The 144,179-nt window shown below is 42.2% G+C and overlaps 1 protein-coding gene across 4 annotated transcripts; it reads left to right on the top strand.

The window, feature by feature from the left end:
- The first annotated feature begins 34,679 nt into the window (after positions 1 to 34,679).
- On the top strand, positions 34,680 to 113,492 carry dgkzb (diacylglycerol kinase, zeta b). 4 transcript variants are annotated; one of them, XM_031801740.1, is made up of 33 exons: positions 34,698 to 34,860; positions 80,287 to 80,395; positions 80,759 to 80,854; positions 82,249 to 82,326; positions 82,425 to 82,481; positions 82,646 to 82,714; positions 87,125 to 87,196; positions 87,543 to 87,659; positions 87,814 to 87,885; positions 88,019 to 88,114; positions 90,509 to 90,591; positions 90,694 to 90,754; positions 90,934 to 91,047; positions 91,497 to 91,637; positions 93,589 to 93,667; positions 93,753 to 93,808; positions 94,043 to 94,105; positions 94,343 to 94,416; positions 96,636 to 96,747; positions 97,036 to 97,235; positions 97,627 to 97,727; positions 101,117 to 101,208; positions 104,665 to 104,734; positions 104,932 to 104,972; positions 107,099 to 107,298; positions 107,885 to 107,989; positions 109,133 to 109,201; positions 109,316 to 109,350; positions 109,795 to 109,838; positions 110,171 to 110,291; positions 110,582 to 110,618; positions 110,846 to 110,945; positions 111,616 to 113,492. In XM_031801740.1, the coding sequence occupies exons 1-33, from the start codon at positions 34,820 to 34,822 to the stop codon at positions 111,730 to 111,732; spliced, it is 2,922 nt and encodes a 973-aa protein (XP_031657600.1). In that variant the 5' UTR covers positions 34,698 to 34,819; the 3' UTR covers positions 111,733 to 113,492. The 4 variants fall into 4 exon arrangements, with proteins under 4 accessions (XP_031657601.1, XP_031657600.1, XP_020311994.1 ...); XM_020456405.2 differs by lacking the exon at positions 34,698 to 34,860 and adding an exon at positions 36,834 to 38,731; XM_031801741.1 differs by lacking the exon at positions 109,133 to 109,201 and having other exon boundaries at positions 34,680 to 34,860.
- The last annotated feature ends 30,687 nt before the right edge of the window (positions 113,493 to 144,179 follow it).

Genomic DNA, 144,179 nt, shown 5'->3' with positions numbered 1-144,179 from the left:
TGGAAGAGTGGCAAGAAGAAAGCCATTTCTTAAAGATATCCATAAAAAGTGTCGTTTAAAGTTTGCCACAAGCCACCTGGGAGACACACCAAACATGTGGAAGAAGGTGCTCTGGTCAGATGAAACCAAAATTGAACTTTTTGGCAACAATGCAAAATGTTATGTTTGGCGTAAAAGCAACACAGCTCATCACCCTGAACACACCATCCCCACTGTCAAACATGGTGGTGGCAGCATCATGGTTTGGGTCTGCTTTTCTTCAGCAGGGACAGGGAAGATGGTTAAAAATGATGGGAAGATGGATGGAGCCAAATACAGGACCATTCTGGAAGAAAACCTAATGGAGTCTGCAAAAGACCTGAGACTGGGACGGAGATTTGTCTTCCAACAAGACAATGATCCAAAACATAAAGCAAAATCTACAATGGAATGGTTAAAAATAATCATATCCAGGTGTTAGAATGGCCAAGTCAAAGTACAGACCTGAATCCAATCGAGAATCTGTGGAAAGAACTGAAAACTGCTGTTCACAAATGCTCTCCATACAACCTCACTGAGCTCGAGCTGTTTTGCAAGGAGGAATGGGAAAACATTTCAGTCTCTCGATGTGCAAAACTGAGAGACATACCCCAAGCGACTTACAGCTGTAATCGCAGCAAAAGGTGGCGCTACAAAGTATTAACTTAAGGGGGCTGAATAATTTTGCACGCCCAATTTTTCCGTTTTTGATTTGTTAAAAAAGTTTGAAATATCCCAAAAATGTCGTTCCACTTCATGACTGTGTCCCACTTGTTGTTGATTCTTCACAAAAAAATACAGTTTTATATCTTTATGTTTGAAGCCTGAAATGTGGCAAAAGGTCGCATAGTTCAAGGGGGCCGAATACTTTCGCAAGGCACTGTATATTGACCCCCCATGTTTTTACACTGCTGCTATGCGCTGTCTATTATCTATTTATAGTCACTTCACCCATACCTACATGTACAAATTACCTTGACTAACCTGTACATCGACTCGGTACTTCTGTATATAGCCTCGTTATTGTAATTTATTTGTGTTACTTGTTATTATTTACTTTATTTAGTAAATATTTTCTTAAATCTTTCTTGAATTGCATTGTTGGTTAAGAGCTTGTAAGTAAGCATTTCACAGGTAGGCCTATAGCTGTTGTATTCGACGCATGTGGCAAATAACAAATCAGACTATTCTTGATTTAATCTTGTCTTTACATATACTAAATATGTGTAAACATGTGTTTTCATTTAGAATGGACCATTATCATGCATCTGTCTTGAAACAGACAGCAGAAAAATATACATGTCATCTGTGCACTTGCATTGATGTCAGAGTGATTAGAGGGACAATAGAGTGCTGAGTACCAGGCAGGTACCAAGTTACAATGTCTCAGCGGCATCAGAGCTTGGAGAAGCCTAATTACCGTGACTAAACGTTCACATGGAATTTGACTGCCGTCATGACTCGTGACTGCCGGTGTGGCGGTAATATGGTCACCGCAACAGGCCTATGCACAACTGAATAATTTCTGCACAAACTGTCAGAAACTGTCTCAGGGAACTTCATCTGTATGCTCGTCGTCCTCACCAGGGTTTTGACCTGACTACAGTGTGACGTCATAATCGACTTCAGTGTGCAAATGCTCAACGGTGTGTTGGCGAGTGGTTTGCTGATGTCAACGTTGTGAACAGAGTGTCATGGTGGCATAGGGGTTATGCTATGGGCAGGCATAAGCTACGGACAACACATTTTTATTTTAAATTGATGGCAATTTGTATGCACAGAGATGCCGTGACGAGATCTTGAGGCCCATTGTCATGCCGTTCATCCGCTGCCAATCATCTCATATTTCAGCATGATAATGGCCCCACATCGCAGGGATCTGTACACAATTCCTGGAAGCTGAAAATGTCACAGTTCTTCCATGGCCTGAATACTCAGACATGTTACCCATTGAGCATGTTTGGGATGCTCTGGATCAATGTGTACAAGTGTTCCAGTTCTCGCCAATATCCATCAACTTTGCACAGCCATTGAAGAGGAGTGGGACAACATTCAACAGCATGATCGACTCTATGAGAAGGAGATGTGTGGTGCTGCATGAAGCAAATGGATGCATACCCAGTCATGTGAAATCCATAGATTAAGGCCTGATTAAGTTATTTCCTTATATGAACTATAACTCAGTAAAATCTTTAAATTGTTGCATGTATATATTTGTTCAGTGTACATGGGTCTATTACAGATTTTTTTTTTTTATAAATATTTGATCAGGAAAAGACTGTCAATGGCAAACATGGTTACCCAATAACATTATATAGTATCCTCTCTTGAAAAGTGTATATAAGCTAATTTATGCAACAGAATACAATACATTTTTGGACTCACTGTTGTGCTCTGCTCACTTGAACAGGAAGGTGGCACAGGGATCCTTCTTGTGGGAAAATTGTGTCAAAGGTGCTTTCAAGACAACTGGGAACCCTAAAAAAACAAGGTTGAATCATGACATCAGTGATCTTCAATATGGAGCTCTAGAAATAGTCCCTGTTTTAAAATGCTGAGTTGGATGACCGTTCAAACATATTTTCCCAGTCGAAGTTAGTTTTTTTCCCGAGTTGTCTTGAACTGAAGTCTGAGAGGACAACTCAAGTCTCAAAAACAGCATGCACACAAACATTTCAAGCTTCTGCAAGGGATACCAGAAAACACACCTCTTTTAAAAGGGAAATCATAATGAGTAATAGGACACACCTGAGTGTCATAATTGTCTCTAGGATGGTCCCTGCCGCATTCTGCTGACAGGTGGAACTGTCACCAAAAAACTGTTGTCTGCTAAACATGATCATCTGTTTGCATCTGCCAATTTATTGGCTGTCCAGTATCCTGACGCACTGTCACAGAGCTTCCTATACAGTTAATCTCTTTCCGTAACTTTTTGAGGCCGACAATTAAGGAGAATGCGTGAGGCTCAATTGAAGATGTTGCAGAACTGCTGTATTTGAAGCACCACTCCCTTTAGCCCAGTTTCCCTGATGTTGCTTCAGCAATCAAGTTGTTTTTAACCATCCCTGTAACTGTCGCTTCATGCGAAGAGATAATTTTCTAAACTAAAACTAAGAAATAACTACCTGAGAAGCTCTCGTCTGATATGTGCTTTTGAACTCCTGAGTAAGATCCACTCATTGCCCTGGCTCCATCATAGCCTTGACCACGGCAATTCTTCACCGATATATCCCCTCACTTTCAATCAGTTCAGTTTTTTATTTTTCAAGGCCTGAGGCACTTTGATCAGTCACATTGTTGAAGCCCAAGAAACAAATACTTAGCTTCCTAGTACAGGTTTAGGAAGGACTTTTTGGAAGTTTACTGTCAAAATTATTTATGAAATAAAAAATGTACATCAATGACAGGCGCATTGGGCCCCCAGAGCTTGTGGGCCATGTAGCCTTGCAGGGGCTGAGGGGGTGTCTGGTATGCCAGTGCTGTGGCTGGTATGCCAGGCCATGGTTTCTCTATTGAATAGGTGATTGGTCTCCTCCTAGGAGTTGTTTATGCTTTATGTAAAATATTGTAAGGAATGTCAGGGCATGGAAACAAACTCTATTGGCGCCATGCGTAGGGTGTTTGCCTTTCAAGCCAGCGAACCGGGTTTGCTTCCTAGCCCCGCCGTTCACTACAATATGCTGACAACATACACTGAGTGTACAAAACGTTAAGGACACCTTCCTAATATTGAGTTGCACCCCCCTTTCGCCCTCATAACAGCCTCAATTTGTCAGGGCATGGACTCTACAATGTGTTGAAAGCCTTCCACAGGGAAGTTGAATCCAATGCTTCCCACAGTTGTGGCAAGTTGTCTGGATGTCCTTTGGGTGTTGGACCATTCTTGATACACATGGGATGCTTCTTGAGCGTGAATAACCTGGCAGCGTTACAGTTCTTGACACAAACCGTTGCGCCTGGCACCTACTACCATACCCCATTCAAAGGCACTTCAATCTTATGTATTGCCCATTCACCCTCTGAATGGAACACATACACAATCCATGTCTCAATTGTCTCGAGGCTTAAAAATCCTTCTTTAACCTGTCTCATCCCCTTCATTTACACTGATTGAAGTGGATTTAACAAGTGACATCAATAAGTTATTATAGCATTCACCTGGATTCACCTGGTCATTCTATGTCATGGAAAGAGCAGGCATCCTTAATGTTTTGTGCACTCAGTGTATATTGACCTATTTAAAAAGACAGCCAAAAGTTCTTTATATTTCCAATGTGTTAACTCTATTCTTTCAACAATCTAAAAGCACAACCAAATTCCAATGGAAAAACGATTTTTGGTTTAGTCACCCAAATGTCTATCACTGCGCTTTCAACCATTTAAATTCACAGCAAAGTTGAGGAATACAATGTAAAATTGTGTTTATTTACAGTATACAAAAACTGTATGCATTACCATTGTGCTTCATCTAGTAGCAGAACCACATGACCTGGATTGCAGATGAGATTACATTAGAAGTACATAGTGCAAGTGATCAATGCCGTTTGAGATTCTGCTCAGATTATTAAAGCAATTGTGAAGATCTCAGACCTGCGACGACCTATGCATGCTATCTTGAACATACATGCTTTCTATGATTACACAAAAATACATTTATAGTTAAGAGTAAGCTCAAAATGTGGCCATGGGTGTGTTACTAATTTTAAGGTTGAATGTTACATTTGTTTGTAAAATAGCCTTAACTTTAGGCTTTAGGATGTGTTAACCTTTTTATATCAGATAAAAAAGGGATTGACATCTTGGGTAAGCATGAACTTTATTAGGCTACAGATGGAATAAATTATGATGAACTTCACAGGGTGGTGAAAGTCCACAGTGATGAGGTTGATGCTCCTTCCAATAAATATGGAGGGTCATATTCTGGTGACATGATGATCGAAGCTTGGCTACCATTTGACAAATAAAAAATAATCTTGCACATTTATAATCTCGCACATAGTAATCTCATAATGTAATAGGCTATACCATGCACTGTATCTGCAAACTGTTGGCTAGAGCGCACGCGCCAATACCAGAGTGGGCACATTCGCTATACCCATGCAACATTTTTGGTGACAAAAAAATCAGTAGGCCTAGAGTTGAAAATATGCAACTGCCTATTCAGATAGGATGCAATTTTGGACCATAAATTTATTCATAATATTTGTTTTTCTCATTATTGTTATTGTATATCATTATTATTATTATTGTATATCAAAACCAGTTTTTTTTATATGCAAAACCTGTTTAGTTTAATTCTGTTGAGACATTTTCGTTGGCTAAATTAAATTCGATCTGTCTTTTTAATTGTGTGCTCCATATTTAGTTTAAGATTACTAGGTCTGTTATAAAATAAATAACGTTAGCCTATTTCTGTCATTTGTTGGGTAGGGTAGGCACCAGCCTTTGTTGGTAATTGCTACAATATTGCCTGATCAACACTTTTGTGAAGATTTCAACCGGTTTGCAATTGTTTTATTTCTGTCGCACCCTGATCTGTTTCACCTGTCTTGTGCTTGTCTCCACCCCCTCCAGGTGTCGCCCATTTTCCACATTATCCCCTGTACATTTATACCTGTGTTTTTTGTTGTTGTTGTTGTCTGTTGCCAGTTTGTCTTGTCAAGCCAGTCCCCGGTTTACCATACTCCTGTTGGCTTTAGTCCCTGATTTCTAGGTCTTCTGGTTTTGACCATTCTGCCTGTCTTGAGCCTGCCTGCCGTTCTGTACTTTACGGACTCTGCCCTGGATTACCGACCTCTGCCTGCCCTTGACCTGTCGTTTGCCCGCCCCCCGTTTTATAAATAAACTTCTGTGAGTCGACCTGTCTGCATCTGAGTCTTATCCTAAGTTCTGATCATTTTGGTCTTTGGCCAAATTAAATTCCAACTGTAACGCTGTGTTTGGCACAACATAGTAGTCTGCTCATGTATTCTCTATAAGCAATACTTTTGATATTAACCTAATCAAGTTCAGAAACTTTTGTGAAGGTTTGTTGTGAATGTGGCTATTAAGCTTTAGCTACTGCAAGCCTATGATAGGAAGGCAGTGCTCACTGGTGCTCCAACTGACTCCTACAGTTGAATTTAATAGTGTTTCAAGCCTAGCAGAGTTACTCCTGTAATCTAACAATATATTGCTTATATTTATACAATATATTGTGATTGAAAATGTATGAATTAACCTCCTGTAAGTCTATGGGCCTGGGTTTTGATGAATAAACATGTTGTGGGTGGGTCAAGGTTTGGCCCCTCACTGGTCAATCAGAACAGGCCTATGTTTTATGGACATAATCAGAACCAGGTTACAGATCAGATCGCAATCACACATCTCCAGAAGTTGAATTACATGAGCGAACATGGATGTTGTAACCATAAAACCAGGGAGGTGAATCATTCAAATAAGATTGCTTGCTCTTTGTTAAATTTTATTTCAAACAATATATAATTTTTTGGGAAAACGACAATAATAAATACATGTAAAATGTAATGATATCATAAAACCACCAGGATAAGACAGGCATTGCTGTTGAACCAGCCTTCCTTATAGTAGGCCTCAAGGAGGGCATGGGTTTTGAACATATGAAGCACAAAACAAGCAACTGTTACAGATACATTCTAAATGAGGTTCACCGGTATTCAACAAGGTTCTAATCTCTCATCTCATGATGCGTGGACACGTAGCCTACTTTTTTTTTTTTACGCATCTTCAAAACGGGATCTGCGTGGCTAAAATAATGTGGGCATGCCCACAATGCATAAATAAAAAAGGGAATATCAGCTCACTGTTTTATTCCACTCTAACTTTATATTTTAATAATGCTTTGGGGATTAATATGTATTTCCAAGCGGTCTCACGAGCCAAACCCTTTATCGACAGTCTTGACTAATTGCACTTGGCAGGACAAAACAACCTTCACCTAGAGGAAGGGAGACTATCCTTGGTTTTTAAACAAATACAAATACAATTCGTTTTTTACGTTTCTAAATTCAAAGTATACAGGCACCAAAAGCACATTCGGCTACTGTTGTTCCATGCGCATATGGACAGTGTGCGTTTCCGCTGTCAAAATTCATGCCCTAACCAACTGCGTTACCGTTAAAACCTGCTTTTGGTTGGTCTTAAATATCGCTATAAACGCTGCCTGAAATTAACACTTTGGATCGTGTTTTTAAAGACACACCTAAAATATTTCCACCCCTCCCATCTGGGCGCAAGTGAGCTGATTGCTTATAAAACAGGCACATTGCCTAACCCGGCGTTTGGCCTGGAAAATGCCATTGCGCCAGTTTTTACATGACGAAATTTCAAACTAACATGGGTTAGACACTAGCGCCGCTAACGCCAGCCGAAAATAGAGCCCTAAATCTGTACAGCAGATGCAGTAGCCATCTGGCATAAACAATTGCATGTCGGTGTTGTAGCATGCCACCGGCATATCACTATCGCAATCTCTCTGCGGATAGGCCTAATCTTCTCTTCCTTTATATAGGCAATGTACACTGCTCAAAAAAATAAAGGGAACACTAAAATAACACATCCTAGATCTGAATTAATGAAATATTATTATTAAATACATTTTTCTTTACATAGTTGAATGTGCTGACAACAAAATCACACAAGAATTATCAATGGAAATCAAATTTATCAACCCATGGAGGTCTGGATTTGGAGTCACACTCAAAACTAAAGTGGAAAACCACACTACAGGCTGATCCAACTTTGATGTAATGTCCTTAAAACAAGCCAAAATGAGGCTCAGTTTTGTGTGTGTGTGTGTGTGTGTGTGTGTGTGTGTGTGTGTGTGTGTGTGTGTGTGTGTGTGTGTGTGTGCATGACCTCCCCACAATGCCTGGGCATGCTCCTGATGAGGTGGCGGATGGTCTCCTGAGGGAGTCTCCTCCATGAATGGGGAAGTGGTGTATTTATCCTATGACACAGCGGGCCCAGGTGTTTCCCATGTGGCTGACGATCCTCCCAACTCCGCCCACCGGCATCCTAATAAGGAAACAAGAATTAAGAGAGAATATGGCAGACAGAGTGGGAGGGTCGTCACACACATTTAGCCAATGTCCCTCCTTTAATGAGGTCCTGGCTGCTCCAAATTTCTCAAATGTCTTTAAATGTCCAGTAAATTAACATCTTCCCGGGCATGTTGTCTGCCAAACTTTCCATAAAGGAAACCCTAAGGCCTCCGGAGTGGCTCATGGTCTAAGGCACTGCATCGCAGTGTTGCGGCATTACTACAGCCTGGGGTTCAATCCCAGGCTGTGTCACAACCCAGTCGTGAATCCCATGGGGGGGTGCACAATTGGCCCAGCATTGTCTGGGTTAGGGGAGAATTTGTCCTGGGTGGCTTTACTTGGCTCATCGCACTCTAGTGACTCCATGTGGGGTGCCAGGCGCCTCTATGCTGACTTCAGTGTTTCCTAAGCGACTGCTTGGCAGTTATGCTTTGGAGGACGCATGATTCGACCTTCACCTCTCCTGAGCCCGTTGGGGAGTTGCAGCGATGAGACAAGATCGCGTTTGGATATCATACATTTTTTTTTTGCAGCTAGCGACAGGAACGAACCGCAAAAAAACTTGTTCCAGTCGCTAGCTGCAGCGAACTGAAAAGAGGAGCGACCCAGGGATGTGTGTGCTTTGGGTACCTTTAACAGAATGTGAATGGCAGAACGGTGTTATATTTGGAGGATGAGGGCTGCAGTAGGTACAGTGGGGCAAAAAAGTATTTAGTCAGCCACCAATTGTGCAAGTTCTCCCACTTAAGAAGACGAGAGAGGTCTGTAATTTTCATCATAGGTACACTTCAACTATGACAGACAAAATGAAGAAAAAAATTCCAGAAAATCACATTGTAGGATTTTTTATGAATTTATTTGCAAATTATGGTGGAAAATAAGTATTTGGTCACCTACAAACAAGCAAGATTTCTGGCTCTCACAACCTGTAACTTCTTCTTTAAGAGGCTCCTCTGTCCTCCACTCGTTACCTGTATTAATGGCACCTGTTTGAACTTGTTATCAGTATAAAAGACACCTGTCCACAACCTCAAACAGTCACACTCCAAACTCCACTATGGCCAAGACCAAAGAGCTGTCAAAGAACACCAGAAACAAAATTGTAGACCTGCACCAGGCTGGGAAGACTGAATCTGCAATAGGTAAGCAGCTTGGTTTGAAGAAATCAACTGTGGGAGCAATTATTAGGAAATGGAAGACATACAAGACCACTGATAATCTCCCTCGATCTGGGGCTCCACGCAAGATCTCACCCTGTGGGGTCAAAATTATCACAAGAACGGTGAGCAAAAATCCCAGAACCACATGGGGGGACCTAGTGAATGACCTGCAGAGAGCTGGGACCAAAGTAACCAAGCCTACCATCAGTAACACACTATGCCGCCAGGGACTCAAATCCTGCAGTGCCAGACGTGTCCCCCTGCTTAAGCCAGTACATGTCCAGGCCCATCTGAAGTTCACTAGAGAGCATTTGGAGGATCCAGAAGAAGATTGGGAGAATGTCATATGGTCAGATGAAACCAAAATATAACTTTTTGGTAAAAACTCAACTCGTCGTGTTTGGAGGACAAAGAATGCTGAGTTGCATCCAAAGAACACCATACCTACTGTGAAGCATGGAGGTGGAAACATCATACTTTGGGGCTGTTTTTCTGCAAAGGGACCAGGACGACTGATCCGTGTAAAGGAAAGAATGAATGGGGCCATGTATCGTGAGATTTTGAGTGAAAACCTCCTTCCATCAGCAAGGGCATTGAAGATGAAACGTGGCTAGGTCTTTCAGCATGACAATGATCCCAAACACACCGCCCGGGCAACGAAGGAGTGGCTTCGTAAGAAGCATTTCAAGGTCCTGGAGTTGCTTAGCCAGTCTCCAGATCTCAACCCCATAGAAAATCTTTGGAGGGAGTTGAAAGTCCATGTTGCCCAGCAACAGCCCCAAAACATCACTGCTCTAGAGGAGATCTGCATGGAGGAATGGGCCAAAATACCAGCAACAGTGTGTGAAAACCTTGTGAAGACTTACAGAAAACGTTTGACCTCTGTCATTGCCAACAAAGGGTATATAACAAAGTATTGAGATAAACGTTTGCTATTGACCAAATAATTATTTTCCACCATAATTTGCAAATAAATTCATAAAAATCCTACAATGTGATTTTCTGGATTTTTTTGTCTCATTTTGTCTGTCATAGTTGAAGTGTACCTATGATGAAAATTACAGGCCTCTCTCATCAAGTGGGAGAACTTACACAATTGGTGGCTGACTAAATACTTTTTTGCCCCACTGTAAATGGATGAGAGCTTCCTACTGCCTGAGCTATGTTGTAAATTGAGAAGAGCATGAGGCCTAGGATCGAGCCTTGGGGTATAATAATCTTCCTGTTACTAATTCTTATGAGTTAGCTTACTTGTACACTTTGAAATTATATGAAATAGTGTTGACTATTTGAAGTTAAGTGTTTAAACTTGTTTTAATTGTTAACTGAACTATTATTTAAGATGAACCAGTATCTATTTTGATTAATAGCAGATCATAGCACTGCAATAAAGAAGGGAATCTCTCTAATTTGTCTGTTTCCTTGTTGTATTCTCAAATTAACATTACCTTTTTGTTCAGTCATATGCTCTCCTATAAGCTCTCCAAAGGTCTACAGCAGTGGTTCCCAACTCCAGTATGATGGCATTAGCCTTATGGGCATTTGAAATGCAGCCCTTGACATTGTGCACCTTTTATTTTATTTCACCTTTATTTAACCAGGTAGGCTAGTTGAGAACAAGTTCTCATTTGCAACTGCGACCTGGCCAAGATAAAGCAAAGCAGTGTGACACAGACAACATCACAGAGTTACACATGGAATAAACAATAATCAAGCCAATAACATAATAAACAAATCAATGACACAGTAGAAAATAAAGTCTATATACAGTGTGTGCAAAAGGCATGAGGAGGTAGGCAATAATAAATAGGCCATAGGAGCGAATAGTTACAATTTAGGAGATTAACACTGGAGTGATAAATGAGCAGATGATGATGTGCAAGTAGAGATACTGGTGTGCAAAAGAGCAGAAAATAAAATAAAATAAAAACCGTATGGGGATGAGGTAGATAGATTTGGTGGCCTATTTACAGATGGACTGTGTAAAGCTGCAGCGTTCGGTTAGCTGGTCAGATAGTTAACGTTTAAAGTTGGTGAGGAAAATAAAAGTCTCCAACTTCAGCGATTTTTGCAATTCATTCCAGTCACTGGCAGCAGAGAACTGGAAGGAAAGGCGGCCAAATTAGGTGTTGGCTTTGGGGATGATCAGTGATATATAACTGCTGGAACGTGTGCTACGGGTGGGTGTTGTTATCGTGACCAGTGAACTGAGATAAGGCAGAGCTTTACCTAGCATAGACTTATAGATGACCTGGAGCCAGTGGGTCTGGCGACAAATATGTAGCGAGGGCCAGCCGACTAGAGCATACAGGTTGGAGTGGTAGGTGGTATAAGGTGATTTGGTAACAAAACGGATGGCACTGTGATAGACTGCATCCAGTTTGCTGAGTAGAGTGTTGCAAGCTATTTTGTAGATGACATCGCCAAAGTCGAGGATCGGTAGGTTAGTCAGTTTTACTAGGATAAGTTTGGCGGCGTGAGTGAAGGAGGCTTTGTTGCGAAATAGTAAGCCGATTCTAGATTTGATTTTTGATTGGAGATGTTTAATATGAGTCTGGAAGGAGAGCCAGACACCTAGGTATTTATAGTTGTCCACATACTCTAGGTCGGAACCGTCCAGGGTGGTGATGCTAGTCGGGCGGGCGGGTGCGGGCAGTGAACGGTTGAAAAGCATGCATTTGGTTTTTACTAGTGTTTAAGAGCAGTTGGAGGCCACAGAAGGAGTGTTGTATGGTTATTGTAGCTCTTTTGGAGGTTAGTTATCACAGTGTCCAAGGAAGGACCAGAAGTATACAGAATGGTGTCGTCTGCGTAGTGGTGGATCAAGGAATCGCCCGCAGCAAGAGCGACATCATTGATATATACAGAGAAAAGAGTTGGCCCGTGAATTGAACCCTGAGGTACCCCCATAGAGACTGCCAGAGGTCCGGACAACATGCCCTCCAATTTGACACACTGAACTCTGTCTGCAAAGTAGTTGGTGAACCAGGCGAGGCAGTCATTAGAAAAACCAAGGCTATTGAGTCTGCCGATAAGAGGAATTATAGGACTATTTCCCTCTATACCATTTGTATTTCATTAACCTTTGACTATTGGATGTTCTTATAGGCACTTTTATAGGCACTTTAGATAGGCTTTCGACTTGGCCAGGTCGATGAAGACGGCTGCACAGTAATGTCTTTTATCGATGGCGGTTATGATATCGTTTAGTACCCTGAGCGTGGCTGAGGTGCACCCATGAACGGCTCGGAAGCCGGATTGCACTCCGGAGAAGGTACGGTGGGATTCGAAATGGTCCGTGATCTGTTTATTAACTTGGCTTTCGAATACTTTAGATAGGCAGGGCAGGATGGATATAGGTCTGTAACAGTTTGGGTCTAGGGTGTCACCCCCTTTGAAGAGGGGGATGACCGCGGCGGCTTTCCAATCTTTAGGGATCTCGGACAATAAGAAAGAGAGGCTGAACAGGCTGGTAATAGGGGTTGCAACAATGGCGGCGGATAGTTTTAGAAAGAGAGTGTCCAGATTGTCTAGCCCAGCTGATTGGTACGGGTCCAGGTTTTGCAGCTCTTTCAGAACATCTGCTGTCTGGGGGGGGGGGGGGGGGCTGTTGGCTGGGGTTGGAGTAGCCAGGAGGAAGGCATGGCCAGCCGTTGAGAAATGCTTATTGAAATGTTCGATTATCATGGATTTATCAGTGGTGACCGTGTTACCTAGCCTCAGTGCAGTGGGCAGCTGGGCGGAGGTGCTCTTTTTCACCTGAAGCTGATAATAGCTTAACTCTTACATTGTTCAGCTTTATGTTCTCAATTTAAAAACAATAGCAGTAGACAATGTACATGAGGCTAATCATTATACTGGATTTTGTACATACAGTGCCTTGCGAAAGTATTCGGCCCCCTTGAACTTTGCGACCTTTTGCCACATTTCAGGCTTCAAACATAAAGATATAAAAGTGTATTTTTTTGTGAAGAATAAACAACAAGTGGGACACAATCATGAAGTGGAACGACATTTTTTGGATATTTCAAACTTTTTTAACAAATCAAAAACAGAAAAATTGGGTGTGCAAAATTATTCAGCCCCCTTAAGTTAATCCTTTGTAGCGCCACCTTTTGCTGCGATTACAGCTGTAAGTCGATTGGGGTATGTCTCTATCAGTTTTGCACATCGAGAGACCGACATTTTTTCCCATTCCTCCTTGCAAAACAGCTCGAGCTCAGTGAGGTTGGATGGAGAGCATTTGTGAACAGCAGTTTTCAGTTCTTTCCACAGATTCTCGATTGGATTCAGGTCTGGACTTTGACTTGGCCATTCTAACACCTGTATATGTTTATTTTTGAACCATTCCATTGTAGATGTTGCTTTATGTTTTGGATCATTGTCTTGTTGGAAGACAAATCTCCATCCCAGTCTCAGGTCTTTTGCAGACTCCATCAGGTTTTCTTCCAGAATGGTCCTGTATTTGGCTCCATCCATCTTCCCATCAATTTTAACCATCTTCCCTGTCCCTGCTGAAGAAAAGCAGGCCCAAACCATGATGCTGCCACCACCATGTTTGACAGTGGGGATGGTGTGCTCAGGGTGATGAGCTGTGTTGCTTTTACGCCAAACATAACGTTTTGCATTGTTGCCAAAAAGTTCAATTTTGGTTTCATCTGACCAGAGCACCTTCTTCCACATGTTTGGTGTGTCTCCCAGGTGGCTTGTGGCAAACGTTAAACAACACTTTTTATGGATATCTTTAAGAAATGGCTTTTTTCTTGCCACTCTTCCATAAAGGCCAGATTTGTGCAATATACGACTGATTGTTGTCCTATGGACAGAGTCTCCCACCTCAGCTGTAGATCTCTGCAGTTCATCCAGAGTGATCATGGGCCTCTTGGCTGCATCTCTGATCAGTCTTCTCCTTGTATGAGCTGAAAGTTTAGAGGGACGGCCAGGTCTTGGTAGATTTGCAGTGGTCTGATACTCCTTCCATTTCAATATTATCGCTTGCACAGTGCTCCTTGGGATGTTTAAAGCTTGGGAAATCTTTTTGTATCCAAATCCGGCTTTAAACTTCTTCACAACAGTATCTCGGACCTGCCTGGTGTGTTCCTTGTTCTTCATGATGCTCTCTGCGCTTTTAACGGACCTCTGAGACTATTACAGTGCAGGTGCATTTATACGGAGACTTGATTACACACAGGTGGATTGTATTTATCATCATTAGTCATTTAGGTCAACATTGGATCATTCAGAGATCCTCACTGAACTTCTGGAGAGAGTTTGCTGCACTGAAAGTAAAGGGGCTGAATAATTTTGCACGCCCAATTTTTCAGTTTTTGATTTGTTAAAAAAGTTTGAAATATCCAATAAATGTCGTTCCACTTCATGATTGTGTCCCACTTGTTGTTGATTCTTCACAAAAAAATACAGTTTTATATCTTTATGTTTGAAGCCTGAAATGTGGCAAAAGGTTGCAAAGTTCAAGGGGGCCGAATACTTTTGCAAGGCACTGTATATTGTGCTGACATTAAATTAATAAAGCAAACCAACCCTTGTAATCTAGGTGGTGAAATGTGTGGAAGCAGGAGATGGGATCCAAGTTCAATGCCAGATACTTTTCTCCCAGAAGGTCTGAGTAGCACTTGGGTGCCACTGTGATAATGAAGATGGTTTGCCTAAGACGACCACAACAATTACATTGTCTATGCTAAATTTGTTTAAATTGTAAATGAAAGAAAATAGTTGGGCTATAAGAAATACTTTTTATTCAATGGGGCTAGGCAAAGCAGAGATGACAATGCTTTTAATTTCACCTATACAACAATTGCCTATTATTTAAGTAGAGTATGTTTAAAATATCATAAACTATCAAGGCTCAGGAGAAGACCCAGATGCATACAGTTTATTACAGAAACAGGGGGCAGGCAAAGGACAGGTGAAGGGCAGGCAGAGGTCAGTAGTCCAGAGCAACAAATTATGATGGGTTATTATATGACTATATGATAACCACTGGATTTTTTGGGGACAATAATGTCTCCAGGGTATATGGATGTGATATTGTACTATTTGCGTCTTCCTTTTCATGGTCATGGCTAGAAGGGATCCAGCTTTTGTAAAATTAACGTGATATTTGACATTTCGTAGCAGATTAGGAGAATTTACACAGCAGGTTAGGAAAATTAGGTTATGGTTAGGAAAAGGGTTAGGGTTAGCTAAAATACAAAATTAAAAACTTGACAAAAACTGGATCCTTTTAGCCTAGATTACATGGTTGCATTCAAAACAAGGTCATTTTTTATTGATCTGTTGTCAGTGTCAGTAGAGTAGGCCTTTGTGCTTGTGTAACAGTATAACTATAGACCGTGCCCTTGCCCATACCCGGGCGCGAACCAGGGACCCTCTGCACACATCAACAATAGTCATCCACGAAGCATCGTTACGAAAGCCACGGCTCTTGCAGAGCAAGGGGAACCACTACTTCAAGGTCTCAGAGCAAGTGACGTCACCGATTGAAACTCTATTTAGCGCGCACCACCGCTGACTAGCTAGCCGTTTCACATCTGTTACACTTACCTGTTTTGCATGTTATTTTGGAATTAATACGTGTCACATATCAGTTTGCAAACAATGTAATAAAAATATATATAATTGAGTTAATAAAGCTGCGTACAATCATGGTCTCCTTTTTGTTTTCTTGAGTAAGGCAGCTCCAAAATCCAGGTGTTTCAGCCTAGCTCAGAGCTTTCTGAGGTGGTGGGGCAAGCCAGCAGAAAATACGGAGCGTTGGGCCGTGATTGGCTCAGTGATCTGTCACTCATGGGGACACTACGTCACCGCCAAGTCTATGGGTAAAGGTAGAAATTGGAACATTTGTTGCATATATTTTATATAATTATAAATATGACATCAACATTTTGAAAATCTGATTCCCCCAGCTGATCATTGTCTGCAAACATCTCTGATAGTGAAGCAATGAAACAGGCAGGGAGAGTGAGCTTGTCTGTGGTGGTCAGTGAACCTTCTGGCCCATATCCCTGTGACACAAAAGCATGTTGAAGTGGCAAAGTCAATATCCACATTTATAAACACAGGGTAGCTACAGTTATTGTTATTTGTGGGCCTAAACATTATTTTGAGTTAATTCTATGAGGGGGAGGGTGTTCAATTTATTTTACAGTACAAGGGGAGAGTCAAGTGAAAATATTTTTAACAGTACATTTTTATCTGTCCCTAATGCAACACTTTTTGTTATCATCGATATCACGCTGACATCAATAGAACAGGAGGCAAACTTTTGGGGTGTAAGCGTTTTTTTAGCAAACACTATTCAAAGGGCACATGGAAACTTGAATAACCTATACATGATTGGTTAGATGAGCACTTGTAGAAGGCTTATACCTATATTTTGGAATGGCGGATATTGATTTCGGGAGGCTGCCATCATGGAAGTCGGAATAAACTTTTTCTGTTAACTTCAGCGAATCATGACTTGCCATAGGGTATCAACAGTGACAATGTCTCCAAATTTCTCCGATTTAGGGAAGCTAGGTGAATTGCAACAGCACTTGGCACATTCAAAACAAATCCTCCCCCGCATCACATTTTCCCATAACAAGGCTGAGAGTCACGCTTGAGACTTTTAATATTGATCTTTTGTTAATGAAAATATACTCCACAGCGATTTAGATGGTACAATGACTAGCAACCTGGAAATTACAGAGTGATTTCTACATTGGTGACTCGACCCGATTTCCACTAGATAACACGGTCACAAAGTCAAAACAGCTTTCCCATTTTGACAACAAATGCAGCTCTGATGGGAGAAATCAACAGGCGAATATCACAGCCAATCACAACATTTGTGGGTAATATTATGGACATTTTCTGAAATTACAATGCATAAATAAATAAAAATCCTGTGTAGCACCTTTAAGTGATAGTTTGACTGTAAAATCAGTCTATTGACGAGCTCCCTCTGCGGTGGACGTGTCTACGAGAGTGCGTGTGCCGCTTTGGAAATCGTATTTGCTTTTTTTCCAAAGATGTGTCACTCCAGTCAGCCTCCACACATTGACCAGATGGCGACCACGAGGTTAGAAGAGATGATCGAAGAGGAGGATATTTTCCCTGAACAACAAAAGCCAAATTAGTATTTTATATAGGAACTACATATACTTTTGTGGAAAGGCGTCCGGGAAAGTACGGAAGGGAGCTGTCAAAAATGACAACGGAAAACCAGCTGGACGAGTTCATGCACCTCGCGCTAAGAAAACGGCTATCCTACAGGTAAATTGATATCGATAATAACAATTTAAATAGCCTACTACCGTTACCCGTGTCTTTCAGTCAACTTTGGATGAGAGTGCTGTCCTAGGCTATTGCTTTTCCTCGGAGTCAGACTGCCGGAATCATGAATTCAAGTCTGAATTAATTACCATACAGTGGGAAATACTGTATTTAGCAATGTGCATGTTATATCCTTTATAACTATTAAATACGTTTTGAATGAGATTATAGACTAGTTTTAGGCTAGGCTACAATATAATAGTGCTTGTTGATAATTCCATGAACCATGCTTGTCAATAATGGCTGCTCCTTTGTCCAACCAATATGACCCATAAACAGAAGTAGCCCAACTTGGGTAGCTAGTAGACCAGTTGATTATAACAGAATGACATTTGTTCTTTTTTTCCATCTATGTCAAATACATTTTTTTTTAGGACAAAAAAAGACTGTTGACGGTCCTTCACTCTTTCCAATTCACTTCCTGAAGAGGAGGGGTTATGAATATTTTCAGTTTCTATTCATTTTTCTCAACAGCTGGATTTTGCACTGACTAAGGCTAAATGTAATTAGAGAGAGAGAGAGAGTTCTGGTATCATCATCACTTTGATCATCCATAAACAGACACAAAGCGACCCGTATCATCTCCCCAGTGATATCCTGTTCTTGTTCACACATTAACCCAATTAGGAGGCATCTGTCTGTTTTTTTTCTTCAAAGCTGTCATCTGAGATACAAGCCTATATCCATCATATCCCACTTAGACAACAATACCATTTGAAAGACCTACACAGGGCTCATTAAAAGATCCTAATGATATTAAAGCCCAATGCCCCTTTTAATAGGACTGTGACTCATCTACTTGTTTTTTTGTGTGTGTTTCCAACAGTGTCTTGTGTCTTTTGAAAAAGAGTGACTGCATTTTCAGTGCTGCTGTGGCTTCTTAAATCTGATTATCAGACCTTAAAAGACGTGTGTGTGTGTGTGCGTGTGTGTGTGTCATTTCAAGCGCTCCGCGCTGCATTCATGATGCCATCTGTGTGCAACTTCCTATGTTGGTGGGCCTGTGTGTTTGTGGAAGCAGGATGTCTGGCATACATGGTTCCGATCACAGCCCTATACTACGAATCAGGTTTGAGGTAACTTTGGTTATCCCGAGTTCAACTCTGGGGCAGGCTAACTCCATTTATTTTGAATGAAGTGTCTGAGCCGCGAGTTGAGGACCGATGAAATCAAATTCCCTCCGTCTCGCAAAGATTGCGTCATCATCCACTTAATTTGAGTAAAGATGACAAATATATGATAAACATTTGATTCATCAAATATTGTTTTTGTGTGTAAAAAATATTGTAACGTTAAAATACCTACCACATTGAACATTTAGAAATGACAGAATGCATTTGAAACTTCACGCACAGTAAAACTTTTTATGACAATACAATTATTTTATCGATACTATTTCACACCATAGCCTGCTGAATTTGAAAGAATCCTTTTCTTTCAATTTCAGCATTGTCTCGATGAAGAGTTCGAACTAGCCACGTGCATCATGCACAAGCAGTTACAAACCTGCTAGAGTCAGCAGCAGGCTGACAAGCAATATCCACCGTTGTAATATGGTTAAAGCCTGAGCTGGCTAGCTTTAGAAAACCCTGAGCAGATCTAGCTTGCTTCATAGTATACTAATCTGGTGCCAACTACACATGATACTACGTGGGTTGAATGGTCTGTGGTCATGCTTTTTTCAAATGTAAATTATAGATAGGCTAACTGGCCAGAAACAGGTTTCCATTTTACATGACCACTGAAATGCAGCTCAAAGGGGATGTTTATGAAAGACATGAACCTGCATGTTGAGAAGTGTATGGGGAGGCTCAGGTTGTCATGCCAGATCTCCGAGAGGTTCTCTCACTCTGTGTGAGTGAGCGAACAGTGACCAGGAGAGAACTGGGTTCACAGATATCTGTCTCCTGAGGACCCTTCAAATGTAATCTCGTTATCTGAGGATCTAACTGAGTGTCAGGGTTATTTCACTGGTAAGAAACCTGATGTCAACCTGATGTTTGCCCCGAGAAGCACCTGATGAACCATAACAAATAATGAAACGTTGTTTTGCTCCTGTGCCTTCAAGGCCTTTGAAATGACACACAATTAATTTGAGAGTCATTTCAGGTCGTTTGGACAAAAGGTGGAATTATGTTGATCTACATGCATATCCCATGAATTGTAATGTAACTAGTACACTGTGTGCCAGAGAAAACGTTCTGTAGATGCACACTAACCATATTAGGTATTCACTGTTATTCTATGGAGGCCTATCCCATATACAGTGCCTTGCGAAAGTATTCGGCCCCCTTGAACTTTGCGACCTTTTGCCACATTTCAGGCTTCAAACATAAAGATATAAAACTGTATTTTTTTGTGAAGAATCAACAACAAGTGGGACACAATCATGAAGTGGAACGAAATTTTTGGGATATTTCAAACTTTTTAACAAATCAAAAACAAAAAAATTGGCGTGCAAATTATTCAGCCCCTTTACTTTCAGTGCAGCAAACTCTCTCCAGAAGTTCAGTGAGGATCTCTGAATGATCCAATGTTGACCTAAATGACAAATTATGATAAATACAATCCACCTGTGTGTAATCAAGTCTCCGTATAAATGCACCTGCACTGTGATAGTCTCAGAGGTCCGTTAAAAGCGCAGAGAGCATCATGAAGAACAAGGAACACACCAGGCAGGTCCGAGATACTGTTGTGAAGAAGTTTAAAGCCGGATTTGGATACAAAAAGATTTGCCAAGCTTTAAACATCCCAAGGAGCACTGTGCAAGCGATAATATTGAAATGGAAGGAGTATCAGACCACTGCAAATCTACCAAGACCTGGCCGTCCCTCTAAACTTTCAGCTCATACAAGGAGAAGACTGATCAGAGATGCAGCCAAGAGGCCCATGATCACTCTGGATGAACTGCAGAGATCTACAGCTGAGGTGGGAGACTCTGTCCATAGGACAACAATCAGTCGTATATTGCACAAATCTGGCCTTTATGGAAGAGTGGCAAGAAGAAAGCCATTTCTTAAAGATATCCATAAAAAGTGTAGTTTAAAGTTTGCCACAAGCCACCTGGGAGACACACCAAACATGTGGAAGAAGGTGCTCTGGTCAGATGAAACCAAAATTGAACTTTTTGGCAACAATGCAAAACGTTATGTTTGGCGTAAAAGCAACACAGCTCATCACCCTGAGCACACCATCCCCACTGTCAATCATGGTGGTGGCAGCATCATGGTTTGGGCCTGCTTTTCTTCAGCAGGGACAGGGAAGATGGTTAAATTTGATGGGAAGATGGATGGAGCCAAATACAGGACCATTCTGGAAGAACACCTGATGGAGTCTGCAAAAGACCTGAGACTGGGACGGAGATTTGTCTTCCAACAAGACAATGATCCAAAACATAAAGCAAAATCTACAATGGAATGGTTCAAAAATAAACATATCCAGGTGTTAGAATGGTCAAGTCAAAGTCCAGACCTGAATCCAATCGAGAATCTGTGGAAAGAACTGAAAACTGCTGTTCACAAATGCTCTCCATCCAACCTCACTGAGCTCGAGCTGTTTTGCAAGGAGGAATGGGAAAAAATTTCAGTCTCTCGATGTGCAAAACTGATAGAGACATACCCCAAGCGACTTACAGCTGTAATCGCAGCAAAAGGTGGCGCTACAAAGTATTAACTTAAGGGGGCTGAATAATTTTGCACGCCCAATTTTTCAGTTTTTGATTTGTTAAAAAAGTTTGAAATATCCAATAAATGTCGTTCCACTTCATGATTGTGTCCCACTTGTTGTTGATTCTTCACAAAAAAATACAGTTTTCTATCTTTATGTTTGAAGCCTGAAATGTGGCAAAAGGTCGCAAAGTTCAAGGGGGCCGAATACTTTCGCAAGGCACTGTAGCTATTCAAAACTCAAAAGACAGGCACACTGAGTACAGTTACATGCACACAATAATTATATTATTTTGAATAGTCAGATTAAGATAATAGTTCGATTTGAAAGTTTGCATGATTTGTAGGAAGAAAGATTTCCCTAATAATCTTGTTTACATGGATACATCTGAAATCAGGCTACCTGATGGGGCAGAAAATCACCAATCAAAATTCAAGATCTACCACAGCGAGCGACCATTATATTATTGGGAATTTCAGACATATAAAGTTTGTATGTAAAAACTATTTCACTTCACTCCCGCAAAAGAAGGAACCTTGTGCTGCTCCTGCTAGCAAATACACAGCTGTGACTCTGAATTAAGGGGTTTACATTAGAGGTCGACCGATTAATCGGAATGGCCGATTAATTAGGGCCGATTTCAAGGTTTCATAACAATCGGAAATCGGTATTTTTGGGCGCCGATTTGCCGATTTTTCTTTTTTTTATATATATATATATATTTTTATACCTTTATTTAACTAGGCAAGTCAGTTAAGAACACATTCTTATTTTCTATGACGGCCTAGGAACGATGGGTTAACTGCCTTGTTCAGGGGCAGAACGACAGATTTTCACCTTGTCAGCTTGGGGGATCCAATCTTGCAACCTTACAGTTAACTAGTCCAATGCAATAACGACCTGCCTCTCTCTCGTTGCACTCCACAAGGAGACTGCCTGTTACGCGAATGCAGTAAGCCAAGGTAAGTTGCTAGCTAGCATTAAACTTATCTTATAAAAAACAATCAATCATAATCACTAGTTAACTACACACGGTTGATGATATTACTAGATATTATCTAGCGTAGCCTGCGTTGCATATAATCTGATTGAGCATACAAGCATACAAGTATCTAAGCATCTGACTGAGCGGTGGTAGGCAGAAGCAGGCGCGTAAACATTCATTCAAACAGCACTTTCCTGCCTTTTGACAGCAGCTCTTCGTTGTGCGTCAAGCATTGCGCTGTTTATGACTTCAAGCTTATCAACTCCCGAGATGAGGCTCGTGTAACCGAAGTGAAATGGCTAGCTAGTTAGCGCGCGCTAATTGTCGTTGTGTTGCTGGTTCGAGCCCAGGGAGGAGCGAGGAGAGGGACGGAAGCTATACTGTTACACTGGCAATACTAAAGTGCCTATAAGAACTTCCAATAGTCAAAGGTTTACTGAAATACAAATTGTATAGAGGGAAATAGTCCTATAATTCCTATAATAACTACAACCTAAAACTTCTTACCTGGGAATATTGAAGACTCATGTTAAAAGGAACCACCAGCTTTCAAATGTTCTCATGTTCTGAGCAAGGAACTGAAACGTTAGCTTTCTTACATAGCACATAATGCACTTTTACTTTCTTCTCCAACACTTTGTTTTTGCATTATTTAAACCAAATTGAACATGTTTCATTATTTACTTGAGGCCAAATTGATTTTATTGATGTATTATATTAAGTTAAAATAAGTGTTCATTCAGTATTGTTGTAATTGTCATTATTACAAATACATTTTTAAAAATCGTCCGATTAATCGGTATAGGCTTTTTTGGTCCTCCAATAATCGGTATCAGCGTTGAAAAATCATAATCGGTCGACCTCTAGTTTACATGTCCTAATGATTTGAAAATACTTTGCATAAAACCAGTATCGGTGAGTGGGTAAAGTCACTGGTTAAGCCAAGCCATAAAAAAAGCCATATTGCAACTTATGTGTTGTGATAATTGCTTTGTTTGCTCTATAACCTGTTAGTTCATATGCCATGTGAATGTGATATTTTTTTTTAAATGAACTTTTATTTAACTAGGCAAGAATAAATTCAACCACACCTTTGTTTCATCACAAAACTGGAGAGCAACCTCTTTATGGTGAAGTCTACAAAGCATATTGCATGTAACAAACAGTTAATGACCTACAGCATTTTTCGGACTACCAAACAACTATTGATTTAGTTACCACGGAGAGTTACTGCAAGTCGCAAAGAAAACAGGAGCTGCCTCCATTATTCCAGCACCATTTCAACTACAACAGTTCATGTCATCAAATCACCAATGCTTAGTCTAATACAGTGACAACTAAAAGATACCAAAAACAATTTAGTCCAATCAACGTAAGCTAAATAAGATGAGGCTGTCCATGGTTCTGATTTGTGTGTGTTTGCGCAAGTAGAAAAACATGTTGCCTCACCCTACTTGTAGAGAAACGCCAATGCCATTCTGACTCTGTCATACAGTACACACTTTTATTTTGTTGTTGTACTAGGCTACCTGGCTAAAATGCTTGCTCGCTTGCCTAACTTCATGGGCAATGTTAGCTAGTTAACATTAGCCTTCTACATCTAGCTATATATTAAACTTCGTCCTCTCAGTCCAGGGGCACAATGTATTTTATGGTTGGATCAGATGGATGGCCTGCACATACAGAGACAGAGGGGCGCTGATTCACCTCTTGCGAACTGAAGGAAAATTACGAAAACACAGCGGGGGAAAAATGGGGTAAGCCTGGCTTCCCTTGGCATCCATGAATGAACGCCATAGCAGAAAACCAGGTGTTGTAATGGTGTGTGTCTTTTGTAGCTCAGTTGGTAGAGTATGGCGCTTGTAACACTAAGGTAGTGGGTTTGATTCCTGGGAATACACCCATTTGTAAAACGTATGCGCGCATGACTAAGTCGCTTTGGATAAAAGCGTCTGCTAAATGGCATGTATTTGTAAACTCAGCAAAAAAAGAAACGTCCCTTTTTCAGGACCCTGTCTTTCAAAGATAATTCGTAAAAATCCAAATAACTTTACAGATCTTCATTGTAAAGGGTTTAAACACTGTTTATAATGCTTGTTCAATGAACCATAAACAATTCATGAACATGTACCAGTGGAACGGTCGTTAAGACACTAACAGTTTACAGACGGTAGGCAATTAAGATCACAGTTATGAAAACTTAGGACACTAAAGAGGCCTTTCTACTGACTCTGAAAAACACCAAAATAAAGATGCCCAGGGTCCCTGCTCACCTGCGTGAACGTGCCATAGGCATGCTGCAAGGAGGCATGAGGACTGCAGATGTAGCCAGGGCAATAAAATGCAATGCCCGTACTGTGAGATGCCTAAGATGGCGCTACAGGGAGACTGGACAGACAGCTGATCATCCTCGCAGTGGCAGACCACGTGTAACAACACCTGCACAGGATCGGTACATCCGAACATCACACCTGCGGGACAGGTACAGGGTGACAACTACAACTGCCCAAGTTACACCAGGAATGCACAATCCCTCCATCAGTGCTCAGACTGTCCGCAATAGTCTGAGAGAGGCTGGACTGAGGGCTTGTAGGCCTGTTGTAAGACAGGTCCTCACCAGACATCACCGGCAACAATGTCACCTATGGGCACAAACCCACCGTCGTTGTACCAGACAGGACTGCCAAAAAGTGCTCTTCATTGACGAGTCACGATTTTGTCTCGCCAGGGGTGATGGTCGTATTCGCGATTATCGTTGAAGGAATGAGCGTTACACGGATGCCTGTACTCTGGAGCGGGATCGATTTGGAGGTCCAGGGGCCGTCATGGTCTGGGGCGGTGTGGCACAGCATTACCGGACTGATCTTGTTGTAATTTCAGGCAATCTCAACGATGTGTGTTACAGGGAAGACATCCTCCACCCTCATGTGGTACCCTTCCTGCAGGCTCATCCTGACATGACCCTCCAGCATGACAATGTCACCAGTCATACTGCTCGTTCTGTGCATGATTTCCTGCAAGACAGGAATGTCAGTGTTCTGCCATGGCCAGCGAAGAGCCCAGATCTTAATCCCATTGAGCACATCTGGGACCTGTTGGATGGGAGGGTAAGGGCTTGGGCCATTCCCCCCAGAAATGTCCGGGAACTTGCAGGTGCCTTGGTGGAAGAGTGGGATAGCATCTCACAGCAAGAACTGGGAAATCTGGTGCAGTCCATGAGGAGGAGATGCACTGCAGTACTTTACAGCAGGTGGCCACACCAGATACTGACTGTTACTTTTGACCCCCCCCCCCCCCTTTGTTCAGGGACACATTATTCCATTTATGTTAGTCACATGTCTGTGGAACTTGTTCAGTTTATGTCTGTTGTTGAATCTTGTTATGTTCATACAAATATTTACACATGTTAATTTGCTGAAAATAAACGCAGTTGACAGTGAGAGGACGTTTATCTTTTTGGTACTGTATATAAACTCAGCTGTCAAAAGTTTGGACTCACCTACTCATTCCAGTGTTTTTCTTCATTTTACCGTTTTCTACATTGTAGAATAATAGTGAAGACATCAACACTATGAAATAACATCAACACTATGAAATAACACACATGGAATCGTGGTAACCAAAAAAGTGTTAAACAAATCAAAATATATTTTATATTTGAGATTCTTTGCACACTCTTGGCATTCTCTCAACCAGCTTCATGAGGTAGTCACCTGGAATGCATTTCAATTAATAGGTGTGCCTTGTTAATTTAAAAGTTAATTGTGGAATTTATTTTCTTCTTAATGCGTTTGAGCCAATCAATTGTGTGACAAGGTAGGGGTGGGTGTACAGAAGATAGACGTATTTTGTAAAAGACCAAGTCCATATTATGATTAGAACAGCTCAAATAAGCAAAGAGGAACGACCGTCCATCATTACTTGAAGACATGAAGGTTAGTCAATCCGGAAAATGTCAAGAAATTTGAAAGCTTCTTCAAGTGCAGTCGCAAAAACCATCAAGCGCTATGATGAAACTGGAGGAGGTGTGATGGTGTGGGGGTGCTTTGCTGATGACACTGTCTGTGATTTATTTAGAATTCAAGGCACACAGCATTCTGCAGAGATACACCATCCAATCTGGTTTGCTCTTAGTGGGACTATCATTTGTTTTTCAACAGGACAATGACCCAAAACACACCTACAGGCTTTGTAAGGGCTATTTGACCAAGGAGAGTGATGGAGTGCTACATCAGATGACCTGGCTTCCACAATCAAACGACCTCAACCCAATTGAGATGGTTGTGGATGAGTTGGACTGCGGAGGGAAGGAAATGCAGCCAACTAGTGCTCAGCATATGTGGGAACTCCTTCAAGACTGTTCGAAAAGCATTCTTCATAAAGCTGGTTGAGAGAATTTCAAGAGTGTGCAAAGCTGTCATCAAGGCAAAGAGTGGCTACTTTGAAGAATATAAAATATATTTAGATTTGTTTAACACTTTTTTGGTTGCTTCATGATTCCATATGTGTTCTTTCATAGTTTTGATGTCTTCACTATTCTTCTACATTGTATAAAATAGTAGAAATAAAGAAAAACCCTTGAATGAGTAGGTGTGCCCAAACTTTTGACTGTGTAACGGGATTCGTACTCCTCTGACGAGGAGTATGAGAGATTGGACCAATATGCAGCGTGGTACGTGTTCGTCATGTTTTAATGAACAAAATCACTGAACACGAAAATACAAAATAACAAATAGAAAGACAGAAACGAAAACCGAAAAAGTTCTGTGTGGAACACACAGAGACAGAAAACAATCACCCACGAAACACTGGTGGGAAAAGGCTACCTAAGTATGATTCTCAATCAGAGACAACTAACGACACCTGCCTCTGATTGAGAACCATACCAGGCCAAACGCAAAATACAACATAGAAAAACAAACATAGACTGCCCAACTCACGCCCTGACCATACTAAAACAAAGACAAAATAAAGGAACTAAAGTCAGAACGTGACAGACTGGTGCTGTATATTAGGTCTAGGTGGTATACCATATTTTACTATATACCGGTATTGATGCGTTGACCGGTTTGGGTTTTTACTTTACATTTGAAAAGTTTTTGAATGTTTGGTTTGTTAAATGTGATATGCAGTGTGTGATGTCCATTTTTATAGTTTACACCGCTACTTGAGACATCCCTCTTCGCTCTCTCTCTCTCTCCATGCCACTTTCCACACAGACCTAGCCCAGTCCCCATGTCACTAAACAAGCACTTTTGTTGCTTGACCACAATAGACTTACGTTCAGTCTGTATGGTCAATGCAGCACATGCAATAATGTTGATGACAACGATGTTGTTTCCACTTTACTTCTTAATATAAATCCACAAGCTTTCTATAATTACACGATTAGTTTGTGTTTCTTACAACTGTAAACTGTAAACCAGCTAATTTGTCTGTATTATCCAACTTAAACTAAATCGTGTTAGCTGGCATTCTAGCTAGCTAATAAATGTTCTGGGTCGGAGCAAACGTAGCTAGCTAATACAGCCTGATACCAGTTCTGGTATTGGACTAAATCAGCATGTTTGTGCAACAGTATTTTCTAAATCAAAGAGGAATAGGCGAAGCATGAATATGTTGGCTACATGAAGAAACATTTAATGTAGCAAAGATTATAGGGTTCCCTAGGAAACACTGAACATCATCCTAGCCTTTTACAATAGCTCCTCCCTGTAAAAAAAAAGTGTTATCATGTCAAACAACACTGTATTCAAAGTGCCCACGATTATATTCTAACTATAGAATTAGAATAAACATTATATTTCCATGATTCCAACAATTCACCCAAGTGTTTTAATCTAAATTGCAAGTCAAATCGCAATTGCAACATTTTGTTAAAAATAAGGCTTTTTTTTGCCCATATCATGCAGTGTGGATTGATCTCATGGCAGTGTGGATTGATCTCAAATGAGTGCAGAAATTGATGGAAATGCAGGAAATTATTTTAGGTTGAAGTTGAATTGAACAGTATAAAACAATCAGAATGGAGAAAGACCCATTGAAATCACTTACAGTGGCAACACATCCATTCTATGGTCACGCACTACCCATAAAGCAATTTTAGAATTTGTATTATTCAAATACATAAAATACCATCGTACCGTCAAACATTTGAAAAACACTGTGATAAGATATTTTGGCCATGTCGCTCAGGACTAATATATACAGTTTATATATATTACAATTGCTGTATACTTACTATGACTTTAGGCCAATGTAAGATAAGCAGAGTAAGGTGTTTACATGACTAATGTCATACTCAACTTACTGCCATGATCAGTTTAATATATAATTATTCATGTGCATGTAAACATACTCACTGACTGACAGAATGGAGAACGGCAGTACAGTGGTTGCTTGACTGAACTTTGAACACCAAGCCCCAAAAGTAATTCCTACTGCAGGCAGCTAGCTCAGTAACACCTTACCTGCATCCCAAATAGCACCCTATTCCCTATTGAGTGCACTACTTTGACCAGGGGCATCTTAATTGAATCAGGCAGCCCTGTTGCACGTCACCTGAGCAGTGGTTTGAGTGAATCAGTCAGAGGTGGTGTGTTCGTTTGTGGAGAGAGGGTGGGCACTGGGCAGGACACCTGGGCTGGCACATCAAACCATTGCCTTTAAATTACTTTAATTCATCAGAGGGACAGACAGAGAGTAGCCCGGTGTCCAGCAGAGATAATCCTCAAAGGGGGGGTTCTGATTCAGACATAAAAGGGAATGATGCATAAAAGGAAATGAGCTCATCCATGATGCTCCCTGGGTGGCAGATGCCATGCAGAGTTGTTGCATTCAAGTATCACATTTTGATTACTTACTTACCATACGTAACCCGATAAATAACATGGTCATTACAATGACGTATTGGCTGTCATGATTTTACCTGATGGTTGCATTGAGTTTAGATTAGCCTATATCATATTCTGGTAGATACTAGCTGACTAGCTGTGTCACTAAAATACCTGCGTTCAAATACATGCATATTTGAATTTTAAATACTTATTTTCTGTGTATGTGAGTTTTCAAATATTGTGTCAGAATCAACTTTTTCTATATGAAGTACTTGAAAGTATTTTCTAATAATTTCTATAAATATTTAAAACGACTTGTTTCCAAATACATTTTAAGTACCCCTAGAATAGTGATGGGTAGTTCGGCTCTTTTTAGTGACTCAGATCTTTTCAAGTCGTTCAGTCAAAATAAGAGATCTTTCGTAATTTCGCTCATTTGATTCAGTAGGCTAATCCTGCGAGTAAAGAGGACCCCCTACCGGTGAACGAGGAACAAAAAAAAATCGAAAGAATTATGATTCTACGAGCCTCGTTCACCATAGGTGCCTTATTGCAGCTGCCATTTGTGATTGAGACTTTTAAAAGTGTGCTTCAGATAATTGCTAGGCATACAACTACGATTATTTCTTGATACAGCCTTTGAAATGAGGTTTAGTTGACTGCCGCGAAGGAGATTAGCACAATATCGTTCATGAACTGCAACAGCCCCCCAAACGATTCGTTCTCGAGTTCGAGCTGATTGAGCAAAGCAGGCTGTATGTTTTGGTAGTCAGTAACATTCAATAGTCAATTAATTCCACTCATTCTTGCACCATGCGATCAATTAACAGTTTAAAACATGTATAGATTTTTTTCCGATACTTTCTGCAGCACGATCTATTTTCCTGCTTCTTCTATATGAAGTACTTGAAAGACTGCTTATTAATCCTGTTTTATTCATTGCAGCCACCAGGCGAAACGAATGACTAAAATGAACGAGTCAATTAATCATGACTCTCGAGTCAGTAAAAATAGTAATTAAAAAAGAACCAGATCTTTCGCTAACTGCACATCACTACCCTAGAACCAAACAGACCTGGGATCGGTTTCCCAAAATCATTTTAAGACGAACTACATCGTTATAACCTCGTGGTTGCATCGTTAAATCTCCAAGCTGTTTCTCAAAACCATCGTTATTACGTTCCACTTGAAAACGCTCGTAATCTAACGCCTGCCTCAGCTGTGGTGTGCTTCGTTAGATGCGTTTTTTGCCCTCCCACATCACTTTATAGACAGAAGATCTCCGCTAAACATAGAGGCACAATATATTGAGAATGTTGCTTATCCTCCCGCGAACTTTAGAACATGCATATGCACATTTTCTAGTGGTTGAAGTATTGCATTGCAAAAGTCGCCTAGTAGCCTTGTGCAAATGGAGAATATATGATGACTTATTCAGAACAAAAAAACAGGTAGCTAAATATAATGACAAGATGCAATCATTTGCGGGTAGTAAGAAGAGTGAAAATCTATTTATTTTAATCTTTGCATTCTAAAACAATTAGAAATCTATTTCCGATCATTTATTTCATTTCCATAATCATTGCAGAATAAATTCCTCAACTTTTCTGACTGACGGTTTCATTCTCGCGAAATAGCCTATAGGCCTACAAGTTAGGCTACCATTTGCCGCATCTCTCGTTTAATTGGACCCTCTTCACCGTAGTAAACAAACAAACTGCCGGTATTTTTTAAAGTATTTTTCCCTATGCCGAGTTCTGTTTTCTATTTTTTTTTTCATTTTTCTGGTTTTGTATTTCTTTCAGTGTTTTAACTCTCAATATTACAATTATTCTTAGAGAAACAACAAAAATGCATGTTCTGAGTCCATGTCTATGCTTAAATCACATCAGCAGACCATTTGAGGTCTGGAAAAAATACTAACAAATGTAATTGCGTATCTAGCATGAGAGTAATGTGTCTGTCTGGCGATGTGTCTGTTAGGTCTACTGCTGCACCCACCACATGTCATGGCAGAGTTTGTAAAACAATGGCCACCGAATTGATAGAAATAATCATGATATAGTTAGTTCAGGTAAGTCTACTTTGCAGTTAACATTCAATTGAGAAAGTTTTTGGGGAAAGTCTTTCTGTTTACCCACACGACTTTTATCATTAGCATCGCTAACTGGCTACATACGGCGTGATAAACAGACAGACGTGGGCAATATTCATGGCAAATTAATTTGCAGATATTGTGTTGCGTTTGGCTTTTTAAGCCAATAGTGGCTAACCAGGGGTAGGATAATGTCAATGTGGCTTTGATTGAATAGTAGCCAGGAGCTTTTTGTTTATGACAGTTTGCGATGGAACAAATGAGAAAATGTACTTTCAGAATTGCTTGGCGAGCTAATCGTAGGTGGGCAGCGAGCTAATGGTAGCTCGCAATCTACCTGTTGGAGACCCCTACTCTGTGATCCGATTCGAAGCGCATCTTAATGGTAGAATAGATGGTTCACCATTTTCATTGACGTTTGTAGGCTACATCTAGATACTGTAATGTCAAATTTCTCGAGCAGCATAGACAATATTTAATTTATAAGCGCAATACCTATCATAACTATTGCACCTTTCTGGCCATGATGAGTTCATATTCCCGAAGTAGCAATACAACAAAATACCACGGACATCTCATTTAGTTGGGCCTATTAGATAGATAGGCTATTGTAATTTCAAGCTTTTGCTCTATACATCTGAAAGGGAGCTCTGTTTTATAACATACAGTAGAATTTAACAGGTGAACAGACAGTTGATTTTTTTACATTGAAGTGTGTCGCTACCACTGTTAAGTTGGCCTTCTGTACTTCATTTAAAAAAAAAATTTGCAACAATTTGCAAATGTCTTTGTGTTTCAGAAACGGTCAGATACAGCAAATGTCTTTGTGTTTCAGAAACGGTCAGATACAGCAAATGTCTTTGTGTTTCAGAAACGGTCAGATACAGCAAATGTCTTTGTGTTTCAGAAACGGTCAGATACAGCAAATGTCTTTGTGTTTCAGAAACGGTCAGATACAGCAAATGTCTTTGTGTTTCAGAAACGGTCAGATACAGCAAATGTCTTTGTGTTTCAGAAACGGTCAGATACAGCAAATGTCTTTGTGTTTCAGAAACGGTCAGATACAGCAAATGTCTTTGTGTTTCAGAAATGGTCAGATACAGCAAATGTCTTTGTGTTTCAGAAACGGTCAGATACAGCAAATGTCTTTGTGTTTCAGAAACGGTCAGATACAGCAAATGTCTTTGTGTTTCAGAAACGGTCAGATACAGCAAATGTCTTTGTGTTTCAGAAACGGTCAGATACAGCAAATGTCTTTGTGTTTCAGAAACGGTCAGATACAGCAAATGTCTTTGTGTTTCAGAAACGGTCAGATACAGCAAATGTCTTTGTGTTTCAGAAACGGTCAGATACAGCAAATGTCTTTGTGTTTCAGAAATGGTCAGATACAGCAAATGTCTTTGTGTTTCAGATACGGTCAGATACAGCAAATGTCTTTGTGTTTCAGATACGGTCAGATACAGCAAATGTCTTTGTGTTTCAGAAACGGTCAGATACAGCAAATGTCTTTGTGTTTCAGAAACGGTCAGATACAGCAAATGTCACTGAAAAAAAAAACATTCTGCTAACGCATCCAAAGACATTTGATCAAGTTCGCCGTTGATATGTCCTTTAGATATACAATCTTGGCCTAATTCCAATACTTCCAAAGTATACAGCAAATAAGGGTGTTATTGTCTCCAGAAAAGGTGAATTATGGGTGTTAATCAGGCAGAGTTATAATGCTCCTTCACTTGCACACAGTTTTATGACAGGTTGGATTTATACCGGGAAACATGGTAAGTATGGCGAGTTTTTAAATCTTTATTTTTGTGTGTGCACTGTCTTTTCATAAATGGGGCACACAGATATTTACTGTTCAATTTATCCAACGGTTATAAATGAGGCCCCTGGTCTCTAAAGAAATGGACAAAGTCTTTCAGTTACACTAGCTGACTAGCTGTGTCTCAAGTTTTGGACAAAGTCTTTAATTTTTCAACTGTCCTGAACTTGACTCAAGAACTTGACATTCCCTGCGTGTCCTGCAGGAGTCCTGTTCCTGTGTCAACCTCTAATGCACACTGTCTGCATGCTACAACCCACACACACACCGGTTGGTGGACACAGCTGTACCGCAGAACGTTCCATCTGCCCGTTCCTGTTTGGTACAGTGCTGAGTGAGGGAAGAGGAGGGCCTTTTTCTCTACTTCATTTGGGATAGCTGATGAAGTGTGCATATGTGGAGTGGTGGTTCTGCTTGCTTATGTGTGTGTGTTTTATGAAAATCTGTATCGGATTGAAAATGATGAAAATCGAAGCTGTGCTTGGTGTCTTTTGTATATTCATCATGCCTGCACTGGAAACACATGGCACTTCATAACACACCAAGCCATAGACTAGTGTAGCTTCTCTAGTTTGCCAGAATATGTCCAATTCTTATTTTGTCATTTAAAGTGTTCACAGTGTACTTCCCCTTGTAGTTTTATTGTAACTGAATACACCAGTTGCAATAGAACAACATCGTTAACAGCATTCAGATGTGAACAGCATCTGACCAGCATTGTATAATACCGCTCCTTGTCAATTCCATGCAGTGTTGAGATGGTGTCCTACTCGTAATATCCGATTCTGTCTGTGTGTTTTGTTGTGTGATAACTAACTCTGCTCGGCCCCATGAGCTGACCTCTGTCAGTGATGTGTCATGACAGTCAGCCAGGCAGAGGAGGTTTGCTGGAAGGGTTCAAATTGATAAGTGACCTTAAATGTCAAACGATAAAAACAATCCCCATCCCGCCCACGCACAGAACGGGGGAAACCGCAACCCTGTTGGGTAAGACCTGTTTTTCTTTCGACTCCCTCATCATCAAAAGAAACCGTCATCAATATGAGAACACACATCTATCCGCTGCCATGCAATACTGTGGTGTTCTCGATTGTGGGAGCCACGAGTATCGCTCTATCTCTATAGCCCCAGGGCTGGAGCTGGTAGGACTGAAATAGTGCTGCTGTTCTTGTGAAAATAGCAGACTGACTGCACAGGCTGGCAAAATGACCTGTCAGGCAACCACAGCAGCACATACAGTACATGCCCATGTGATTGCTTGTTATGAACCCATGCCTGCATGGCTAATGAGGGCCTGCTGTAACATGGCATGTTCATTAATCGCAGGTCCCTTGTAACAAGTGCACCCCATGACCAAAGCGAATAGCTATTAACCCAGTCACACATGTACTATATATAGAAAACCACTGAGACTATACTATAGTATTACTTTTTTCTTCTTTTTCTCTGCTTACTATATGACATGGTTTGACCATGTGATGTGAAATAAAGAGGCCTTTGGTAATGGTCACTAACAATCAATTATTTCTCTTCCTTTTTTAAGCTGTTTCTTGTTTAGTGATTGCAGTAAGTGGCACTGCAATCACTTTCACAAGACACTTGACCTGTTTTGTAATGACTTAGTACCGGTTTCCAGTTTCTTAACAAGTAGAAGATGATTAGTAATATTGTCCGTAACAATGGGGAAGTTGAATCAGGATACGGAGAACAAATAAAAGGCTTTAAGGGCGGCTCGCTCTTGGTGACTTTGTGTAGTCTCTCGTAACAGACTGTGGACTCTTGAGTTTAGGTTTTTGTGGTCTGCGTCGAGAGACAGGGGACTGAAAGGATATAAACACAAATGAAGAAACATCAGTGCAAAATGATCTTGCCTTGTCACAGGTAATGTGGGAGGCACCGACCTACTCTGATTAATTGCACAATTTATTTGACCAAACACACCAAAGTAAAATTGTACCCGTTGAATAATGGAATAATGTAGTTCTGTGCTGTATCCTATCGTTAGAACATTGGCTGCTGCCTTGTTGTTTCCTGTTGGCACTGGTGCAGCAGGGAAAGCATATGTCCTCTGTCTGCGTGGGCTCATGTGTGGGTGTTAGTAACAAAAGAAAAAAGAAAAAAAAAGCAGATGATATGGATTTTTGTTTGCCGGTAATGTAAATCACTTCTCTACTGTATGGTTGCTCACTTATGGCCTTTGTTTTCCTGTATTGCAAATGTATGTGTTTGTGTAAGGTCCTATGCTAGGCATTTATCCTCTGAACATTTAATTTCTATGTCTGACTGGCTTTATCGCTTTTAGCTGTGTTGACATGTCAATTCAGTCCTTAGTCTGCTTTCAAGTCTAAATATTGAGGCATGATGCGTGAGTAATTGTCATCGCACACTCAGCATCTTCCTCAATGATTGAATTACACTGTATCTTCACTAGATGGAGCCCAAACCACTCCAAATATGGTTTGCCCCATATATCTGCTATCGTCATCACCCACTTGTACATTTTTTTGGCCTCTGCATCCCTCTGAACGTATGTTGTAACATGCATACAACCTCTTTACACATACCTCTGCATTAATTTTCACCTTGTGAAATACAGTAAGTTTAACAGTTTTTTGTTGTTGTTGTATTATCTATTGATTAGGCTTGATATGAACTATAACCCGGGTCATGTTTATTAAGGCATTAAACGGAATAAAACAGAAATGAAACCTCCATATGTTTTCAATGAAATACGCTTTAGTTTTATTTTTTCTGTTGCAAAATGTTTTTAAACATTTTGTTACGGTGTGCCCTAATGAAAACCAGCATGGCCTAAAAACTGACTAGACTGTACACCCATGCAACGTGTTCTTCATTTCCCCATGGCTTATGTTTGGGTGTTTCACTTATCCAAATGAGGAGGGATGAGGGGATTACTGATTTTGGGAAATGTGTCCTTCTAAATGTAGATTTAATGATTTGTCCATGGGGGTGCTCATTTGTATAGACTGCATTTTGTACAGTAGGGGGATGTAGCTATTCCCAAAACTGGTGTCTGTTCCATTGTGATTTCCAACAGAAAATGCCATAGGCATGTTTGACTGCTGTTACTTAGTAGTAGGCCCATTTGTGATTGTTTCGTTGAGGTTTTGATATGTGACTTCTGGATATTAGGAACGTAGATAACACGTTACAGAGTACCAAATCAAAAGCATCTACCATGTTCACTGCATTCTGAAAACGCAATGCACCGAATGCGTAGATGATTTTGATTTGATACTCTGTGATGTGTTATCTAAGGTTACAGGTCACTGAGAGAGGACTGGCATCAATGATCTTGTATTTTCATAGAGCTTTAATAGCTAGGAGAAGGACTGAGACCCTCCATAACCTGAGCAGTGCAAATCACCGCAATGTGTTATCTAACAGGTCCACTACCGTGGCGTGGTGTGCTCATGTAACATACATTTGAGTGAGCAGTGAGGTATAATTAGCAATAAAACCGAGATACAGAATACACACTAAGTTTGTTTTGATTAATTTGGACCTTTGATAAAAATATCTTGCCTCGGTTACTTCAGGTACAACCCAGATGTGTCCGAAATGGCACCCTATTCTCTACATAAGGCTCTGGTCAAAGTAGTCCAATATGTAGGGAATCGGGTGCCATTTCAGACCCACAGTGTCGTTTTTTTCCCTCTTTTTTTTCTACTGTGTCTTCCTGTGCCCCCGGAGCTCTGCAACTCTTATCTCCATTTGAAAACATCTGCTTGGGGCATCCCTCCAGTCTGGGCCTGTGTAACTGTCATGGCACAACCTATAATCCTTGATACGCAACACAAACTGAAACTGGGGCACCACATCACCATCATTCCTGGAGGTATCATCATAACCCAATTCTGTTACGCAATCATGACCCGAGTTGTACATTTTGTGGAGTGAGATGGTCGACCCATCCTGGAAACAGCCCCGGATTATTACAGTATCGCGCTGATCCGCCAGGCGCCCACTGCACCTCTTTTTTTAAAATTGGCTGTCAAAAAATAACTTTGGCTATCCTTCAGAGCGGTGCACCGAGCTGAACTCCAGCTCATAACCGGAGCCCAGGGGAGGTGGCAGCCACGCGCATGTGGTGAAGATCTCTGCGTGGGACTCACTGCTGCGGCCGTGTGAACTCTCAGCTTCTGCTGCGGCACTCTCTAACGCTAAAAGTGGGGTGGTGTGTGTGGAAAAAAAAGCGCTGGATAGATGGATGGATGGCGTGGGCATTTTTTCACCCATCTTTATGTAAAGCGTATGTGGGAGGGAAACCGGAGCGGAGTACATTGCAAAGAGAGAGAGAGAGTGGGGAACTGGAAATGTGATCGAAGTGAGAGGCAGGACTTTGGTCAGGCAGTTATACATACCGCCTGGTTTTAAATAGAGGGATGTGTTCAAATAAAAAATGAGGTGCTTTTGTTTAATTTCATGCCCTTGTATAGTGAAGCATTGGGACCTGCAACGTCCTTATTATCATAATAAGCAGACGTGTGGTTCTGTGGTTAAACAGGATGTGTTATAAATTAGGTTGAGCTCATGTATGCTTTCAGCTTTCGACATGTTTTAGTCTATATTTGGATATTTGGTCACATTTAGCACATTTTCGTTCCCTTCCACACACTCAATTTAGGCATTTTTCATTAACGACCAATAGGTGGCAACGCACTCACATAATACTCTCGGCCAATGGGAGAGAAAGTAAGAGGGAGGGGAGGGACAGAGAGAGAAAGCAAGGGAGAGCTACAGAGATGAGTGGGAGATAAAAGTATGTGCAAGAGAGTGAAAGAAAGCGAGATGACACTGAAGCAAGAGAGGGAACGTATGCGAACAAGAAGCCACAGGTAGGCCTTGTTCTTGCTTGTTGCTTCATCTGGGTATGACACTTCCTGGATTGTTTGAAATAGTCCCATAGAAGGTGAGCCAGCCAGTGTGTGTTGTGTGGTGGTGAGAGTAGTAGTACTAGTTCCAGGAGAGAGAGAGGGAGCGAGCGCAGCCTGACCAGGAAACACGAACAGCAGAGCGGGGAGAGAGGCTTCCTCTGACTGTGGCATTGGAGGAAGAGAGTGAGGAAGCCAGTTGGGAGAGAAGACCAGACCCGCCTGTGGAGGAACAGGAGAGACATTTCAGTTTGAATGATACTGCTGCCTGCAGCTCAACAGAGCTGTGTGTGGTGAGCGACTACCACACGAGGAGTGCACACACCAAGTTTGTCTCTATAGAGTTTCCCTCCTCAGCGCTCTTGTGTCAAACTTGACACGTGAGAAAGGAAACAGGGATACGGAAGACTAATTGTCGATTTCCTGTTTTGTTTTTTCTCTAATTTCCTCCCTTTTTTTTTTTTGGAATGGAGGAAGGAACGGCCAGAGTGTAGTTGCTGCTTATTGCTGCTGGGGACTTTTTTGTTGTTCTTATGGCCTCTTGCTGCCTGGCCTGGGGCTGTGTGGACTCTGTGACTCCTCTGAAAGGAGAGGAGAAGCTCTGTGTGTGAGAGAGAACTGAGAAACAACCGTTTAGGAACATCGGCCATGGAGCAGCCCGAAGAGGAGCAGGAAGGAGCAGGGGCTTCCCCCGACCCTGACGAGACTCTGCAGGATGGAGACGAACCCTACACCTCTGCCTCGCCGGCCTCTTCGTCCTCCTCCTCTTCCTCCAGCCCGGTCCTGCCCTCCGCCGCCGCCGCCATCCGCTGCCCCCACACCACCAAGAACTTCACACTGCGCATGTTTGGCAGGAAGTGAGTATGCACACTGTAGCCACTGGCATACCACACACCCCCGCAGCCCCCGCAAGTTGGGGGAGGTCCCGCGGGCTCTAGGGCCCCCCCAAAATACAAGAGTAAATGTGTAGAATAGCAGGAACTTTGCTTTAAAATGCTAAAATTCTCTCAACCTCATTGCAAAATGTGTAGAATAGCACAAGATTAGCAAAAAAAAAAACGGCAACATTTTCTCTCTGCCCCATGACAATATGTGTAGAATAGCATGATATTAGCTATAAAACGTTACGCTAGCTGCAGCAGAGTGAGTGGAAATGTTGTAGGCGTATTCCCACAACCACTTAGCGGAGACAGATGAGTGAAAACATAACGTTGCCAAACTGTGGCAGATGGAGACGTTATGGAAATGTCGCAAAAACGTTCTGCGCTGAAGGCTACAGTCAGGGCCCCAGAGCCCATGGGCCACCCTGCCTTGCATGGGCTGTGGGGATGTGTGGTACGCCAGTGTGCCTTATTTATTCTCAGGCATATGACACAATGACAGCCTGGTCCCAGATCTGTTTGTGCTGTCTCATTTCCAAGACTCCACAAAAGGCTAACACAACGATGCCAATGTATTGGTATGACTGTGAGAGTTGAACCACAGAATGAGAGTCATGATGGAAATTTGGGAGCTACAGTTCTCTCTGAACTTGATCAGCGCTACCGAAGCCCATCACTGGGCCAGATAATCACTTCAGGTCTTCAGTTGAACAAAAACAAAGTGTTTTAGCGTCAGACGATCAGTGCTGTTCTGCAGTCACAGGTGCTTTCCAAATGTTTTCCCACTTGTTTCTTTTTCAGCTTCAGATTACTGTTTGGAGAGCTTCCTGTTTTTGTTTTACTGGTGACTGTTTCATCCCCTTGAACTATCCAGTCAGGTGCGTCACTGGAGTCTTACCAGGTGCAACGTCGTGTTTTATATCACTCGGCCTTTTGAGTGATGCATCGGTCTAAGGCACTGTATTGCAGTGCTAAAGGCATCACTACAGACCCTGGTTCGTTCCCAGGCTGTGTCACAACCGGCCGTGATTGGGGTATGGCAGCGCACAATTGGCCCAGAGTCGTCCGGGTTAGGGGAGGGTTTGGCCGCGGGCGTAGGCCGTCATTGTAAAAAAGGATTTGTTCTTAACTGATTTGCCTAGTTAAATAAAAACTATTAAAAAAAAAAAAATTTGGCATTATAGTACTGTTTTGACATAGGCTACTTCAACTGCAGCAGTGTAATTGATCTGTGCATGTGCCAGCACCAGCAGTGCAAACCTCCCAACTGAGTTTGGAAAAACTGAAAGTATGCATTTTAGAAATAGTTTCACGTACAAACTTTATATGCCCAAATTGACATTGTATGTCTTATGTCTTGGCATTATAGGAACATTTTGTGAGTTCTGTCTATCATTGGTCATTAATTGTATGCGACGAAACCATCTCAAGAGCCTTGCTGTAGTCGGGGCAAATTGACTAAAGTTAAGTATATTAATGGTCAAAATCAAGTTAACAAGAGGTATGCTCTGTCTTTATTGTTAACAAGAGGGATACCAAACTTGTGGTTTAGTGTTCAGTACAACAGTTCATTTTCCTCTGTCGTGGGAAAGGCTAGTGACCCTGAGTGCCATCTGCTTGGTTCAACAACTATTAATGTGTTTCCTCTTCATGAACATGCAGCAGTAATTGCAACATGACTTGACCTTGTGTACATTAAGCATTCATTATGCTTTCAACGACAGAGCCGAGATATGCTTGAACAGTCGTGAATTAAAAGGTAGCAAGTGCACTTTCAAATTGAATCACGCCGTTACATTAATCTCACGGCGCGATCTCCCATGGCCCTCTAAATATAGCGGGTTTTAATGGATTGGCAGAGCAATTAATGAAAAACTGTCATTTTTAGGCCCAGCTGGGAGCTTCATCACTACCAAGGGGAACTAAAGCCCCGGACAGACTGTAGGATTTTTGCCGTCTTATACCCTGATATTGCTGTCCCAGACAAAATGTCCACATCGTGGGCAAATTCTTAGGTCATACACGATTGTCGGACGTCTTGGCTCGTTCAACGTGACAGGGTCTAGGTCTACCGATTTAAGTACCACTGCGTGCGGTCGTAGGCTCCGACAAAGTTCTGTCAATGTCAGACAATTTTTGCTGTTCCCGGTGACTGACCAATAGACACAACGGCCTGAACCGATTTTAATATTATAGTTTTATTTCAAGATGTACATGCTTAGCAAGAAGAACGCTTTCTCTAATCATCTTGTTTTCATGACACATCTGAAATCAGGCTACCTGATGGGTTTTTGATAAATGCACAAAATCGTCAATCAATATAAACGTTCTACCACAGGGACCATGTTCTTTTTGGGAAGCCTATTTGATTCAGAGTTTGGACATATAAAGTTTGTATGTAAAACAATTTCAAAAAACTCGAGAAAGCGCTGCTGGTGCTGGCCCTTGTGCAGATGAAATACACCGCTGCAGTTGACGTAGCCTACGTCGGCTGACGTAGCTTCGCAAGCCAATCGCAGAATGTGACGACAGAACTGAAACAAATCGTACAATTTCACCAGGTTGACATCAATATTTGTATTTGGTATCATCTCACAGTGTGACATGTAACAATGGTAACATCTCAGTGTGACATGTAAAAGACTGAATCCGACATACAGTGTGGGAAGGCCTTAAGGGGAATTCAACGTGCCAACTCGTGTGCTGAGGATTTGGTTAGTCCCAATCAGGAGTAGGGCCACACAGCAGCTCTCTTACCCACTTTAAACTAGTTCAGAAATAAACCCTAAAGGGGACAAAAAAACATCAAAAGCCCCAGGGCCTTTGCTTTTGTAACCTGAGCACTCAAACTGGCATTACGTCCCCTTCTTTGATCTGTAAGTGTAGTTTTAAAAGGGGAAGACCAACAATTATTTTATAATGTACATAATCCAGTGACTAAAGGGGATAGAATGAGTGTGTGAAAGAGGAGGATCATTTTCAACATGATATTTATAACTTATGTTTGTATGTTTGTTTCAATGCTTGTGTTTCCCTTTTTGTCTGTCCAGCTAGATTAGATTAGATGGCTGGGATGCTTTTTTAGAGCAGGAGTGCTGATTTAGAATCAGTTTAGCCTTTTAGAGCATAATGAATAAAGGCTGGGCCTGATCCTTGGGGGAGGCAGGTAGCCCAGTGGTTAGAGTGCTGGACTAGTAACCGAAAGGTTGCAAGATTGAATCCCTGAGCTGTGAAGAACAGTAATCTCAAAGAAGTGATAGTTTACTCAAACATCGATGTGTTTGTATGTGTGTGCACGTGTGTTCTCATAGTATTTTCGGGGACAGATAGATGACCTCTGAACTGGCCCACTTACTCAGACAAATTTGAATCAAATAAGTGGAAATGGTGCACCAGCATGATAGTGTATTATTCTAGTTCACTGGCACGGTGCCCAAAATGACTGCTGCGGCCACTGTTGTAATGTGGGGCGGCAGGTAGCCTAGTGGTTAGAGCGTTGGACTAGTAACCGAAAGGTTGAAAGATCGCAATCCCGAGCTGACAAAGTACATCTGATATCTGTCGTTCTGCCCCTGAACAAGGCAGTTAACCCACTGCCGTCACTGAAAAAAAGGAACTTGTTCTTAACTGACTTGCCTAGTTTAAATGAAATAAAATCAAAAATCATAGATCATCACTCCTACTCTGGAGATGGATTGTGAATATGGGACTTGTTGTTAAAAATAAAATTGCGGCCATCCTTCTTTTTTAGTATTCATGGGTTATGTCACTCAAACACCTGAGTGCCGCATTTGAAGAGGAATCGTGCTATCGTACACTGAAATGGGTCAGGAACCATTTCTACTACAGTAGCTTCCTCACCACTAACTCCTCAACTGAAATGCACCTAGGCTACAAGCAAAGAGGGATCACAACATGCTCAGTCATGTTCAGGGCAATGCAAACAAGACAGACAAGTCAAGTGTATAAACAGTCATTTCTATTTTAGTGAAAGCTTTGCTACCGCATAGAGGATTTGATGTTCTTTTGAGAAGTCAGCAACTGACCATAAGAGCCAAACATCATTCTACTGTGTTGTTGTGGTCAATGTTACCACTCATATTTCTGCGCTCTGTGGAAGGGTTTTTCCGAGTGGACGGGTTATTGGTGACCAGAGATTTGTATTACAATTGTCCATAACCAAATCCCACTTAACAAACACTCTTATGATGTGGAGGAAAGGGCACTTGTATTCATTCAGACTTGAACATAATTTGCCTCACTGTTTGGGGTGTATGAATGTCAGACTTGTGTAAGGTATATGATGAATGCATATCTGACACTTTTTGAAAATAAAGGATACATATCGGTATGTACAGTTGGATTTTCGACATTGCAGAAGTTTACAATTTTCATTTAGAAAATAAAGACAAGTAGCATGGACAAAATGATTGCCACCCCGGAGCTAGCCCTTGGTTGCACAGCCTTTGACCAAGATACACTATATAAACAAAAGTATGTGGATACCCCTTTAAATTTGTGGATTCAGCTATTTCAGCCACACCAGTTGCCGGCCGTGACCGGGAAACCCATGTCGCGGCAAACAATTGGCCCAGGGTCGTCTGGGTTACTGGAGGGTTTGGCCGGGATTTCCTTGTCCCATTACGCTCTAGCGACTCCTTGTGGCAGGCTGGGCGCCTGCAAGCTGACCTCAGTCGCCAGCTGGATGGTGTTTCCTCCGACACATTGGTGCGGCTGGCTTCCGGGTTAAGCGAGCAGTGTGTCAAGAAGCAGTGCGGCTTGGCAGGGTCGTGTTTTGGAGGACGCGTGGCTCTCGATCTTCGCCTCTCCCAAGTCCGTAGGGGAGTTGCAACGATGGAACAAGACTGTAACTTCCAATTGGCTATCACAAAAAAATATATATATTAAAGAAATGGTTTGTCGTAATCGGTGTGGACTGGCCTACGCAGAGCCCTGACCTCAACCCCATCAAACGCCTTTGGGATGTATTGGAACGCCGACTGCGAGCCAGGCCTAATTGCTCAAAATCGGTGCCGGACCTCACTAATGCTCTTGTGGCTGAATGGAAGCAAGTCCCCACAACAATGTTCGAACATCTAGTGGAAAGTCTTCCCAGAAGAGTGGAGGCTGTTATAGCAGCAAAGGGGGACCAACTCCATATTAATACCCATGATTTTGGAACGAGATGTTCGACGAGCAGGTATTCACATACTTTTGATAATGTAGTGTAACTGCCATCAATGAGCTTGCTGAACCTTTCGACTGGAAATTTGGCCCACTCTTCAGCAGCAAACGTCTCTAATCCTTCCATGCCATTTGTCTATATTTTCTAAATAAAAACTAAACTTTTGTTCTGCAATGTTGAAAATTCAATAACAATGTTTGACTTAATTTAGAAGAAATAAGAAATTATTTAAGAGAAGTGGAAGGGTGCCAATATATTTGGTCACAACCTCGAGGTGTTAAAAACAATATTATAAATTCAGGAAACTGTACAGGAACCCTTGTGATTTAGTTGTCAATGTTGTCCTTCCTTTACCTGTGCTTTATGTGAATGGCATAGTTTGTTTATCACACTTCGTCAATGAGATCAAGCCATGAACATAGGACATTAATTATCATCTCATATGTTTTGAGGGAAATAAAATGATAGCTGAAAACTTCCTGGTAAATGTAGTTCATCCAGTGTTATGCCTTGGTCGGGTCCTTCACCTGGAAAGGGTTTCTTTATATACAGTGCCATCGGAAAGTATTCAGACCCCTTGACTTTTTCCACATTTTGTGAGGTACATTTACTTACTACATACAGTACCAGTCAAAAGTATGAAATAACACATATGGAATCATGTAGTAACCAAAAAAGTATTCAATATGTATTTTATATTTGAAATTCTTCAAAGTAGCCACCCTTTGCCTTGATGACAGCTCTGCACACTCTTGGCAATCTCTCAACCAACTTCACCTTGAATGCTTTCCCAACAGTGTTGAAGGAGTTCCCACATATGCTGAGCACTTGTTGGCTGCTTTTCCGTCACCCTTTACTCAAGGACATTCAAGAGACTTGTCCCAAAGCCACTCTTGCATTGTCTTGGCTGTGTGCTTAGGGTCATTGTCCTTGATGAGGTAACTCCGGGTGTTCCTTTCCTTGTGGCGGTCCTCATGAGAGCCAGTTTCATCATAGCGCTTGATGGTTTTTTGCAACTGCACTTGAAGAAATGTAAAAAGTTCTTGAAATGTTCCAGATTGACTGACCTTCATGTTTTAAAGTAATGATGGACTGTCATTTATCTTTGCTTATTTGAGCTGTTCTTGCCTTAATATGGACTTGGTCTAGAAAATAGTAAAAATAAAGAAAAATTAGGTGTGTCCAAACTTTTGACTGGTACTGTAAGTATTCAAACCCTTTACTCAGTACTTTGTTGAAGCACCGTTGGCAGCAATTACAACCTCAAGTCTTCTTGGGTATGATGCTTCAATCTTGGCACACCTGTATTTGGTGAATTTCTCCCATTCTTCTCTGCAGATCCTCTCAACCTCTGACAGGTTGGATCAGGAGCGTTGCTGCAGAGCTATTTTCAGGTCTCTCCAGAGATGTTCGATCAGGTTTAAGTCCATGCTCTGGCTGGGCCGCTCAAGGACATTCAGAGACTTGTCCCGAAGCCACTCCTGCATTGTCTTGGCTGTGTGCTTAGGGTCGTTGTCCTGTTGGAAGGTGAACCTTCACCCCAGTCTCAGGTCCTGAGTGCTCTGGAGCAGGTTTTCATCAATGATCTCTCTGTACTTTGTTCCGTTCATCTTCTGCCTCGATCCTGACTAGTCTCCCAATCCCTGCTGCTGCGAAACATCCCACAGGATGATTGTTCCACCAACATGCTTCCCCGTAGGGATGGTGACAGGTTTCCTCTAGACATGATGCTTGGTATTCAGCCCAAAGAGTTCAATCTTGGTTTCATCAGACCAGAGAATCTTGTTTCTCATGGTCTGAGAGTGTTTAGGTGCCTTCTGGCAAACTCCAAGCGGGCTGTCATGTGCCTTTTACTTAGGAGTGGCTCCTGTCTGGCTGCAGAGATGGTTGTCCTTCTGGAATGTTCTCCCATCTCCACACAGGAACTCAGGAGCTCTGTCAGATTGACCATCGTGTTCTTGGTCACCTCCCTGACCAAGGACCTTCTCCGCCGATTGCTCAGTTTGGCCGGGCGGCCAGCTCTAGGATGAGTCTTGGTGGTTCTAAACTTTTTCCATATAAGAATGATGGAGGCCACTGTGGTCTTGGGGACCTTCAATGCTGCAGACATTTTTTGGTACCCTTCCCCAGATCTATGTCTCGACACAATCCTGCCTCGGTGCTCTAAGGACAATTCCTTCGACCTCAGGGCTTGGTTTTTGCTCTGACATGCACTGTCAACTGTGGGACCTTATATAGACACGTGTGTGCCTTTCCAAATTATGTCCAATCAATTGAATTTACCCCAGGTGGACTCCAATCAAGTTGTAGAAACATCTGAAGGATGATCAATGTAAACTGGATGCACCTGAGCTCAATTTCGAGTCTCATAGCAAAGGGTCTGAATACTTATGTAAATACGTATTAATTTTTTATCTTTAAATTTGCAAACTTTTCGAAAAATCTGTTTTCGCTTTTTCATTATAGGGTTTTGTGTGTAGATTGCTGAGGATTTTTTGATTTGATCCATTTTAGAAGAAAGCTGTAATGTAGCAAAATGTGGAAAAAGTCATGGGGTTTCAATAGTTTCCGAAGGCACTGTACTTGTGCAAGCTACTCTTGAATATCTGGTTTCTCAGTGGACTGACATCATAAAGCTGAATACAGACCCGTAAATGGTGTGTGTGTTTGACACAGTGTGTGTGTGTAACACTTTGTGTGTGTGTGCGTTTACTCGTGTGTTTGCGCGCAGGCATGCATGCGCGTGTGGGATCATGTATATGCATGTGTGTAGTTATTATTTTTAAAAATGTAAGTAGCCATTTGTGAACTCACACTTCACTTTTTTTCTCCCCTACTAGCACTGACTTTGCTGATAGCCTCTTTATTGTGGAAAAATGTACTTACCATGACTAAGAATACTGTATGTGATTGTCCTACCTACCCATCTTAAGACTAATGCACTAACTGTAAGTCGCTCTGGATAAGATTGTCTGCTAAATTACTAAAATGTCAAATGTCAAGTAAAATGCGTGGGTGCATTTTACTTGTGTGTGTATGCGTTTTACTGGTATGTTGATGTCTTGTTCAGGAATTACAATCTGTGCACAGATCATTTGCTTTTATTTTAGTGTGATACAAATGCAGAGAAACACAGATGGATGGCTGCCTCTGTAGCAGTTCTCTGCTCATCAACAACTGTCATGTCCAGTCAGTCACACCAAACAACCACACACATTTTACCAGTCCCCCCTGACTGATGAATCACCATTGCGTGTGTGTGTTATGAGCCAGTCATTTGTGTCTGTTTGTTCAATGTTGTTATGAGAAAGTTATATTTTCCCTCTCTTTGAATTTGGAATTAAACTGAATTGTCCTCGGGTGCTGGTGACCCACAGACAACACCTGTCAGGCCATGTATAGTTGGACACTCTTGGCCAACTTCCATCACAACTATTTTACCTTTATTAACTAGTCAAGTCAGTTAAGGACAAATTCTTATTTTCAATGACGGTCTAGGAACAGTGTGTTAACTGCCTTGTTCAGGGGCAGAACAACAGATTTGTACCTTGTCAGCTCAGGGATTTGAACTTGCAACCTTTCGATTACTAGTCCAACGCTCAAACTACTAGGCTACGCTGCCGCCCCAGCGGCTCTTAGTTCTTGAAAACAGGGGCCCCCCCTGTTAAGTCCAGGTTGTCCCTCCCTGTTTCAGTCCATTTTCTTCTGTTTGGTGCCTAATGAACACCACCCAGAACACCTGACATCCATTGTACCACAGCTCCGCCCCATTGAAACCAAAATACACAAATAACCTTCTCTACCTGTGGGTCGCTGGTTCCCTGTTGAAGGTGAGGTGGCACTTGTAGGGTGGGTTTAATGTCTGCGCGCAGTTAGCCACTGAGTTGGGCGTAATCTGATAATGCCATCCAGACCAGCGCTCTCTTTTTCTCTCCATTTCTGCCACCTGGGCTCCTGTGTAACAGCACGGCCACTAGGTGTGTGTTTGTGTGTGTGTGTGTGTGTGTGAGAGAAAGTGACAGAGCACGGCCACTAGGTGTGTGATGTGTGTGTACGGCCAGCTGGTCATTTTCTCTCCCATGCTGCTTCAGCACATGCGCTGCCAGCACCTCTGATGATGAGGCACAGGATAGAGTAACTGTGGTGACACGGAGAGATGTGAACTCTTACTGGTTTTCGATAATGAGCTGAGGCTGAAGCAAAATGTTCTCTTTTTAAATTGGTTGTTGCAATTAAAATACATTTACATTTTGACTCTCCAATCCATTTTGATGCATCTGTCTAATGGGGCTTGACTAAAAAGACCGGCCCTATCCCAGCTTAACTGGGATCTCTTGGGCCAGACTAGGGATGAATATTTTCTTGAAAATCGACCAAGTTTCAAGACGGGGGAATACTTCATATTTATCGTGAGAGTCGCGGGAAATACCGCAAAAATCGGAAGTGCCCATTTAAAGCATTTAAAACCAAGATATGGTCAAGTTGCCAGGGTTCTCCCCAAATAACAGCAGTGCTGCTCCACCTTGTCGGCTTGGCTGTACCGCCTTGTAAAGGTTTCAGAGCAAATTAAACTGACATGTACTAATGATAGAGTAACTATCTTTGATGACCAGCGCATCTCGGCAAAGAGGTGAGGACTCACAGAGCGCACTCCGAGTATAGTTGTCGAAACGTTCTTACTTTGTAACGGCAGTCAAACAAAAGTGAAATGACCAAAGTTGCTAAACTTGCTAGATAACCTCCTTCAACGAATGACATAATATCTCCTATATTTGGCAAAATGGAGTTGATGATTATACAGATAGCAGATCAGCTCATGGACAACGGGGAGATGAAGAGTAGAAATAGTTCAAATATCAAGGTATTTTAACGGGGACCAACTCAACTTAAGAAAATATCCATATCTACTCTCATACCATTAGTTGAACACACATTCTCTACCGAAGCTCTCATATTGGCAGTAAGTACGAGAGGGTACGAGGGGGACATGTTAGAATGGTATTTTGACATGCAGGCGAAAAAGGCGTTCTTTGGTAATGCAACCTTACAGAATCAAAAGTTTGGAATTTTCATGTGAGACAGGAGTCAGGATTTTTAATTTCAGTGGGATTGGGACTGGATAGGAAAATAGAATATGCTCTAGGACAGTAGAATATTTAATTTCCCCTCATGCCTCTCTGAATTGTTAAGATACTTCAAGTCTGTGACAGAGATGCCTATCACAATTGTGACTGTCTAAAGATTCACAATTACAGCTCAAAGAGGGAGACATTCTTTTATAGGCTAGAGACCTAATGTAGGGGTTTCTTGTAGGGTTTATTAATTGCATTCAAGTCACGTAGCGTATTTACTTCACAAAAGTTCATGAATTCAAAGCGTGCGCATAATTCACACTGCCGGACTGCGCACGCTTTGAATTTATGAACTTTTGTGAAGTAAATACGCTAGGCTAAAGGCTTCCATGTGACAGCCTGTTTGGATAATTTCATTTAATGCGAATCTAATGCTGCACATGTTGCGTAGGGCAGTAGTGCCGACATTGGGGGAAAATGTTGTCATTTTATCTTTTGGGGAAATGTGAAGAGTGATCCCAATTACTCCTAAGGCCAGACAAACTGTTATGGATGAGGTCAAATGAAACCTGATTGGAGTGTGATGAGACTCGCTGCTAGCGTGCACACACACACACAGAGACACACAGACACGTGCATACACTGCGCGCATCACAGTGACGCAGTCAGGACCCAGGGATTACACAGACCCATTTCCTGGGCTATCTTTGTCGCCACTTTGTCCTGTTTCTATTTATACTATGGGGTCATTGTCACAGAGGAAGGCCCAGGAGTGTACTCGTGTGTTTGGGGACCAGGCCAGCACCAGCGCAGGAGGGCAGCTCTCCTGTGTCCCGGAGAGGAGATGGGAGAGGAGAGGAGCTACAGTAGGGTTAGGACACACACAATTTAGAGGGGAAAGGGTCAGCATGGAGAAGAGATGTAAAGAGAGAGCAAGGAGCTAGAGAGAGTGAGGAGCTAGAGAGAGCGGGAGAAGAAGACTTAGGAGGGCAGCTTTGCTGTGACCTGAATGAGGAGGAGATAGGACATTAGGGGCACCTGGGTTAGGACACACACACTTGGAGGGGAAAGGGGCAGCAAAAGAGCAAATATGGAGAGAGAGAGAGAGAGAGAGAGCAAAGGAGCAGTCGAGAGCATAGCCGAAGAGTGGAATGAGAAGAAGACTGAAAGGAGGAAGGACAGGGAGAGAGGTGTAAAGGAGAGTCACGAATCCATTTGGGTCTAAAAATCGAAAAGAGGAGGTAGAGTATAGCTCACATAGCTTTTAAGACATCTTCCCAGAAACATGTTCAGATGTTTGAAACATTAATGTATCATTCTTAAGGTCCCCTAAAGGGAAATGTTTTTAAAATAAAGAAACATACTGAAGTCTAATTTTGTAAGTGTATTTGAACAGGGAGGTACGGGATCTACTGGTACTTCTATGACCCACTAGGTGGTAGCATTGCTGCATCCGAACAATTTAGCTACTGTCTTGGATAGACGGAGTATGATTTTCAGTTTTACTATGAAAACTTGACTGTGGTACAAAGAAAGGTATCTACCGGATATCATAGATATAATCTATGCATTTGGCCAATATTTGATATTTGGGCACATTTGTTGTAAAGGGGAAACTACACCTGCTGATTTGGCCTCGTTTTTTGCCTTTGCCTGACAAGAAATGCTGGCGGGCATAACAGAAGCAAAACGTGAGTTGGCTTGGGGTTGTGGTTTGATGTGGGTGTTTCTTGGGTGTGTCCAAGACACACCTATCTGTCAGAAGCTTTCCCACAGCTCTTTCCTGCTACTCAATCACACAAAACAAATCTCCTGCATTACATTGCTGAATTTATGTACAAAATATCTACATTGTAGAATAATAGTGAAGACATCAAAACTATGAAATAACACATATGGAATCATGTAGTAACCAAAAAAGTGTTAAACAAATCAAAATATATTTTATATTCTTCAAAGTAGCCACCCTTTGCCTTGATGACAGCTTTGCACACTCTTGAAATTCTCTCAACCAGCTTTATGAGGAATGCTTTTCCAACAGTCTTGAAGGAGTTCCCACATATGCTGAGCACTAGTTGGCTGCATTTCCTTCACTCAGCAGTCCAACTCTTCCAAACCATCTCAATTGGGTTGAGGTCGGTTGATTGTGGAAGCCAGGTCATCTGATGTAGCACTCCATCACTCTCCTTGGTCAAATAGCCTTTACACAGCCTGGAGGTGTGTTGGGTCATTGTCTTGTTGAAAAATGATAGTCCCACTAAGCGCACACCAGATGGGATGGCATATCGCTGTAGAATGCTGTGGTAGCCATGCTGGTTTGAATTCTAAATAAATCACTGACAGTGTCACCAGCAAAGCACCATCACACCTCCTCCTCCGTGCTTCACAGTGGGAACCACACATGCAGAGATCATCCAATCGTCCTTTGCGTCTCACAAAGACACGGCGGTTGGAACCAAAAATCTCAAATTTGGACTCATCTGACCAAAGGACAGATTTCCACCAGTCTAATGTCCATTGCTGGTGTTTCTTGGCCCAAGCAAGTCTCTTCTTCTTATTGGTGTCCTTTAGTAATGGTTTCTTTGCAGCAATTCGACCATGAAGGCCTGATTCACTCAGTCTCCTCTGAACAGTTGATGTTGATATGTATCTGTTACTTGAACTCTGTGAAGCGTTTATTTGGGCTGCAATCTGAGGTGCAGTTAACTCTAATGAACTTATCCTCTGCAGCAGAGGTAACTCTGGGTCTTCCATTCCTGTGGCGGTCCTCATGAGAGCCAGTTTCATCATAGCGCTTGATGGTTTTTGCAACTGCACTTGAAGAAACTTTGAAAAAGTTATTGAAATGTTCCAGATTGACGGACCTTCATGTCTTAAAGCAGGGGTGAGCAATTCCAGTCCTCGAGGGCCTGATTGGTGACACAGTTTCGCCCCAGCTAACACACCTGACTCCAATAATCACCTAATCCTGATCTTCAGTTTAGAACGCAATTTGATTAATCAGCTGTGTTTGCTAGGGATGGAGAAAAAGTGTGACACCAATCAGGCCCTCGGGGAGTTGCCCACCCCTGTCTTAAAGTAATGATGGACTGTCGTTTCTCTTTGCTTATTTGAGCTGTTCTTGCCATAATTGGGACTTGGTCTTTTACCAAATAGGGCTATCTTCTGTATACCACCCCTGCCTTGTCACAACACAACTGATTGACTCAAACACATTAAGAAGGAAAGAAATTCCACAAATTAACTTTTAACAAGGCATACCTGTTAATTGAAACGCTTTCCAGGGGACTACCTTATGAAGCTGGTTGAGAGAATGCCAAAAGTGTGCAAAGCTGTCATCAAGGCAAAGGGTGGCAACTTTTGAAGAATCTTAAATATAAAATATATTTTGATCTGTTTAACACTTTTTTTGGTTACTGCATGATTCCATATGTGTTATTTCATAGTTTTTATGTCTTCACTATTATTCTACAATGTAGAAAATAGTAAAAAATTAAGAAAAACCCTGGAATGAGTAGGTGTTTCCAATGGTTTGACTGGTAGTGTAAATTCTAAACTAAGTTTTTTTAAATGTAGTAACCGGTCCATGTAGACAACCCTTTACATAGTTCCATAGAAGCAGTGTTCTGCTAATATAACAATGTGCACCTTTTATCTTTCATTGTCATTCCTAGCTGATACAGATACTGTGCTCATCAGAATTGTGTCTGGTGGTAATGGGCTATCTTGGGAAACGTCTGTGGTCATACCTTCCTGTGTGGTTTCCCGTATAGAACAGGAATTCCCTGATCCTGTTGCAGAATACACAGGGTTTCTCCCTCCCCCATATCGGGTATTACCAGTCAATTCAATAATTAAATGAGACAATACAAGTAAAAGTTGTCTAGTAAAAATGTTACGCCATGTGCTAGGTCACTCTCTCTTCAGAGACATCAGTATCACTCCTATCTGTTAGTCAGGCCGATTCCGACCTGACTTAAGCGTGCGTAAATGGAACGTAATTCCCTTTTCATGCACTTCTCTATGTGTATTCTGACCTTGAACTTAATCATGAGAATAGCATGCTATTCACCCGCTATTTGTTCGGGGTGGAGATCTAAGAAATGAATTCCCTCATCAATTCACGCAAGGAAACCAAGAAAAAGGTTCAGCGAACCTGTCGGTACCAATTCAAAAAAGCATTATTTCCAATAGAAATTAAAGCATTTTCCATGCACTGTAATTTATTAATTGATAGGAGCTAGGTTAATGAGTAACCCGTTTAGAGAAGGGTATTGTAATTACACAGCAATTGTTTTAGATTATTTTTTCTTTATGATCCCTGGAGACAAAACCAGTCATATGGAAGCAAACTGAAAATCATATCAACATGACATGTATTGCGGCCCCTTTTCCACAGTGAAGTAGGCTATAAATAGCTGTGCCGTTTTTCCGAATCTCATAATTTGCATGAAGGAAATTTGGAGACCCAAGCTATAGGCTTCTATAGGGCTGAACCAACCGAGTTGATGTATGAGTTTTAGAATGTTTGAATTATATGCCAAGGTTTTTCTCCATGTTATTTTACCATTTGGATCATGTTAAATATTAGCCACTATTGGGAGCCACCGTCAGTAATACCCACATACATTTATAACTGTCACTTCAGTTTGCGTATTCTTCCATTTGCATCATTCCATTCTGTTTACCTTTCTTGCCTCTGTCACGTCCGTGAAATTGTTTCTGACTAATGTTAGTGGATCATATTAGGCTAACGTTGTGCAATTGAATGAAAACTCCACGAGAAAGGATGTTGGCCAGCAAGTGGGAGGGTTTTCTTGAAATGAATTATAAGAATTCTGTGCTCACAAGGGAACCACGCCTGCAAAGCCCTTTACACACCTGCATAAAGTAAGTCTGAATACCAACTACTGAAAAGTGCGTAGCAAATCCCTGCGTAGGATGGGCATGGCAGCGTAGATCAACTCCTGGCCCTTCATCAAAGATACTGATTGGTCACAAAGAAACGCACACACCGAGCACTGATTACATTATCAAAGGTGGTTATGATTAGCATGGTGGAACCAACCGGATCACTGTGTTCACCTTTCTATTTCACTTCAGGTATGTGTGAAGTGAAATAGAAAGGTCAACACAGTGATCAGACTGTTGCCACCAGGCTAGGTTATGAAGGGAAATTGGGACAGAACTTGAAACTGTTTTTGACCTTTGGCCAGGTCAGATGTCACCAACCTGATTCAATTGTCTTCCCTGTTCCATTTATTTGAATGCTCACAGCGAGGCCATCTCTGCGTGATGCTGAGGGTCCCCTTGCTTGTCTTCTCTATGTTGCATGTTCAGCTGCAAACTGGACATGTCTTGAACAACTGCAGCAGGCAATCCTCATAAACCAATGTACTTCCTCATCTTATTAGGTGGTGTTGACTCAGAGGGCCTGTGACAGGGTGATACAATAGACAGCCAAGTGGTAAATTGCATTTTGTTATAAAGAAAGGACAAAGCTTTTTGATAATGCACTTCACAACCAAAATGACAATACACAGTAAACTTTAATGAGTTACGACCTAACTAAGTTGTAATGAGGTAGCTAGCTAGCTAGTTATCTAGCTAGCGAACTACGCTAATGTTAGCAAAAAACGTAAGCTAGCCTGCCGCACTAGCTAACGTTAGCTACCCTGCCTCGCTTTATCAAAAGATAACTACCTCCCAGGACTACCTGTAGGAATTGTCCTTCAGCATAATGACCCTAAAATAACCTGCAGGATCCCTTTCTTATCCTTCAGAGAGAATTAACTGTAGAACAATCCACATTCTTTCAAATGAAAGATCAGAAAGCACAACATTGTTGATTTCTGCAATGGTAAACTTGGGGATAGTTGGTTTTAAAATGGATAAAACACCAACAACATCTGTGATTTGCATGTGTGTTAGTCTCCGTTTTATAGGGAGAAATGAGAGCCTGAAACTGTGTGGTGTTACCTGCACCTGCATGGCTGTCCAATGCTGCCTTCTGTGGTAGTCGGTCTCACTGTTGTTTATGGGCTCGTCTTAACTGGAGAAGAGAGAGATGAGGGGCAGAGTTCAGAATATAACTGTATAACATCTGTGTGTGTGTGTGCGTGTGTTACATGAAAAACAGCGATCAAGTAGTGCAAATTATGTACTGTAGTAGTAAAGGATGGCCAGATAGTTTTGGATGGCCAGACAGTTACAGTAGCAACAATGACAAGAAGCTGCCATGAGGGGAATCGTAGGTGGTTTGGTTCACCTAGTTTTATCTTGTTCATGATTCCTTGTCTTGTTTTGTCTAATGTCACGTGTATGCTAATATGGCAAACATTTGCTAGCTAGCTAATCAACAACTGTAACGATGTATTTGAGAGACAGGTGTTCATTGTGCAAATGTATTTGTTTTCAATAAATTTGGAAATGAAATATAGTTTACATGGTGTTAACAGTCTAAGCCAACACGTTCTATTATGTTTAGTGTCTAGCCATAGGATGGTTTCCAATCTCTCCTTAATCATAAGCAACCAACATTCAAATATGTCATTAATTTGGGTGAACTATCCCTTTAAAATCAGACCGTATAAAATCCAGCCTAGAGACAGTCCTCCAAGATGTTTGGCCGCCCACCACTGATCTATGTTTCCCAAATACTGGGGGTTTGAATGTGTTCATCTGACGAATTACCCCACATTCAAGATACATCTAATGAATAACAATCTTCAGGTGGTTGAGGCTGATTTGCAAAACCTTGTCATCGTCTTACTCTACATAGGCAAGGTATTTTGCATGTATGCCTACTGTTTCTGCCTAGCCGCTTGTGCACAATACTAAAATGACAAAACAGGATATAGGCACGGGTAATTTCTATCCTTTCTCTCCCCAATTTTGATTTTGTCTCAGTACTGCAACTACCCAACGGGCTTGGGAGGCAAAAGTCGAGTCATGCGTCCTCCGAAACATGACCCGCCAAACCGCTCTTCTTAACACCCGCCCGCTTAACCCGGAAGCCAGCCGCACCAATGTGTCAGAGGAAACACTGTTCAACTGACAACCGAGGTCAGCCTGCAAGCGCCTGGTAGAGCGCGATGAGCCAAGTAAAGCCCCCCCGGCCAAACCCTCCCCTAACCTGGACGACGCTGGGGCATTGTGCGCCGCCCAATGGGACTCCCGATCACGGGCGGTTGTGATACAGCCCAGGTTCGAATCCGTGTCTGTAGTGAAGCCTCCAGCACTGCCTTAGACTGCTGCGCCACTCGGAAGGCCCGGGCAAGGGTCATTTCAATATAGCCTAATCTCATTTTATGTTTTAGCCTGTATTCAACACAAATTGCATAGCTCTCATTGAACTTTGTACATTTGTTATCAGATACAAGTTGGCGTGTCAGATCTAAAATTCTCTAATTACACCAGAAAAATTGGTAAGAAGTGTGTGTTCTTGCTGAGATAAGCACACTAATTAGTATATAGTTTTGCCCATTGAGGGGATGGGAATTATTCTAATGATTATCAGCTATTGTGAAAGACCAAATGAATTAAGACCAGATGACCTAAATCTGACCTGCCCTACACCCAGCCCAAATGATCATACAATGTATTGTCCCACCAATAGAATCAGTTACACATTAATTATTTTGGGTTCATTATCTGTTTGAGCAAAATAATGTTCATGCTGCTTTTTTGTTGTTACAGCCTAATGAACCTAGTGCTAAGTTGCCAATGACCAAACGAGGTGAATAATATAGCCTATGGATATATGGTCTAATGCAAGTGGTAGATTAAATCACTAGTAGTAGGCTATAGCCTATTATCACATGCTGTCATAAGGAAGCAGTCTGTGACAGCAAATTAATTTCTTGACAATTATGTTTATCAAAACAGCGCTACAAGTTGCTGTGCTGCCCTTTTGATAACTGAGTTCATAAACTTTGATCAGCGCATAGAACTAAAGTGTCTGTCCAGTCTGCCGTGGCTACACTCCACTCCACATGTTGACCAGACCTCTTGCGCGTCCACCATTACGCGCATGTTGATTTTGTCCACCCACACCAGACGCGATCAAGACACGCAGATTGAAATATCAAAACGAACTCTGAACCTACTATAATAATTTTGGTTCTGGTCGAAAATAATTAAACATTTATGGCAATTTAGCTAGCTAGCTTGCTGTTGCTAGCTAATTTGTCCTGGGATATAAACATTGGGTTGTTTATTTTACCTGATGCCTAATGCACAAGGTCCTCTACTCAGACAATGAATCCACAGATAAAAGGGTAAACAGAGTTTGTTTCTAGGTATCTCTCCTCCTTCAGGCTTCTCCTTCTCTGGACTTTAAATGGTGGTTGGCAACCAACTTTAAGGTGCACTACCACTACCAACTGGACTGGAGTGTGGACCTCAGTTCATCTTTCAATCACCCACGTGGGTATATGCTCCTAAAAACTAATGAGGAGATGGGAGAGGCGGGACTTGCAGCGTGTCAAGTGTCACAAATAGAACCAAGTTCTATTTTAATGCCTGGCTACACAGACGCTCATTGACGTGCGTGAGCAGTGTGGTTGCAATGATTGAATAACATGTATGTGTACATTTATTTTGCAACGCTTGCACATGCGACACGAGCGCTGTGGTCAACATGTAATCGTGAGGAGCGTTTCTTTTACAAACGCACATCAAATCACCTGGGTCCCGTTCTCTTAGTAAACCAATCACAAGCTTCAATCTGCCGTGGTTCACAGTGCGATGGCAGAAATATTATGGATCTCCCGGGTGAAGCTGCCACAGTTACATTTCTTAAAATTGGACCTTTATTTAACTTGGCAAGTCCAGTTAAGAACAAATTCTTATTTTCAATGACGGCCAAGGAACAGTGGGTTAACTGCCTATTCAGGGGCAGAACGACAGATTTAGTACCTTGTCAGCTTTGGGATTTGAACTTGCAAACTTCTGGTTACTAGTCCAACGCTCTAACCACTAGGCTACCCTGCCGCCACATTGCTTGTGATTTAGAATTGCAGGTGCATATGCTTTGACTATAAAATTATTTGGAGGCACTGTTGAAAAGTTAATGCACTGTATATACACTTAATATATTTATAGGAATGCTCTTCTCTATGTTGCATGTTCAGCTGCAAACTGGACATCTCTCGAACAACTGTAGCAGACAATCCTCTTAAACCAATGTACTTCCTCATCTTATTAGGTGGTGTTGACTCGGAGGGCCTGTGACAGGGTGATACAATAGACAGCCAAGTGGTAAATTGCATTTTGTTATAAAGAAAGGACAAAGCTTTTTGATAATGCACTTCAAAATGAAAATACACAATACATTTGTATGAGCTACAACCTAACTAAGTTGTAATGAGGTAGCTAGCTAGCTAGCTAGTTATCTGGATTAATTATTTTTAATATAATACATTTATAAATAAGCACGGGATTAATTTGAAATAAAAGCAGTACTTTTTTCAATGCGTGAGAAATAAGAGTTTTAGCATGTGAACAGGGACAAATGCGTGTCCCATGCCCAATGCATGAGAGTTGGCAGTACTGAATAGTATTAATTTTTTTGTCAAAACTAGCTAGCTTGAAGCCAGTGGTAGAGAGCATGCTAGCTAATTTACTAATGAAAAATATTCTGCAAACAAAAAACAAATTGCTAGCTAGATACAAAATGATTTACACTCACCTCCAAACACACTTTATCTTCTGAGGCTTTTTCTTTTTTCCCCCTCCTTCAGTAGCCCTAGAAATCGTGCTGGAATTGTCCTGTTTGTGCAGGATTTGTATTTATTTCTGGAGGATAATTCATACTCTGTCAGTTCTATAGGATTCCTGCAGGACCCCCTGCACAATTCCTTCACAAAGGGTCAAATTCCATACAGGCGTGTCTGTCTTGTGCCATGGCAGTGTCTGTTTTCAAGAGTGAAACGAAATCCAAGAGATTGCCAGATCAATGTTGTCACGTTATCAAAATGTAACTGGATGCTAGTATTATTTACAGGAGAACCGAATACGTCGTAATTAAGAATTAAAGTCATTCTTAGGGCCAGGGAACAGACAGAAATTAGTCATGGGTCTGACTAGCTGGTTTACTATCAAAACAGTGTTGCCTTACTTGTTTTGGTAGCTTGAACGCTATATAACTGCTGATTTGGGAAAATTATAAAAAATTATGATAATCATTTAAAGAGGTTATACAGGATTTTGGAGAGTGCTCTTTAGCCAAAAGGGGTCCCCTAAATGGACAGAGATATTGCCCAGAAATGACCTCATTGGACAAAAAGGTGAATTCCACCTCACACCCACTATCAAAAGCATATAGCCTATTGTTAGCCTACAACTATGGATTGTGCGGTATAAGAAATTAATTTGAGTTGTATCATATGTGTGTGTATGAACCATGCAGGAAACACTGCAGGTAAACAATACAATGGACTTAAGGAAGAGTGTCATAAATGTAAAAGTCACTCTTTATTTAAAGCACCTTGCTTTGAGGTGGTGGGTCTGCTGGTTACCATGTCTACGTTCCATATTGCACTCTGGTCAAAAGTAGTGCATTATAGGGAATAGGGTACCATTTCGGACGCATAACCTATGACTCCATGGTAACAACCAAGACAACCCATAGCACTCCATTATTCTCCAAACCTAGTAATTAGATACATTTGTAAATTATACCTTTGTACTTGCTAATTGGATACAGTGTAACAATGGCGGCAGAGGATGAACTTAATTAAGTACTGTATTTGGAATTGTCTGAAAATTGTTTGATTTCTGTCAGAATACACACTGTCGTTATATATTTGCCGAATTAAAATTCAAACTCCTTCCTAGTTTTAAGCTAACTGATCCATAATGCAACAGCATGAGGGCCTTGAAGTGGTAATGATATGCATTATGGGAGCGGGTTGGAGTGGTTACTACCAGAGCTTGTTATCTAGAAAGGGGTGGAGTGAAGTGAGCCAACACAAACAAGAGTGTAGAATAAACATCCAGCTGCTGTTCTCAGTGCTGTCACAAACAGACACAGTTTATATAGCGTTATTATAGCATTATACCCACAGCTGCTTTCAGTTCAGTTACAGTCAGAAGGGTATTGGTGGTAAATCCATGTTGATAGCCATGAATGGGTATAAACAGTGTAAGCATACTTGATCTAAAGTCAATATGATTGTATGATGTGGAACCGGAAAGAGGTAAAGTGACTAGATGGCTAGTTGGCTATAAAACCATTTGCATTAACAGTACTTTACCCATTACCAGAGAAGTAAAGTGATAGTTCACTCTAAAATCAAAGTATGCAAGGTGTGTGTGTGCACACGTTTGCATGTCCGTGTTTGTGTGTGTGTGTATTTGTGCATGTATCTTCATTCTCGTAGCCTGGTGTGCGCGTGTGAGTGAGAGTTTGTGTAGCTCATAAGCTTACAGAGTTAGTTCATCCTGTTATCTCTGAGTTATTTTAAAACGGCAGCTTACTCTGTCTCTCTCTCTCTGATTCCCTCTCTCCCTTGCTTCTCCCACACTAACAAGGCTCTAGCAGGGGCCAATAGATCACACCCTTCACTCTTAGATCAGCCCTCCTGCTTAGGTTTTCCTCCTCTCTCTATCCCTCCCCTTCCCCTCTTTTTCCCTCCCATCCCTCATTTTCCTTCTTTCTTCCTGATTTAATGTGTTTTTATTGCTGACAACAGAGAAGCTTGATTGATTGAGCTCCATTTCAGGTTGTATACTACTACTTATTCCTAACCCTTGGAAGTGAAGTCGGTGTAGAGTTGTCAGTGATTTTGTAGTTGTATTTCAAATGTAGGACTGTGCTTTTTGGTTTCTTATCAATTGGTTTGAATAAAGGTTTGATTCAAGCTTAGCTCATACAGTATTTTGCATTTGACTTGAGTTTTAGTTGTCTGTGTAAATACTGTACAATATTTTATTTGAAAAAATATAAATCACAGTCAGTATTGTGAGTGATGCACAGACCGTGAAAGCTCTCAAGATTACGACCTATTACCAAAAAAACACGTTATCGTAATAGATATAGTGGCAGCAAATCTAGTTGTTATTTAAGCAAGGCCAAAGTGGCTTTCTTTGTAAGTGAAGACTTTTCAGTGGACATTTTCAAACCATCTAGTGGGAATAATAAATAGGAAGCTAATGGAAATAATATTTTATGAGTATCATTTATTAACAGGGTGTTAATCATAAATGATTAAATGGCTGAGAATCTGGTTCTCTCCCCCTCAGTTGACCTCACTGGTAGTTGACCACAGCATCAGCCATAGCTGCTTAAAATGGGACTACTGTTGGTGCTGCCCTACAGACGTAATGCACACCCCGATTATAGACTAGCTAGATATTAATGTAACATGGTGGTGGTTTAACTGTACCTGAAACTGACTGGCTGCCTGACTCATTTTAAACAGGTATCCATTTCAATGTAGTTTTCCCCCGAAGATAGAAGCAGTGGAACTCTCAACTGCACTCAATTGAAGCCTTGAGAGTGACAATACGTTTTTTGGGGTTGTGTGGGATACATCTCGCTAAATTGCTGAAGACAAAATGTGATGTCTGACTGAAATTAAAAGGGGTGAAAGGGGTGATTTGGAAATGACAGCCAACCCTGTATTCAAGAGCATGATGTGTCTCAAACGATGGCGTGCACAACGCAAAAATAAAATAGGATCTAATTACAACATATGCGAATAAGAAAAAAAATCGGAGTTGACACGCTGTCGAGTGAAAGCAGCTGCAGGTGTTGCCACTAGGCACCAAATGAGAGCGAAGAGAAAGTGCTAAAATAGTGAAGCGCCTATCAAGCAGAAGCAGTACAGGTCAGAGAAGCATCATGATAATCTGTTGTGAGCCTCGTCACGATGCCTCTGTGGTGATAATCAGGACTAGCAGCAGGTTTACCCGGTTTAATTTCCTAGAGTGCTGCTCACCTCACGGCTCACCGCAAAGGCTAGCTGTTGTCAAGGTGTTATCATTGATTGAATGTAAATGTGCCAGACAGTGTAGAAGTGGTCTATCCATGTCAATGTCCATGTCAATAGCCATGAATGCATAAAGTTGAACACTGGATACATTTTTTGATATTATATCACATGGTAAAGTAATGAGAGATGGTGTCTTAAATACCATTTGCTGTGAAGAACAGTAATCTCAAAGAAGTGATAGTTTACTCAAAAATCGATGTGTTTGTATGTGTGTTCTCATAGCATTTTTGGAGACAGATAGATAACCTCTGAACTGGCCCACTTACTCAGACAAATTGGAATCAAATGAGTGGAAATGGTGCACCAGCATGATAGTGTATTGTTCTAGTTCACTGGCACGGTGCCCAAAATTACTGCTGCGGCCACTGTTGTAATGTGGGGCGGCAGGTAGCCTAGTGGTTAGAGCGTTGGACTAGTTGAAAGATCGAAGGTAAAAGTCTGTCGTTCTGCCCCTGAACAAGGCAGTTAACCCACTGTTCCTGGGCCGTCATTGTAAATAAGAAATTGTTCTTTAACTGACTTGCCTAGTTAAATAAAGGTAAATATGTAAATAAAAAATGTTACCCCTGGAAATGGTTACTCAGTTCATTAAATTGCTTTTGTTGTACAGATTCACCAGACATTGAAGGCCCACTCCTTAATAATAATAATTTTCAACAAGTAAGACAAAATATTTTATATTGAGTGATAATTCTCTTTTTTTTAATATTCTTTTTCACCAAGTTAAATGATCTAACGTCATTAGCAGATAATTTAGCTTATTTTAACCTAAAAAAGGCACAATACAAATCATTTATCTTATTTCAAGATATTTTTCAATCTAATTTACCTTAAATTGTCTTATGCTGAATTATCTTGAAAAATATTATGAAATAAGATCAGTTACTTTTATTAAACCTTTTTAGGTTAGAATAAGCTAAATTATCTACAAATGACATTACATCATTTAGCATGGTAAAACGAACACAAAAATGTTAAGAGAATTATCACTCAATATAGATTAAAAAAATCTTGATGCAAGATATTTAGGCATGCTTAGATTTCACTTTTTGCAGTGCATTTCTGTTGTGATGGGGTTAGACAGTTAAATTAAGCTCATGAGGCATTAATAAGTAATATTATACTTCTTTATCTTCAAATATTTTATTAGTATGCCTCAGAAAAATGGCTTTTTGAAGAGCAACTCAATTGAAAAACCAACTCCTTATGTGGCATCGATATGAGTCAGGGACATTCAGTGTCAAAATTGACTACGAAGTCTAAGTAAGATAACTGTGGTCATAAAGTCAGTTTTGTTCGAAACAGAGATATGCGAGATGATTAGGAAAAAATGGAATTGAGGGTATGCCACATTTTTCCTTGGGTTTGGATTATTTCAATCCTGTCCACAGCTGGCAGCATCCAAATAATTATCAATTCAGAGCGCAGCTTCATGTGACCCCATTGTAATGCTGGTGGTAAATTGCCAGTGGTAAATTGACTTTGATATCCCTATGGACCTAGTCAGGTCCAAAATGATTGTGTCCCTTGATAAAAATGAGCAAAAAATACAGTATAATACAAATACTGAGCTACAGTATATTGTCTTCAAAAAACTAGGTCATTATATTATTTTATACTAATACAATTGCTGAGAATTTTTTTGTTGTCTTGTTTAACCCTTCACACATGTGGGAATTGGCCTACAGTGCATTTGGAAAGTATTCAGACCCCATGAATTTTTCCACATTTTGATATGTTAGTCTTATTCTAAAATGGATTAAACCATTTTTTCTCCTCATCAATCTACGTACACTACCCCATAATGACAAAGCAAAAACAATTTAAAAAAATCACATTTACATAAGCATTTAGACCCTTTACTCAGTACTTTGTTGAAGCACCTTTGGCAGTGATTACAGCCTCGAGTCTTCTTGGCTATAAAACTTGGCACACCTGTATTTGGAGAGTTTCTTCCAGTCTTCTCTGCAGATCTTCTCAAGCTGTCAAGTTGGATGGGGAGCGTTGCTGCACAGAAACTTTCAGGTTCAATCAGGTTCAAGTCCGGGCTCTGGTTGGGCCTCTCAAGGACATTTGGAGACATGTCCCGAAGCCACTCCTGCATTGTGTTGGCTGTGTGTTTAGGGTTGTTGTCCTGTTGGAAGGTGAACCTTCGTCCCAGTCTGAGGTCCTGAGTGCTCTGGAGCAGGGTTTCATCAAGGATCTCTCTGTTCTTTGCTCCGTTCAGTTTTAATTTTTCCCTCGATACTGACTAGTCTCCCAGTCCCTACCGCTGAAAAACATTCCCACAGCATGATGCTGCCACCACCATGCTTTACCGTAGGGATGGTGCCAGGTTTCCTCCAGACGTGATGCTTGTCATTCAGGCCAAAGAGTTCAATCGTGGTTTCATCAGACCAGAGAATCTTGTTTCTCATGTTCTGAGAGTCCTTTAGGTGCCTTTTGGCAAACTCCAAGCGGGCTGTCATGTGCCTTTTACTGACGAGTGGCTTCCGTCCGGCCACTCTACCATAAAGGACTGATTGGTGGAGTGCTGCAGAGATGGTTGTCCTTCTGGAAGGTTCTCCCATCTCCACAGAGGAACTCTATAGCTCTGTTAGCGTGACCAAGGCCCTTCTCGCCCGTTGCTCAGTTTGGCCGGGCGGCCATCTCTAGGAGGAGTCTTGGTCGTTCCAAACTTCTTCCATTGAATTATAAAAAAATTATGGAGGATGCTGTAAGAGGGTTCGGCGCATACTTCGGGAAGAAATCAACTACCACCCCGCGATACCTAGCAATTGAGATCCAGAACGGGGCCCCAGTCCAAAAGGAGCTAAATATCTTCAACTTATCAAGTAAGACCCTGACATAAGCTCAACGTAGTGTTCTCAATAAGGGGTTGTCATTTGTACCCACTGCATACATTACTGACTTTGACGTCGAGATAGATCTATTCAAGTTTTTCCGTAATCTGAGATTGCGTGAGTTCTTTGATAAGAGTGAAACTTACATGACTCCACTCCAAATGTTATCCTCAGTGAGATGTATACATAGGTATACCGCGTTAATCAATAGCCTTACCTGTCCTACCGTGAGTCAAGGTGGAGATGGAGCCATTAACCCAGCTGAGGTACCTGGTAACTCTGAGAGAACCACGTTTAGAGCAAAAGGTTAATGCGTACCTCCCCCAAAAACACAATTAGTTTATAGAAACCTTCTGCAGGATTGTTGAAAATGATGTAGGTAACCTACTGAAAGACAAACAAAAACACAAATCTTATGATAACCTGAGTAGAGACGAGAGAATGTCTCTAAAGTCTCTTAAATGTCTCTTAAAGTCAGATCCTTTGATTATCATAAAAAAAATGTGACAAAGGAGGAGGAATTTGTATAAAAAATAAATGTGACTATGTGAATGAATGTCGCCGACAACTATGTAAATGTGACTATGTGAATGAATGTCGCCGACAACTATGTAAATGTGACTATGTGAATGAATGTCGCCGACAACTATGTAAATGTGACTATGTGAATGAATGTCGCCGACAACTATGTAAATGTGACTATGTGAATGAATGTCGCCGACAACTATGTAAATGTGACTATGTGAATGAATGTCGCCGACAACTATGTAAATGTGACTATGTGAATGAATGTCGCCGACAACTATGTAAATGTGACTATGTGAATGAATGTCGCCGACAACTATGTAAATGTGACTATGTGAATGAATGTCGCCGACAACTATGTAAATGTGACTATGTGAATGAATGTCGCCGACAACTATGTAAATGTGACTATGTGAATGAATGTCGCCGACAACTATGTAAATGTGACTATGTGAATGAATGTCGCCGACAACTATGTAAATGTGACTATGTGAATGAATGTCGCCGACAACTATGTAAATGTGACTATGTGAATGAATGTCGCCGACAACTATGTAAATGTGACTATGTGAATGAATGTCGCCGACAACTATGTAAATGTGACTATGTGAATGAATGTCGCCGACAACTATGTAAATGTGACTATGTGAATGAATGTCGCCGACAACTATGTAAATGTGACTATGTGAATGAATGTCGCCGACAACTATGTAAATGTGACTATGTGAATGAATGTCGCCGACAACTATGTAAATGTGACTATGTGAATGAATGTCGCCGACAACTATGTAAATGTGACTATGTGAATGAATGTCGCCGACAACTATGTAAATGTGACTATGTGAATGAATGTCGCCGACAACTATGTAAATGTGACTTCTATCGCAAATTGAATTATGACCCTAGCCTAGAATTCCAGCATAATATCTCATCCACAGTGGAAAGCTGTTTGGAATCAGGACAAATCTTCAAAAAAGAATGCGAATTTCTATGTGTGAAATGTCCTAAGTCACCAACTTTCTACACAGTCACTAAATTACACAAACAAATGTCTCCTCCTCCAGCTAGACCCATTGTAGCAGCAATCGACTCTGTGGCATCCAAAATTTCTACGTTTGTGGATCACCACATTAAACCGATGGTTGAGAATCTTCCATCTTATGTCAAAGACACTAGCCACATGACCTCATTGATAGAGGGCACCCTGCTGGCCACTTTTGATGTGGAGAGCTTGTACACTAACATCCTACACTGGAGGCTTGCAGGCGCTGCAACACTTCCTTCAGCAGAGAGACTCTAACCTTGCTCCATCCAATGATTGCATCTTACAACTTACTGAACTGGTATTATCCATTAGTTACTTGGTCTTTGAGTTAGACTTTTTCCTTCAAATTTAGGGTGTAGGCATGGGCTTCCTGGTGCGGCAACTATGCAAACCTGTATGTGAAGAAGACGGTGAATGTTTCAGAGTGGCCGAGTTACAGTTTTGACTTAAATCTACTTGAAAATATATGGCAAGACTTTAAAGTGGTTTTCAAGCAGTGATGAAAAACCAATTTGACAGAGCTTGAAAACTTTTATTAAGAATAATGGACAAATATTTTACAATCAAGGTGTGCAAAGCTCTTAGAGACTTACCCAGAAAGACTCACCGCTGTAATTACTGCCAAAGGTGAATCAAGCATGTATTTACTCAGGGGTGTGAATACTTACAGTACCAGTCAAAAGTTTGGACACACCTACTCATTCCAGGGTTTTTCTTTATTTTGACTATTTTCTACATTGTAGAATAAAAGTGAAGACATCAAAACTATTAAATAACACACATGGAATCATGTAGTAACCAAAAAAGTGTTAAATAAGTCCAAATATTTTATATTTCAGATTCTTCAAAGTAGCCACCCTTTGCCTTGATGACAGCTTTGCACACTCTTGGTATTTTCTCAACCAGCTTCATGAAGTAGTCACCTGGAATGCATTTAAATTAACAGGTGTGCCATGTTAAAACTTATATTGTGGAATGCAAATAGTCTGATTAGCCATTTGATTAGCTGTTTATGAGTCTTATGGTGTTAAGCTGTTAAGTCTTTTGGACCTAGACTTGGTGCTCTGGCACCGCTTGCCGTGCGGTAGCAGCGAGAACAGTCTATGACTAGGGTGGCTGGAGTCTTTGACAATTTTTAAGGCCTTCCTCTGACACCACCTGGTATAGAGGTCCTGGATGGCAAGAAGCTTGGCCCTAGTGATATACTGGGCCGTACGCACTACCCTCTGTAGTGCATTGCGGTCAGAGGCCAAGCAGGTACTGTACCAGGCAGTGATGCAACCAGTCAGGATGCTCTCGATGGTGCAACTGTAGAACTTTTGCAGGATCTGAGGACCCATGCCAAATCTTTTCAGTCTCCTGATGAGGGATAGGTTGTTGTCCTGGCACCTGGTAATGCAGTCATGAGTGAACAGGGAGTACAGGAGGGAACTGAGCACGCACCCCTGAGGGGCCCCCTTGTTGAGGATCAGTGTGGCAGATGTATTGTTACCTACCCTTACCACCTGGGGGCGGACCATACTGAAGTGCAGGATCCAGTTGAGGTGTTTAGTCCCAGGGTCCTTCGCTTAGTGATGAGCTTTGAGGGCACTGTGGTGCTGAGCTGTAGTCAAAGAATGGCATTCTCACATAGGTGTTCCTTGTGTCCAGGTGGGAAAGGTCAGTGTGGGGTGCAATAGAGTTTGCATCATCTGTGTATCTGTTGGTGCGGTATGCAAATTGGAGTTGGTCTAGCCATGACCAGCCTTTCAAAGCACTTCATGGCTACAGACGTGAGTGCTACGGGTCGGTAGTCATTTAGGCAGGTTACCTTTTGTGTCCTTGGGTTCAGGGACTACGGTGGTCTGCTTGAAACATGTTGGTATTACAGACTCAGTCAGGGACAGGTTGAAAATGTCAGTGTGGTCAGCACATGCTCGGAGTACACGTCTTGGTAATCCATCTGGCCCTGCGGCCTTGTGAATGTTGACTTGTTTAGAGGTCTTACATCGGCTACGAATAGCGTGATCACACAGTCGTCTGGAACAGCTGGTGCTCTCATGCATGCTTCAGTGTTGCTTGCCTCGAAGCGAGCATAGAAGTAATTTAGCACATCTGTTCGCTCGTGTCACTGGGCAGCTCGCGGCTGTGCTACCCTTTGTAGTCTGTAATAGTTTGCAAGCTCTGCCACATCCGACGAGCTTCTGAGCCGGTTCAATCTTATTTGATTCAATCTTCGTCCTGTGTTGACGCTCTGCCTGTTTGATGGTTCGTTGGAGGGCATAGCGGGATTTCTAATAAGCATCCAGGTTAGAGTCCCACTCCTTGAAAGCGTCAGCTCTGCACTTTAGCTCAGTGCCGATGTTACCTATAATCCATGGCTTCTGGTTGGGGTATGTACGTACAGTCACTGTGGGGACGACGTCATCGAAACAGTTATTGATGAAGCCAGTGACTGATGTGGTGTACTCCTCAATGCCATCAGAAGAATCCCAGAACATATTCCAGTCTGTGCTAGCAAAACAGTCCTGTAGCTTAGCATCTGCTTCATCTGACCACTTCTTTATTGACCGAGTCACTGGTGCTTCCTGCTTTAGTTTTTACAGGAGGATATAATTATGGTCAGATTTGCCAAATGGAGGGTGAGCGAGAGCTTTGTATGTGTCTCTGTGTGTGGAGTAAAGGTGATGTAGAGTTTGATTTCCTCTGATTTGCACATTTAACATGGTAGAAATTAGGCAAAACAGATTTTATTTTCCCTGCGTTAAAGTCCCCAGCCATTAGGAGCGCCACCTCTGGATGAGCATTTTCCTGTTTGCTTATGGCCTTATACAGGTAATTGAGTGCGGTTTTAGTGCCAGCATCAGTTTGTGGTGGTAAATTAACAGCTACGAAAAATACATATATTTTGTTTTTTGGGGGGGGGGGTAAATAGTGTGGTCTACAGCTTGTCATGAGATACTCTTCCTCTGGCGGGCAAAACCTTGAGACTTCCTTAGATTTCGTGCGCTGGCTGTTTACAAATATACACAGACCGCCACCCCTTGTCTTACCGGAGGCGGCTGTTCTATCTTGCCTATGCAGCGTAAACTCCGCCAGCTGTATGTTATTCATGTCGTCATTCAGCCACGACTCGGTGAAACATAAGATATTACAGTTTTTAATGTCCTGTTGGTAGGGTATTCGTGATCGGAGCTCGTCTATTTTGTTATCCAATGATTGTACGTTGGCTAATAGGACTGAGGCAGATTACCCAAGGCACCCCGACCTACGTCCCCAGTATCTCCGTCTCTTTCTCATGCGAATTACGTGGATTTTGGCCTTGTCGGGTGTTTTAAGTAAATCCTTCGCATCCGACTCGTTAAAGAATAAATCTTCATCCAGTACGAGGTGAGTAATCACTGTCCTGATATCTAGAAGCTTTTTTCGGTCATAATAGACAATGGCAGAAACATTAACGACAAAATAAGTTACAAAAAGACACACACAATAGCACAATAGGTTAGGAGACCGTAAAACGGCAGCCATCCACTCCGGCTCCATTATAATTCTTGTGTCAAAATTGACTACAAAGTAATAGATAAATAGAATCATTTTGGTCATAGTCCGTCTCGTCCAAAACTGAGTTTTGTAAGTGAGTTGTACTTGAGGGTCGGGTTTTGATTTTGACAATGCTCACTTTCCCACTAACACGGGATACAGAGATTCAGTGATTGCACTCTATCCAATTCTATCGTAGAACACACAGACAGTGAGACAGACCTGCCCTGCAATGCAGTGGATTGGAATTGGTTTACATAAGGCAACACATTGCAATTTTTTTTACTTGAGAAATACTGCACCAAACACCTTAGCTAGATGTCAAATTGCTTAACTAAAATCTCCTCGACAAAGACATCAAAATGAATTACAGATTTATTGCGTTATCTATTTTGAGGAAGTGTCTCATGGGGGACAAACATCAGTAACTACCACATCGAACCACACCCCAAATACAATTTCTTTTGGTATTTTACCCCCCGTTTTCTCCCCAATTTCGATCTTGCCTCATTGCTGCAACTCCCCAAAAGGCTCGGGAAGAGAAGGATGAGTCATTCGTCCTCTGACTCGCCAAACTGCGCTTCTTAACACCCGCCCGCTTAACCCGGAAGCCAGCCGCACCAATGTGTTGGAGGAAACACTGTTAACCTGACAACCGAGGTCAGCCTGCAGGCACCAGGCCCGCCACAAGGAGGCACTAGAGCGCGATGAGCCAAGTAAAGCACCCCCCCAACCCAGACGACGCTGGGCCAATTGTGTGCCGCCTTATGGGATTGAAACCGGGTCTGTAGTGACGTCTATAGCATTGTGATGCAGTGCCTTAGACCGTTGCGCCACTCGGGAGGCCCCGAAATCTTGTTTTTCTTAATGAGCACCAGAGAAACACATGCATAATCGGTGCATTCAGTTGTTCTTTCATCTTGACAACATATGTGTGGGACACGGAGATGAGGTAGTCATTGAAAAATCCTATTAAACACTATTATTGCACAGAGTGAGTCCATGCAACTTATTATGTGACTTGTTAAGCACGTTTTTACTCTTGAGCTTATTAAGACTTGCCACAACAAAGGGGTTGAATACTTAATGACTCTGCTCTGACGAAGGCCGCGAGGCCTATACGTAAGCTTATTAAATATCAGTGATACTATCAAGAGCAGTGTGCGGTTTCCTTTTTCCTTCATCTTGTTCAACTGTTGCCATGCACCTGCAAATTAGATTGCTCAGATGTGCGAGTGCCTTTTGAATTTTGTATTAATAATAATATTATGGGGTATTGTGTAGACCAATGACAATTCTTTATTTTTTCTATTTGAAATTCAAGCTGTAACTCAACAAAATGTGGAAAAAGTCAAGGGGGGTGAATACTTTTCTGAAGGCACTATATCACTCATATGAGAGCTTCTTGAGTTTCCCCTAGATAACATTTCCTTAGGCGGGGTTCTTATAGTGACGGCCGGTGGACTTTTTTTATGACAGGGGATTTTTGAATATGCTTAATAGTTTTTTATTGTTTTTTAAACCATTCCTTCTCTTTCTCCCTGAAGGGGTGTCCTCATGGGCACTAATGCCAAAAACGGACACTAGCTCCAGTATCAACGCGCTAAAGCCAGATTCTTCCATCTGGGAGGTAATAGAGCTAAGCATAGCTTAGTGAAAGTAGGGCAAATATCGCAATTCCACTTCTACTGCACTTGAGAAACACGTCCGTGAAGTTACACAGTAGTCAGTTAGGCAACGCAAACCCAGTAGCCGACCTTTTCGGTAATACAGTAGACCAATACACACGATGCATCAGGGTCTCTATTCTGATGTGGTTACTTAACACCGCATTTGACTTCCTCTCCATTTGCAGCTGATTTATTCTTTTCATATGGTTTTTCTCCCTCTCTCCATCCTCCCACCCCATACCATGTCCTCTTCTCTCCTCTCCTCTATCCTCATTGCCAGTCCATTCACCCTCACTGGGCACAGTGGAAATGGCTTTGACCCGTCCTCTCCCCCTTTTTTTCACATTATTCACAGCTCTTGTTGATGCCACATCCTCATTCTACCCCATTCTGCCCTCGTCCTTTGTGCAGGGGAAACATATTTCATTTACTGTGTGTACTTTTTAAATGGAGCGGCGATGAGGTGGATCAAAGTGAAGGTTTAGCATTTGATTTGGACTGATATGGACATGAGGATGAATGTAGTATGACCCATATTGGTTATCTACCGTGCCTTCAGAAGGTATTCATACCTCTTGACTTATTCCACATGTTGTTGTGTTTACAGCCCTTTTCCATCTGTTTGACAAAAATATGTAGTACCAGTCAAAAGTTTGAACACAATTCAAGGGTTTTTCTTTATCTTGACTATTTTCTACATTGTAGAATAATAGTGAAGAAATCAAAAATATGAAATAACACATATGGAATCACGTAGTAGCCAAAAAAGTGGTAAACAAATCAAAATATATTTGAGATTCTTCAAAGTAGCCACCCTCTTGGCATTTCCTCAACCAGCTTAATGAAGTAGTCACCTGGAATGCATTTCAATTAACAGGTGCGTCTTGTTAAAAGTTCATTTGTGGAATTTCTTTCCCTCTTAATGTGTTTGAGCCAATCAGTTGGGTTGTAACAAGGTAGGGGTGGTATACAGAAGATAGCCCTATTTTTGGTAAAAGACCAAGTCCATGGCAAGAACAGTAAGCAAAGAGAAACGACAGTTCATCATTACTTTAAGACATGAAGGTCAGTCAATCCGGTACATTTCAAGAACTTTGAAAGTTTCTTAAAGTGCAGTCACAACAACCATCAAACACTATGATGAAACTGGACAAGTCTCAATGTCCTTGAGTGGCCCACCCAGAGACCCGACTCTTTCTAAAAAATGAATTGCTGTACCTTTTCCTTGTGGAAATAATTAAGCCAACAGTGTAAAATGCTGCTCAATACTGTATAATAGTAAAGATTGATTGTCACCTCTCGTTAAGCTAGCTACTTTGCATAGCTCGGTCACCGTGGAAACACACAAGGCAAGATGGCTGCGCCCTGTGAGAGGTGAAACGTGGTGCACCTCGCGACACCTAGTTCACTCTCAGGAGAGTACTGCAATTTCCCGATCAGTGGACAGACAAGTCACAGAGACAACTAATATAAACCCTCAGTGCCGCAGTACTGGTAGACCAAACCAAGTATCGCCCAGGTTGGTACACTGTCACAAGTAATAAAAACATGGTCGAAACCCAAACGAGATGGCACAAGCCTAACCAAGTGGGAGGACAGCAGAACACACTGATGGGGAGGCTAGCTAGCTGCTCCAAGCTATTGAATAGTTGTGGGTATACTTCTGCACTTATACACTCTAACATAGACCTCTTACCAAGCAAATCCTCTCTGGAATGAGCAGAGAAAAGGAAGAGGTGGAAGTAGTGCGGCGGCAGCTCTTTAAGGGGGTCAGCTGCAGTACTACCCGGGTACACGGGACTAATCTGAAATTCTTACTTGGAATGTATCCTGCCGCACGGAAGGATCCCATATTGGAGTGATCCAATATAGTGCTACATAACAAGCTGTTATGTCACTCCCGTCTAACAGTCCACCTGCCTCCCATTATACATCTAGAGAAAGCCACAGGAGACAAACATAACACTCACTCCATATTCAACACTGAGCAAAGTATCACCAAATCAATAGGCCTACAACCCACCTTCTACGTATGTACCTCACACATCCATATTTCAGTGTGCGTGTGCGCGTACACTACGATACGAAAATCCACATTTATAGAGCTCTTAATTTAAATGGCATGTGGCTGGCATTTGAGTATATCAGAAAAGGCAGTCAAAAGTCAATGTGATGATATACGCTGATGATCGTTAGCAAGATCCTTACACCTTGACCAAAACGTCTCTGCGCGTGCATTCGCATGCGCCATCATGCGCATGTTGATTTTGTCTGTCCCCACCAGACGCATTCATGACACGCATGTTAAAATACCAAAGACAACTGTGAACCTACTATATTAATTTGGGGACAGGTTGAAACACACATGAAACATTCATGGACATGTAGTTAGCTTGCTGTTGCTAGCTAATTTGTCCTGGGAGATAAACATTGGCTTGTTATTTTACCTGAAATGCATATGGTCCTTTTTTTTAATGGATTTTTGTAGCATTTTGTTCCATTTTCCGTCATACAAAGTATTGTGTTCTCTACTCTGAAAATTAATCCACAGATAAACCACAGATAAACTTAGTTAGTTTTCTTTGATAAATCACTCCTTGTTCATCTTTCAATCACCCACATGCGTTAGTACACTCATGAAAACCAATGAGTAGATGGGAGAGGTGGGACTTGCAGCCCGTAAAGTGTCTAAATTAGAATCAAGTTAATATTTTAGGGCCTGGCAACACCGACACCCGTTTGGATGAAATGATTGAATAACGTGAGTACCCAACATGGCCGGTCTAGTCAGCATGCTAGTGTACAGCTAACGAGCGAGCAGCGGGTAGCTACAGTGGGAGAGTCTTTGGCCAGAACTGGCCTGAACATGGAGAGAGAGAGAGGCTGTTGGGTCACATCTACCAGAAAAAGTCTGAAAAGGTATTAGAAATACATCAAAACACAATAATGTTGAAGTAAAGACCACTGCCAACTAATATCAACACATATCTAGTTTGAGATTTTTTGGGTTTATGTAAATTTAGGGAACTTTTGCTTTGTGCTTTGAAATTCTGTTCCCAAAACCCCATATATCTTTAAGATATTTTCTAATTTCTCTCCTTCATTTAGAGGGAGGATAATGAAAGTTCACAGAAGTAACAAGTTAAGTTAGACCTATCATTTATTTATAGTGTTTTTACTAATATCAATATAGTTTATGAATTATTAAGAGATTAAAACTCAACATTCTGTTAACAAATTGGGAACAGAATTTCTGATGGAAAACCACAGTAGTCACAATCCACAGTTGGGTCACCACCCACTGTCCTCCCTTCCACTCGCATACTGTTTTGTTCAGCTGATAACTGTTTTCTTTCTGTCATCTGGTGGTTAAAGCAAGAGTGTGGACAAACCATCTGCTCTCACTCTCTCTCCAATTAATGGCACCAACATTTCACATAACTGAAATTTGGACCAGCCTTGATTTCAACTTCCACAGACTTCTGGACCGGCCTTCATTTGGCCCGAACATAGACATCCATGATTGGTATAGATTTGGTCTGTTCCGGACGGGACCAAATATGAACCAATCATAGATGTCTATGTTTCACAAGTTTGGACAGCACAGTACAGTACATTACAGTAGAGTAAAGAAAAGTAGAGGATATTTCTGTACAGTACGGTCCTGTACTATACTGTAAAGTAGAATAGAGTGGAGTGTTCTTCAGTACAGTACACAGTAGAGCACACGAGTTGCGTACACTATAAAGTACTGTACTGAACTATACTGTGCTGTGCTGAACTATACATTACTGTACTGAACTCTGCTCTACTATGCTGTACTTTACTGTACTCATTTCTACTGTACTGGACTTTGATGATCAAACTTGTGAAACAGATGTCTCTGATTCCGGTCCGATCCGGAACAACCAAATTTGGTATTTTTTGGTGGTGGAGCTCATTAAAATAATATCCAGTGTGTAGAATAATGCCCACATATACAAAGGAGAATGTTGCATATTAATACCTTTGTGTACCTATTTAGGATACACCACATCTCAAGGCCATCAGACTGTTAAACAGCCATCACTAACATTGAGTGGCTGCTGCCAACATACTGACTCATTTCTAGCCACTTCAACCACGTAAAATTGATGTAATAAATGTATCACTAGCAACTTTAAACAATGCCACTTTATATAATGTTTACATACCCTACATTACTCATCTCATATGTATATACTGTACTCTATACCATCTACTGCATCTTGCCTATGCCGTTCGGCCATCGCTCATTCATATGTTTTTATGTACATATTCTTATTCATATATTCATGTATAAGTTAGTTGTTGTAAAATTCTTAGATTACTTGTTAGATATTACCAAGTGGTCGGAACTAGAAGCACAAGCATTTCGCTACTCTCGCATTAACATCTGCTAACCATGTGTATGTGACAAGTAAAATTTGATTAGATTTTTGAAAAGAATGACGTTCATATCCATAATTATGAATTTCTGTGTAGTACAGATCAGGGACCCTTGATGAAATCGTTACTGCAATTATGTTACCGGGTGTAAATCCACTTCAATTACTGGAGTTCAATAACCAAAAGAGATTTTTTCAAACCCTTATCGTGGAATTGCCCTATGCAAAATGTGTCAACTTTAAGCACCTCTACCTCTTGTATGTTTTATCATTACAAAAAGTCACCTTGTGACAACTTCCACCATGGACTAACATGTATGAAAGGTTTCATTCAAATCAAAAGGAGAGGTGCAGTCATGGAACGAACCCAGTTAGACCCAGCTATATCCGGTTCAGTTGAGACGACCTGTCCATATGTATTTCTTTCTACGTTTACTTATAATCCCAGCACGTATCAAATAATATAGTATGACTGCGTAATGGACACTGAAAGGTCTTCATATATCTATGATCTATTTCAGAAACTGGCAAGTATGACTTAACTTCCTCCAGTTCATATAACCATGCCCTTCGTATTGCTTTTTTCTCACTGGTATTATATACCCATGCACACAGTATTGCTTTCTTAAGATAGCAGTAGGTGGTGGTGTCTAATTCTGTAACCCAAGCTTATGGACTCATTTCTGCACCAACAGCCACAAAGGAGTATTTAAAAAAGGGCAGTATCTCCCTCAGGCTACCATGGATACCTTTTTCCGCCGCCACTTTAAGAGGAAGGAGACGGGCTCGCGGGACGAGGAAGAGGCGGAGCTGGACTATTGCTGCAGTAACCGCCGCCCCAGTGTTGCCGTGCCGACCAGTAAGGCTCGCCGGCGCTCTAGAGTGGGCCTCCCCTCAGCCGTTCTGGCCCAACGGCGCCGCTCCAGCGCCCAGCTACAGGAGCTCCCGCTGGCGGGGGGTTGCTGCACGGGGGGCGGCCGGCTGGCCAAGGTGGCCGGCTATGCCAAATCATCCTACTCCAAGTCATCCTCCAGCAGCCATGTCCGGAGACGCTCAAGTACCACCACGCTCAGCATGAACCCGCGCTTCGCTGTGCGCCACCGCAAGCTGCGCACCATCGACACGCACCTGCTGGGGCCCTCGATGCTGCTGGCCAGCCTTATCCAGATGACTGAGGAGGAGGAGGGTGGGGGAAGGGGGAACCTGTACCTGCCAGCTGGGGAGCAGCAGGTGGAGATGAGGGGCAGTGGAGGTGGCAGCAGGGCCCTGTCCCGCTCCAGCACCCTACACTCAGACGGCGACAGCAACGACGACGACCACAGCCTTTCCGAGGACAGCCAGCTCTTCGACCCCGACGAGGAGCTCCAGCACCAGGCTGAAGTAGTGGAGGAGGTTGACGTTTCCGACAGGGAAATAGAGGACACTTCCTGGTGGCTTACCCAACATTCCCCGTCGCCGCTGGGGGTGGTGGCCGAGAGAGTCTCCTCATCTCGGCCCCTCATACGCGCCCCCCGCTGCCTGCGGAGAAACTCGTCCCGTCTCTCGCAGGGTGAGGCCACGCCATACGGCCGCTACAGCGGGCGCTCCAGACTGTTAAGGCAGCGGCGAATCGCTACCATCTCCAAAGCAGGCAGCCCCTGGCCAGGGAGGGGGAATCCACTGCCCAACCGCCGGAGCTCGACCGTCTACCTCAGCCACCCCGTCTTCTGCAGGAGCCACTCAGCAGGTTCACTCAGCTCTGCCCTGGGGGCCTACTACGACCCCCGGCTGGAGACATGGAGTGGGTTCCTTCTGTATGTAGTCCATTACCTCCATCAGACAGGGTCCCATCTTTGTTAGAGTTCTTCCATCGTAACTCCTGAGTGAATCTGTGGTAGCAAGCTGCTTTGTCTTGTTTTGTGATAGTACTATCTCACTGTCCTTTTAATTTGAGGAGGAACGTTGTTTTTTTTGTGACAATGCTCATAACTCCTGTGGTGATATTTTCTAAGGCAAACATTTGTGACATAGGTTAGGCCTATCCAAAAGCTCCCAGAGACCACCTATTTTGCTTAAATACTAACAAATAGTCTCTAGTTCTTATGGTATAATGAACCTACCCCATATCAGATGTACTCCTCATACAGTGGGGAGAACAAGTATTTGATACACTGCCGATTTTAGCAGGTTTTCCTACTTACAAAGCATGTAGGGGTCTGTCATTTTTATCATAGGTACACTTCAACTGTGAGAGACGGAATCTAAAACAAAAATCTAGAAAATCACATTGTATGATTTTTAAGTAATTATTTTGCATTTTATTGCATGACACAAGTATTTGATCACCTACAAACCAGTAAGAATTCTGGCTCTCACAGACCTGTTCATTTTTCATTAAGAATCCCTCCAGTTCTCCACTCATTACCTGTATTAACTGCACCTGTTTGAACTTGTTACCTTGTTACCTGTATAAAAGACAGCTGTCCACACACTCAATCAAACAGACTCCAACCTCTCCACATCAGGGATAAAATTGTAGACCTGCACAAGGCTGGGATGGGCTACAGGACAATAGGCAAGCAGCTTGGTGAGAAGGCAACAACTGTTATTAGAAAACGGAAGAAGTTCAAGATGATGGTCAATCAGCCTCGGTCTGGGGCTCCATGCAAGATCTCACTTCGTGGGGCATCAATGATCATGAGGAAGGTGAGGGATCAGCCCAGAACTACACGGCAGGACCTGGTCAATGACCTGAAGAGAGCTGGGACCACAGTCTCAAAGAAAACCATTAGTAACACACTATGCCGTCATGGATTAAAATCCTGCAGTGCACGCAAGGTCCCCCTGCTCAAGCCAGTGCATGTCCAGGCCCGTCTGAAGTTTGCCAATGACCATCTGGATGATCCAGAGGAGGAATGGGAGAAGGTCATGTGATCTGATGAGACAAAAATAGAGCTTTTTGGTCTAAACTCCACTCGCCGTGTTTTGAGGAAGAAGAAGGATGAGTACAACCCCAAGAACACCATCCTAACCGTGAAGCATGGAGGTGGAAACATCATTCTTTGGGGATGCTTTTCTGCAAAGGGGACAGGACGACTGCACCGTATTGAGGGGAGGATGGATGGGGCCATGTATCGCAAGATCATGGCCAGCAACCTCCTTCCCTCAGTAAGAGCATTGAAGATGGGTCGTGGCTGGGTCTTCCAGCATGACAACGACCCGAAACACACAGCCAGGGCAACTAAGGAGTGGCTCCGTAAAAAGCATCTCAAGGTCCTGGAGTGGCCTAGCCAGTCTCCAGACCTGAACCCAATAGAAAATCTTTGGAGGGAACTGAAAGTCCGTATTGCCCAGCGACAGCCCCGAAACCTGAAGGATCTGGAGAAGGTCTGTATGGAGGAGTGGGCCAAAATCCCTGCTGCAGTGTGTGCAAACCTGGTCAAGAACTACAGGAAACATATGATCTCTGTAATTGCAAACAAAGGTTTCTATACCAAATATTAAGTTCTGCTTTTCTGATGTATCAAATACTTATGTCATGCAATAAAATGCAAAATCATACAATGTGATTTTCTGGATTTTGTTTTAGATTCCGTCTCTCACAGTTGAAGTGTACCTATGATAAAAATTACAGACATCTACATGCTTAGTAAGTAGGAAAACTTGCAAAATCGGCAGTGTATCAAATACTTGTTCTCCCCACTGTATGTGCTGTCCTGTCATTCTCATTCCCCAGCCCATAATGACAACCTCCATAGAGCTACCTCAATAGCGGCACCGCTCACAAAGTAGCGCTAGCTGGTTGGAGCTGAGTAACACTGCTACAGCATTGATCTCTTAGTTAGCATTGCTAGTCTCTCTACCAGTCTTATAGGCGGAAGGGCCTGAGACAAAGGTCTCGATAGTGACGAACGGACTGACTATCACTAGTGTCGGTCGAAAATGTTTGTATAATAGCTGAGGAGGAAGATCTTGTGTGTTTTCTGCTCTTGAAAACCCACATGCACACATGGACACACACACAGAGTATAATGCCTATAAATGTGTTTCAGTGGTTTGATAAAATGTATATGGTGATGTTGATCAATACTTCATTGGATATCTGAAGGGTCAATTGATGAAGTCCATTCAATGTACAGGATGGTGAAATAGTTTCACCTCAAGCTAACTAAATGCATTTCTCGGGTGCCTGCAATTGTTTTTAAATTTGGTTTAAAAGCACAGCCTTGGGTGTTGTACTGTACTGCAGAACCTTTTAAAAGGCCAGATTATTTATTGTTTTGTTTCAGGAAAGCTATCGCTAAGTCAGGCCTCCAACACTTGGCAGCCCAGCCCAGCGCCTCAGCCCCAGGCAAGACTGACCCACTTCGAGAGAACTGCAACACTGTCGACTGGAGTGTGAGTATAGCCTCCGGTGTATAACGGTTTAGAAAGGTCCCATTCAAGGCCGCTACAGCAGAGATTCCAGAAATAGCACAATTGGGCCTTTTCTTGTTACGTTGTCCTCATGGAACCTCAAAAAACTGATTTTGAACAACAGAAATGCTATGGTGAAGATTTGCTTAGTTGCGTGTGTTCACACAGGTTTTAGACATATCTAAATGCGGAGACAAAAAGAGGTGAAATGAGACAAAAGAGGTGAAATGGGGATCGCTGCCCAACCAAATATACAGTAGCATTTTCATCTGAGATAAAAACTGAATACTGGTGACATTTGTCCAACCTAAAATTACTTCCATATTATATTCTCTGTCCTCCCAGGATAATGCCCAGTTTGGGGACCATATCTGGTTTGAGACCAGTGTCTCAGGAGACGTCTGTTACGTTGGAGAGCAGTACTGCGTCACAAAGACAATGGTGAGCCTTCACTGCAACTGAACTGCACTAGGACGAAATAATGTGTTTGAGCACCCTCTGTTATTCACAGAAAGACTAATCTGCATGGTATCGTTTATAAAAGTGTATTTTAGATTATTGAGATTGTTACAGTAGTACGTTATTGCAGCATTCTTTTGGGTACATTTTCAATAGAATATGATTTATTAGTGTAGTGTGCAAAATCAGCCACACTTTTAAATATTGTAGCACATATTTCTGACTTATAGTTATTCTTTTTTGCAACACTACTCCTCATACAGTTTAAACTAGAAACACCCTTCAAAATTTTAAATGTGCAAACTGGTCTGGAATAGTGTGCTTGTATACAGCTATTTGATACTATTTATAGTTTTAAATTTTTTATTAAACTTCATCCGCTTTCATGGGATTTCTTCAACGTTCTAAAGCGTCCATTGTGAGATCACAACTTCCAACATTCCATTCACTGTGAATGCAACAATGCAACTTTTGACACAAAACAACTCCTTTGACCACTTTCCCGAAACAAGTTAGACAAAAGGTTAGAGAATATCAAATCTTTCTCTACTTCTCTGCTTTTCAAATCTTAAATCAGTAAAAAAAATGTAACCACATCAACATTTTCTCAAACTTTTTATAAACAACTGATATTTTTACAATTTTCCCAACAAGTTAGGCAAAAAGTTAGAGAGGTATGACATCTTGGTCTACTTCTGTTATTCAAATCTGAAGTCATAACAAAAGTCTCTTCTACCAATCAATAGTTTAGAGCAGTGGTTCTCAATCCTGGTCCTGGGGACCCAAAGGGGTGCACAGTTTAGTTTTTGCCCCAGCACTACACACCTGATTCAAATCAGGCCTTTTGATGAGTTTATCATTTGAATCAGCTGTGTAGTGCTATGGCAAAAACAACATTGTGCACCCCTTTGGGTCCCCAGGACCAGGATTGAGAACCAGTGGTTTAACGTGACAATAGCTAGCTAATGTCAGCTAACAGCTCTATTGTCTTGTTATTGAGCAGCACAAATGGAGCCATTGCTATGGATACCAATGCATTTCAATGGCAAATAAGGGCCATAGACTGGTGAAATATGTCTGATATTACATCTACTTTTTGAACTATAGCCATACAAAAATGTGCATAAATGAACATGGGTTTGAATGAGAACCATAGCAATACAGAGGTAGCTATTCAAAATGGTCCTGCTCCTTGTCCAATTAAACTACACTGGACAAAAATATAAACACAACATGTAAATGTTTAATGAGCTGAAAAACATACTTTTAAAGAGCTGAAGCAAGTCACACAATTTTTCTTCATGAGAATTACCATCTGGTTTATTATTAGCATTGGCCAAATAAAGCTAAATATTATCTCTGTGATTCTACCACAGCAAAAGTCAGTGGCGAGGAAGAAATGTGCTGGCTGCAAAATAGCAGTCCACACCATGTGTATCGAGCAGCTAGAAAAGGTGACTATAAACTTGATCAATTATTAGATTATACTTATACAACATAACCAGGAATATTGATGTTTTTGAGTAAACGTTGTTGTATTTTCTCTCCACAGATCAATTTTAGATGTAAGCCATCGTTTAGGGAACCCGGATCTCGAAATGTTCGAGAGGTCAGTATCTTTCTGGTCCCTGCACCACTTATTCTTCGTTTCTCTCCAAGTTATTTGTTCTTTGACTGTGTTTCTGTCTCACTAACTGATTCAGTCTACTTTAGTCCATTTCAATGTCAGTGCATCACGATTTATGTGATTCAACAATGTTTCCTAAATTCCAGCCCAACGTTGTCCGTCACCATTGGGTCCACAGGAGGCGCCAGACTGGAAAGTGTCGACAGTGTGGGAAGGTCAGTGAGAACCATTCACCAACCATATATTCACAAACAGTGCCTTCAGAAAGTATGCACACCCCTTGACTTTTCCCACATTTTGTTACAGTTACAGTTTGAATGTTACAGTTTGAATTTAAAATGTATTAAAATTAGATTTTGTGTCACTGGCCTACACACAGTACCCCATAATTTGTTTTTACAAATCAATTAAAAATGAAAAGTCTTAATAAGTATTCATCTCCTTTGTTATGGCAAACCTAAATAAGTTCAGAAATAAAAATGTGCTTAACAAAGTCACATAATAAGTTGTATGGGCTCTCTCTGGGTGCAATAATACTGTTTAACATGATTTTTTTATGACTACCCCATCTCTGTACCCTACACATAGAATTATCTGTAAGGTCCCTCAGTCGTGCAGTTAATTTCACGCACAGATTCAACTACAAAGACCAGGGAGGGTTTCCAATGCCTGTCAATGAAGGGTACTTATTGGTAGATGGGTAAAAAAAAGCAGACATTGAATACCCCTTTGAGCATGGTGAAGTTATTAATTACACTTTGGATGGTGTATCAATACATCCAGTCACTACAGAGATACAGGCGTCCTTCCTAACTCAGTTGCCGGAGAGGAAGGAAACCGCTCAGGGATTTCACCAATGGTGACATTAAAACAGTTACAGAGTGTAATGGATGTTATAGGCAAAAACTGAGGATGTATCTACAACAGTGTATTACTCTACACTACTAACCTAAATGACAGGGTGAAAAGAAGGAAGCCTGTACAGAATAAAAAATATTCCAAAACATGCTTCCTGTTTGCAATAAGGCACTAAAGTAAAACTGCAAAAAATAATCCTGAATACAAAGTGTTATGTTTAGGGCAAATGCAACACAACACGTCAATGAGTACCACTCTTCATATTTTCAAGCGTGGTGGTGGCTGCATCATGTTATGGGTATGCTTGTCAATGGCAAGGACTAGGGAGTTTTTTTAGGATAAAAATAAATGGAATATTGTGAAACAGCAAAACCTGGATTTGTCTGCTTTCCAACAGACACTGGGAGAAAAATGTACCTATAAGCAGGACTATAACATAAAACACAAGGACAAATATACACTGAAGTTGCTTACCATGGCAACATAGAAAGTTCCAGAGTGGCCTAGTTACAGTTTTGACTTAAATCTGCTTGAAAATCTATGGCAATACTGGAAAATGGCTGTCTTGCAATGATCAACAACCAACTTGACAGAGCTTGAAGAATTTTTTTAAGAAACGTGCACATATTATACAATCCAGATGTGCAAAGCTCTTAGATACTTACCCAGAAAGACTCACATCTGTAATCGCTGCCAAAGGTGATTCTAACATATATCGACTCACAGGTGTGAATACTTATCTAAATTAGGTATTTATATATTTAATTTATAATAAATCTGCACAAATTTCAAAAAACATGTTTTTACTTTGTTGTTGTGAGTAGATGGGTGAGAGAAACAAATATTTAATCTGTTTTGAATTCAGGCTGTAACACAAAATGTGGAGAAGCCAAAAAGTATTGGGACAGTGACAAATGTTTTGTTGTTTTGGCTCTGTACTCCAGCACTTTAGATTGAAATGATACTATGAGGTTAAAGTGCAGACTGTCAGCTTTAATTTGAGGGTATTTTCATCCATTTCGGGTGAACCGAAATTACAGCACTTTTTGTACATAGTCCCTTCATTTTAGGGGACCAAAAGTATTTGGAAAAATGTACTTATGTGTACTTGTTGGATGCATTTGCTGTTTGCTTTGGTTGTGTTTCAGATTTCTTTGTTATCATTAGAAATTAATGGTAAATAATGTATTGTGCCATTTTGGAGTCACTTTTACTGTAAATAAGAATAGAATATGTTTCTAAACTTACGTGTAGTCATAAATTAATTGTGAATAATGATGTGAGAAAGTTACAGATGCACAAATATCATACCCCCAAGACATGCTAACCTCCCACGATTACAATAACAGTGGAGGTTAGCATTTTTTTGGGGGGGGGGGTATGATATTTGTGCATCTATAACTTTAACACTCATCATTATTCACGATTCATTCAGGACAGTGGTTCCCAAACTTTTTATAGTCCCGTACCCCTTCAAACATTCAACCTCCAGCAGTGTATCCCCTCTAGCTCCAGGGTCAATGCACTCTCAAATGTTGTTTTTTGCCATCATTGTAAGCCTGCCACACACTATACGATATATTTATTAAACAAAATGATGAGTGTGAGTTTTTGTCACAACCTGGCTCGTGGGAAGTGACAAAGAGCTCTTATAGAACCAGGGCACAAATAGTAATAATAATCAATCATTTTGCTCTTTATTTAGCTATTGTACATATAAAACCTTTTTTGTCCATCAAAATTGTTAATAACTCACCACAGGTTAATGATAAGGGTGTGCTTGAAAGGATGCACATAACTCAATTTTGTCCCGCACATTGAATATAGTTGCGGAGAGTCCCTGTAATCCTAGATTCAGATCATTCAGGCGAGAAAAAACATCACCCAGATAGGCCAGTTGTGTGAGTAACTCGTCATCATGCAAGCGGTCAGACAAGTGACAATTATGGTCAGCAAAGACAACTTTAAGCTCGTCTCTCAATTCCCAAAAACATGTCGATACTTTGCCCCTTGATAACCAGTGCACTTCTGTATGTTGTAAAAGTGTTACATGGTCGTTGCCCATATCATTGCATAATGCAGAAAGTACACGAGAGTTCAGGGGCCTTGCTTTAACAAAGTAAACCATTTTCACTGTAGTGTCGAAAACGTCTTTCAAGCTGTCAGGCATTCCCTTGGCAGCAAGAGCCTCTCGATGGATGCTGCAGTGTACACAAGTGGTGTCGGGAGCAACTGCTTGCTCACACGATACCACTCCACTCTGTCTCACTGTCATGGCTTTTGCCCCATCAGTACACATACCAACACATCTTGACCACCAAAGTCCATTTGATGTCACAAAGCTGTCCAGTACTTAAAAAAGATCCTCTCATGTGGTCTTGGTTTCCAGTGGTATACAGAAGAGGATGTCTTCCTTAATTGACCTCCCATAGGCATATACCAGGAGCTGTGCCAGGCCCGCCACATCTGTTGACTCGTCCAGCTGTAACGCATATAATTCACTGGCTTGTATGCAAAGCAGTAATTGTTTCAAAACATCCCCTTCCATGTCACTGATGCGTCGTGAAACAGTGTTGTTTGATGAAGGCATTCTGTTGACTCTTTTGGGCATTTTCCCCCAGCATTGTCCCAGCCATATCCGCAGCAGCAGGGAGACAGCAGGGAGACCTCCACAATAGTACGGGGCTTGCCTGTCCTAGCCACTCGGTAGCTCACCATATAAGACGCTTCTAGCCCCTTCTTATTACTGGTATCTGTTGCTTTTATACATGTCTTACTACTTAAAAGTCGTCTTTATTCTCGCTCCAAAAATTCTCGTGGCTTATTTTTCTAATTATAACGGGTTGTTTCTAAATGTCTGCGCAAGAATAAAGGTTTCCTGTGAGAGAGTAACGGTTTATGTGATTGGATGTTAATTATCTGACTAGACTACCTATATTTGACATTGTGTTGTTATTTCGCTGAATACTAGATGGCAAAATTTTATTTTTGGCAGTGAAACGAGGCTACTCAGGTGAGAAAAAAACCTCACCCAGTTGGAAAATAGAAATGTACTGTTTGAAAATGTGAAAGTTTTTTTTTTTTTAATTTTACATTTTTTTAAATTATATAAAATAAAAAAAATGTGAATCACATTTCTATTTGACGTACCCGCAACGGCATTGCGAGTACCCCTGATTCAGGACTATCCGTAATTATGTAGAGTCATAAGCTTGATGTAATCATTGCGTGCTAGGAATGTGGTACCAAATACTAAACCTTTGAGTACTTTAATACAAATAAAAGTGCATTTGTTCCAATACCTTTGGTCCCCTATAAATTTGGGGACTTTTGCACAAAAAGTACTGTAACTTCTAAATGGTTCACCTGATGAAAATACCCAAAAATTAAAGCTGACAGTCTGCACTTTAACCTCATAGTCATAATAATTTCAAATCCACATTTCTGGAGCCAAAACAACAAAACATTTGTCACTGTCCCAATACTTTTGGAGCTCACTCTACAGCACAGGTGTCAAATTCAACCGAGTGGCTGCGGGTTTTCGCTCAACCCTTGTACTTGATTAAAGGAATTAAGGTCACTAATTAGTGAGGAACTCCCCACACCCGGTTGTCTCGGGTTTAATTGAATGGAAAAAAACTCAAACCAGCAGACACTTGGCCCTCCATGGAAGGAGTTTGACACACCTGCTCTACATATACTCAAGTACTGCAAACCATTAAGAGCTGTCAACGCAAATTTGTAAAATGTTACTTATTCCTCTACAGGGTTTTCAACAGAAGTTCTCATTCCATAGTAAAGAGATTGTTGCAATCAGCTGTTCTTGGTGCAAACAGGCAGTAAGTACCCGTAGTCCATAGGCTGTATCAACTGTTAAAAGTATGGTCCCTATTCACACCCAACCCTTTTCCCTTGGCACTAACTCTTCGATGTTTGCACATCTGAAGGGTCTGGATAGGTATACACAGTTTAGTGGTCGAGCTTCCACTTGGTTTCTTCCACCTTACAGTTCTGCAATCATAGAAAGGTTAAGGCCAAGGGGAAAGGATGGGGAGCAAATTGGGACATACTAACTTTGGGTCAGTTTGAGATGGATATTTCAGTTTGGAGCAGAGAGTGGAGTTGTGTATCCTGACTTGGGTAACTTTGGTATGGTTATCGATTGTTGTACTCTCCTCTGTCCAGTATCACAACAAGGTGACGTGCTTCATGCTACAGCAGATCGAGGAGCCTTGCTCGCTGGGAGCTCACGCCTCCGTCATAGTGCCGCCCACCTGGATCATCCGGGTCCGCAAACCACAGGTACTGCAATGATCAACACACACACACACACACACACACACACACACACACACACACACACACACACACACACACACACACACACACACACACACACACACACACACACACAGTTATGTTGATTCAATGGATGTATTTGTTTTTGTCTCCTCAGACATCATTAAAATCAAGTAAAAAGAAGAAACGCACATCTCTGAAAGGAAAGCCGAGTAAGAAGGTAGTAGAGGTAAGGAAAATCGTATTAACATATAAATATTGTGATTATGATAATGATCTCTTAAGTTATCTCATTTGATGATGAGAACATTGAGATAACAGAGGCGGCGATCTTCGTGTCTCGACTGTTTTCTCTGCTCCAGGATGGTCGGTGGAAGCCCTTCATAGTAAAGCCTGTTCCCTCGCAACTCATGAAACCTCTGCTGGTGTTCGTCAACCCCAAAAGTGGAGGCAACCAGGTGAGTTTGCTCAATGTCCACAGCTCCCTTGAAACCACTGTGTATGGGGATTTGTCCACACAACTCAAACATACAGTGCATTCAGAAAGTATTGAGACCCCTTGACTTTTAACACATGTTGTTAAGTTACAGCCTTATTCTAAAATGGATACAATAAAACATTCCTCATCAATCTACACACAATCACCATAATGAAAATGTGAAAACAGGTTTTTATAAATTTATGTATAAAACATATAATTCACATACGTTTTCAGACGTTTTGCTTTGAGACTCGACATTGAGCTCAGGTGCATCCTGTCTACATTGATCATCCTTGAGATGTTTCTACAACTTGATTGGAGTCCACCTGTGATAAATGCAATTGATTGGACATGATTTGGAAAGGCACACACCTGTCTATATAAGGTCCCACAGTTGACAGTGCATGTCAGACCAAGCCATGAGGTCGAAGGAATTGTCCGTAGAGCTCAGAGACAGGATTGTGTCGGCACAGATCTGGGGAAGGGTACCAAAAGAACACAGTGGCCTCCATCATTCTTAAATAGAAGAAGTTTGGAACCACCAACACTCTTCCTAGAGCTGGCCGCCTGGGCAAACTGAGCAATTGGGGAAGAAGGGCCTTGGTCAGGGAGGTGACCAAGAACCCGATGGTCAATCTAGCAGAGCTCCAGAGTTCCTCTGAGGAGATGGGAGAACCTTCCAGAAGGACAACCGTCTCTGCAGCACTCCACCAATCAGGCCTTTATGGTAGAGTGGCCGGACGGAAGCCACACTCCTCAGTAAAAGGCACATGACAGCCCGCTTGGAGTTTGCCAAAAGGCACCTGAAGGACTCAGACCATGAGAAACAAGATGCTCTGGTCTGATGGAACCTAAATTGAACTCTTTGGCCTGAAGGCCAAGCGTCACATCTGGAGGAAACCTGACACCATCCCTACGGTGAAGCATGGTGGTGGCAGCATCATACAGTGGGGAAGTTTTTCAGCAGCAGGGACTGGGAGACTATTCAGGATTGAGTGAAAGATGAACGGCGCAAAGTACAGAGAGATCATTGATGAAAACCTGCTCCAGAGCTCTCTGGACCTCAGCCTGTGGTGAAGGTTCACCTTCCATCAGGACAACGACCCTAAGCACACAGCCAAGACAACTCAGGAGTGGCTTCGGGACAAGTCTTTGACTGTCCTTGAGTCGCCCAGCCAGAGCCTAGACTTGAACCCGATCTAATATCTCTGGAGAGATCTGAAAATAGCTGTGCAGCGACTCTCTCCATCCAACCTGACAGAGCTTGAGAGGATCTGCAGAGATGAATGGGAGAAACTCCCCAAATACAGGTGTGCCAAGCTTGTAGAGCCATACCCAAGAAGACTTGAGGCTGTAATTACTGCCAAAGGTGTTTCAACAAAGTACTGAGTAAAGGGTCTGAATACTTATGTAAATGTGCCATTTCAGTTTTTTATTTTTGATAAATTAGCAAAAATGTTAACTGTTTTTGCTTTGTTGTTTTGGGGTATTGTGTGTCGATTGATGATAAAAAAATACCTATTTAATCAAATTTAGAATAAGGCTATAACGTAACAAAATGTGTAAAAAGTCAAGGGGTCTGAATACTTTCCGAATGCACTGCACATTGATGTCAATGAGAGATTTACGCTGAAGTTAGTTACACTTTCTACATCCCTTAGTGTAGAAATGAATTACTGATGATGTTGATGCGTTGTGGGACCCCGACCCAACAGCTTAACCTTTACAGTAAAGTATTTTATGTTAGAGAGCAACATATGTGTTACTACTCTGACAGAGCTACCTCATCACGTGAATTCCAAATATGGCTGTCGCGGTGACCGTATTACCGCCACACCGGCAGTCACAATTCATAACGTAGTTAAATCCCTGTGAACGTTGGTCACGGTAATCCCATCCAAAACTTTGCATATGAATGGCGCTGATGGATAGTCTACCAAATTTGTAAACGGCCTTCGCTAATGGCCTGGTACGCAGCTCTCTATTGTCCCTCCAATCACTTTCTGAACACTTCATGATTGATTTTGAATAATCTGAATGATGAGGACAATGTTTTTTTTTTAACATCAACATGCAGCCCTTATGTTTTGTTTTCTATGACATTCCTAGATTTATAGGCCTAATCTATTTTATTGTGATGGTATAGGCTGTATTACATTTATTTATTTGACTTTTTAAAATGTAGATGTTCCAATGGCAGCTTGTATGCGTGGAAGCCCAGAGATGCTAAACATGTTTATGTTAATTAATGGTCAACTACCATGAGACCGGCAGTCATTTTTAATGACAATTACCGGCTGACAAAATTCAATTACCGCCACAGCCGTAGTTCCAAATCACCCCTGCTACACTCATGTCTATTGTTTTGCAGGGAGCCAAGATCATCCAGTCGTTCATGTGGTACCTCAACCCCCGACAGGTGTTTGACCTCACCCAGGGAGGGCCCAAGGAGGGGTAAGAAACACGCAACAACTGCATTCACAAACGTTAACGGTTTGGTCATGTTTACAATGATATAACAACGTTAGTGTGCCGGTTGTGTTTTTATCCCTCAAGGTTAGAAATGTATTCCAAAGTGCCCAACCTGCGGATTTTGGCGTGTGGAGGGGATGGAACAGTGAGTACTAGACATCAGCGCTTCACATTAGTAATATTATAATTAATATAATAATTGAAAATCCTGAAATGTAATGCATATAAGGACTGTAAGTAGAGGGAATAGTTCACTGTCTGCCTCTGACTGTGGCGTGTGTCATTCAGAAAGTGAATTCTTGTTCTAATTACCTGGTTTGCCAGGTGGGTTGGATCCTATCTGTCCTGGACCAGCTCCAGTTGAACCCTGCGCCTGCCGTGGCTGTCCTGCCCTTGGGGACGGGGAACGACCTGGCCAGGACTCTCAACTGGGGAGGGGTGAGTGGCTGGCTGTGTGGAACCACTCCATGAACTAGGGATTTATCCTAGATTATAAACTGTGTAGTTTGGTATATGGACAATATACCACAGCTAAGGGCTGTATTCAAGCACTCTGCGTTGTGTCGTGGTTAAGAACAGCCATTAGCCGTGGTATATTGGTCGTATACCACACCCCCTTGGGTCTTATTGCTTAAAAATACAATGGGCTATTGAATCGCTGTTAGGCTATAGGCTGTCTTGGGTAGGCTAAGTAGGCTATCTTGTGTCATCAGAGAGGCAAAATGAGGAATGAGACACAGTACCAAGAAAAGACACCATCAGCAATTAGATTAACACAATACAAGTTGTATTGTTTCAATATTGTTTAAATGATTTCAGTTAGATATTGAGGATGTATGTTTTTGTCTTTTGTTTTTGTGAAATTCCTCTCTCGTCTCTTCCCGCAGGGTTACACTGATGAGCCAGTGTCTAAGATTCTGTCTCATGTGGAGGATGGGAACGTGGTGCAGTTGGATCGCTGGAACCTCCTGGTGGAGCCCAACCCAGAGGCCGTTCAGGAGGAGAAGGACGAGCACCAGACAGACAAGGTTAACTCAGTTTAGAGTGTCTCACACCAGTCGTCAAAAGCTTATAGGCTAATTTTACTATTAGTATTTGCATTGTTTTATGTCTCTGCATAGAGATAAGGACATCACAAGCATAACATTTTAAAATAATATGTCGTTTGTAATTGCTTAATATATTTTTGACGGTATATGCTATGATCAGTCTCTTAAATTCATTGTAATTAGGCCAATCTCAAACCTACCCTTCTTTCGAAGATACTTGATAGCTCCGTAGCCCAGCGGCTGACGCCCTTTTAAAATTCACACAGTATCTTTGAAACCTACCAATACGGTTTGAGACCATTTCACAGCACTGAGACTGCACTTGTCAAGGTAGTAAATGACCAAATGTTTTCCTCTTACCATGGTCACGGCTCTATTCTTGTTCTTTTAGATTTAAGTGCTGCCTTCGATACGATTGATCATGCTATTCTCACTAAGAGGCTAGAATACTTGGTTGGTCTACGAGGACAGGTTCTCAACTGGTTCAAATCATACCTCTCTGAGTGGTATCAATTCATTAAGCTGGGTGATAATTCATCTGAATGTTCCAAGGTTGAATGTGGCGTTCCCCAAGGTTCTGTGCTTGGACCCCTTTTATTTTACTTGTACATGCTACACCTTGGTAATGTCATCTGCAAGCACAACATCCACTTTCGTTGCAACGCTGATGATACCCAATTATTATAATATTTTAACCCAGACGATGCATGAGACTTGCATCACAAATGTTAAACACTGGATGACAACCTGTTGCTTTTAAACTCTGATAAGACAGAAATTATGCTACTTGGCCACAATACATTTACCAACAATGTGTCAGACCTCACTGTCAACATTGATGGTTGCCTCATTACACAAAATATGGTTCTTAAAAACCTTGGTGTTACCTTTGACCCCGGCCTTCCTTTTTACAACAACATAAAAAGCGCGTCCAAAACAGCATACTTCAATCTCAGGAACATTTCCATAATTAGACACTTCATCCATGCATTTGTTTCATCTAGCCTAGACTACTGTAATGCCCTCCTCTCCAGCTGCTCAGACTGTAATATTAGAAGTCTACAACTTGTACAGAACACTGCAGCTCAGATTTGAACTAACACCAGAAGGCAGGAGAACATTACTCCAGTTTTATCTGCACTACACTGGCTGCCTGTAAACTATCGGTCTGATTTTAAGATCTTACTCTTAACTTTTAAGGCACTGCATGGCCTTTCCCCCTTTTATCTGACGGACATGCTCGTTCAATACAACCCAGTGAGGGCGCTCCGCTCCCAAGGAGCCGGACTGCTTATGGTTCCTAGATGCAGAACCAAGGCGGGGGACGGAGTGTTCTCTAGTAAAGCACCTCAGTTGTGGAACAGCTTGCCCTGTCGGGTAAGAGGGGCAGACACCATAGAGGTTTTTAAATCACTTTTAAAAACCCACCTTTTAGCCATGCTTTAGCCATACCTGTACGTTTTTACACATCCTCCTTCTATTATTGTTTTCATTTGAGTTGTGTTGTAATTTAAAATGCACTTTAAATAAAGTTTGATTTGATTATGGGATTTGTGTAACATGAATGAAACATTTTCTTGGATAAACAGTGCTACCAGTATGCTGATCTACTGTATGTACATCAGCCCTGTAATTATTTTCACATTGACAATTTTGTTTTGGCTCTGTACTCCAGCACTTTGGATTTGGTGATGATACAATGACTATGAGGTTAAAGTGCAGACTGTCCGCTTTAATTTGATGATATTTTCATCCATATCGGGTGAACCGTTTAGAAATTTGAGCACTTTTTGTACATAGTCCCCCCATTTCAGGGGACCAAAAGTATTGGAGTAAAGAGCCAAAGAAACTAAACATTTGTCACTGTCCCGATAATTACGGAGGGCACTGTATTTCTGTTGACATCAGGTGTCTCTGCTTTGTTTGTTAGCTCCCAATTGATGTCTTCAACAACTACTTCAGCCTCGGCTTTGACGCTCACGTCACACTGGGGTTCCACGAGTCCAGAGGTTTGTGCATCTTTCGCTAGCTGAAATTAGTCACTATAATAAATGTTACTGCAGCAACAGTCTAAAGAAGTCTCTCTCTCCTTAGAGGCCAACCCAGAGAAATTCAACAGCCGTTTACGGAATAAGATGTTCTATGCAGGGGTGAGTGCTTTGACAAAATATATAACTTTGCTCCTCTCCCACTATGGAGTTGTTTGTTCTGTGTCTGATCTGCTTTACTATATATCTACTGCATGTTCATTAGGGCAAAATGTTTCAAAACGGTTTTAAACGGAAAGCCAGTGTTCTTATTGGACAAGTCCAGATAGTACATCCCCATTTCACTTTGTTTCAAACTGTTTTTCTACTGAACTCAAACCTGATTCTTTATTGCAGACGGCCTTCTCTGACTTTCTGAGTGGCAGCTCCAAAGACCTTGCCAAACACATTAAAGTTGTGGTGAGTGCACTTCTAGACCTGAATGGAACTAAGACCCAGAGCACAACGAGAAAGAATGTGGATGTGTCCCAAGACTGAGTGTCTATATACCATATTTGATGAGTTTCTAGAATGAACATTTTCATGGTGAAGATGGTAGATTTGTAGGCATGTTTCTAGGATACCAATGTCCATTCTAGAGATATATGTGTAACTCTATGGTCTGTACTCTGTTTTTCTGAAACCCCTCTTTGTCAGTGTGACGGCACAGACCTCACCTCCAAAGTCCAGGACCTGAAGTTGCAATGTCTTGTGTTCCTCAACATTCCCAGGTAAGCGTTTAGAATATTTTGAAACTGGATGCACCTGCATTCAACGTCTTCAGACCCCTTGACTTTTCCCACATTTTGTGACATTACATCCTTATTTTAAAATTGATTAAATAAAAAAATGTCATCATCAGTCTACACACAATACCCCATAATGATGACGCGAAGAAAGGTTTTTAGACATTTTTGCAAATGTATAAAAATTAAAACAATGAAAAAAAAACTTATTTACATAAGTAATCAGACCCTTTGCTATGAGACTCGAAATTGAGCTCAGGTGCATCCTGTTTCCATTGATCATCTTTGAGATGTTTCTACAACTTGATTGGAGCCCACCTGTGGTAAAGTCAGTTGATTGGATATGATTTGGAAAGGCACACACCTCTCTATATATGGTCCCACAGTTGACAGTGCATGTCAAAGCAAAAACCAAGCCATTGTCCTCAGAACTCTGAGACAGGATTGTGTCAAGGCACAGGGTAACAAAACATTTCTGCGGTGTTGAAGGTCCCCCAAGAACACAATGGCCTCCATCATTCTTAAATGGGAGAAGTTTGGAACCACCAAGACCCTTCCTAGAGCTGTCCGCCCGGTCAAACTGAGCAATTGGGGGAGAAGGGCCTTGGTCAGGGAGGAGACCAAGAACCTGGTGGTCACTCTGACAGAGCTCCCGAGTTCCTCTGTGGAGATGGGAGAACCTTTGAGAAGGACAACCATCTCTGTAGCACTTCAACAATCAGGCCTTTACGGTAGAGTGGCCAGACGGAAGCCACTCCTCAATAAAAGGCACATGACAGACCACTTGGAGTTTGCCAAAAGGCACCTCAAGGGCTCTCAGGCCATGAGAAACAAGATCCTCTGGTCTAATGAAACCGAGATGGAACTTTTTGGCCTGAATGCCAAGCGTCACGTCTGGAGGAAACCTGGTACCATCTCTACGGTGAAGGATGGTGGTGGCAGCATCATGCAGTGGGGATGTTTTTCAGCATCAGGGACTGGGAGACTGGTCAGGATCGAGGGAAAGATGAACGGAGCAAAGTACAGAGAGATTCGTGATGAAAACCTGCTCCAGAATGTCTTTGAGTGGCCCAGCCAGAGCCCGGACTTGAACCTGATTGAACATCTCTGGAGAGACCCTGAAAATAGCTGTGCAGTGACTCTCCACATCCAACCTGACAGAGCTTGAGAGGATCTGCAGAGAAGAAGGGAAGAAACTCCCTAAATACAGGTGTGTTAAGCTTGTAGCGTCATACCCAAGAAGACCCGAGGCTGTAATCGCTGCCAAAGGTGCTTCAACAAAGTACTGAGTAAAGCTTCTGAATACTTACGTAAATGTGAAATGTCAGTTTTTTTTTTTTTATACATTTGCAAAAATGTCTAAAAACCTGTCTTTGCTTTGTGTATATGGGGTATTGTGTGTAGATTGATGAAGGGGGAAAAACAATTGAATCCATTTTAGAGTAAGGCTGTAACGTACCAAAATGTGGAAAAAGTCAAGGGGTCTGAATACTTTCCGAATGCAATGTTTACACTCCCATTAATAGACATTGAGCCAATTCAATGGACACACAGAATGATACAAATGGACCAGATGGCATTATGATGCAGTATAAGACATAACATGAGCATGTGCTGTATGACACCCTTATAATGTGATATATTTATCTCATTATGAGAGTGACTCGTAGTCTGTTTTGTATGGGACTTGCTATGGGTTAAAGAAGGATCCCCATAATTCCATCCAGGTCAGCGGGAGGGGTCAACCAATGAATTACGCTCCTGAGCAAACATTCTATAACCGCTGCAGGTGGCAGTAACCAACCTTAGCTTTTACCTGTTCAGACTATACACACTCCAGTACAGTAGGTGGTGATATTCACCTTTTCAGTTTATTTACACATCTATGCCTATACACTCATAGAGGTAGAATAATAAGTAATAAATTGACTACTTTAAATTGAAGATGTATATCAATAGCTCTGCCCATGCTGTCACAGAAGAGGTCATTGCAAAGCTAGGAGTTGACCTCTCTAGTGCATTTCTATGGCCTGACAAAATACCAGCCATTTTGAGTCGTTAGAACGTTTCTTTAATATAGAGACATACCATATTAGAAGTCTTATTAAAATACATAATAATAGCTCAGACATGTTTGCAACAAGTTATAAATACTTATTAATTATACCTGTTATCAAGTGTTGTATTTTGATTGTCTGCTATAGTTACTGTGCTGGCACCAAGCCGTGGGGTCACCCCAGTGAGCACCTTGATTTTGAGCCGCAAAGACACGACGACGGCTGTATCGAGGTCATCGGATTCACCATGACCTCTCTGGTGAGCTCTCAACCATACCTGTTGTCCTCTGACTTCTCATGGAATATATTAATTACCATTTGTACAGCCTAACATGCACATTGTAGGCTTTGTGTCTGTAGTGACGCCTCAAACACTGAGATGCAGTGCCTTAGACCCCCACGGCACTAAGGAGGGAATGTTGTTTTCATTACAACATCATTTTTTATCTTTCATCTGCATCTCTCAATTTCCATATGGGGGGGGATCAATAAAATGGATTCAATTCAGTTCAATTTTCTCACTCTCTCTTCCTCTCCGTCCCTCCAGGCCACTCTGCAGGTGGGCGGTCACGGCGAGAGGTTGAACCAGTGTAAGGAAGTGACCCTGACCACCTACAAGTCCATCCCCATGCAGGTAGATGGCGAGCCCTGTAAGCTGGCCCCTTCCGTCATCTACATCAACCTGAGGAACCAGGCCAACATGGTGCAGAAGACCAAGAGGAGGATCTCCATGCCCCAGCTCAATGAGTTAGTAACCATAAACCTTGTGATACCGGACCTCAACACTGTGTTCCCGTTCTAGATCAGAAACCTAGAATGACTGTAGTCAAGGCTAGAGTTAAGGCTATCCATATGATTCCATATGGATGTCTAGTAGCTCTCTCCCAGCCATTAATAATCTATACCAGTGTTTCTTAATCCTGGTCTTAGTGACCCATAAGGGTGCACCTTTTAGTTTTTGTCCTAGCATTAACACCTGATGCCACTAATCAAAGGTTTGATGAGTTGACTAGTGGAATCAGGTGTTTATTGCTAGGGCAAATACTAAAATGTGCACTCCTTTGGGTCCCCAGGACCAGCATTAAGAAACACCTATACAATATGGACAAGCATAATGTTTCTGTCTGTGTCTTCTCAGTCAGCAGCCGGTTCCTGAGAAGCTGCAGATCAGAGTGAGCAGGATCAGCATGCACGCCTATGAGGCCCTGCACTACGACAAGGACAAGCTCAAAGAGGCCTGTGAGTGTAAACATACATATTCTATACACTGCACCTCTGTCATTCCCTTACTAAGGAGACCACTATGGCAGGGATATAGCAGATCTATACATGCAGGCTTTTGCTCCAGCCCATTAGCAAAGGGCATCAATGCTGGGGCCGAGAGACTGAAAAACAGCTTCTATCTCAAGGCCATCAGACTGTTAAATAGCCATCACTAGCACCTAAGCTTCTTGATGACTGGGGGGCAGTATTGAGTAGCTTGGATTAATAAGGTGCCCAGAGTAAACTGCCTGCGACTCAACATAAAATCTATAATATGCATATAATTAGTATATTTGGATAGAAAACACTCTGATGTTTCTAAAACTGTTTGAATGATGTCTGTGAGTATAACAGAACTCATATGGCAGGCGAAAACCTGAGAAAAATCCAACCAGGAAGTGGGAAATCTGAGGTTTGTAGTTTTTCAACTAATTGCCATTCCAATATACAGTGTCTGTGGGGTCATTTTGCACTTCCTACGGCTTCCATTAGATGTCAACAGTCTTTAGAACCTTGTTTGATGCTTCTACTGTGAAGGGGGGCCGAATGAGAGGGGATTGAGCCAGGTGTCTGAAAGATTGCCACGAGCTCGTGATGCGAGGTCATGTGAAAGTTACCTCGCGTTCCATTGCTTTTCTACAGACAAAGTAATTCTCCGGTTGGAACATTATTGAAGATGTATGTTAAAAACATCCTAAAGATTAATTCTATACTTAGTTTGACATGTTTCTACGACCTGTAATATAACTTTTTGGACTTTATGTCCGACCTTTCAGCTGGACTTGCACGCGCGTTTGGATTTGTTTACCAAATGCCCTAACAATAGGAGGTATTTGGACATAAATGATGAACTTCATCGAACAAATCAAACATTTATTGTGGTACTGGGATTCCTGGGAGTGCATTCTGATGAAGATCATCAAAGGTAAGTGAATATTTATAATGCTATTTCTGACTAATGTTGACTCCACAACATGGCGGATATCTCTTTGGCTGTTTTGGCCTCTGAGCACCGAACTCAGATTATTGCATGGTATGCTTTTTCCGTAAAGTTTTTTAAAAATCTGACAGAGCGGTTGCATTAAGGAGAAGTTTATCTAAAGTTTCATGTATAATAGTTGTATCTTTTATCAATGTTTATTATGAGTATTTCTGTAAATTGATGTGGCTCTCTGCAAAATCACTGCATGTTTTGGAACTACTGAACATAACACGCCAATGTAAAATTAGATTTTTGGATATAAATATACACTTTATCAAACAAAACATACCTGTATTGTGTAACATGAAGTCCTATGAGTGTCATCTGATGAAGATCAAAGGTTAGTGATTAATTTGATCTATATTTCTGCTTTTTGTGACTCCTCTCTTTGGCTGGAAAAATAGCTGTTTTCCTGTGACTTGGTGGTGACCTAACATAATCGTTTGTGGTGCTTTCACTGTAAAGCCTTTTTGTATGCTTGAGGAATTTTAATTATGAGATTTTTGTTGTTTTGAATTTGGCGCCCTGCACTTTCACTGGCTGTTCACTGGCTGTTGGAGTCAACATTAGAGTCAACATTAGTCAGAAATAGCATTATAAATATTCATTAATTATATGCATATTTTAGCTTTTATGGCTGAGTAGCAGGCAGTTTACTCTGGGCACCTTATTCATCCAAGCTACTCAATACTGCCCCCCAGTCACCAAGAAGTTAAACAGCTTAGAAAATTCCAGAAAAGTATGACAATTATTATGTGGCTTTAGAAGCTTCTGATAGGCTAATTGACATTATTTGAGTCAATTGGAGGTGTACCTGTGGATGTATTTCAATGCCTACCTTCAAACTCAGTTCTTATTTGCTTGACATCATGGGAAAATCAAAAGAAATGAGCCAAGACCTCATAAAATAATTGTAGACCTCCAGAAGTCTGATTCATCTTTGGGAGCAATTTCAAAACGTCTGAAGTTACCACGTTCATCTGTACAAACAATAGTACGCAAGTATAATCACAATGGGACCACGCAGCCGTCATACCGCTCAGGAAGGAGATGCGTTCTGTCTCCTGGGGATGAATGTACTTTGGTGCGAAAGGTGCAAATCAATCCCAGAACAACAGCAAAGAACCTTGTGAAGATGCTGGAGGAAACAGGTACAAAAGTATCTATATCCACAGTAAAACGAGTCCTATATTGACATAACCTGAAAGGCCACTCAGCAAGGAAGAAGCTACTGCTCCAAAACCGCCATAAAAAAGCCAGATTGAGGTTTACAACTGCATATGGGGACAAAGATCGTACTTTTTAGAGGAATGTCCTCTGGTCTGATGAAACAACAATAGAACTGTTTGGCCATAATGACCATCGTTATGTTTGGAGGAAAAAGGGGGGGGGGCTTGCAAGCTGATGAACACCATCCCAACATGTGAAGCATGGGGGAGGCAGCATCATGTTGTGGGGGTGCTTTGCTGCAGGATGGATTGGAGTGCTTCACAAAATAGATAACATCATGAGAAGGACATCTTTGTGACTATATTGAAGCAACATCTCAAGACATCAGTTAAGTTAAAGCTTGGTCGCAAATGGGTCTTCCAAGTGGACAATGACCCCAAGCATACTTCCAAAGTTGTGGTAAAATGGCTTAAGGACAACAAAGTCAAGGTATTGGAGTGGCCGTCACAAAGCCCTGACCTCAATCCTATAGAACATTTGTGTGCAGAACTGAAAAAGCGTGAGCGAGCAAGGAGGCCTACAAACCTGACTCAGTTACATCAGCTCTGTCAGGAGGAATGGGCCAAAATTCACCCAACTTATTGTGGGAAGCTTGTTGAAGGCTACCCGAAACGTTTGACCCAAGTTAAACAATTTAAAGGAAATGCTACCAAGTACAAATTGAGTGTATGTAAACTTCTGACCCACTGGGAATGTGATGAAATAAATTAAATTAAATTATTCTCTCTACTATTATTCTGGCATTTCACATTCTTAAAATAAAGTGGTGATCCTAACTGACCTAAAACAGGGAATATTTACTAGGATTAAATGTCAGGAATTGTGAAAACGGAGTTTAAATGTATTTGGCTAAGGTGTTTGTAAACTTCCGACTTCAACTCTATATAATGTATTATTTTGTATTCTACAGTTTTTTAGTTTATGCCGCTCTCAACATTGCTCGTCCAAAGATTTATATATTCTTAATTCCATTCCTTTACTTTACATATGTGTGTATTGTTGTGAAATTGTTTGATATTACTGCACTTTTGGAGCTAGAAACACAAGCAATTCGCTACAACAGCAATAACATCTGCTAAACATGTGTATGTGATCAATAACATTTGATTTGATTTGGAAACTACTGTAACAGAATGTCTTTTCCCTGTCTCAGCTATTCCACTGGGCATCATCACGGTCCCAGGAGACAGCGATCTGGAGAACTGCCGTTCACACATTGAGAGTCTACAGGATAGTCTGGAAGAGGTATGTAGAAGACGTACAGTTGTGGGAACTAAAGCGTTTTTAAAACCTTGTTGTACACACATTGCCACAATTTTTCTGCCAGTACGGTGACGCAACCTAACTTTTTGGTGCCCGCAACTGTAGGGAGGAGTGAGAGTACGGATTGGCCAAGTCTATTTACAGTGCCCTCCACTCATATTGGCACCCTTGGTAAATATGTGCAAAACAGGCTGTAAAAAATACATTTATTGTTTATCCTCTTGGTCTTTCATTCAAAATATTCACGGAAATCAAACTTTTAATTAAAGTAAAATAATTGGAAGAAAAAATGAATTCTTATCATAAAACTAATGTTTTTTTCAAGTATATATGTGTGCCCGGCCCACCACAGGAGTCGCTAGTGCGCGATGAGGCAAGGATATCCCTACCGGCCAAACCCTCCCTAACCCGGACGATGCTAGGCCAATTGTGCGTCGCCCCACGGACCTCCCGGTCACGGCCGGGTGCGACAGAGCCTCGGCGCGAACCCAGAGTCTCTGGTGGCACAGCTAGCGCTGCCATGCAGTACCCTAGACCACTGCGCCACCCGGGAGGCCCTTCCCACAGGTTTTCTATGGGGTTTAGGCCAGGGGATGGGATGGCCATGTCGATGTTGATTTTGAGGTGTGCTTTGGTTCATTGTCCTGCTGGAAGATTTAACCAAGGCCCAGTTTAAGCCCATGATACTAAACTGAGCAAAAAAAAAGAAGTGTCCATTTTCCATGACCCTGTCTTTCAAAGATAATTTGTAAAAATCCAAATAACTAACCAGATCTTCATTGTATAGGGTTTAACACGGTTTCCCATGCTTGTCCAATGAACCATAAACAATTAATGAACATGCACCTGTGGAACGGTCGTTAAGACACTAACAGCTTACAGACGGTAGGCAATTAAGGTCACAGTTATGGAAACTTAGGATACTAAAGAGGCAGTTCTACTGACTCTGAAAAACACCAAAAGAAAGATGCCCAGGGTCCCTGCTCATCTGCGTGAACATGCCTTAGGCATGCATGGAGGCATGAGGACTGCAGATGTGGCCAGGGCAATAACTTGCAATATCCGTACTGTGAGACGCCTAAGACATCGCTACAGGGAGACAGGGCAGACAGCTGATTGTCCTCGCAGTAGCAGACCACGTATAACAACACCTGCACAGGATCGGTACATCCGAACATCACACCTGCTGGACAGGTACAGGATGGCAATAACAACTGCCCGAGTTACACCAGGAACGCACAATCCTTCCATCAGTGCTCAGACTGTCTGCAAAAGGCTGAGAGAGGCTGTACTGAGGGCTTGTAGGCTTGTTGTAAGGCAGGTCCTCACCAGACATCACCGGCAACAATGTCGCCTATGGGCACAAACCCACCGTCACTGGACCAGACAGGACTGGCAAAAAGTGCTCTTCACTGATGAGTCGCAGTTTTGTCTCACCAGGGGTGATGGTCAGATTCGTGTTTATCATCGAAGGAATGAGCGTTACACTGAGGCCTGTACTCTGGAGCGGTATCGGTTTGGAGGTGGAGGGTCCGTCATGGTCTGGGGCGGTGTGTCACAGCATTATCGGATTGAGCTTGTTGTCATTGCAGGCAATCACAACGCTGTGCTTTACAGGGAAGACTTCCTCCTCCCTCATGTGGTACCCTTCCTGCAGGTTCATCCTGACATGACCCTCCAGCATGACAATGCCACCAGCCATGCAGCTCTTTCAGTGCGGGATTTCCTGCAAGACAGGAATGTCAGTGTTCTGCCATGGCCAGCGAAGAGCCCACATCTTAATCCCATTGAGCACGTCTGGGACCTGTTGGATCGAAGGGTGAGGGCTAGGGCCATTCCCCCCAGAAATGTCCGGGAACTTGCAGGTGCCTTGGTGGAAGAGTGGGGTAACATCTCACAGCAAGAACTGGCAAATCTGGTGCAGTCCATGAGGAGGAGATGTACTGCAGTACTTAATTCAGCTGGGGCCACACCAGATACTGACTGTTACTTTTGGATTTTGGCCCCCCCCTTTTGTTCATGGACACATTATTCAATTTCTGTTAGTCACATGTCTGTGGAACTGGTTCAGTTTATGTCTCGTTTGTTGAATCTTGTTATGTTCATACAAATATTTACACATGTTTGCTGAAAATAAACGCATTTGACAGTGAGAGGACGTTTCTTTTTTCTGCGTTTATGTATCAAAACAAGTTGTCCAGGGCCTTTGGAAGAAAAACAGGCCTACAATATCAAAGATCCACTACCATACTTCAGAGTGGTGATGAGGTAATTTTCTGCATGGATATCTTTCTGTCTACGCCAAACTCACCTCTGGTGTTTGTTTCCAAAAGGCTCTATTTTGGTCTCATCTGACCATAGAATCCGGTCCCATTGAAAGTTCCAGTAAAGTTTGGCAAACTGTAGGCACTTGAGTTTGTTGTTTGATGACAGCACAGGCTTTTTTATGGAAACCCTCCCAAACAACTTGTGGTTATGGAGGTGGCATTTGATCATAGTTTTGGAAACTTTCTGACCACAAGACCCAACTAACATCTGCAATTCTCTAGTTGTTATCCTTGGAACATTTTTGGCTACTTTAACCATCCTCCTCACTGTGCGTGGAGTCAATATAGACACACGTCCTCTTCCAGGCCGATTGTTAACATCTCCAGTTGCTTTAAACTTCTTAATTATTGCCCTGATAGTGGAAATGGGTATTTTCAACCTTTGAGCTGTTTTCTCATAGCCGTTCCCTGTGCAGCTCAAAAACCTTTTGTCACACATCATTCCTGTAATGGATGACTGTGGGAACTTGGCCTGTATGTCACCTCATATTTATACCCTAGTGAAACAGGAAGTCATGGCTTACCACTTAAGTGTTCCTAATTACTCAGGTGAACATAAAAATGTAAAATATGAATGGGAATATTCTTCAGTTAGATTTTACACACAATAATTTCTTGGGGTGCCAATAATTGTGGCACACATATTATGTAGAAAAATATATTTTTAATTTACTTCACATTGAATTTTTTTATAATTTGACTTCATTTAAAGGTTAGATTTTTTAAAAACATTTTGATTGAAAGACCAAGAGGATAAACAGCAAAGACATTTTTCTTACAGGCCATTTTGCTCATTTTCACCAAGGGTGACAATATTAGTGGAGGTTGGAAATGTGTGTGGGCGAAAGAATGAGTGAGTGTCAAAATACGTAAAAGTGAGAGAAAAGGAACTGGGGTGAGAGTGTAAGAGTGTGTCATTAAATATTTGAGCATATGATAGACTTCATGTTGTCTGCTGTGCCCCCTAGTGGAGCTCAGATGTACTCCAGGGAACAAAATGACAAGCCTCCAAATGCTCCCCTGGAAGAACTGAAGTACTTGGTTTATAAAGATGTTACTTGCTATAGGAAATGAGATGACATAATTATGTTGTTATATTATTCTCTAAAAGGAAAGTGATGCTGTGAAATCAGCGAGGCTGTCGTCACAAAAGCTTTCCCCCAAATGGTGCTTCCTTGACTGTAAGTATTGCTACCCGAACAAAGAGAGTATTTTATTGGCCACTTTAACCACCCTTTAACCGTTCTCTTTTATAAGGGAACTCTCTTCCTCATTTTGAAAACAATTGAAATGCAGCGTTAGATTTCTGCCCAGGAATGCAATGCCAGTATATGGGCAGGAACATATAGATTATGAAAGGTCTATGTTTTCTTTTCAGGCACAACTGCTGATCGATTCTATAGGATAGACCGTGCTCAGGTATGTACTTGTTTTTCCCCTATATTAATTTTGCATCTGGGGCTCACCAATGCTGAATGCTAAAGCTCCAAGAAATATGATGCAATTTTTTTTGTGCATGATTTAGGCAATAAGGCCCTTTTTTCTACTTACCCTTTTTTGTCTTGCACACAGTCAGAAAGAAGTTGCTAACTAGCATTAGTGCAATCAATGACTAGAGGTCTATGGAGTCTAGCATGCTGTTCCCATATACTTCTGTAGCTTTGCCACCGCTGCTGAAAACCAATCCAAGGGGCCCCTGGCCCAGGCAATTCGACAATCGAAAGAAATTACACCAATATGTCTCAATTCTATGGATCACGTAATCTCATTATACACCGACAATATCTTACTTTATCTAGAAAGTGTATTTCAATCCCTCCCAAATGCTTTGAAGATCATAGATAAATACGTCTCCATCTCAAGTTCTGAAATAAATCGAACCAAATCTGCCCTACTGCCTTTTTTTCAACACCCTGAAAAGGACTCCATCTCTACTTATGGAATCTCAATTGTAGAAATGTTTCCTTCCTTTGACAGAAACTTTGACAGAAACTTTGACAGAACGCTCAATTCAATCCGACCTCAGTAGATGTACTAATATCCCAGTTGCGTTAACTGGCAGAATATCTATTGTTAAAATTAAAATATCGCCACGGCTGAATTTCTGTAGTTCAGTGGTTCCCATGGCTCTATTGGGATAAAATTTCATAGTGCGGTTTCAAAATGTATATGGCAAGGTAAACGATCCTGGATAAAATGAACAAACTTACAAAGAGGGAAAGACGTAGGACTAGCCGTAGCAAACTTTAAATTGTGTTTCCAGGCACTAGCATTTCATCCCATCCTAAATTGGTTGAGACATGATTCTTCCGCCCCCCCTGGCTGAGTATAGAGATAAATAAGGTGTCTCCTATTTCCCTGGTGTCTCCAATGTCCCTTAAACAATGTAAACTACGCTTTGGTCCTATTATTGCTGATACAATTTCTATTTGGTGGAAAATTGAAAAATAATGTAACTGGTAATCAAAATAACATGCCCATACTCCAATATTTCACAATAGCGCCTTGCGGGCCTTTTTCATCACCCCAATAATCCAAATGTGGAATCCATACCCTTGTCGATATCATGGACAGTTGTTTGAGAACAATCCCAGATTTGAAAGACACATACACAAAATATAATTAAAAAAAAAATTATCTACAATTTAGGTTGCTGGCCGATGGAGTCCTTTGGGAAACCCATCTACCGAACCATCCAATGATGGGATTTCTGAATAAATTATCTGGGCTCCCAATGGGACTGATCTCTGTAATATATTAACAACTTTTGGAACGCTCATATTCTGAGCTAACCATTCAAAAAAAGTATTTGTCTACAGATCTAATTGAATCTGAACTACCCTTTAACTACCCTTTAAATTACTCATATTCTGAGCTAACCATTCAGAAAAAGTATTTGTCTACAGATCTAATTGAATCTGAACTACCCTTTAACTACCCTTTAAATGACTTTGGCATCCCTTAATCCGAACAATCAATTTACACATTTTAAGTTTGTTCACAGACTGTACTTAACATAGAAACCTTTTACAATGAAATTCCCAACTCTTCACTGTGCCCCCTAAAGCAGTTAGGCACAATCCTCCATAGGACGTGAGAGCGCCCTGCAGTTAAATGCTTCTGGGGCAAAGTTACTAAATTCATTTCGAATTGCATGAATGTAAATATTCAATGCTTTGCATATATTATGTCACTTAACGATGATAGCTTCTTGAATTTCTCAATCAATCAGAGATGGAGGTGGTGGAGGCCTACTTCTTTTTTATTGTTTAATTGTCCTGTTTATACTAATAATAAATACATTAACAAGCCAAGGGGAAACACTGACTTGTGAATATGCCATATAGTTTTTTTCTGACTACATGACTTGACTAGGATAAACTCCTGGACATTATGGTAAAGCCTATAAGTATGCAAAGCCACCATCTATATCACCCATTGTCCAGGGTTTTAATGAGGCATGTTGTTATGACACACTGTCATGACTCTTTTTTTTTTTTATAAACAAGCTATAAACTGTTATAATAACCTATTATAACCTCAAGGAGCACCTCAACTACGTGACGGAGATCTCCCAGGATGACCTCTACATCCTGGACCCAGAGCTGGTCATCAAGGAGACGGTGGGCACCTCGCCGGGCATGCCCGACCTGGTAGACTCGTACGGGGAGTGCAAAACGCCAGAATCTCGCCAGTTTACCTTCCCATCCTCCTCCTCCTCTCCCACCTCCTCCCCAGGACCCAGGTGAGAATATAAACACTTTTAAGATTAAACCTAATCTCCATTAAAAGTGCATTTTAGTCTAGAACTAAGTTTAATCTGTGTCTGGGAAACTTTCCCTTTATGGTTTAGAGACTGAACAAGGTAATATTTTTAATTGGATGCACTCTAGCTTGGTTTCTTTGCACCTTATTTATTTGAAAGATAGGCACACACACACGTGCGCGCACACACAAACCTCCCTCTTTCTTTGCTGCGACTGTCACTCACTATTGCACACCATCAAAGCTCCCGTTCCCTGTTAAGTCAATACTGTGAGGGTGGTGTCTGGTGATGAACAATAGCTCATTATCCATATCTGGTCCTGTATATAATGTTGGCTCCCTCAGGGAAGATGACACAACTACATGGCTGGGTCTCAGACAGACTGACGACCAATTTTACATACACACACACACACACACACACACACAAACTTTTGAGCGCAACAGTGACAATTCTATTCGTAGATATTGGCAAGAATGTAAAATATAAAAGTTATGTTATTACTGTACTGAGTGGTCCTTCTCCCAGTCACTAACCTGTACTTCTTCTCCCTCCCCTCCTGCAGTATCAGGGAGTCCCAGAGGAAGAGGGTGTCCAGTGACAGCTCGGTGACAGAGGCCCTGGCTCACAGCAGCGACTCCCAGGCCTCCTCCAAGACCGGCCAGTGCAGGTCAGACCCTGACTTTAGCCTGAATCCTATACATCTTTGTGGACATTTTCAATTGTAGTATGGTTTTACCAATTCATCAGTCCATTTATTGTAGCACCAATGTTATTTACGAGACCAATTATCAGACCTTTGTTGAACTGTGGTGTCTTTTGGATGACTGTTCTATCCGTGTCTACATTCTAATGGTGTGGCATTCTGGTCATGAGCAATGGCCAGGAGCGATAACCAAACTACCTTGAAACAATGTTGGTAGAACATCAGATCACAAAATGTTGACAATTGGGTAGTTAATATAACTATAACTAATTAACAGCATACATGAGGGTTTGTTTTAATTATAGTGGATTTGTGTTTTCATCTTCATGGTCAGCCATCAGCATAGCAGTATGGCTTGCTATGTAACAACATTGTCTAACGTCAGATAGCACGACAATTCCGCCTGCAATGATGTGACAAAGCCTAGTGTCACAAAGCCGTGTCATCTCTCTCAGGTTCAGCATGGGTTGGGTCATAAGAGAAATGATTTGGACACATGTTCCATTCAAGTATTCAAAAGCTTCCAAGGAACTTGATTCAGCATTGTTCCCTGAGACAACTTTTAGCTCACTCCAAACCTGTGATCATATACAGTACACGTGTATTTGATTTGATTGATTTGATTATTTGTCATTTTAAAGACTTAATTCTGTGTATTTGAGTATTTTCAAATGGTGTGGCCCAAATCAACTACTTCTCTTGGAAGTATTTGAAAGTATTTTCATATACTTTTCTATAAATAGCTTACTTTCCAAATACTTTATTTCAAATAGCAAACAGACCAGGTTCAAATGCATGGGAGAATTAAAATATTTGTATAAATACTCTGCATTTCAGTATTATCAAATACATGCCAATACCTTCCAAATTTACAGTATTTCCAATGCTCAACTACTTGTGTTTTCACATTTTTCAAAATCTAAATACCTTCTACAAATGTCTTTAAAAGTAATTGACATACATAGGCCAACTCTAAATAGTATTTGAACCCAGATCTGGCTCACTTTCCCAATTATCGTTGTGATTTAATAAAAAATACAAACACACTTTGTCACACACCGCTTAATATGTATGATATGTCATCCACGTTTCATCCTGTCTTTGAAGGAGAGGCACTAAAATGGTGAATGTTCATCAGCCCCATACAACTATTGCTGATTTCAGACCCATGCTTAGGTATGCTGTCTGTTTCTGTCACGCTTACTGCCATGCTTTTACTTGCTATGATCATCATCTCAGTGCAATGTCATTTAGCTTTGTTGTAAAATCTGCCTCTTGCCTTTCTCACAGTTCTGGAAGTGCTCTGTCGTGTGATGCTGAAAAAGGTAAAACATCCCCTGTTGATTTGTTCTCGATATTCTGAACGGATAGGTACAACCGTACTTGCATACCAGTATGGATTTTGACTACGCAGTCCATAAAGGTCATTTGATACAGTGCTAAATCAATTAAAAGCAAATTGGACTGCTTCACTATCAGTTTTGCCCTAGTTTGTTTGTAAAACAATCAGAATGGAGAAAGCCATTTAAACCATTTGGAATTCATTTGTGGCCATCCTAGGGTCATGTACTACTCAAGAAATATGTAGAACTTTCATTATTCAGAATTGTACAAAATATGATATTTGTATGATATTTTGGCCATGTCGCCCAGCCCTCATTTGAACCATAATGTATTTACTCGCCTAAGGTTCACTGTTCAAAAAATATAATGAAAAGCCTCGTAAGTCAATTGTGAAGAGTATAGATGCCGTACTCTGTTTTTTACAGTAACTGAGTTAATTGAGTGTGTGAAGACAGAAGATCTCGAAAGGGTAAGTCCACAACATGTTTAGTTACACAGCATTCACTCCTTCCATGCATCCTCATCTAACAGTGTTTTTACATTTACTCTTGACCCCTCTCTTTGACCCCTCTCTTTGACCCCTCTCTTTGACCCCTCACAAAATGTAAGATAGTAGACAAATGTGGGTGTACAATTTGAAGCACTGTATTGGTATAGCACGGTAAAGCAAGTTGAAGCAAGGTATAGTTGAGGCACTGTAGTTGAAGTACTTTCAAATTGAAACACAGCCAAGTGTAATGACTATAAAGTTGAAGCACTGTCAAGATGAAGCACTGTAAATTAATATTTTTTTGTTCACAGCTCACAGAGCTCCACAAACAGGGGGCAGATATTTTCACGCAGGATACTTTGGGCTGCACCTTACTCCATTACGCGGTGGAGGTGGGCTGCAAGGAGATTGTTAAGTACATCATAGACAACGGTAAGAGACTGACCTGTCAAACACTGCAGTTGACTCCTATCACTTTAGTTATTAAGTACTGATATGACACTGTTTCATTCTTACGTTCTCGATAAATGGAAGCACTCTGCAGTATCGCATATAAACCCAATGAACATATTACAGGTTTCCACCACTGTTGTGGACCGAACATAAATAATAACATATCCAACATGGATGATAGATGTACTGTATGTGAAATAGATAGGGAACTTGTGTTCGTATAGATACTGGATGCAATATCTGAATCCTGTCTATGTTTTAACACACAGCACCTACCACTCTCCTGGATGTCACAGAAAAAGAGACGTGAGTCATGTTGTCAACTTCCTTTTGCATTAAATATCTTGGCACAGAGGTCAACTCTCTACTGATTACTATTAAAGCTAAGCTCTGCCCTCAAATAATTCAAATTCAAATCACCTCATCTATATGAATTAGTCAGTTCCTGGAAAAAGTCTGTCAACTGGGTCAAACCTAGAGCTCCCAGCTACAACACAACCTGATTGACAGATGTGTGTGTGTGTGTGACACAGAGGGGAGACGGCTCTCCATAAAGCTGCGTCCACGCGTCAGAGGACCATCTGCCACTACCTGGTGGAGGCCGGGGCTTCCCTCATGAAGACTGACCTTCAGGTAAATTACCTTAATGAATCAGGATGATGGTTATCATATTTGCCTTAGTTCAGGAAAGGCTGATGATAGAGGCCTTTTTTACTTGACCTTCGGGTAAAGGGCTCAATGAATCAGGCTGATGGTTATCATAACAAGGCTGATGGTTATCAAAATGACACGTTCTAGTCCAGTAAAGGCCTATTTTAGGGGGAAATTGCTGTGTATTCTTTGTAATGGGGATTTCATGTTCTTCTCTGTCAGTGAGAATTGTACCCCTGCAGGATTCCTGGCAGGTCTTTATACATCCACAATGGTCTTAGTACACTACACGGTCACCATGGTGAACTGACTCGTGGCAAGAAAAAGCCTGTCATCATTATGAGAATATTTTTCTGTTTTACTTGCCAATACAAAAAGAAGATTGTATGTTTCAGTGTGTTTTTTCATTGTCATCAGAATCAACATGCACAGTTTCACACACACATCACTATACCCCCCCTGTCTCTCTCTCTCTCTCTCTCTCTCTCTCTCTCTCTTTCTCTCTTTCTCTCTCGCTCTCTCTCTCTCACCCCCTTCTTTCTCTCAACCCCTTTTCTCTCTTTCACCCATTCCCTCTTCCTCTCTCCTCCTTCCTCTCTCTTTCACCCCCCTCTCTCTTTCCACCCCTCTTATACCCATCTCCCTTTTACAGGGTGAGACGCCGAAGCGGCGTGCGGAGAAGGCCAATGACCAGGAGCTGGCGGAGTACTTGGAAAACCGCCAGCACTACCAGATGATCCAGCGAGAGGACCAGGAGACTGCCGTTTGATGGTCCCACTATTTACCGCAACCTGCACCACGCTCTCTCTTTCTCCCTCTCCGTTTGCCATACCTAACAGTAGGAAGTTCTGTACCGGGTTCAGGTGGGGGGGGGGGGGTAGGTTTCTTCCCTCTCTAACAGACCAGGCTAATTACACCATCGAAATAGGATGACTATTTCTATGGGCTACACTCCCAGTATGGGTCGAAGTCTAGAGAGCCAGTGGAGGCAGGTCTTCCTTTCATCCGCTTGCTAGTGATGCTTCAGTTTGACTAGAGTGCATGAATGAACACCACTTTTCTTCTATTGCGAATGGGTCCAAGTCCGCTACGACACAGCAAGCGATTGTAAATGAAAGGGCAAATGAAAAAACAACAGCTTTTTGGGGTATTTTCAGGGCTGGAGTAACTGTATCTGAATGTGGCTTTATGAACCTCGTATCTTTCTCCATATGCAATGGCTAGGTATCTATAGGAATGTGTAGCGTTTGAGTGAGTCATTGAAATGGATGGAGGTTGTTTTTAACCAGGGATACTGTTTATGTAAGTGTGGGCTTGAGATATGATAGATGCTTTGCCATATTGTATGAAGGCTCATTACTTTCCTTTTTGAATTCTCGTGACCTCTGGATGTGCTTGTTTACTCGAATGGCAGTATGTTTGCTCTGCTATTGGATATGTAACTTATAACTTATGTCGATCACTGATAAACCGCTATATTTAAGAAATGCTGTACTATTTATAGAGAGAGCTGTTTGCGTTTTTGCTTATGATCAAATATTATAAAAGCAGGCATCCGAAATAACTCATTATTAAAAGCTGGTTTTGCACTGCCACTGTTATTACAAAAACAATGCTTTGTATTTCTCTATGTGGCTTGAAATTCCTCTTGGTGCATTACATATAACAGTTCTTAGATATTTATATACCACAGCTTTTAGATATTTTTATGCACTGTGTCCATGTTTGTTACATACAATGTAAATTTGATGTATTTTTTCCAAATGTGTACTTTGCAATGTATAGTTTTTCTGTGTATAGGTGAAACGTTCTTATTTACTACATGCTACACAAGTGCAGTAAGAATTCAACACAAAACAGTTAACAGATTCCCCAAAATGATCACAAATCACAAATAAACTTCTGTATCCCATTCTTTAATGCCACATCATTACTACTTTAGTCAACTCTTTGTATATTTCATATATTAGCCAGTTTATGAACACTTATGGAATGTGAGGAGAAAGTTCAGTTCACTTGATTAGCCTTAATCAGTCATTTGTCTCGCGTTCCGTTGTCTCAATGAAACTTAATTAAACACTATTTATTGTATGTGCAACCTGACTGCTGAGTCAAGTATCTTACATCCGTTTCTTTTTCTCTTTACAACTTTTACAAGTATTATCAGAAACATGGCTTGATTATTGTGAAATATAGATTGCTTTTATCAATACTTAGAAATCTTTGCAAGAACTGCCTATTATTGGTTTGCTTTTAAGGGGTTGTGAAAAGTATATGTGTGTGTTATCAATGCTTTGTTTTGGGTTGCTGTGAATTAGCATCAAGCAATTAAGAATGACTACTGCTGAACTGTCCATTGTAACTACAGAGATTTCAAAAGATAATTTTTGTACTTATGAACAGCGATCAGAGTAATGGACAGACCTGTATGAAATGTATAAAAAATAAAAAATTAGTTGTACTGTATATTTGCTCATCAAGCCTGTTTGTTACTGTTTGTTTGGAGAAAAATAAAACTTTAAACATTGATTATCGCAGTTTATGACCCTGTCACTACTTCACTTTAAAACATACATACATTTAGGGTTACTTGATATGTTTAAGTTATGTAAAGCATGAGGGTCTGTGTTCAATTGTCTTTTCTTTTCTGTGGTTAAAAGAATGAAGAGCATCCTGGTGTTTCAGAATAGGAGTTTTCCCTTTTCGATCATAAAGAATAGTATTACATGGACAGGGATGGGACATCATCTTAGATTAGCATCCCTTTATCTAATACTATTTGTGGATAAAAGCCCAGTGATTGATTGGGGACATCCATGGGATCGGCAAAAGTTCGCAGATTGTTTTATTGGCTGTTTCGTTGCTTGATGGCTTGTCTTTTCTTAGGTTGGAAAATGGAGGATAACTTTGTAGGACTCCTCAGGGGAAGACTTCCTTCCACAAGTTGGCCTTCGTGTGACTTTTCCAATGGCAACCGTCCAAAAATGCTCCCAATGTATGACTGATCCATTTCAGCATGAGGAGGGAACCCACAACCTAGGGTGGTGGTGGCATTATGTCTTCCCTGAGAAGCAACAGCCAACAAAGCTACGAGAGAAAAATATATAATTCTGCTTTTCACAGCTCACAGTCACTTGGACACACCTACTCATTGAAGGATTTTTGTTTATTTTTTTACTATTTTCTACATTGTAGAATAATAGTGAAGACATAAACTATGAAATAACACATATCATGTAGTAACAAAAAAAGAGTTAAACAAATCCAAATATATTTTATGTTTGAGATTCTTCAAAGTAGCCACCCTTTGCCTTGATGACAGCTTTGCACACTCTTGGCATTCTCTCAACCAGCTTCATGAGGTAGTCACCTGGAATGCATTTCAATTAACAGGTGTGCCTTGTTAAAAGTTAATTTGTGGAATTAATTTCCTTCTTATTGTGTTTGAGCCAGTCAGTTGTGTTGTGACAAGGTAGGGGTGGAACTACAGAACTTTGAAAGTTTCTTTAAGTGCAGTTGCAAAAACCATCAATGATGAAACTGGCTCTCATGAGAACCCGCCACAGGAAAGGAAGCTGGAAAGTAAGCTCTGCCACAGGAAAGGAAGCTCTGCTGCTGAGGACAAGTTCATTAGAGTTAACTGCACCTCAGATTTCAGTCCAAATAAATGCTTCACAGAGTTCAAGTAACAGACACATCTTGATATCAACTGTTCAGAGGAGATTGTGTGAATCAGGCCTAGGTGGTCGAATTGCTGCAAAGAAATCACTACTAAAGGACACCAATAATAAGAAGAGACTTGCTTCAGCCAGGAAACACGAGCAATTGACATTAGACTGGTGGAAATATGTCCTTTGGTCTGATGAGTCCAAATTGGAGATTTTTGGTTCCAACTGCTGTGTCTTTGTGAGACACAGAGTAAGTGAACGGATGATCTCCACATGTGTGGTTCCCACCGTGAAGCATGTTAGAGGAGGTGTGATGGTGTGGGGTGCTTTTCTGGTGACACTGTCTGTGATTTATTTAGAATTCAAGGCACACTTAACCAACATGTCTATAACAGCATTCTGCAGCGATACACCATCCCATCTGGTTTGCTCTTAGTGGGACTGTCATTTGTTTTTCAACAGGACAGTGACCTGAAACACACCTCCAGGCTGTATAAGGGCTATTTGACCAAGAAGGAGAGTGATGGAGTGCTGCATCAGATCACCTGGCCTCCACAATCGCCTAACCTCACAACCCAATTGAGATGGTTTTGGATGAGTTGGACCACAGAGTGAAGGAAAAGCAGCCGACAAGTGCTCAGCATATGTGGGATCTCCTTCAAGACTGTTGGAAAAGCATTCTTCAAGAAGCTGGTTGAGAGAATGCCAATAGTGTGCAAAGCTGTCATCAAGGCAAAGGGTGGCTACTGATTTTGACTTGTTTAACACTTTTGGTTACTACATTATTCCATATGTGTTATTTCATATGTTTGATTTCTTCACTATTATTCTACAATGTAAAAAATAGTAAAAATAAAGAAAAACCCTTGAATGAGTAGGTGTGTCCAAACTTTTGACTGGTACTGTATATATATATTAATTCTATTCTTTTACTTTTAGATTTGTGTTTATTATTGTCAATTGTTAGATACTACTGCACTGTTGGAGCTAGGAACACAAGCAATTCGCTACACCTGCAATAACATCAGCTAAATATGTGTATGTAATGAATAAACTTAAATTTGATTTATGGAGTCCTTGCAAATTATTATCTGACTTGTTAAGCACATTTATTTTTAATCCTGAATTTATTTAGGCTTGCCATAGCAAAGGGGTTGAATACTTATTAACTCAAGACATTTCAACCTTTCATTTTTAATTCATTTGTAAAAATGTCTTAAAGCATAATTCCACTCTGACATTTTGTGGTATTGTGTGTAGGCTAGTGACACAAAATCTCAATTTAATTAATCCCATTTTAAATTCAGGCTGTAACACAACACAATGTTGAAAAGGTCAAGGGGTGTGAATACTTTCTGAAGGCACCTTTTTCCCAGTGACCAAAACTTACACCTTACATGAAACCTACAGTATCTGGTACTATTTACGCAACTGACTCGTTTCCTGATCAAATATTCAATTGATCCAATATTCAATTAATCAAATTGCTAGCACCGGCCTGCTAACTGTCTGAATCGCCAACCCAACTACTCACTGGACCCATACAATCACTTGGCTACGCATGCCTCTCCCTAATATCAATATGCCTTGTCCATTATTGTCCTGGTTAGTGATTACTGTCTTATTTCACTGTAGAGCTTATAGCCCTGCTCAATATGCCTTAACCAACCATGTTGTTCCACATCCCAGATATGCGATGACATCACCTGGTTTAAACGTCTCTAGAGACCATATCTCTCTCTTCATTACTCAATGCCTAGGTCTACCTCCAATGTACTCTCTTCCTACCATACCTTTGTCTGTACATTATGCCTTGAATCTATGCTAACGTGCCCAGAAACCTGCTCCTTTTACTCTCTGTTCTGAACGTGCTAGACGGCCAGTTCTTATAGTCTTTAGCCGTACCCTTATCCTACTTCTCCTCTGTTCCTCTGGTGATGTAGAGGTTAATCCATGACCTAGCTCCACTCCTACTCCCCAGGTGCTCACATTTGTTGACTTCTGTAACCGTAAAAGCCTTGGTTTCATGCATGTTAACATTAGAAGCCCACTCCATTAGTTTGCTTTATTCACTACTTTAGCACATTCTGCCAACCCTGATATCTTAGCCGTGTCTGAATCCTGGCTTAGGAAAACCACCAAAACCCCAGAAATGTCCATCCCTAACTATAAAATGTTCAGCCAAGATAGAACTGCCAAAGGGGGCGGTGTTCAATCTACTGCAGAGGTAGAACTCTGCAGCCTATCTTACTATCTAGGTCTGTACCAAAACAATTCGAGCTTCTACTTCTACCTTTCCAGAAACAAGTCTCTCACCGTTGCAGCTTGCTATAGACCACCCTCTTCCCCCAGCTGTGCCCTAGACACCAAAACAGAGATGCTTGTTCTAGGTCCCAAGAAACAAAGAGATCTTCTGTTGAATCTGACAATTAATCTTAATGGTTGTACAGTCGTCTCAAATAAAACTGTGAAGGACTTCGGCGTTACTCTGAACCCTGATCTCTCTTTTGACAAACATATCAAGACTGTTTCAAGGACAGCTTTTTTCCATCTACGTAACATTGCAAAAATCAGAAACTTTCTGTCCAAAAATGATGCAGAAAAATTAATCCATGCGTTTGTTACTTCTAGGTTAGACTACTGCAATGCTCTACTTTTCGGCTACCCGGATAAAGCAATAAATAAACTTCAGTTAGTGCTAAATACGGCTGCTAGAATCCTGACTAGAACCAAAAAATTTGATCATATTACTCCAGTGCTAGCCTCCCTACACTGGCTTCCTGTTAAGGCAAGGGCTGATTTCAAGGTTTTACTGCTAACCTACAAAGAATTACATGGGCTTGCTCCTACCTATCTCTCTGATTTGGTCCTGCCGTAATACCTACACTTACGCTACGGTCACAAGACGCAGGCCTCCTAATTGTCCCTAGAATTTCTAAGCAAACAGCTGGAGGCAGGGCTTTCTCCTCTAGAGCTCCATTTTTATGGAATGGTCTGCATACCCAGACTCGGTCTCAATCTTTAAGTCTTTACTGAAGACTCATCTCTTCAGTGGATCATATGATTGAGTGTAATCTGGCCCAGGAGTGTGAAGGTGAACGGAAAGGCTCTGGAGCAACGAACCGCCCTTGCTGTCTCTGCCTGGCCGGTTCTCCTCTTTCCACTGGGATTCTCTGCCTCTAACCCTATTACAGGGGTTGAGTCACTGGCTTACTGGTGCTCTTTCATGCCGTCCCTAGGAGGGGTGCGTCACTTGAGTGGGCTGAGTCAATGATGTGATCTTCCTGTCTGGGTTGGCGCCCCCCCTTGGGTTGTGCCGTGGCGGAGATCTTTGTGGGCTATACTTGTCTCAGGATGGTAAGTTGGTGGTTGATGGTGTGGGGGCTGTGCTTTGGCAAAGTGGGTGGGGTTATATCCTTCCTGTTTGGCCCTGTCCGGGGGTATCATCGGATGGGGTCACAGTGTCTCCAGACCCCTCCTGTCTCAGCCTCCAGTATTTATGCTGCTGTAGTTTATGTGTCGGGAGGCTAGGGTCAGTTTGTTATATCTGGAGTACTTCTTCTGTCTTATCCGGTGTCCTGTGTGAATTTAAGTATGCTCTCTCTAATTCTCTCTTTCTTTCTCTCTCTCGGAGGACCTGAGCCCTAGGACCATGCCTGAGGACTACCTGGCATAATGACTCCTTGCTGTCCCCAGTTCACCTGGCCGTGCTGCTGCTCCAGTTTCAACTATTCTGCCTGCGGCTATGGAATCCTGACCTGGTCACCGGACGTGCTACCTGTCCCAGATCTGCTGTTTTCAACTCTCTAGAGACAGCAGAAGAGGTAGAGATACTCTTAATGACCAGCTATGAAAAGCCAACTGACATTAACTCCTGAGGTGCTGCCTTGCTGCACCCTCGACAACTACTGTGATTATTATTATTTGACCATGCTGGTCATTTATGAACATTTGAACATCTTGGCCATGTTCTGTTATAATCTCCACCCGGCACAGCCAGAAGACGACTGGCCACCCCTCATAGCCTGGATCCTCTCTAGGTTTCTTCCTAGGTTTTGGCCTTTCTAGGGAGTTTTCTACACCTGCATTGCTTGCTGTTTGGGGTTTTAGGCTGGGTTTCTGTACAGCACTTTGAGATATATCAGCTGAAATGATATATCATTTGATTTGATTTGAGTTGATATGTGAACTGATTGCTCCCCATCTATCTTCTGAGCTCGTGTTGCTAGGTGACCTAAACTGGGATATGCTTAACACCCCGGCCATACTACAATCTAAGCTTGATGCCCTCAATCTCACACAAATTATCAATGAACCTACCAGGTACAACCCCAAATCCGTAAACACGGGCACCCTCATAGATATCATCATAACTAACTTGCCCTCCAAATACACCTCTGCTGTTTTCAACCAGGATCTCAGTGATCACTGCCTCATTGCCTGCATCCTTAATGGGTCTGCGGTTAAACGAACACCCCTCATCACTGTCAAACGCTCCCTAAAAACTTCTGCGAACAGGCCTTTCTAATTGACCTATCCGGGGTATCCTGGAATGACATTGGTCTCATCCTGTCAGTAGAGGATGCCTGGTTATTCTTTAAAAGTGCCTTCCTCACCATCTTAAATAAACATGCTCCATAAAAAAAAAATTGGACTAGGAATAGATATAGCCCTTGGTTCACTCCAGACCTGTCAGCCCTTGACCAGCACAAAAACATCCTGTGGTGTTCTGCATTAGCATCGAATAGACCTCGTGATATGCAACTTTTTAGGGAAGTTAGGAACCAATATACGCAGGCAGTTAGGAAAGCTGCTAGCTTTTTCAAACATAAATTTGCATCCTGTAGTACAAACTCAAAAAGTTCTGGGACACTGTAAAGTCCATGGAGAATAAGAGCACCTCCTTCCAGCTGCCCACTGCACTGAGGCTAGGAAACACTGTCACTCCCGATAAATCCACAATAATTGAGAATTTCAATAAGCATTTTTCTACGGCTGGCCGTGCTTTCCAGCTGGCGACCTCTACCCGGTCAACAGACCTGCGCTCCCCACAGCAACTCGCCCAAACCTCTCCCACTTCTCCTTCACCCAAATCCAGATAGCTGATGTTCTGAAAGAGCTGCAAAATCTGAACCCCTACAAATCAGCCGGGCTAGACGATCTGGACCCTCTCTTTCTAAAATGATCTACCGAAATTATTGCAACCCCTATTACTAGCCTGTTCAACCTCTCTTTCGTATCGTCTGAGATTCCCATAGATTGGAAAGCTGCTGCGGTCATCCCCCTCTTCAAAGGGGGAGACACTCTGGACCCAAACTGCTACAGATCTATATCTATTCTACCCTGCCTTTCTAAAGTCTTTGAAAGCCAAGTTAACAAACAGATTACCGACCATTTCGAATCTCACCGTGCCTTCTCTGCTATGAAATCTGGTTTCAGAGCTGGTCATGGGTGCACCTCAGCCACGCTCAAGGTCCTAAACAATATCATAACCGCCATCGATAAGACATTACTGTGCAGCCGTATTCATCGACCTGGCCAAAGCTTTCAACTCTGTCAATCACAACATTCTTATTGGCGGACTCAACAGCCTTGATTTCTCAAATGATTGCCTCGCTTGGTTCACCAACTACTTCTCCGATAGAGTTCAGTATGTCAAATTGGAGGGCCTGTTGTCCGGACCTCTGGCAGTCTCTATGGGGGTGCCACAGGGTTCAACTCTCGGGCTGACTCTCTTCTCTGTATACATCAATGATGTCGCTCTCGCTGCTGATGCTTCTTTGATCCACCTCTACGCAGATGACACCATTCTGTATATCTCTGGCCCTTCGTTGGACACTGTGTTAACTAACCTCCAGATGAGCTTCAATGCCATACAACTCTCCTTCCATGGCCTTCAACTGCTCTTAAATGCAAGTAAACCTAAATGCATGCTCTTCAACCGATCGCTGCCCGCACCTGCCCACCCATCCAGCATCACTACTCTGGACGGTTCTGACTTGGAATATGTGGACAACTACAAATACCTAGGTGTCTGGTTACTCACATCTCCAATCCAAAATTAAATCTAGAATCGGCTTCCTATTTTGCAACAAAGCATCCTTCTCTCATGCTGCCAAACATACCCTCGTAAAACTGACCATCCTACCGATCCTCGACTTTGGCGATGTCATTTACAAAATAGCCTCCAATACTCTACTCAACAAATTGGATGCAGTCTATCACAGTGCCATCCGTTTTATCACCAAAGCCCCATATACTACCCACCACTGCGACCTGTATGATCTCGTTGGCTGGCCCTCGCTTCATACTCGCCAAACCCACTGGCTCCAGGTCATCTACAAGTCTCTGCTAGGTAAAGCCCCACCTTATCTCAGCCCACTGGTCACCATAGCAGCACCCACCCGAAGCATGCGCTCCAGCAGGTATATCTCACTGGTCACCTCCAAAGCCAATTCTGCCTTTGGCCGCGTTTCCTTCCAGTACTCCGGCGCCGACAGAGATGGCCGCCTCGCTTCGCGTTCCTAGGAAACTATGCAGTTTTTTGTTTTTTTACGTGTTATTTCTTACACTAGTACCCCAGGTCATCTTAGGTTTCATCACATACAGCCGAGAAGAACTACTGAATATAAGATCAGCGTCAACTCACCACCAGTACGACCAAGAATATGTTTTTCGCGATGCGGATCCTGTGTTCTGCCTTACAACCAGTGCCACGGGATGGTTCCCATGCAGCGACCCAAAAAAACGACTCAGAAAAAGAGGGAAACGAAGCGGTCTTCTGGTCAGACTCCGGAGACGGGCACATCGTGCACCACTCCCTAGCATTCTTCTTGCCAATGTCCAGTCTCTTGACATCAAGGTTGATGAAATCCGAGCAAGGGTAGCATTCCAGAGGGACATCAGAGACTGTAACGTTCTCTGCTTCACGGAAACGTGGCTCACTGGAGAGACGCAATCCGAAGCGGTGCAGCCAGCGGGTTTCTCCACGCATCGCGCGGACAGAAACAAACATCTTTCTGGTAAGAAGAGGGGCGGGGGCGTATGCCTTATGGCCAACGTGACATGGTGTGATGAAAGAAACATACAGGAACTCAAATCCTTCTGTTCACCTGATTTAGAATTCCTCACAATCAAATGTAGACCGCATTATCTAGCAAGAGAATTCTCTTCGATTATAATCACAGCCGTATATATCCCCCCCCAAGCAGACACATCGATGGCTCTGAACGAACTTTATTTAACTCTCTGCAAACTGGAAACGATTTATCCGGAGGCTGCATTCATTGTAGCTGGGGATTTTAACAAGGCTAATCTGAAAACAAGACTCCCTAAATTTTATCAGCATATCGATTGCGCAACCAGGGGTGGAAAGACCCTGGATCATTGTTACTCTAACTTCCGCGACGCATATAAGGCCCTGCCCCGCCCCCCTTTCGGAAAAGCTGACCACGACTCCATTTTGTTGATCCCTGCCTACAGACAGAAACTAAAACAAGAAGCTCCCACGCTGAGGTCTGTCCAACGCTGGTCCGACCAAGCTGACTCCACACTCCAAGACTGCTTCCATCACGTGGACTGGGAGATGTTTCGTATTGCGTCAGCCAACAACATTGACGAATACGCTGATTCGGTGTGCGAGTTCATTAGAACGTGCGTTGAAGATGTCGTTCCCATAGCAACGATTAAAACATTCCCCAACCAGAAACCGTGGATTGATGGCAGCATTCGTGTGGAACTGAAGGCGCGAACCACTGCTTTTAATCAGGGCAAGGTGTCTGGTAACATGACAGAATACAAACAGTGCAGCTATTCCCTCCGCAAGGCTATCAAACAAGCTAAGCGCCAGTACAGAGACAAAGTAGAATCTCAATTCAACGGCTCAGACACAAGAGGCATGTGGCAGGGTCTACAGTCAATCACGGACTACAGGAAGAAACCCAGCCCAGTCACGGACCAGGATGTCTTGCTCCCAGGCAGACTAAACAACTTTTTTGCCCGCTTTGAGGACAATACAGTGCCACTGACACGGCCTGCAACGAAAACATGCGGTCTCTCCTTCACTGCAGCCGAAGTGAGTAAGACATTTAAACGTGTTAACCCTCGCAAGGCTGCAGGCCCAGACGGCATCCCCAGCCGCGCCCTCAGAGCATGCGCAGACCAGCTGGCCGGTGTGTTTACGGACATATTCAACCAATCCCTATACCAGTCTGCTGTTCCCACATGCTTCAAGAGGGCCACCATTGTTCCTGTTCCCAAGAAAGCTAAGGTAACTGAGCTAAATGACTACCGCCCCGTAGCACTCACATCCGTCATCATGAAGTGCTTTGAGAGACTAGTCAAGGACCATATCACCTCCACCCTACCTGACACCCTTGACCCACTCCAATTTGCTTACCGCCCAAATAGGTCCACAGACGATGCAATCTCAACCACACTGCACACTGCCCTAACCCATCTGGACAAGAGGAATACCTATGTGAGAATGCTGTTCATCGACTACAGCTCGGCATTCAACACCATAGTACCCTCCAAGCTCGTCATCAAGCTCGAGACCCTGGGTCTCGACCCCGCCCTGTGCAACTGGGTACTGGACTTCCTGACGGGCCGCCCCCAGGTGGTGAGGGTAGGCAACAACATCTCCTCCCCGCTGATCCTCAACACTGGGGCCCCACAAGGGTGCGTTCTGAGCCCTCTCCTGTACTCCCTGTTCACCCACGACTGCGTGGCCACGCACGCCTCCAACTCAATCATCAAGTTTGCGGACGACACAACAGTGGTAGGCTTGATTACCAACAACGACGAGACGGCCTACAGGGAGGAGGTGAGGGCCCTCGGAGTGTGGTGTCAGGAAAATAACCTCACACTCAACGTCAACAAAACTAAGGAGATGATTGTGGACTTCAGGAAACAGCAGAGGGAACACCCCCCCATCCACATCGATGGAACAATAGTGGAGAGGGTATCAAGTTTTAAGTGCCTCGGCATACACATCACAGACAAACTGAATTGGTCCACTCACACAGACAGCATCGTGAGGAAGGCGCAGCAGCGCCTCTTCAACCTCAGGAGGCTGAAGAAATTCGGCTTGTCACCAAAAGCACTCACAAACTTCTACAGATGCACAATCGAGAGCATCCTGGCGGGCTGTATCACCGCCTGGTATGGCAACTGCACCGCCCTCAACCGTAAGGCTCTCCAGAGGGTAGTGAGGTCTGCACAACGCATCACCGGGGGCAAACTACCTGCCCTCCAGGACACCTACACCACCCGATGCTACAGGAAGGCCATAAAGATCATCAAGGACATCAACCACCCGAGCCACTGCCTGTTCACCCCGCTGTCATCCAGAAGGCGAGGTCAGTACAGGTGCATCAAAGCTGGGACCGAGAGACTGAAAAACAGCTTCTATCTCAAGGCCATCAGACTGTTAAACAGCCACCACTAACATTGAGTGGCTACTGCCAACACACTGTCAATGCCACTGACTCTACTCCAGCCACTTTAATCATGGGAATTGATGGGAAATGATGTAAATATATCACTAGCCACTTTAAACAATGCTACCTTATATAATGTTACTTACCCTACATTATTCATCTCATATGCATACGTAGATACTGTACTCTATATCATCGACTGCATCCTTATGTAATACATGTATCACTAGCCACTTTAACTATGCCACTTGGTTTACATACTCATCTCATATGTATATACTGTACTCGATATCATCTACTGTATCTTGCCTATGCTGCTCTGTACCATCTCTCAATCATATATCCTTATGTACATATTCTTTATCCCCTTACATTGTGTATAAGACAGTAGTTTTTTTTGGAATTGTTAGTTAGATTACTTGTTCGTTATTACTGCATTGTCAGAACTAGAAGCACAAGCATTTCGCTACACTCGCATTAACATCTGCTAACCATGTGTATGTGACAAATACATTTGATTTGATTTGATTTGATTTACTCTGCTGCCAACGACTGGAACAAACTGCAAAAATCTCTGAAACTGGAGACTCTTACCTCCCTCACTAGCTTTAAGCACCAGCTGTCAGAGCAGCTCACAGATAACTGCACCTGTACATAGCTCATCTGTAAATAGCCCATCCAATCTACCTCGTCCCCATATTGTTATTTATTTATTTATTTATCTTGTTCTTTTGCACCCCAGTATCTCAACTTGCACATTCATCCACTCCAGTGTTTAATTGCTTTATTGTAATGACTTTGCCACCATGGCCTATTTATTGCCTTACCTCTCTTATCCTATCTCATTTGCACATGCTGTATATAGATTTTTTTACTGTATTATTGATTGTATGTTTGTTTATTCCATGTGTAACTCTGTGTTGTTGTATGTGTCGAACTGCTTTGCTTTATCTTGGCCAGGTCGCCGTTGCAAATGAGAACTTGTTCTCAACTAGTCCACCTGGTTAAATAAAGGTGAAATAAATAAATGAAATAAAAAGTGTTCCTTACCCCATAACAAAAGTCCTGTGGACTTCATTGGGATAGAAGGGGGATAAAGTCATAATCAATCGATCAATAATGTAATAATATTTTCAGCAAAAATCTTAATTTAGAAACAATGAGAATATAAAGGTTGAGAACTTTTGTGAAACATCAGAGCAGAGTTGAAAAATATATGGCAAATAGAAATGCAATATGGATGGTGAACCTGTTGTGACTAGGGGGCAGTATTTTCCTTTTTGGAAAAAAAACGTTCCCGTAGTAAACAGGATATTTTGTCAGGACAAGATGCTAGAATATGCATATAATTGACAGCTTAGGATAGAAAACACTCTAAAGTTTCCAAAACTGTAAAAATATTGTCTGTGAGTATAACAGAACTGATGTTGCAGGCGAAAGCCTGAGAAAAATCCAATCCGGAAGTTCCACATGTTTTGAAAGCGCTGCGTTCCTATGCGTCCCTATTGAGCAGTGAATGGGCTATCAACCAGATCACTCTTTCTCCGTATTCCCGAAGGTGTCTACAGCATTGTGACGTAGTTGTACGCATTTATGATGAAGAATACCCGTAAGCGGCTACATTGCGCAAGTGGTCACCTGATGCTCCCAGAGAGATTCTCGCGTAAAATACAGAGGTAGCCATTACTCCAATCGGTCCTACTGAAAAGCGAATTGTCCCGATGGATATATTATCGAATAGATATTTGAAAAACACCTTGAGGATTGATTATAAACAACTTTTGCCATGTTTCTGTCGATATTATGGAGCTAATTTGGAATATTTTTCACCGTTTTCGTGATTGCAATTTCCGGGCGATTTCTCAGCCAAACATGAAGAACAAACGGAGCTATTTCGCCTACAAAAATAATATTTTGGGAAAAAAGAAACATTTGCTATCTAATTGGGAGTCTCGTGAGTGAAAACATCCGAAGCTCATTAAAGGTAAACGATTTCATTTGATTGCTTTTCTGATTTCCGTGACAAGTTACCTGCTGCTAGCTGGACAAAATGCTATGCTAGGCTATCGATAAACTTACACAAATGCTTGTCTAGCTTTGGCTGTAAAGCATATTTTGAAAATCTGAGATGACAGGGTGATTAACAAAAGGCTAAGCTGTGTCTCAATATATTTAATTTATGATTTTCAGGAATAGGAATATTTTCTAGGAATATTTATGCCCGTTCTGTTATGCTAATTAGTGTCAGGCGATGATTACGCTCCCTCATGCGGGATGGGGAATCATTAGAGGTTTTAAGAGATAGATGGGAGGAGTTGAATGGAGCTGAAGGGTGGGACTAATAACAACAAGATAACAAATGTCAAATATACTGTGTCTGTAAAATGTATAGATGGGAGGAGTTGAATGGAGCTGAAGGGTGGGACTAATAAGGTAGGTTCAGAACTTTTGTGAAACAGCACAGTTAGAAACGTATGGCAAATATAAATACAATAGGATGGACATCAGAAATAGATGGGAGAGGTTGAGGGTAGAGGAAGGACAGGACTAAAAACAAACAAAATAACTATTGTAAAATAGAATGTGTCCGTAAAATGTATATAGTATGTAAGCTGGAAGTTGTCATGAAAATTTCCTCTATTTACCAAATCATGAGCGCAAACCACACACAAGTCAGAGTTAGTTATCAAAGTCCATCTTTAATTGTATCATCTCTATCACAATCCTGTGACTCTCAGATAAATTCAGTGTCTCCCCCTGAATTCTCTGAGAGCCCCCTTACAATGCAACTGAGTTCCTTTAATAGCAAAGAACACACATAGTCAGACAGCATAGACATAATTCATCGTTCAGCTTTGTCTTCTTTCCCAAACCCCAGAACCATAAACCAATCCTCCAAATCAACAGGCATATATCAAATAGTCATTTATATACAACCCACTCAAAATACAACCTCCTGGACAAACTCACGGAGAGGAGGGTGAGGCTATAGGTTAAGATAGAAACAACATAAAAGGGAGCATAGAATGATTCCAGACACTGCAACCCTTCTTTCTCCACTGGGAAAAAGGTAGGGAGTGAAAGATATGTTTACACATGATGACACTTTGACCTCTCCCCTCTCAGCGGCCCATGCAACTTAGTTTTGACATAGAACAGATAACTGCAACCTCACCACAGAATTACACAAAAATACCATTCTGATGGGAAGTAACTTACACACATTTGATGAATATTAAACATCTTACAAATGTTACCAACAAATTCTGATCCTTCCACGACAAAGTGGAAGCCTAATTGTTGTTGTTCATTAGTTTACTCCAATTAGGGGAGGGTGGTAGGGTTAGCGGACAATAATAAAGGAAAATATATTGAAAAAGATGTGTGTGTGTGTATATATATATATATATATATATATATATGCACATGTATATATGTATGTATGTATGTATGTATGTATGTATGTATGTATGTATGTATGTATGTATGTATGTATGTATGTATGTATGTATGTATGTATGTATGTATGTGTCACGACTCCCACCGAAGGTGGCTCCCCTGCCTGTTCGGGCAGTGTCTACTAGGCGCCACCGATCCCTTTTTCCTTTTCTGTTCGTTTAGTCTTATTAGTTGCACCTGTTCCTTTTTGTGTTTCTTGATTTTTGTCTATTTAAGCCTGTTAGGCCCGCCTAGGTTTGTGCGGGATTGCTATGCTGTTAGTTTGTGGATGTTCGTTTATATCTTATTTTTCCGGACAGTTTTGGGTCCTGTGTATGGGCGGATCGGTTAATGCGCCTTGTGTTTTTGGCGTGACAGTTTTTTCCGGTCATGAAAAATATACTGTACATTTATTAGAACCCTCTGCTCTCTGCGCCTGACTCCAAACCCACTGTTCTTGAAGAACTCTGACAGTATGTATGTATGTATGTATGTATGTATGTATGTATGTATGTATGTATGTATGTATGTATGTATGTATGTATGTATGTATGTATGTATGTATATATGTATGTATATATGTATGTATGTATGTATGTATGGGCATGTATGTACAGTACAGTCAAAAGTTTGGGCACACCCACTCATTCAAGGGTTTTTCTTTATTTTTACTTTTTTCTATATTGTAGAATAATAGAGAAGACATAAACTATGAAATAACACATGGAATCATGTAGTAACCAAAAAAGTGTTAAACAAATCAAAATCATCGATTCTTCAAAGTAGCGACCCTTTTTCTTGATGACAGCTTTGCACACTTTGCATTCTCTCATCCAGCTTCATAAGGAATGTTTTCCAACAGTCTTGAAGGAGTTCCCACATATGTTGAGCACTTGTTGGTTGCTTTTCCTTCACTGCGGTCCAACTCATCCCAAACCATCTCAATTGGGTTCAGGTCTGGGGATTGTATTGGCCAGTATCAGGCTCACGGTTGGGTCAGGCAAAGATTGGCAATCCAGAGGTGGCCAAAGGGGCTGTGAGACATGGGTTTAACTCTGGACACATGAACGTTGGGATGTTTACGAAGGGTACGGGGCAACAGAAGACGAACAGCAGAGAGGCTAATAATTTTGTCAATGGGGAATGGGCCAATAATCCGCGGGGACAGCTTGCGGGATTCCACCCAGATGGGCAGATCCCGGGTGGATAGCCATACCTTCTGCCCGATACGATGCCGGGGTCAGGTGGGGATCCGCTTGTCGTCGATACCTGGAGGTGGTCTTGAGGAGGGCCGACTGGGCTCTCCTCCAGGTACGATGACAGAGGCAGACAAACATCTGGACAGAAGGAAATGCCAACCTCTTCCTCCTGCTTGGGGAAGAGCAGGGGCTGTTACCCATGTGAACACTCAAAAGGAGATAGGCCCTTGGTAGTGCAGAGAAGGGTGTTGTGGGCGTATTCGACCCACACCAGCTGCTGGCTCCAGGAGGTGGGGTTTGCGGAGACAAGGCAGCGCAGAGTAGTCTCCCGATCCTGGTTGGCTCGCTCCGACTGGCCGTTGGACTAGGGGTGGAATCCAGAGGACAGGCTGGCTGATGACCCAATGAGGGTGCTGAACGCCTTCCAGAACCGAGATGAGAACTGAGGGCCCCAGTTGACCGGCAGTCCATGGATCCGGAAGACGTGCTGCACCATGATCTGGGCCGTCTCCTTGGCAGAGGGTAGTTTGTAGAGAAGAATGAAGTGGGCGGCTTTGGAAAACCGATCCACCCCAGTCCAGTCTGGAGGAGTGGGCCCAAGATAGGACCGCGGAGCAGACCGCGTCAGGCATGAACATCCGGTTATCTGGACTCCCGCTTGGGGTTCGGCTGGGAATGCTGTGCATCCCGGACCTGTTTCCCTATACCCCAGCTGAGTGCCGTTGGCAGGTACGAGGTGGGAAGGATGGTCTCGGGTTCCGGGGTAATAGCCATGGGGCTAAAATGGGGAGACAGTGCATCCGGCTTGACATTCTTGGATCCCGGCCGATGTGAGTGGGAGAAGTTGAACCGTGTGAACAGCAGGGCCCAACTAGCTTGCCAGGAGTTGAGGTGTTTGGCGGTGCCGGAGATACTACTTATTTTTGTGGTCGGTCCATACGATAAACGGATGTTCTGCCCCTTCCAGCCAGTGCCTCCATTCCTCCAACGCCCTCTTCACTTCGAGAAACTCACGATTTCCCACATTGTAGTTTTTCTCCGTAGCATTGAGGCGATGGGAGAAGAATGCGCACTCCTACATCTGACGTGTCGGCCTCCACCATGAACTGACGGGAAGGGTCAGGATGAACCAGGATGTGAGCAGTGGTGAAGCGGTGTTTGAGGTCCCGGAACGCCCGGTCAGCACCAAGAGACCACGTGAACGGAACCTTGGGAGAAGTGAATGCTGACAGACGGGAAGTCAGTGTGCTGTAACCCCAGATGAAGTGGCGATAGAAGTTGGCGAACCACAGGAAACGTTGCAGCTGCACCCTGGACGTTGGCTGGGGCCAATCCACCAATGCACTCACTTTCCCGGGATCCATCTGGACACTCCCAGCAGGGATGATGTACCCCAGAAGGGGGATGGTGGAGCGATGGAACTCACACTTCTCCACCTTAACAAACAGTTGGTTCTCCAGGAGGCGTTGAAGAACCTGTCAGATGTGGAGCACATGTTCTTGGGGGGAGCGGGAGAAGACGAGGATGTCATCAATGTAGACAAAGACGAACCAGTTCAACATGTCACGGAGAACATAATTTACCAGAGCCTGGAACACAGCAGTCGCGTTGGTGAGGCCAAATGGCATGACCATATACTCGTAGTGGCCGTAGGCCGTGTTGTAGGTGGTCTTCCACTCATCCCCCTCCCTTGTCCACACCAGGTGGTAGGTGTTCCGTAGATCCAGCTTGGAAAACACGGTGGCCCCCTGGAGCGGCTCTAAGGCCGAGGAGATGAGTGGTAGCGGGTAGCGGTTCTTCACTGTTATGTCATTGAGTCCCCAGTAGTCGATGCATGGGTGCAGGGTCTTGTTCTCCTTCTCCACAAAGAGGAACCCTGCGCCGGCGGGAGAGGACGAAGGACATATAAATCCTGCAGCTAGGGATTCCCCAATGTTGGTGTCCATAGTCTTGGTCTCCGGTCCCGACAGAGAATACAGTCAACCCGGGGCAGAGTGGTGCTAAGGAGAAGGTCAATCCCGCAGTCATATGGTTGGTGCGGCGGAAGTGAAGTGGCCCGGGCCTTGTTGAACACCTCCTGAAGTCCTGGTACTCCGCGGGAATGGCGGAGAGGTCCGGGGCACCTTCTGAGCCCCCAGGAAGACGTCCTGGGAAAGGTTATGCTGACTTCAGATACTGGGCGTGGCAGAACGGACAGCCCATGATGGCACCAATAGATCAGTTGATGAGGGGATTGTGTCTCTGGAGCCAGGAGAATCCCAATACCATGGGAATTTGAGGGGACTTGATGAGCAGGAATTGAGTAGTCTCGCTGTGATTCCCTAACACCTGTAGGTTGATGGGAGTGGTAATATGAGTAACCCGGCCTATAGAATGCCCGTCCAGCGCTCTAACATCCATGGAAGTGGAGAGGGGCTGAGTGGGGATGTTCAGCTCGGAAGCCAGGGTAGCGTCCAAAAAACTCTCATCGGCCCTAGAGTCAATGAGTACCCGAAGAGATTTAGACTTGTCGCTGTTCTATCCTGCCGATACAGCGTATAACCTGCCAGCTGTATGTTGATAATGTCGTCGTTCAGCCACGACTCTGTGAAGCAGAAGATATTAAATCAAATCAAATCAAATTTATTTATATAGCCCTTCGTACATCAGCTGATATCTCAAAGTGCTGTACAGAAACCCAGCCTAAAACCCCAAACAGCAAGCAATGCAGGTGTAGAAGCACGGTGGCTAGGAAAAACTCCCTAGAAAGGCCAATACCTAGGAAGAAACCTAGAGAGGAACCAGGCTATGTGGGGGGGCCAGTCCTCTTCTGGCTGTGCCGGGTGGAGATTATAACAGAACATGGCCAAGATGTTCAAATGTTCATAAATGACCAGCATGGTCGAATAATAATAAGGCAGAAGAGTTGAAACTGGAGCAGCAGCACAGTCAGGTGGAAGTTGAAACTGGAGCAGCAGCATGGCCAGGTGGACTGGGGACAGCAAGGAGTCATCATGTCAGGTAGTCCTGGGGCATGGTCCCTAGGGCTCAGGTCAGTTGAAACTGGAACAGCAGCATGGCCAGGTGGACTGGGGACAGCAAGGAGTCATCATGTCAGGTAGTCCTGGGGCATGGTCCTAGGGCTCAGGTCCTCCGAGAGAGAGAAAGAAAGAGAGGAGAGAATTAGAGAACGCACACTTAGATTCACACAGGACACCGAATAGGACAGGAGAAGTACTCCAGATATAACAAACTGACCCCAGCCCCCCGACACAAACTACTCCAGCATAAATACTGGAGGCTGAGACAGGAGGGGTCAGGAGACACTGTGGCCCCATCCGAGGACACCCCCGGACAGGGCCAAACAGGAAGGATATAACCCCACCCACTTTGCCAAAGCACAGCCCCCACACCACTAGAGGGATATCTTCAACCACCAACTTACCATCCTGAGACAAGGCTGAGTATAGCCCACAAAGATCTCCGCCACGGCACAACCCAAGGGGGGGGGGGGCGCCAAACCAGACAGGATGACCACAACAGTGAATCAACCCACTCAGGTGACGCACCCCCTCCAGGGACGGCATGAGAGAGCCCCAGCAAGCCAGTGACTCAGCCCCTGTAATGGGTTTAGAGGCAGAGAATCCCAGTGGAAAGAGGGGAACCGGCCAGGCAGAGACAGCAAGGGCGGTTCGTTGCTCCAGAGCCTTTCCGTTCACCTTCCCACTCCTGGGCCAGACTACACTCAATCATATGACCCACTGAAGAGATGAGTCTTCAGTAAAGACTTAAAGGTTGAGACCGAGTTTGCGTCTCTGACATGGGTAGGCAGACCGTTCCATAAAAATGGAGCTCTATTAGGAGAAAGCCCTGCCTCCAGCTGTTTGCTTAGAAATTCTAGGGACAATTAGGAGGCCTGCGTCTTGTGACCGTAGCGTACGTGTAGGTATGTACGGCAGGACCAAATCAGAGAGATAGGTAGGAGCAAGCCCATGTAATGCTTTGTAGCTTGAAATCAGCCCTTGCTTTGACAGGAAGCCAGTGTAGAGAGGCTAGCACTGGAGTAATATGATCAAATTTACTGGTTCTAGTCAGGATTCTAGCAGCCGTATTTAGCACTAACTGAAGTTTATTTAGTGCTTTATCCGGGTAGCCGGAAAATAGAGCATTGCAGTAGTCTAACCTAGAAGTGACAAAAGCATGGATTAATTTTTCTGCATCATTTTTGGACAGAAAGTTTCTGATTTTTGCAATGTTACGTAGATGGAAAAAAGCTGTCCTCGAAATGGTCTTGATATGTTCTTCAAAAGAGAGATCAGGGTCCAGAGTAACGCCGAGGTCCTTCACAGTTTTATTTGAGACGACTGTACAACCATTAAGATTAATTGTCAGATTCAACAGAAGATCTCTTTGTTTCTTGGGACCTAGAACAAGCATCTCTGTTTTGTCCGAGTTTAATAGTAGAACGTTTGCAGCCATCCACTTCCTTATGTCTGAAACACATGCTTCTAGCGAGGGCAATTTTGGGGCTTCACCATGTTTCATTGAAATGTACAGCTGTGTGTCATCCGCATAGCAGTGAAAGTTTACATTATGTTTTCGAATAACATCCCCAAGAGGTAAAATATATAGTGAAAACAATAGTGGTCCTAAAACGGAACCTTGAGGAACACCGAAATTTACAGTTCATTTGTCAGAGGACAAACCATTCACAGAGACAAACTGATATCTTTCCGACAGATAAGATCTAAACCAGGCCAGAACATGTCCGTGTAGACCAATTTGGGTTTCCAATCTCTCCAAAAGAATGTGGTGATCGATGGTATCAAAAGCAGCACTAAGGTCTAGGAGCACGAGGACAGATGCAGAGCCTCGGTCCGATGCCATTAAAATGTCATTTACCACCTTCACAAGTGCTGTCTCAGTGCTATGATGGGGTCTAAAACCAGACTGAAGCATTTTGTATACATTGTTTGTCTTCAGGAAGGCAGTGAGTTGCTGCGCAACAGCCTTCTCTAAAATTTTTGAGAGGAATGGAAGATTCGATATAGGCCGATAGTTTAAAAAAATATTTTCTGGGTCAAGGTTTGGCTTTTTCAAGAGAGGCTTTATTACTGCCACTTTTAGTGAGTTGGTACACATCCGGTGGATAGAGAGCCGTTTATTATGTTCAACATAGGAGGGCCAAGCACAGGAAGCAGCTCTTTCAGTAGTTTAGTTGGAATAGGGTCCAGTATGCAGCTTGAAGGTTTAGAGGCCATGATTATTTTCATCATTGTGTCAAGAGATATAGTACTAAAACACTTGAGCGTCTCTCTTGATCCTAGGTCCTGGCAGAGTTGTGCAGACTCAGGACAACTGAGGTTTGGAGGAATACGCAGGTTTAAAGAGGAGTCCGTAATTTGCTTTCTAATAATCATAATCTTTTCCTCAAAGAAGTTCATGAATTTATCAATGCTAAAGTGAAAGTCATCCTCTCTTGGGGAATGCTGCTTTTTAGTTAGCTTTGCGACAGTATTAAAAAGGAATTTCGGATTGTTCTTATTTTCCTCAATTAAGTTAGAAAAATAGGATGATCGAGCAGCAGTAAGGGCTCTACGGTACTGCACGGTACCGTCCTTCCAAGCTAGTCGGAAGACTTCCAGTTTGGTGTGGCGCCATTTCCGTTCCAATTTTCTGGAAGCTTGCTTCAGAGCTCGGGTATTTTCTGTGTACCAGGGAGCTAGTTTCTTATGAGAATTTTTTTTAGTTTTTAGGGGTGCAACTGCATCTAGGGTATTGCGCAAGGTTAAATTGAGATCCTCAGTTAGGTGGTTAACTGATTTTTGTCCTCTGACGTCCTTGGGTAGGCAGAGGGAGTCTAGAAGGGCATCAAGGAATCTTTGTGTTGTCTGTGAATTTATAGCACGACTTTTGATGTTCCTTGGTTGGGGTCTAAGCAGATTATTTGTTGCAATTGCAAACGTAATAAAATGGTGGTCCGATAGTCCAGGATTATGAGGAAAAACATTAAGATCCACCACATTTATTCCATGGTCCAGCGTATGACTGTGACAGTGAGTGGGTCCAGAGACATGTTGGACAAAACCCACTGAGTCGATGATGGCTCCGAAAGCCTTTTGGAGTGGGTCTGTGGACTTTTCCATGTGAATATTAAAGTCACCAAAGATTAGAATATTATCTGCTATGACTACAAGGTCCGATAGGAATTCAGGGAACTCAGTGAGAAACGCTGTATATGGCCCAGGAGGCCTGTAAACAGTAGCTATAAAAAGTGATTGAGTAGGCTGCATAGATTTCATGACTAGAAGCTCAAAAGACGAAAATGTCATTTTTTTTTTGTAAATTGAAATTTGCTATCGTAAATGTTAGCAACACCTCCGCCTTTGCGGGATGCACGGGGGATATGGTCACTAGTGTAGCCAGGAGGTGAGGCCTCATTTAAAACAGTAAATTCATCAGGCTTAAGCCATGTTTCAGTCAGGCCAATCACATCAAGATTATGATCAGTGATTAGTTCATTGACTATAATTGCCTTTGAAGTAAGGGATCTAACATTAAGTAGCCCTATTTTGAGATGTGAGGTATCATGATCTCTTTCAGTAATGACAGGAATGGAGGTGGTCTTTATCCTAGTGAGATTGCTAAGGCGAACACCGCCATGTTTAGTTTTGCCCAACCTAGGTCGAGGCACAGACACGGTCTCAATGGTGATAGCTGAGCTGACTACACTGACTGTGCTAGTGGCAGACTCCACTATGCTGGCAGGCTGGCTAACAGCCTGCTGCCTGGCCTGCACCCTATTTCATTGTGGAGCTAGAGGAGTTAGAGCCCTGTCTATGTTGGTAGATATTACAGTTTTTAATGTCCCGTTGGTAGTTTAATCTTCCTCATAGGTCATCAATTTTATTTTCCAATGATTGCATGTTAGCTAGTGGAACGGAAGGCGGCGGGGGTTTATTCGATTGCCTATGAATTCTCAGAAGGCAGCCTGACCTATGTCCTATTTTTCTTGTCTTCTCTTCACACAAATAACAGGGATTTGGTTCTGTCCCCGGGAAAGCAGTATGTCCTTCACGTCGGGCTCGTCGGACTCGTTAAAGGAAGAAAAAGCTGCTGCCAGTTCGTGGTGAGTAATCGTTGTTCTGATGTCCAGAAGTTATAAGAGAAGGTAGCAGCAACATTATGTACAGAATAAGTTAAATTAATTGAATAAAAAAGTGGCTTCTAATCAATCATAATGGACAATCATCAGACAGTGTGGTTTCATCAGAAACAGATGTATTGTTCTTGGAAGGGAAGACAGTAGTAGGACAGGAATACCACATGATGTTGGTGGCACGGGCTCGTGGTAATGGCTGGAGCAGAATAGTGTCAAATACATTCCCTTCCAGACATTATTATGAGTCATCCTCCCCTCAGCAGCCTCCACTGATGAATACCTGTTTTTTATTTAACTAGCAAGTCAGTTAAGAACAAATTCTTATTTTCAATGACGGCCTAGGAACAGTGGGTTAACTGCATTGTTCAGGGGCAGAACGACAATTTTTTACCTTGTCAGCTCGGGAATTCGATCTTGCAACCTTTCGGATACTAGTCCAACGCTGGTTAGACCTGCTAAGATATGATCATTCACAAGCAACCACCCAAACCATCCAATCACAAGCTATAGCCTAGGGATCTCTGTATATTTTTGTGAAAAGTTCATACTCTGGCTTGAAAAGAGTACATAGGATTAATATTGCTTTAAAATGATGGGAACACAGTAGGATCAATGGCTACATTGCAGATGTTTGACAGATTTAAGATGTAACTTAAGCACATTCAATATTTTACAACATAAGCCAGTATATTATGATAGCTCAGAGAGACGCTGTTAAAACAGGGCGGCCAAGTAAAATGAACGGAGTGTCTGCAGATCCGAGTACTTTTCCCGACAGCTTAAAAACTTCTTAAGGCTAGGGGGCAGTATTCGGAAGTTCGGATGACTGACGTGCCCAAAGTAAACTGCCTGTTACTCAGGGCCAGAAGCTAGGATATGCATATAATAGTAGTATTGTATAGTAGTATTGGCTGTATTGGTAGTATTGGATAGGAAACACTCTGACGTTTCTAAAACTGTTCAAATAATGTCTGTGAGTATAACAGAACTGATATGGCAGGCAAAAGCCCGAGGAGAATCCATCCAGAATATATTTTGAGGTCACCACCCATTGAAAATGATTGCCTATGGGAAATTCAAACGAAATCCTCCCAGATTGCAGTTCCTATGGCTTCCACTAGAGGTCAACAGTCTTTAGAAAGGGTTTTAGGCTTGTTTTTTTTCAAGGTGGCTCTCATTTTGACTGTAGTCTTGCGTGGATGAGGGCGAGCACCTCGTTATTTATCTCTGGTATTGAACACACTATTCTCCGTCTTAAACCTTTTGTTTATTTACATACTAGGGTACCTGAGGATTGATTAGAAACGTTGTGTGACTTGTTTGGACGAAGTTTATTGGTAACTTTTGGGATTCCTTTGTATGCATGTTGAACTAGTGGAACAGGTGGATTACTGAAACAAACGCGCCAACTAAACTGACTTTTTTGGGATATAAAGATGGACTTTATTGAACAAAATGACCATTTGTTGTGTAGCTGATTTATTTTAGCGCTATTTCTGACTTTTGTGACGCCTCTGCTGGTTTGGAAAATGTTTAATTTTATTTATTTATTTAAAAAAATATTTTTTGCCCTTCTTTCTCCCCAATTTCGTGGTATCCAATTGGTAGTAGTTACAGTCTTGTCTCATCGCTGCAACTCCCGTACGGACTCGGGAGAGGCAAAGGTCGAGAGCCATGCGTCCTCCGAAACACAACCCAACCTAGCCGCACTGCTTCTTGAGACAACGCACATCCAACCCGGAAGCCCCATTGGAAATGATAAATGGACTGTTTGAAAATGTGAATAAAAATAAAAAAAACATTTTTATTTGGTGTACCTCCGACGGCATTGCGCGTACCCCAGTTTGGGAATACCTGATCTGGGGTATGGTGTCTGCCATACCCAATTGACGCCCCTGCATAGATGGAACCATCATGGTTTTTGATCTTTTTTTTTTTTTGCCCAGTGGATCATATACTTTCTAGTCAAATGTTGATACTGATATTACATTTTCCCTCCACAGAATGTGAGGAATGTTCTCAATGCTTGTGGTCACAGTAGCGGCAGGACACAAACATGGTGACAAAAAAGGTGAGACATGATAAAACTACATTGTGTACAGTATTTCAGATTGAACTAAATACAGTTGAAGTAGGAAGTTTACATACACCTTAGCCAAATACATTTAAACTCAGTTGTTCACCATTCCTGACATTTAATCATAGTAAAAATTCCCTGTTTTAGGTCAGTTAGGATCACCACTTTATTTTAAGAATGTGAAATGTCAGAATAATAGTAGAGAGATTGATTTATTTAAACGTTTCTTTCTTTCATCACATTCCTTGTGGTTCAGAAGTTTACATACACTCAATTAGTATTTGGTAGCATTGCCTTTAAATTGTTTAACTTGGGTCAAATGTTTCGGGTAGCCTTCCACAAGCTTCCACAATAAGTTGGGTGAATTTTGGCCCATTCCTCCTGACAGAGCTGGTGTAACTGAGTCAGGTTTGTAAGCCTCCTTGCTCACTCACACTTTTTCAATTTTGCCCACAAATTTGCTATAGGATTGAGGTCAGGGCTTCGTGACGGCCACTCCAATATCTTGACTTTGTTGTCCTTAAGCCATTTTGCCACAACTTTGGAAGTATGCTTGTGGTCATTGTCCGTTTGGAAGACCCATTTGCGACCTAGGTTCAACTTCCTGACTGTTGTTTTAAGATGTTGCTTCAATATATCTACATAATTTTCCTACCTCATGATGCTATCTATTTTGTGAAGTGCACCAGTCCCTCCTGCAGCAAAGCACCCCCACAACATGATGCTGCCACCCCCGTGCTTCACGGTTGGGATGGTGTTCTTCGGCTTGCAAGCCTCCCCCTTTTTCCTCCAAACATAACGATGGTTATTATGGCCAAACAGTTCTATTTTGTTTCATCAGACCAGAGGATAGAGGTTGCAAACTGTAGTCTGGCTTTTGTATGGCAGTTTTGGAGCAGTGGCTTCTTCCTTGCTGAGCGGCCTTTCAGGTTATATCGAGATAGGACTCGTTTTACTATGGAAACTTTTGTACCTGTTTCCTCCAGAATCTTCACAAGGTTCTTTGCTGTTGTTCTGGGATTGATTTGCACTTTCCGCATCAAAGTACATTCATCTCTAGGAGACAGAACGTGCCTTCTTCCTGAGTGGTATGACGGCCGCATGGTCCCGTGGTGTTTATACTTGCATACTATTGTTTGTACAGATGAACGTGGTACCTTCAGGCATTTGGAAATTGCTCCCAAGGATGAACCAGACTTTCTTCTGAGGTCTTGGCTGATTTCTTTAGATTTTCCCATGATGTCACGCAAAGAGGCGCTGAGTTTGAAGGTAGGCCTTGAAATACATCAACAGGTACACCTCCAACTGACTCAAATTATTTCAATTAGCCTATCAGAAGCTTCTAAAGCCATGACAGAATTTTCTGGAATTTTCCAAGCTGTTTAAAGGCACAGTCAACTTAGTGTATGCACTGGAAGCAACCACCCAAACCATCCAATCACAAGCTATAGCCTAGGGATCTCTGTATATTTTTGTGAAATATTCCACTGGAATTGTGATACAGTCAATTATAAGTGAAATAATCTGTCTGTAAACAATTGTTGGAAAATTACTTGTGTCATGCACAAAGTAGTTTGCCAAAACTATAGTTTGTGAGCAAGAAATTTGTGGAGTGGTTGAAAAACAAGTTTTAATGACTCCAACCTAATTGTATGTAAACTTCCGACTTCAACTGTACATCCATTTGAAAAAGCCCATGTTCTTTACCTATGTTATGTTTTGTCACGACAAATGTCTGCCATCTTTGGGTGGCCACAGGTCAGAAAGCCAAAGAGGGGGGCAAGCAGAGTGCCCTGAGAAGTGCTTTGTCAAATGTGTTCCCAACGCTGGTGACTTTGGGGATGGGTTCTGTGAGGCAACCTGCAGCAAGCACACCACCAAACAATGCAATATCCCTTGCAACTGGAAGAAGGCCTTTGGCGGTAAGAGTGCAAATGTTGGAAATAAACTGTGGTCCTGGCATGTGCATTTGGAAAGTATTCAGACCCCTTGACTTTTCCCACATTTTGTGACATTACAGCCTTATTTTAAAATGGATTGAAAAAAATAGCTTTGCAGACATTTTTGCAAATGTATAAAACAAAACAAATGGAAATACCACATTTATATGTTTTCAGACACTTCACTCAGTACTTTGTTGAAGCACCTTTGGCAGCAATTACAGCCTGGACTCTTCTTGGGTATGACGCTGCAAGCTTGGCACACCTGTATTGGGGGAGTTTCCCATAGTTTTTTCGTGATCACTGGTCAGGTCTCATCGGGTCAGGAAAAACTCTGGGCCCTAATCATAATGGAATTCAAATAACTTTTTTTTTTTTTTGGGGGGGGGGGGGATATTTTTGATTAAATACATGGTATTTCTTTCTAGCTAGAGGTGAAATAAACGCACACCTATTTAGGCCAGGTGCTGGCTAGCAGAGTAGAACACCTATTTAGGCCAGGTGCTGGCTAGCAGAGTAGAACACCTATTTAGGCCAGGTGCTGGCTAGCAGAGTTGAACACCTATTTAGGCCAGGTGCTGGCTAGCGGAGTAGAACACCTATTTAGGCCAGGTGCTGGCTAGCAGAGTTGAACACCTATTTAGGCCAGGTGCTGGCTAGCAGAGTAGAACACCTATTTAGGCCAGGTGCTGGCTAGCAGAGTAGAACACCTATTTAGGCCAGGTGCTGGCTAGCGGAGTAGAACACCTATTTAGGCCAGGTGCCGGCTAGCGGAGTTGAACACCTATTTAGGCCAGGTGCTGGCTAGCAGAGTAGAACACCTATTTAGGCCAGGTGCTGGCTAGCAGAGTAGAACACCTATTTAGGCCAGGTGCTGGCTAGCGGAGTTGAACACCTATTTAGGCCAGGTGCTGGCTAGCAGAGTTGAACACTTGAAAATAAAAGAGAGCCGCACACTCTAGGAGCTCAGATGCAAAAATGTCATGTCCAACGTTTCGACAGACAAGCTGTCTTCATCAGGGTATTATGACAAACACTGACTCGTTTATATAGTGTCAAAAGACACACACGTGTCTGTAATCATGGCCGGGTGTGGCCTGATATCATTGGATAATTCTCATATATTAAAATAGCATACAAAAACATAAATGGACAGTGTACGATCATAGATACAACTTGGCTACATAAGTCTACAAATATTTACAATATCAAAATCACAAGAATCGCAAGAATGGTTTCAGATCAAAGTCTACGTTGAGACCGAAGAGAGCAAGGGTCTTTAAATTAAAGATCCAGACAGCCTCTCGTTTTAACAGTAAATTATCGAGGTCACCCCCTCTCCTAGGGAGGGTGACATGTTCGATGCCAATATAACGTAGAGACAAAATTGAGTGGTTTGCTTCCAAAAAGTGGGCTTCAACTGGGTAAGTTGAGTTTTCCCACGTAATGGTGCTACGATGCTCAGAGATTCGTACTTTTAATTTGCGCTTTGTTTTACCCACATAATTTTTACCACAAGGACAAGTTATAAGATAAATACCTGCCCTAGTGGAGCAAGTGATAACACTTTTGATTGGGATCTGTTTCCCTGTTTGTGGGTGTTTGAAGGATCTACATTTATAAGTGCCATTGCATTGAGCACAACCATTACACCTGTAGTTTACATCCAGTAGGGGCGCAAATAGACGTCGTGCAGGGATATCTTGGGGTGGTAAATCAGAGTTTACTAATTGATCTCTGAGATTTCTGCCCAGCAAGAATACGACCAAGTAGTCTAGCTGACTGCAAGTACAGGTTCACCAACTGGGGAGAGTGTGACACAAACACCGGCACCAAGAGCCGGTCAGGAACCCTGAAGAAAGACCTGTTCAAGTTAGAGTTAGTTCAAGTTAGGCCACCATCTAGGTGACCAAGCCCTGCTCCTCCAGGCCGAAGGGGAAGGGAGGAAAAGGTAGGTCGGATCTCAATTTATTTATTTTGTATTTTATTTCACCTTTATTTAACCAGGTAGGCAAGTTGAGAACAAGTTCTCATTTACAATTGCGACCTGGCCAAGATAAAGCAAAGCAGTTCGACAGATACAACGACACAGAGTTACACATGGAGTAAAACAAACATACAGTCAATAATACAGTATAAACAAGTCTATATACAATGTGAGCAAATGAGGTGAGAAGGGAGGTAAAGGCAAAAAAGGCCATGGTGGCAAAGTAAATACAATATAGCAAGTAAAACACTGGAATGGTAGTTTTGCAATGGAAGAATGTGCAAAGTAGAAATAAAAATAATGGGGTGCAAAGGAGCAAAATAAATTAATTAATTAAATACAGTTGGGAAAGAGGTAGTTGTTTGGGCTAAATTATAGGTGGGCTATGTACAGGTGCAGTAATCTGTGAGCTGCTCTGACAGTTGGTGCTTAAAGCTAGTGAGGGAGATAAGTGTTTCCAGTTTCAGAGATTTTTGTAGTTCGTTCCAGTCATTGGCAGCAGAGAACTGGAAGGAGAGGCGGCCAAAGAAATAATTGGTTTTGGGGGTGACTATAGAGATATACCTGCTGGAGCGTGTGCTACAGGTGGGAGATGCTATGGTGACCAGCGAGCTGAGATAAAGGGGGACTTTACCTAGCAGGGTCTTGTAGATGACATGGAGCCAGTGGGTTTGGCGACGAGTATGAAGCGAGGGCCAGCCAACGAGAGCGTACAGGTCGCAATGGTGGGTAGTATATGGGGCTTTGGTGACAAAACGGATTGCACTGTGATAGACTGCATCCAATTTGTTGAGTAGGGTATTGGAGGCTATTTTGTAAATGACATCGCCAAAGTCGAGGATGGGTAGGATGGTCAGTTTTACAAGGGTATGTTTGGCAGCATGAGTGAAGGATGCTTTGTTGCGAAATAGGAAGCCAATTCTAGATTTAACTTTGGATTGGAGATGTTTGGGTATGATATGGGTCTGGAAGGAGAGTTTACAGTCTAACCAGACACCTAAGTATTTGTAGTTGTCCACGTATTCTAAGTCAGAGCCGTCCAGAGTAGTGATGTTGGACAGGCGGGTAGGTGCAGGTAGCGATCGGTTGAAGAGCATGCATTTAGTTTTACTTGTATTTAAGAGCAATTGGAGGCCAGGGAAGGAGAGTTGTATGGCATTGAAGCTTGCCTGGAGGGTTGTTAACACAGTGTCCAAAGAAGGGCCAGAAGTATACAGAATGGTGTCGTCTGCGTAGAGGTGGATCAGAGACTCACCAGCAGCAAGAGCGACCTCACTGATGTTTTCAGAGAAGAGAGTCGGTCCAAGAATTGAACCCTGTGGCACCCCCATAGAGACTGCCAGAGGTCCGGACAGCAGACCCTCTGATTTGACACACTGAACTCTATCAGAGAAGTAGTTGGTGAACCAGGCGAGGCAATCATTTGAGAAACCAAGGCTGTCGAGTCTGCCGATGAGGATGTGGTGATTGACAGTCGAAAGCTTTGGCCAGATCAATGAATACGGCTGCACAGTAATGTTTCTTATCGATGGCGGTTAAGATATCATTTAGGACCTTGAGCGTGGCTGAGGTGCACCCATGACCAGCTCTGAAACCAGATTGCATAGCAGAGAAGGTATGGTGAGATTCGAAATGGTCGGTAATCTGTTTGTTGACTTGGCTTTCGAAGACCTTAGAAAGGCATGGTAGGATAGATATAGGTCTGTAGCAGTTTGGGTCAAGAGTGTCCCCCCCTTTGAAGAGGGGGATGACCGTGGCTGCTTTCCAATCTTTGGGAATCTCAGACGACACGAAAGAGAGGTTGAACAGGCTAGTAATAGGGGTGGCAACAATTTCGGCAGATCATTTTAGAAAGAAAGGGTCCAGATTGTCTAGCCCGGCTGATTTGTAGGTGTCCAGATATTGCAGCTCTTTCAGAACATCAGCTGAACGGATTTGGGAGAAGGAGAAATGGGGAAGGCTTGGGCGAGTTGCTGTTGGGGGTGCAGTGCTGTTGACCGGGGTAGGAGTAGCCAGGTGGAAAGCATGGCCAGCCGTAGAAAAATGCTTATTGAAATTCTCAATTATGGTGGATTTATCAGTGGTGACAGTGTTTCCTATCTTCAGTGCAGTGGGCAGCTGGGAGGAGGTGTTCTTATTCTCCATGGACTTTACAGTGTCCCAGAACTTTTTTGAGTTAGTGTTGCAGGAAGCAAATTTCTGCTTGAAAAAGCTAGCCTTGGCTTTTCTAACTGCCTGTGTATAATGGTTTCTAGCTTCCCTGAACAGCTGCATATCACGGGGGCTGTTCGATGCTAATGCAGAACGCCATAGGATGTTTTTGTGT

This window comes from Oncorhynchus kisutch, linkage group LG22, assembly GCF_002021735.2.
Source record: "Oncorhynchus kisutch isolate 150728-3 linkage group LG22, Okis_V2, whole genome shotgun sequence".
Taxonomy (NCBI): domain Eukaryota; kingdom Metazoa; phylum Chordata; class Actinopteri; order Salmoniformes; family Salmonidae; genus Oncorhynchus; species Oncorhynchus kisutch.
Note: the sequence above shows the minus strand (reverse complement) of the source record. Positions and strands in the feature narration are given on the sequence as shown.

Excerpts from the sequence above, each read along its gene's own strand:
- dgkzb (XM_020456405.2), top strand. The coding sequence starts at position 38,523 with ATGGAGCAGCCCGAAGAGGAGCAGGAAGGAGCAGGGGCTTCCCCCGAC. Across the intron at positions 91,638-93,588 it reads ACGAGCACCAGACAGACAAG|CTCCCAATTGATGTCTTCAA; the intron begins GTTAACTCAGTT and ends TTTGTTTGTTAG. Across the intron at positions 94,106-94,342 it reads CCAAACACATTAAAGTTGTG|TGTGACGGCACAGACCTCAC; the intron begins GTGAGTGCACTT and ends CCTCTTTGTCAG.